The following is a 121896-nucleotide window of genomic DNA, read 5'->3' as shown; positions in this document are numbered from 1 at the left end:
GTAACAGATCGAGTCCTCCTTTTTTCAGAGTATATTGGCTTAAATTATATACGTATGCCCTGTCCCTTCGTTATGGCACTTTCCTTTTCTTTTTTCTTTGTTAATCCTCTCCCAATCTTACCTCTTTTTGTTGTTTTCTTGATGGTTTTGCCTGAAAAAAATCCCTATACACGGTCTTCCTTTTAGTATTTTTATTTTTATTCTCTATTAAATGTTGTTTAGTGTTTGTAATTTGTTTTGGAGTTGCTTCAATGTCAACTCTTCTATGACAGAAAAAACACTAATTTCTTAGTAGTGTGTTGCAAAGGGAGGAAATGAGCACAGATTGCAAAAAGACTCTTACACAATTGCTTATTTTGCAAAGTGCATGTAATGTCTATCTGCAGGTCCGTTTATCTTTGTATAAGGGTCCAGTCACATGTTTGTAGTGTATTGCGGATCCGCAATACACCCGGTCGGCACCCCCATAGAACTGCCTATTATTGTCTATTCTTGTTGCGGACAAGAATAGAACATGTTCTAATTTTTTCGGGAGCCGCGGACCGGAAGATTGGGGCTGTGCTCCGGAAATGCGGATGTGGACAGCACACTGTGCTGTCCGCATCTCTTCCGACTCTATAGAGAATGAATGAGTCCAGATTCGTTCCGCAATGTTGCGGAACAAATCCAGACCCATTCTGCGGACGTGTGAATGGACCCTAAGTCTGTCTCAAGAAACAGAGAAAGAGGCAGATATTGCCCTCTCTTGGTCTGGCAGCTGTTTCAGGTGTGATAGGTTCTTTACTAAGTAGTTCAAAGACAATAAGTCCTGTCCTAGTTAGAAGTTACCCATATACAATGTAACAAAGTACTCTAACTACTGTATTATCTATCATTCAGTACTTGTCTGTTATGAGACAAAGAGACCTGGGTGTGATTATAGCAAAGCATCTTGTCCCACTAAGGTACTGTACATTTACACCAATCATGAGAAATTATAGAAAGGGCAACTATATACTTTATTATTATTATTTATTATTCATTCCATGGCGCTGTACATATGATAAGGGGTGTACACACATAATACAGACAATTGCAATAAGCATGAACAAGACGAGTTACAGACTAGTACAGAAGGACAAAGGGCCCTGTCCATGAGGGCCTACAATCTACAAGGTATGGAGGAAGGACACAGTAGGTGAGGGTAAAGCCGTTAATGGGAGTATAGCAGCAGCAAGGTCGCTAGTTGTTGGCTTGTCTGAAGAGGTGGGTTTTCAGGTTTCTTTTGAAGGCTTCCACTGTAGGTGAGAGTCTGATATGTTGGTTTAGGGAGTTCCAGAGTACGGGGGATGCACGGGAGAAATCTTGGAGGTGATTGTGGGAATAGGTGATAAGACCACCCTTTCTCTTCTCCTCTTGTCAGGACTAGAGATTACATGTGGGGATGTATGCTATGGATGTTCTCGTGGCAGGTACCAAGAGATCAGAGAAACTGGCAACACGTGGGTTAAATTGACAAGTTCCTTGTGGATCTTATTGTGTCAGTGTTTTGGTGAATGCCACACCCCTTGCTTCAGGTGTTGCTTGTTGGTAATTTACCTTCCCCATAAGTAGCCGCTTCCCACTCTTGTAGGTGCGGTTTATAGATTTTCTTCCTGCCTTCTTACTAGCTGGTCGGTTGTACTCTGTGGTGTTTCTGGAGTTGCCAGTTTTCTACTTTAAGCTAAGTCTTGTCTTTTCTTATTGTATTGCGTTTGTTATATTCCCTGTTGTTTGTATCTGGATCTGAGACAAAGGCGTCCATTCGTCCATCTGGGGAGAAATGGATTGTCTCTGGTCCTAACCTTATTCCAGGGCCTTATAGGGAAATAAGGGCCTAGGTATCCTGCATATGAATATTTCTACCTTCAAGGTCTATTCATTTTGATAGGTAGTTAGGGCCCGGATTAGGGTCGTTTAGGAGGTGACCTGTTCCTTCCTTAGTTTCCTTCCCTCCTGTGTTCAGTGTGGAGTTTTCCCCCTACACTGATCGTTACATTATAAACTGCCGAATAACCATCATTTTGTTGTCTGTAACAGTTCAGCTATGGATGTTATCGCTGCACTGACCGGACAGCTGCAGGGGCTGTCTCTGGAGGTAGCTGACCTCCACTCGACCATCTTACAGATGCAGAGTAGAGATGGCCTCGCGGTTAGCCCGGCGGTTGTTTCGCAGTGAGCTTTGCTCGTTCGCGGTTCGCCGAACAGGCGAACATATGGCAATGTCTGCCGGCGCCATATTCTTTTGCATTGTGCCGAACTTTGACCCATAACACATCCATCAGGTGGGACAGGACAGTAGAGTTGAGTGGACACCTAGATGTTCGGGTTCAACGAGTTCGGCCAAACTTGAGAAAAAAGTTTGAGATCGGGACCCGAATTTGACCAGAACTTGACCTCGAACCCGAACCCCATTGAAGTCAATGGGGACCAGAACTTTTGAGCACTAAAATGGCTGTAAAAATGACAAGGAAAGGGCTAGATACTGCAAATGGCATCAAAATGTGGTTAAGAGCATGGCAAGTGCTCTGCAACAAATGTGGATAGGGAAATGACTTTAAATAACATAAAATAGGTAAAAATAAAAAATAATAATCTTGATCTAGGAGGACGAGGTCCATATGGAGTAGGAGGTAGAGGAGGCGGTGGATGTGGCAGTGTAGGTGGAAGCGGCCACATCCGCTGTCTGGAGTCTGTGGCCATTTTCGGGTGAATTTCACCCGAAAATGCAAATGACAATTTTTTTTCTTTTTTTAACCGGCCTACTAGGTATAGCAGTGGTACTATACACCCAAAAATTGCTGAATTTCACCAGAAAATGTAACTGAAAAAGTAGTGAAATGATATAAAAAAAATACGTACAAATAAAAAAATAATGTGATTTATGAGGTGGAGTTCCATATGGAATAGGAGGTTGAGGAGGCAGTGGACGTATCAGTGTATGTGGAATTGGCGGTGGAGGAGGACGAGGTAGCCAACACAGGTTTTTGGTGTTAATTATTTTTTTTAAAATTAGGATACACTCTAAATGAGTGTGAAATATCCAAAATACAAAAATGAGCAATTGCGCTGCAGTATAACAATGGCTGGTTAGTGCCGGTATACATGTCTATTCTGCACAAGGTACAGACATGTCCTGAGGGATCCATGCCTGGCTCATTTCAATGTACGCAAGCTTGTCCACATTGGCTGTGGACAGACGGCTGCGCTTGTCTGTGATGACACCCCCTGCCGTGCTAAACACACGTTCAGATAATACACTGGCTGCAGGGCAGGCCAACACCTCCAAGGCGTAAAGGGCAATGCCCAATTTTGAGACCCAGAAGTTGAAGGGGGCAGACCCGTCATTCAGTTCGTGTAGGTGTGTGCAACCTGCTCCACTATGTTGGTGAAATGCTGCCTCCTGCTAAGACGTTCCATATCAGCTGGTGGTGCTGGTTGTTGTGGCGTGCTGACAAAGCTTTTCCACATTTTGGCCATGCTAACCCTGCCTTCTGAGGTGCTGGCGGTGCCCAAGCTGCGTTGGCGACCTGTAACGGGGTTCCGAAGGTGCACTCGGTCTCCCATTAGCCGCAGACCTGCTGCTTAGCTTCGGGAGCGAGGATCTGTGTTTGACCTCGTTCCCAGGGAGGCTCCCTGCTCCTAAGTCTGCCTTGAGTGCCGAGCTGATCACTCGGTGCTCGACTGGTTGGTCTGTCGGTCATGTGACGCTGGCCACGTCACATGACCCTCACTCCCCACTATAAATACAGGCAGCCTGCTGGCCACAGGTTGCCTGTTAATTTAGGTTCCACCTGTGATTTTGTCTTTTATGGCGTACTTACCTCCTGCTGAATTCCTGACGATCCTCTGCCTGCTCCTTGTGTACTTTGCTGCTCTCCTAGTATTCTGACCCCGGCCTCCTCCTGACGATCCTCTGCTGACTCCTTTGGTACTTCACGACTCTCCTGGTATTTATGACCCCGGCTTCTCCTGACAATTCTCTGCTTGCTCCATTTGTACTTTGTAGCTTTCCTGGTATTGACTCGGTCCGTTCACGTTCTGTTGTTTGTCTGTCTGTCATCCCTGCACTTATTCCAAGCTAGGGATTGCCGTCCAGTTGTCCCCTGTCATTAGGACTCGCGAGGCAAGTAGGCAGGGCCAGAAGTAAGGGTGGAGCGCAGTGGTCACTTCCCTCCCCAGTGTGTGTGTACGCGACCGTTACAGATTAACAGGCCCAATAACCACTGTATAATGAATCCTCTGGTGACCCTGACTGACCATGTCTCTAATCTGACGCAGATGGTGCAGGAGTTAGGGGAAAAACTCAGTTCTTTTGAGTTAGGGCAAGTTTCTTCCACTCCTCATGCCTCCAGTCCGCATTTTGAGCCCCAGATTAAGCTCCCAGAACCCTTTTCTGGAGACAGGAAGAAGTTTCTCTCTTTTAAGGAGAGTTGCAAACTTTACTTCCGTTTGCGTCCCGTGTCCTCTGGCCCTGAGAGTCAACGCGTGGGCATTATCATTTCCCGACTACAGGGTGATCCCCAGGACTGGGCGTTCTCTTTACCTGCTGGCGCCAGTTGTTTATCTTCTGTGGAGGGGTTCTTTCAGGCCCTGGGTACCCTCTATGATGAACTAGACAGGGCTCTAGTAGCCGAGACGGCTCTAAAGGCACTGGTTAAGGGCAATCTACCTGCGGAGGATTATTGCACCCAATTCAGAAGGTGGTGTGTCCCCTCAGGATGAAACGAACCAGCCCTGAAGAGTCAGTTCAGGTCAGGTCTGTCTGATAATTTAAAGGATCTTCTGGTCAGTTATCAACTTCCAGAGACCTTAGAGGAGATGATGACCCTTGTTGTCCGACTTGACCGACGGGTTAGAGAGAGACGACAGGAACAACAGTTCTCTTCCCAGATGGTGGTCCAGCCAGAGGCCTATCCCAGAGACAATGCTGAGGTCTCCACCGAGGAACCCATGCAGGTTGGCATGACCCGAGGGAATCTTCGCCGCAGACATGGAGAATGCTTTTACTGTGGAGATCCTGACCATTGGATCAACTAGTGTCCTAAGAAGGTCCTCTCTGTCAAGTCTCCTAAGGCAAGGCAACCTAAAGACCAGGTACACCCTGATTTTTCTAAATGTAAGTTTTTGGTACCCATTACGATTTCTCTGGGAGTAGATAAATGGCCGGGTAAGGCCTTTATTGATTCTGGCTCAGCGGCTAGATTTATTGACTCTGAGTATGCTGTAAGATTGGGTATTCCAATGTTTGCTTTACCAACTCCTATCCATGTCATGGCTATTGATGCTACTCCTTTTATTGGTGGTACGGTGAGCTCATGTACCTCAGAGATTTCTCTAACCGTGGGTGTGTGCCACTCAGAGAGATGTTCCCTTTTAGTCCTGGAGAACCTACCGGCTGAGGTGGTACTAGGGTTGCCTTGGCTCCGACTACATAACCCCACTATAGATTGGTCCAATGGGGAGTTGGTGAGATGGGGGCCTAAGTGTGACTCGTGCTTGTCCGTGGTAAAGTCTGATACTTTACCCACTGTTGTTAGGGAATATTCTAATGTATTCTCATCACCAACCCCGGAGGTTCTACCCCCCCCATAGACCTTATGATTGTACTATAGAGCTAGTAGAGGGGCCAAGTTTCCTAAGGGGCGAATTTATAATCTTTCTAAGCCCGAACGCAAGGTCATGGAAGATTATATTAAGGAGAGCCTTGGTAAAGGGCATATTAGACCTTCTGTCTCTCCTATGGGGGCGGGGTTTTTCTTCGTTAAGAAAAAAGATGGTGGTCTTAGGCCATGTATCGATTACCGGAGATTAAATAAAATCACTGTCCAGAATAGATACTCCCTCCCATTGATTCCGGATTTATTTAACCAGGTTCTGGGGGCAACCTGGTTTTCCAAAATTGACCTGAAAGGGGCATACAATCTAATCCGAATGAAGGAGGGAGACGAATGGAAGACGGTGTTCAATACTCCGGTAGGACACTTTGAATATCAGGTGATGCCTTTTGGACTCAGCAATGCCCCAGCTGTGTTCCAAAACTTCATGAATTACATTCTTAGGGAGTTCTTAGGTAAATTTGTTATTGTCTATCTTGACGACATTTTGATATTCTCTCCTGACTTCGAATCCCATGTGTCTCATGTTAAACAAGTATTAGAGGTGTTGAGGGAGAATCAGCTATCCGCTAAGCAAGAGAAATGTGTCTTTGGTGTACAGGAGATTCTGTTTCTAGGGCATGTTCTGACTCCTCACGCCTTCAAGATGGATCCTGGTAAGGTACTAGCAATTAAGGAATGGGTAAGACCTTCATCCTTAAAGGCCTTACAACGGTTCTTAGGTTTCGCCAATTACTATCGTAAATTTATTATGAATTTTTCCGTAATTGCTAAACCGTTGACCGACCTTACTAAGAAAGGGGCGGATTTGGAGAATTGGTCTACTGAGGCCATTTCTTCATTTGAAAAATTAAAAAAGGCATTCAGTAGCGCTCCCATTCTGATCCAGACTGATCAGGAGAAACCTTTTATTGTGGAGGTGGATGCCTCCGAGGACGGCGCAGGAGCAATCCTTTCACAAGGTCCTGCTAGCCTCACTAATCTGAGACCATGTGCCTTCTTCTCTAGGAAATTCTCTCCCACGGAGAGAAACTACGACATAGGGAATAGGGAGCTGCTGGCCATTAAATGGGCATTTGAGGAGTGGATGCATTTTCTGGAGGGGGCAAGGCATTGTGTAACTGTTGTCACTGACCATAAAAACCTTATGTTTCTCGAGTCTGCTAAGAGGTTGAATCCCCGTCAAGCCAGATGGGCTCTGTTTTTTACTCGTTTTGATTTTTCCATTACGTTCAGGTCGGGAAGTAAAAATGTGAAGGCGGACGCATTATCTCGGAGCTTCCAGGCTTTTCAACCTACTGAGGTACCACCTGAATCCATCCTGCCAGCAAAAATCTTCTTAGCAGCTCTTACCCAGGATATCTCGGCTCGCATTAGGTCTGAACAACATCTGGCACCGGTATCTACCCCAACAGATAAGTTGTTTGTTCCCGTACAATTTCGTCTCCAGCTGTTGGGTGAGTGTCACGATTCTGCCTTTTGTGGACATCCGGGTGTTGAGGGCACTAAGGATCTGGTTTATAGATCTTATTGGTGGCCCACTCTAACTAGGGATGTCAAGTCCTACGTGTCAGCCTGTGAGGTTTGTGCCAGGTCCAAGACACCTAGGACTCGCCCTGCTGGTAACCTACGACCCCTACCCATTCCCAGTAGACCCTGGTCTCATATCTCGATGGACTTTATAACTGACCTACCGCTGGCGGAGGGTAAGACTGTAGTTTGGGTAGTGGTCGATAGGTTTAGCAAGATAGTCCATTTCATTCCCCTGTCTAAACTCCCGGATGCCAAAACCTTGGCGTCTATTTTTGTGAAAGAAATTGTTTGATTGCATGGTATCCCGGAAAATATTGTTTCTGACAGGGGTGTGCAGTTTGTGTCCAAATTCTGGAGGGCCTTCTGTCAAAAATGTAAAATTTCATTGTCTTTTTCCTCTGCCTACCACCCTGAGAGTAATGGGCAGACTGAACGCCTTAATCAGTCTGTGAAACAATTCTTGAGGTCGTATGTTGCTGATGACCAGCAATTATGGGTGAAATTTCTTCCATTGGCTGAATTTGCTTTGAATAACCGTGTCAATTCTTCTGCTGGGATTTCACCTTTCTTTTGTAACCATGGTTTCCATCCCCGTTTTTATTCTGGGTCATCCGTCTCCTCCTCTTACCCTGAGGCGGATAGGCTCTCCTCTGAACTGTGCACAGTTTGGGCCCGGGTTCAATCGAACTTAGAAAAGGCTCAAAGTTCTCAGAAACTCAAGGCCGATAGGAGATGTTCAAGGGGGGTGAATTTTCAGGTTGGGGATAAGGTATGGTTGTCCTCCAAGAATCTCTCTCTTAAGGTAGATTCTAAAAAGTTTGCTCCTCGTTTTATTGGACCATATAAGATCACGGAAGTGATTAACCCGGTATCTTTTAGGTTGGAGCTTCCCAAGTCATTCCACATTCATAATGTGTTCCATAAGTCTCTACTTAAAAAATATTTTGAACCGGTAGTACCATCGAAAGCCTCGCCTCCGCCGGTTCTTGTTAATGATGCTGTCGAGTATGTGGTGTCTAAAATAGTGGATGTCAGGAAGGTGCGTAATTCCTTGCAGTACCTGATTCACTGGAAGGGGTATGGACCTGAAGAGAGATCTTGGGTACCTGCCAGGGAGGTTCATGCTCCTAGACTTGTTTGAAAATTTCATTTAGAACACCCTGAAAAGCCATCGCCTGAAGTCTTGGGTCCGGTGGCCCCTCGTAAAAGGGGGGGTACTGTAACGGGGTTCCGAAGGTGCACTCGTTCCCCCATTGCCCGCAGACCTGTTGCTTAGCTTTGGGAATGAGGATCTGTGTTTGACCTCATTCCCAGGGTGGCGTTACTAGCTGGGTGGCTCCCTGCTCCTAAGTCTGCCTTGAGCGCCGAGCTGATCACTCGGTGCTCGACTGGTTGGTCTGTCGGTCATGTGACGCTGGCCACATCACATGACCCTCACTCCCCACTATAAATACAGGCAGCCTGCTGGCCACAGGTTGCCTGTTAATTTAGGTTCCACCTGTGATTTGGTCTTTCCTGGCGTACTTACGCGTCCTGCTGAATTCCTGACGATCCTCTGCCTGCTTCTTGTGTACTTTGCTGCTCTCCTGGTATTTATGACCCCGGCTTCTCCTGACAATTCTCTGCTTGCTCCCTTTGTACTTTGTAGCTTTCCTGGTATTGACTCGGTCCGTTCACGTCCTGTTGTTTGTCTGTCTGTCATCCCTGCACTTATTCCAAGTTAGGGATTGCCGTCCAGTTGTCCCCTGTCATTAGGACTCGCGAGGCAAGTAGGCAGGGCCAGGGGTAAGGGTGGAGCATAGTGGTCACTTCCCTTCCCCCTGTGTATGTGTGTACGCGATTGTTACAGGAAGAAATGGGTGCGTTTTTGTTGCGACAATTTGGGGGTGGTACAGGCGGTGAATAGTCAGTCCGCTAATTCGCCCCCAGTGGTGCGGTTGCTTCGGCACTTGGTTCTGAACGGTTTGAAGTTGAATGCTTGTTTTGTGGCGGTGCATGTACCTGGGGTTGATAATTCCATTGCTGATGCTCTTTCTCGTTTCCAGTTGGATCGTTTTCGCAGATTGGTTCCGGTCGCAGATGTGACGGGTCTTCTGTGTCCTCAGTGGCTCTGGAGCGTGGCCTTGGGGTCTCGTTAGATCTGATTCAGCGGTCCGTGAGTAGCAGTACGTGGTCGGCTTATTCTTCTGTGTGGTCTCAGTGGGAACGTTTAATGGAGCAGGTGGGGGGGTGCGAAGTGGTTGAGGATTTTCATTCTTTGCTGTTTTACTTTGTGAGTATGTCTTTTAGTGCAAGTTTGTCCTTCTCCGTTGCGGCAAAAAAGGTTGCGGCAGTAGCCTTTTGGTTAAGGCTGCGTGATTTGGCTGATGTGTCTAGAAGTTTTTTGGTGAGACAAGCTTTGAAAGGGTATCGTCGCAGTGTGGTGAAGAAGGATACTCGGCGTCCGGTTTCTTTTCAAGTTCTGCAGATGTTGTGGGACCGGGCGGGGATTGTGTGCAAGTCTTGGTATGAGGTGTGTTTGTTTTGAGCGGCTTTTTCATTGGCTTTCTTTGGGGCCTTTCGGGTTTATGAGCTTGTGGCTAGCAGTCGAGTGCGTGGTGGTGGTTTGTTGCTGGAGGATGTATGTGTTTGCGAAGATGGATTGCGATGGATTTTGCGTAGGTCAAAATTGGACCAGGTGGGTAGAGGGGCGTGCATTTTGTTGCGGCCTCTGCTGGGGTCGGTGGTGTGCCCAGTTCAGTGTTTGGAGGAATTTCTGGCGCTTCGACCGTGTGGGGGGGCTTCGTTGTTGGTACATATGGATGGTTCGGCTTTGTCTCGCTACCAGTTTATAGCGGTTTTTCGGAAATGTTTGACATCGGCGGGTTATACGGTGAGTGAGTTTGCGTCTCATTCCTTTCGTATTGCCGCGGCAACTGAGGATGCCAGATGGGGTCTGGGTGAGGATGTCATTATGCGGATTGGCCGGTGGGAGTCAGCGTGTTTTCGTTCGTATATTCGTCCTCACATGTTGTAATGTTGGTTTGTGGATAGGGAGCGATGTCTGTTTGTTAATTTGTTAATTGCATGTTTAGGTCACTGTTTATTTTATTTGTTTGCAGGATCGCCTTCATGTTTGGCGTGGATTTTTGGTCATTCTTATGTATACTGGGGAGCGTTACGAGCTGATGTGCGGAGAAGCGGATGGCAGTTAGGTCTCCAGCCGGATGAGTTGCAGGTCCGGTGGATTGGTTTGCGGGGTCTGTTGTGGGGGCGCGTGTTACCTGAATTTCATGCATATGCTTCCTTGGATAGGTGCCCTGACATTGTGGTCTTGCCTGTGGGCGGGAATGATTTAGGTGTTCACCGCTCAAGGGATGTCATACGGGACATTAAGTTGGATCTGTTACGTTTGATGGATGAGTTCCCGGATTTGCTGGTTGTTTGGTCAGATGTGGTAGCGAGGAGTTCATGGCGTTTTGCGAGGTCAGTAGACCGCATTAACAGGGCACGGGCAAATTTGAACAAGGAGGTGGGGCGCTTTGTGCGGCGGCAAGGCGGTTTTGTGGTACGCCACAGGAAGTTGGAGGTGGCCAGAGATTTGTGGGTGTTGGGACTTCAGGAGGGTTTGGAGACAGCGTTCAGGGTGTGGCAGGACGTCCATAGGTGAGGTGTCTCCTATGTGCGTCGGTGGCAGGTTAACGGGGGGTCCTGGAGGGCAATACTATGTTTAATAGGTGCATGACACGTTGGAACGTGGATCTTATGTGGTTCGGTAAGCTGGAAGCTGGGGGCTCCTGTTGGGCTAAAAAGCCTACAGGGGTAGAGGAATATATTGATTTTGGAGGATTTGGTGCCCTTGGGTCGGTGAGTGCGGCCGAGGGTAAGGAAAAGAGGTGTGGAGTGAAGATCGCAGCTTGCTTGGGTTGCCTTCTAGGATCCTTCCGCAAAGTGAATGTTGTTACATTGTATTTATATGTTTATATTTATTAATGTATGCATTGAAATGACGTTGGATAATATTGTGGTTTAATAAACGGCTGCCATGGCCTTTCCACCAAGAATTTGGACTCCGTGTGTTACTGGGGGAAGGGAGGAGATGTTAGTGGTGGGAAGGGTCTGGAAAGATCTTACCTCCTTAAGTCAGCATGACAACGGAGCGAGGTGCAGATGTAGCGTAGTGAGAATTGACTGAAGGGGAAGTTTGAAGACCAGGATAGGGTTAAGTTAGTTGGGGGGGGGAGTTGTGTGGGAGGATTTGGGGGGCGGTGCGGCAGTTTCGCGGGCTGTTTATATTCTGGGGTAGAGGGATGACCACAGAGCTATAGCAGTCTGAACTACTGGATGTGGACCCGGATTGTTCAGAGGAATGACTCTGAGAGAACAGATGCAAGACCAGCTAGAATTACCCTTACAACCGTGTTGCTCATGACAACGTCACTTATGCATCTGTGCAAAAACAATGCAACGGAAAATGCTTGCACCTCTGCATCATGGGACATCAAAAACCCATGTCACATGATAGCTAAACTGACTCCCAAGCTGTACCCAGTGAGACGGAGGGGGTTGATAGCAAAACAGAGAAAGGATTTCCACAGCATCATAGAACTGCTGTTCCTCGTCCTCCTCACTCTTTTCAGTCCAAAAGAATTTGTGAGACTCACATAAACAGTGCATGGGTCATGGACCCCTGTGACTATCACTCCTAAGACATGTAATCCAACTGGGGCCACCCCCAACATCCTAAATAATGTAGTTCAACATCTCGTTCCAGAGGGGACGTGGCAAGAAAGAAAAGCCCATTAGGGCGAATGGGGCATCCGAGTCTTAAAATAAAATATAACTGGCGGAGCCATATGTGCAGGTCTTCTGCGCATTAGGACAGTGACAATGTACAGAAAAGGGAGATGCAGTAAATGAACATGGCCAGCAGGGGCCTTCTTACTAGCCCTTGCCACCAATGTCTCAGAACGACCAGAGGTTACAGCGGCAAAACCATCAGCTAGCCAGGTAGAAGAGGAGCACGGAACTCTAAGGGCACATGTTGGAAAGGTAAATTACCTAACCCTTGCTCGGCAACAAGAGTCAACGAAACAGGCATCCAGGCACAATCCATTACTAAGGCCCTGAGCATAGACCACCCTAGAAGAGCTGCGCTCTGACTTAGGTGAAGTAGACAGGCTAATGGGCAGGAGCACAGAGCCAAATGGCAGGTAGAGGGACAAGAGGAAGAGGTGGCAGAATGGTGCAGAAGAGGAAGAAAGTTCCTTTAGCAGATTCCCCAGCCAACCAGTAGCCTCCACAGCCATCCCAGCCCTAATTTCTAGGAGAAGCTTCACATTCTCTGCCATCATGGAGGCAAAACTCACAAGCAGCTCTGGGATGTGAACCTAAAGTTCAGACACCTCCAAAGATGCCTTAGCCTAGTTGCCCAGTCCTGTACTTTGCTAGGTTCCACTTGCAGGTTGTGAAGTATGAATGACTTCCATAGGTCCATGAAACATACCACCAAAATTTTGAAAAGCCCAAGGAGGGGCAATAGTAGCAAGCTTTTTTGTTTTTTGTTTTCTACTAAGCCACGCTTTAAAGAAAACATGTCACCAAAAAATGTATCTGCCTGTGAAAACTAGATACGAACATATCCTATTTTGTAATCAGTTTTTATTTTCTGATTGTAGATTTTTTATTTCCTGAACATGGTATAGACCAAGAAGTGGCGCCAATTATTAAACATAGCGGGCAGTGCAAAAATTGCAGGATTTTTGGTTTTAGTTTAAATATAAAAAGTGAAATGGAAAATTTAAAATAACGTCCTCAAACATTATTTAACATATGTTAAGCAAACAAAATTATTTAAATAGCAAGTCATTTTCTTGTGACACATTCCCTTTAAACCTTGGCCCAATCTATATACTCCTGTGCTCCTGTGTGAGGAATATGTTCATTGTCAGCCATGTTCCCACACCAGCCATCAGCTGGCAGATAGCAGAGGTAGTGAACTCCACAGGGGGGCCCTGCTTCAAAGCCCAGCCAACTGGCAGAGAACCTCTAGCAGGCCACCGTTGTTTTACAATTTCTCACCTCCATTCAGCCAGTCAGGAACCCATCTAATGGAACAGGAAAAACCTCTCTGCAGGGGGTCTATGCCATTCCCGAGTTCAATGAACCTTTTCAGACATCATGGAACCGGCAATTCATAAGGAATTATGAATTGCCCGTCCATCACAAACATAAACCAAATGCATATTTGTGTCCCTGTGGCCACGATGAACAGGCCCGTGGTCATAGTTTGGTGGTGGGATGTCAGGGAGGGGAGATATACATATTTCCCCACAGAAACCAAAAAACGGTACCATGCTTGGACTCTACTGGTAGCCGTAACCCAGGCAGATCCATTGGTCCCAGAACCACCTCCCTGCGACATTCTGGTCTAGAGCCATGAGCCCTAATCGGTTTTGTAGCTCATATGCTGCCAGCCCAGCAGAGGGGGAGTTGCCCCCTCACAGAGGCTGGGAGAGGAGGGGCCGTCTACAGGTTAAAAGGCTTGTTCCAGCAAGCGGGTGTATCTGTCTCTGAAGGAAGGTCACATCGTGCCATGTGTTTAGAGAGACCTGCAACCAGCTGACATCACTGCTTCCCATGTGACCACAGCTAACAACTCATCACAACCCAAAGGACTCTTATATCTGGTAAACTGACTTTTGTTCTTCTTAACCCTGTTGTATCCTATCATCTGTATTTGTAACCTCAGAGCACTGTATATATTATTTATGTGTATAGTGTTAATTCTAGTGAGCCCTTAAGGCGATTAAATATATAATTTAATCTTGTGCTGTCTTGTATCTCGATCACAAATCCCCGCGTCCATGTTTCGGCCTAGTAATACTCTACCACGGGTTGGTTTCTTACCCTATACAGGGAGTGCAGAATTATTAGGCAAATGAGTATTTTGACCACATCATCCTCTTTATGCATGTTGTCTTACTCCAAGCTGTATAGGCTCGAAAGCCTACTACCAATTAAGCATATTAGGTGATGTGCATCTCTGTAATGAGAAGGGGTGTGGTCTAATGACATCAACACCCTATATTAGGTGTGCATAATTATTAGGCAACTTCCTTTCCTTTGGCAAAATGGGTCAAAAGAAGGACTTGACAGGCTCAGAAAAGTCATAATTAGTGAGATATCTTGCAGAGGGATGCAGCACTCTTAAAATTGCAAAGCTTCTGAAGCGTGATCATCGAACAATCAAGCGTTTCATTCAAAATAGTCAACAGGGTCGCAAGAAGCGTGTGGAAAAACCAAGGCGCAAAATAACTGCCCATGAACTGAGAAAAGTCAAGCGTGCAGCTGCCAAGATGCCACTTGCCACCAGTTTGGCCATATTTCAGAGCTGCAACATCACTGGAGTGCCCAAAAGCACAAGGTGTGCAATACTCAGAGACATGGCCAAGGTAAGAAAGGCTAAAAGACGACCACCACTGAACAAGACACACAAGCTGAAACGTCAAGACTAGGCCAAGAAATATCTCAAGACTGATTTTTCTAAGGTTTTATGGACTGATGAAATGAGAGTGAGTCTTGATGGGCCAGATGGATGGGCCCGTGGCTGGATTGGTAAAGGGCAGAGAGCTCCAGTCCGACTCAGACGCCAGCAAGGTGGAGGTGGAGTACTGGTTTGGGCTGGTATCATCAAAGATGAGCTTGTGGGGCGTTTTCGGGTTGAGGATGGAGTCAAGCTCAACTCCCAGTCCTACTGCCAGTTTCTGGAAGACACCTTCTTCAAGCAGTGGTACAGGAAGAAGTCTGCATCCTTCAAGAAAAACATGATTTTCATGCAGGACAATGCTCCATCACACGCGTCCAAGTACTCCACAGCGTGGCTGGCAAGAAAGGGTATAAAAGAAGAAAATCTAATGACATGGCCTCCTTGTTCATCTGATCTGAACCCCATTGTGAACCTGTGGTCCATCATCAAATGTGAGATTTACAAGGAGGGAAAACAGTACACCTCTCTGAACAGTGTCTGGGAGGCTGTGGTTGCTGCTGCACGCAATGTTGATGGTGAACAGATCAAAACACTGACAGAATCCATGGATGGCAGGCTTTTGAGTGTCCTTGCAAAGAAAGGTGGCTATATTGGTCACTGATTTGTTTTTGTTTTGTTTTTGAATGTCAAAAATGTATATTTGTGAATGTTGAGATGTTATATTGGTTTCACTGGTAAAAATAAATAATTGAAATGGGTATATATTTGTTTTTTGTTAAGTTGCCTAATAATTATGCACAGTAATAGTCATCTGCACACACAGATATCCCCCTAAAATAGCTAAAACTAAAAACAAACTAAAAACTACTTCCAAAAATATTCAGCTTTGATATTAATGAGTTTTTTGGGTTCATTGAGAACATGGTTGTTGTTCAATAATAAAATTAATCCTCAAAAATACAACTTGCCTAATAATTCTGCACTCCCTGTATAATCCTATTAGCGGATCGGGCTTATATCAAACAAGAAACTGGTGGCAGTATATCCGAGCTGAGAAAGCGCTGTTTCACTGGGGCAGTGAAAAGGCTCTCTCAGCTTGTTGCCTCTCTGTGCCCGCGTGGACAGAAGGTGTCTGTGTAAACTGTATCAAGCTGACCTTACCTGCTCCTCCAGGAGGGTGTAACATCACGCCTTGGTAACCGGTGACCATATTGTATCTTGCTGGATCTACGTAGTTGTCGTCCGACGTCAGTTGGGGTACGGTATTCGTCACATCCTGTTACTCCTGTTTCTCCCAATTCCGCCCATTCTCCTTTGTGCCCCCACACAGTAGTTATGCCTCTTTTGTGCCACACACACAGTATTTGTGCCCCACATAGCAGTTACTCTCCATAAGGCCTCTTGCACACGAACGTTGTGTGCCCGTGGCCGTATTGCGGCCCGCATACGGCGGGTCCGCAATACACAGGCACCGGGCCGTGTGCACTCCGCACCACGGATGCGGACCCATTCACTTGAATGGGTCCGCAATCACGGATATGTGGAACGGAAGCACGGATTGGAACCCCACAGAAGCACTACAGAGTTCTTCCATAGTGTTTCTGTCTGTGCCTCCACACCGCAAAAAAATTATATTCTGTTATATTTTTTTGCGGTGCGGACGGATCACAGATCCATTCAAGTTCAATGGGTCTGAATTCATCCCGGCCGCCGCACGGACATTGTCCGTGCATTGGGGAACGCAAATTGCGGTCCCCAATGCACAGAACGGATGCAGAACATTCGTGTGCAAGAGGCCTTACTGCCCCCACACAGTAGAATGTTACCTTAGTGTGCTCTTCACAGTAGTTTTGTCCCCTTAGTTAACCACACAGTACAATACCCCTTTAGTACTCCAACACAATAGTTTTTCCCCTTAGTGCCCTTTTATAGCAGTTATTTCTCCTTACTTTTTCCCTGCAGCAAAATGCACCCTTAGTGGCCCCACACAGTAATTATGCCCCGACATAGCAGTTATTCTCCCTTACTGCCCCCACACTGTAGAATGCTTCCTTGGTGCCCTCTTCACAATAGTTACGCCCCCTTAGTTAAACACACAGTATAATGCCTTTTTAGTACCCACAGCACAACAGTTATGCCCCATTAATACACCCACATAGAGGTATTTAGTGCCCACACACAGTAAAATGCTACCCTAGGACCCTTTTACAGTAGTTATGCCCATTTACTGCACCCAGACAGTGGCTATGCTCCTTTAGTTCCCCCATCAAAAGTAGGATTCCCCCCTAGTTTCCCCACACAGTAGAATTTCCACTTAGTGCCCCAACACAGTAGTTATGCCTCTCTTGTAGTAGTACTGCTTCCTTAATGCTCCTTATTGTTCCCCATACAACAGTGAAGCCCCTGTAGTATTCATAAAATAAAAAAGTTGTATTCACTTTGCCTTGTTTTTCCGAGTTGATGGAGAACATCATGCTGTCCCCAGCAGCAGGCATGATGTGGTTATGTCATTAGCATCACACCTGCTGAGCTGAGCAGGACAGTACATAGGCTGGAAATGATCCCTGGCCTGTTCATTCTCCTGCACAGCCGAGCAGGCGTGATGACGTCACTGCATAGTGCTTCTGGGGGTGAGCACTGCCAAAGAATTGGTGGAGCAGGGAGCTGACCGCTTCTTGCTTTACCAATGCATTCAGCTGTATCTATGTTCTCAAGATGCAGATACTGTTAAAATTGGGACATACTTCAGCTGTTCTGGGACTCTCGGACAGCTGCCAAAACCTGGGACTGTCCTGCCACATGTGGGACTGTTGGGAGCTATGCATGAATACTAAATCTCAGTGTGGGTGATGATGCTTATAATGTTATTAATTATGATTCTCTCTGAGAAGTCAACTATTGGATTTATATCAGTTTTTCTGTAATTGCATAACAGGATGAAGTGCTCATGACAAGCATAAAAGACAGAACAGATCATTGTGATAAAGGAAGTGTTGAAGTACTGCAGCTGCTACAGCGAGAGAGGACATCGGTTTTATGTGAGTAAATGATATGTAATACTTTGCGGATGAAATTGGACAATGTAATTTTGCTACAATCGTCCTCTCATTATAAGCTGATCACAGGGTGTCCTGCTGCTGTGTCTCCAGCTGATCACTTGTAATCTGTGCCGAACCAGGCAATAAGTCTTTAGTTCCTCTTCAGCAGAGGATTACATGAAGCCCATGAAATTCATTAGGCTGCCAATTTAATGTACAGGCATGCCAGCATCCCCAAAGTGTGAAAGACTCTTTGGGGGAAATTTATCAAGACCGGTGTTGTGTACACCCTTCTTAATGTGCCCCACGCTGGAGTGAGATGTGCTAAATGCCTCTTAATAAAGTTTTTATATCTCCTGCTATTCATGTGCCAGACTCAAATCTATGCCAACTAGGACCTGGAATAGACTTCAGATATAATGTACACTAGTTTTCTGCGCACGTGTTATCAAATCAGTTGTGTCACAGAGCTTCCATTTGCAGCCGGTTAAAGTGGCAAAGGCATCGGAGAAAGGCTAAAAAGTCACTTTTGTAAGTCAGAAAACTGGCATACAGAAATAATAAACTTTCCCCTTTGTACTTACTCTCCACTGATGGATAAAAGTTCTGAACAGAGGACCCTGTTCATTTTTCACAGAATTTCTAAATATAGTATTGGAAAATGTATCGTCTGATCCATATACCCACTTTAAAAATGATACATTCTAGAACTGTATGAGGATGTGGTATAGGTAGGTTCCTATAGTGCCTGTCATGGGGAGAACAATATTTTGGTAAGCTGAAGTATAGAGGTTAGTGATGGAGCCAGGAGAAGAGGTACAACTAACCAACCCAATAACAATTACATGGTAGGGTGTCCATTTGGTCATGTATTAAGGGGACACGGCTGGGAAGAAATAGTGCACATGTATGATAAATAAGAAAACTGCAGCTGAATTATGTTATCTTGCACTTTCGTCAAATATCTTTTTAGACCCATTACCTTTTATTACGTGACATGTTATATTGGGGAAAATGGGCAGCAATTGGAAACACAGTTCCTTGTCCTCTTTCTTTCTTATTTTAACCATGGAATGGTATGCAAAGAGGTTTCTCCTGAAAAAAAAAAAAAAAAAGAACCCAAGGGTTGTGAAAAGGTCAGATTGTGACTCATAGGGAGCTACTTCCACAAGGTGGCGATAGTGAGATAGTTTTATCAGGAAATACCTCTTTGCATATTGTTTTTTCATGGAGCATTGTCAATAACTCTGCGTACAAAGGAGAACTTCCAATAAGTTATTACTCAGGGCTGGTCTCCTTAAAGAGAGCCTGTAACCTGTCTAAACCATGCAATGTGAAAAACATGTATTGCTGACAAGCTAGACAATCTCAAAAATAGTTCCAGACACAGCAACCTATTTCTGATCGCCCCTTCTTGAGTCATTCTTGGCAAGCACATTATTCCACTTACGCTCAGTTCAACTGCCTATGTTTCTGGGGCTGGAGAGCCCATACAAAGTTGAAAGTGCACATTAGCTGGGACTTGAGAGGGAGAAATGCTCCCATGTACGAAACCAGCCAGAGCCGTGTTACAAGCCCAGATATGTTACAGTAAAATATCTGGACTAGAGATGAGTGAATTTCTTGAATTTTTTTGGGTCCGATTCTATCGAATCAGTCAGAAAATTCAATTTGAGTCTCAATGGATTCCACCAGAATCGAAAGTACTGCAACAAGCCTAAAAAATTGATGCAGGACATTCTGAGGTCTCCTAGGCCTCATATTTTTCTCTTGTTTTGATTTCTCTCTTTTTCCCCCCGAAGATTTTCTCTCTCTCTGTCTGTCTCCCCCCTTTCAAGCTTTTTAACACAATAGTAAATAATGTCACAGTGACACTGACCTATTTAGCTATGGGTAAATGTATGGCTGACGATGTTAACAAATGTTCTGTTTAAAAACCGTAAAATGTATGAGCTCCACGGAGGTCTTTGCATTCTTTCTGCAAATATTGCAAGACTTGCTTAGTCTCGTGTCTATGAAGTGACACTTTGGTTATGCGCATAAATTACAGTGTCAAAATCGGAAGCTGAACTCGGCTTTGCTAATGAAGCACAAAGCTGAGTTCAGCTTCGGATTTTGACACCGTAATTTATGCGCATAACTGAAATGTCTTGTCATAGACGCGAGACAAAGTAAGTCTTGCGATATTTTCAGCAAGACTTTACGGTAGTAGGGAGGCTATATGGTTAAAGGGGTTGGCCACCATAAGTATAAAAAACAGACGATAACTAAAGCCAAGAGGCATTTGTATCATGACATATATACTGTATATAGAATTTTTCTACTGCATTCAGCATAGTATGCTCACATAGATGAGAGGCTGTGTGGGCGGGGCAGCTTCAAAGTGAAAGTAAAAATCCCAGCATGCAACACAGCAAGCATCTTCAGAGGAGTGGTCACATGACATCTCTGCCTACTTGTGATGCCATAGTGACAACAGCACCTCAGGTGTCATGTCATCAGTCCTTCAGTCAAATAACTACATAGAGAAGTCAACATGATGATAGCAATCCTACATTCCCAGCATTAAATAAAGGTTACTGCTTTTCCCACAATGTGATATATATAAAATACATACATGTGTGTGTGAATATGTACATAGGTGTACAGGGTGTGTGTGTGTGTGTGTGTGTGTGTGTGTATATATATAATGTGTGTGAAGATGGAGAGATATCTATCATTTACTGTATCTCTTTACATCTCTATATCTATCTATATCTACTGTGGTGGAAGGTGTGCATGTCCCACCCAGATACTTCAGTTGGGTGAGATAACTGAAATACAGAAAGCTGCAGTGGTTTCAGCAAAGTGCAGTTTGCTGAGACAGGTTTGTTTAGATTCTGTTCTGCGTTTCTACTGTTTTAAAGAGACCCAGGGCTAATGTCTGTGATTGACCATAATGCCGATCGCAGACAGATGCCATGGTCTTTTGTAACCACAGAATCTGAGGTGGCTTTCCCCAAGAGTGCTGCACCACATATAGTGGTCCGCAATGTACAGGTACCAGCCGAGTGCAGGCGGTTTGCAGATATGGACCTATTCACTTCAATGGGTCTGCGATCCACAAGATACGTTCCACACCACAAAAAGATAGAACACGTTAAATTTTTTTCCGGTGCAGAAGCACGGAGAGAAATTCTTTGGAAGCACTTTGTAGTGCTTCTGTGGGCTTCTGATCCGTGCCTCCGCTCAATACAATTCTGTATCTTGCAGATCTATTCAAGTCAATGGGATGTTTGCTGTCCGCAATACAGGAACGGGGCACACACGCTTGTGTGCATTAGCCCTTAGACTGCAAATGCTAATTCACAGCAGTCTATAGGAGAAGCAATCTAAAGATCGCATGTTCAGATCCCTTAGGAGGGCTTTTAAATAAGGAGGGCTTTTTAAAATATTATAATTAAAATCATCCCTCTTTCTCTAAAATAAAGATAAAAATAAATATAAAGTAAAAATATAAATTATCTTTGGCACTGCCACTTAAAATAAAAAGCTATTACTATTAAAATATGCATCCCATAGGGTGGATGGTATAACAAAAAAAAAAATATCAAAATGGCCAATTTGACTTTTTGATCAAAAACCCACTCACCCACACACTCCAAAGTGGTATAAATAATAAAACTACAGATCACAACGCAAAAAATTTGCCCTCAGTCATCAACGTAAACATAATTTTAAAACCGAAACGGGGATCATAATATAGAGATGCAAAGAAAATAATATATATTTTTTTTATTATCTTTTTCAGTATTAAAAGGAAAAAAAATTCAAATGTGGTATCACTGTAATTACACTGTGGCAGATTTAGTTATTTATTTTTTACATTACACCCGATCTGGATTTTACAGCTTTAAACCACATCAAATTGAAAAGTACATGGTGCCAGTTGAATGGGTCTCAATTAGGGATGAGCGAACCCGAACTGTATAGTTCGGGTTCGTACCGAATTTTGGGGTGTCCGTGACACGGACCCGAACCCGAACATTTTCGTAAAAGTCCGGGTTCGGTGTTCGGCGCTTTCTTGGCGCTTTTTGAAAGGCTGCAAAGCAGCCAATCAACAAGCGTCATACTACTTGCCCCAAGAGGCCATCACAGCCATGCCTACTATTGGCATGGCTGTGATTGGCCAGTGCAGCAGGTGACCCAGCCTCTATTTAAGCTGGAGTAACGTAGCGCCGCTCGTCACTCTGCTCTGATCAGTGTAGGGATAGGATGTAGCTGCTGCTGTTAGGGCCAGATTAGGCAGTGATTTATTTACTGAAGTGATCGATATACAGCTGTGTATCATACAACCTCTGCTATTCAATTGCTCACTGTTTTAAGGCTGCCCAGAGCGTTTTTCAGTCACTTTTTTCTGGGGTGATCGGCGGCCATTTCGTGTCTTGTGGTGCGCCAGCACAAGCTGCCACCAAGTCCATTTTTAACCATCAATAGTGTGTTTTGTTTTTTTGCTATATCCTACATCAGGGGCTTGGCTGTGCTTGCTATTTTATTGAGGGGTAAAATACAATTGCCAAAATAGCAGTACCCTAAGGCCTTATTCACACGTCCGTTGTTTCTTTCCTGATCTGTTCCGTTTTTTGCAGAACAGATCTGGACCAGATCTGGACCCATTCATTTTCAATGGGTCCTGAAAAAAAATCAGACATTGAGCTGTCCGTTTTTTTTCAGGACCATTGAAAATGAATGGGTCCAGATCTGGTCCAGATCTGTTCCGCAAAAAACGGAACAGATCAGGAAAGAAACAACGGACGTGTGAATGGATCCTAAGGCTACTTTCACACTACCGTTCAGAGCGGGTCCGTCTGATGTCTGCCCAGACGGATCCGCTCATATAATGCAGACTTGGGATCCGTTCAGAACGGATCCGTCTGCATTATATTGTAGAAAAAATTCTAAGTGTGAAAGTAGCTTCAGACGGATCCGTCCAGACTTTACATTAAAAGTCAATGGGGGACGGATCCGTTTGAAAATTGAGCCATACTGTGTCAACTTCAAACGGATCCGTCCCCATTGACTTACATTGTAAGTCTGGACTGATCCGCTTGCCTCCGCACGGCCAGGCGGACAAGCAGCGTTCAGGTGTCCGCTTGCTGAGCGGAGCGGAGGCTGAACGCTGCCAGACTGATGCATTCTGAGCGGATCCGCGTCCACTCAGAATGCATTAGGGCAGTACGGATGCGTTCGGGGCCGCTTGTGTGCCCCTTCAAACGGAGCTCACAAGCGGACACCCGAACGCTAGTGTGAAAGTAGCCTAAATCTGGTGTTTCAGCTGTGGCTAGCCAATTGTAATACTGTCTGCTGTCTCCGAAGCACAGTTTTTGTTCTGGGTTGAATACAATTCCCAACTTAGCAATTCCCTAAATAATTGTTTTCTGCTGTATCAGGCCAAGTTTAAATCTATCCATAAAAGGGTATATTAGATTGAAGGTGCTGATAGGGTCATCCTCAATAACTTCACACGCTACCGTGCATTTCCAAGTCTAATTCTGTCCGTAAACGTATACCTGTCATCCAGCGCCTAAATAATAGGCCTACAATTTATGTTCAGCTAAATCTGTTGTTACTGCTGTGGCTGGTCAATCTATTTAGTGTCCCGCCAAAGCACAGTTTTTGTTCTGGGTTGAAATACAATTCCCAACTTAGCAATTCCCTAAATCAGTGGTTTCTGCTGTATCAGGCCAAGTTTAAATCTATCCATAAAAGGGTATATTACATTGAAGGTGCGGATAGGGTCATCCTCAATAACTTCACATGCTACCGTGCATTTCCAAGTCTAATTCTGTCTGTAAAAGGGATACCTGTCATCCAGGGCCTAAATATTAGGCCTACAATTTATATTCAGCTAAATCTGTCGTTACTGCTGTGCCTGTATTAGTGTAATACGGTACCTAAATAGATAGCCAGATAGTGTTAGGTGCCTGTAAAAAAAGGCCTGAATTTGAATTCAATACATTGGGCCAAATAATTTTTTTCTTATTGTGGTGAACGGTAACAATGAGGAAAAGTAAGGGACGCGGACGCGGACATGGTCGTGGTGGTGTTAGTGGACCCTCTGGTGCTGGGAGAGGACGTGGCCGTTCTGCCACAGCCACACGTCCTAGTGAACCAACTACCTCAGGTCCCAGTAGCAGCCAGAATTTACAGCGATATTTGGTGGGGCCCAATGCCGTTCTAAGGATGGTAAGGCCTGAGCAAGTACAGGCATTAGTCAATTGGGTGGCCGACAGTGGATCCAGCACGTTCACATTATCTCCCACCCAGTCTTCTGCAGAAAGCGCACAGATGGCGCCTGAAAACCAAGCCCATCAGTCTGTCACATCACCCCCATGCATATCAGGGAAACTGTCTGAGCCTCAAGGTATGCAGCAGTCTCTTTTGCTGTTTGAAGACTCTGCAGGCAGGGTTTCCCAAGGGCATCCACCTAGCCCTTCCCTAGCGGTGGAAGACATAGAATGCACTGACGCACAACCACTTATGTTTCCTGATGATGAGGATATGGGAATACCACCTCAGCACGTCTCTGATGATGACGAAACACAGGTGCCAACTGCTGCGTCTTTCTGCAGTGTGCAGACTGAACAGGAGGTCAGGGAGGAAGACTGGGTGGAAGACGATGCAGGGGACGATGAGGTCCTAGACCCCACATGGAATGAAGGTCGTGCCACTGACTTTCAGAATTCGGAGGAAGAGGCAGTGGTGAGACCGAGCCAACAGCGTAGCAAAAGAGGGAGAAGTGGGCAAAAGCAGAACACCCGCCGCCAAGAGAGTCCGTCTGCTACTGGCCACCGCCATCTGGGACCGAGCACCCCAAAGGCAGCTTCAAGGAGTTCCCTGGCGTGGCAGTTCTTCAAACAATGTGCTAACGACCCGAGTGGTTTGCACGCTGTGCCATCAGAGCCTGAAACGAGGCATTAACGTTCTAAACCTTAGCACAACCTGCATGACCAGGCACCTGCATGCAAAGCATGAACTGCAGTGGAGTAAACACCTTAAAAACAAGGAACTCACTCAGGCTCCCCCTGCTACCTCTTCTGCTGCTGCCGCCTCGGCCTCTTCCTCCGTCTCTGGAGGAACGTTGGCACCTGCCGCCCAGCAAACAGAGGATGTACCACCAACACCACCACCTCCGTCACCAAGCATCTCAACCATGTCACACGGCAGCGTTCAGCTCTCCATCTCACAAACATTTGAGAGCAAGCGTAAATTCCCACCTAGCCACCCTCGATCCCTGGCCCTGAATGCCAGCATTTCTAAACTACTGGCCTATGAAATGCTGTCATTCAGGCTGGTGGACACAGACAGCTTCAAACAGCTAATGTCGCTTGCTGTCCCACAGTATGTTGTTCCCAGCCGCCACTACTTCTCCAAGAGAGCCGTGCCTTCCCTGCACAACCAAGTATCCGATAAAATCAATTGTGCACTGCGCAACGCCATCTGTGGCAAGGTCCACCTAACCACAGATACGTGGACCAGTAAGCAGGGCCAGGGACGCTATATCTCTTTAACTGCATACTGGGTAAATGTAGTGGCGGCTGGGCCCCAGGCGAAGACCTGTTTGGCGCACGTCCTTCCGCCGCCAAGGATCGCAGGGCAACATTCTTTGCCTCCTGTTGCCTCCTCCTCCTACTCAGCTTCCTCCTCCTCTTCTTCCACCTGCTCATCCAGTCAGCCACACACCTTCACCACCAACTTCAGCACAGCCCGGGGTAAACGTCAGCAGGCCATTCTGAAACTCATATGTTTGGGGGACAGGCCCCACACCGCACAGGAGTTGTGGCGGGGTATAGAACAACAGACCGACAAGTTCTTGCTGCCGGTGAGCCTCAAGCCCGGCCTGGTGGTGTGCGATAATGGGCGAAATCTCGTTGCAGCTCTGGGACTAGCCGGTTTGACGCACATCCCTTGCCTGGCGCATGTGCTGAATTTGGTGGTGCAGAAGTTCATTCACAACTACCCCGACATGTCAGAGCTGTGGCATAAAGTGCGGGCCGTCTGTGCGCGCTTCCGGCGTTCACATCCTGCCGCTGCTCACCTGTCTGCGCTACAGCGTAACTTCGGCCTTCCCGCTCACCGCCTCATATGCGACGTGCCCACCAGGTGGAACTCCACCTTGCATATGAAGAACAGACTGTGCGAGCAGCAGCAGGCCATAGTGGAGTTTCAGCTGCAGCACGCACGGGTCAGTCACACTGCGGAACAGCACCACTTCACCACCAATGACTGGGCCTCCATGCGAGACCTGTGTGCCCTGTTGCGCTGTTTCGAGTACTCCACCAACATGGCCAGTGGCGATGACGCCATTATCAGCGTTACAATACCACTTCTATGTCTCCTTGAGAAAACACTTAGGGCGATGATGGAAGAGGAGGTTGCCCAGGAGGAAGAGGAGGAGGAAGAGGGGTCATTTTTAGCACTTTCAGGCCAGTCTCTTCGAAGTGACTCAGAGGGAGGTTTTTTGCAACAGCAGAGGCCAGGTACAAATGTGGCCAGACAGGGCCCACTACTGGAGGACGAGGAGGACGAGGATGAGGAGGAGGTGGAGGAGGATGAGGATGAAGCATGTTCACAGCGGGGTGGCACCCAACGCAGCTCGGGCCCATCACTGGTGCGTGGCTGGGGGGAAACGCAGGACGATGACGATACGCCTCCCACAGAGGACAGCTTGTCCTTACCTCTGGGCAGCCTGGCACACATGAGCGACTACATGCTGCAGTGCCTGCGCAACGACAGCAGAGTTGCCCACATTTTAACATGTGCGGACTACTGGGTTGCCACCCTGCTGGATCCCCGGTACAAAGACAATGTGCCCACCTTACTTCCTGCACTGGAGCGTGATAGGAAGATGCGCGAGTACAAGCGCACGTTGGTAGACGCGCTACTGAGAGCATTCCCAAATGTCACAGGGGAACAAGTGGAAGCCCAAGGCGAAGGCAGAGGAGGGGCAAGAGGTCGCCAACGCAGCTGTGTCACGGCCAGCTCCTCTGAGGGCAGGGTTAGCATGGCAGAGATGTGGAAAAGTTTTGTCACCACGCCACAGCTAACTGCACCACCACCTGATACGGAACGTGTTAGCAGGAGGCAACATTTCACTAACATGGTGGAACAGTACGTGTGCACACCCCTCCACGTACTGACTGATGGTTTGGCCCCATTCAACTTCTGGGTCTCCAAATTGTCCACGTGGCCAGAGCTAGCCTTTTATGCCTTGGAGGTGCTGGCCTGCCCGGCGGCCAGCGTTTTGTCTGAACGTGTATTCAGCACGGCAGGGGGCGTCATTACAGACAAACGCAGCCGCCTGTCTACTGCCAATATGGACAAGCTGACGTTCATAAAAATGAACCAAGCATGGATCCCACAGGACCTGTCCATCCCTTGTGCAGATTAGACATTTATAACTACCTCCCCTTAACCATATATTATTGTACTCCAGGGCACTTCCTCATTCAATCCTTTTTTTATTTTCATTTTACCATTATATTGCGGGGCAACCCAAATTTGAATGAACCTCTCCTCTGTCTGGGTGCCGGGGCCTAAAAATATCTGACAGTGGCCTGTTCCAGTGGTGGGTGACGTGAAGCCTGATTCTCTGCTATGCCATCAAGCCTGATTCTCTGCTATGGGACCTCTCTCCTCTGTCTGGGTGCTGGGGTCTAAATATCTGACAATGGCCTGTTCCAGTGGTGGGTGACGTGAAGCCTGATTCTCTGCTATGACATGAAGCCTGATTCTCTGCTATGACTTGAAGCCTGATTCTCTGCTATGACATGAAGCCTGTTTCTCTGCTATGGGACCTCTCTCCTCTGTCTGGGTGCCGGGGCCTAAATATCTGACAATGGCCTGTTCCAGTGGTGTGTGATGTGAAGCCTGATTCTCTGCTCTGACATGAAGCCTGATTCTCTGCCATGAGACCTCTCTCCAATTGATATTGGTTAATTTAAATTTATTTTATTTTTATTCATTTCCCTATCCACATTTGTTTGCAGGGGATTTATCTACATTTTGCTGCCTTTTGCAGCCCTCTAGCCCTTTCCTGGGCTATTTTACAGCCTTTTTAGTGCCGAAAAGTTCAGGTCCCCATTGACTTCAATGGGGTTGGGGTTCGGGTTCGGGGCGAAGTTCGGATCGAGTTCGGATCCCGAACCCGAACATTTCCGGGAAGTTCGGCCGAACTTCTCGAACCCGAACATCCAGGTGTTCGCTCAACTCTACTCTTGACATATTCTCCAGATTTTCCACATATACTCCTCCAGAGCTGACAAATAGTGATGCATATGCAATATTCGTTTTCACCATATTTTGCTAATTTTTCTCATAATATTCGCAATAAATTCGTGAATATTAGAATTTGCGATCTCCAGTCATTATTTTCGCGATCGCGCAAATCGGCACTAATGATGCAATTTTTTTTTTTGCGCAATACGTGCAGCTTCACATTTTAGCAGGTGTGAGTAGATATTACTGATTGGTGTACTAAGTATTTTTGTGACGTCACAGCACTATGTCTAACAAAGACACTAATCCCTATCACAGCACATTAATTCCTATCACACTACCTAACACTCTGCACTGGAACACTGGATCAGCTACACTATATCACTATCTAACCTACACTGACTATCTCCCAGGATCCAGATGATTCTGCAAAGCACAGAGCACAGCAATGATACTGCTCTCTCTATCTCAGAACGGCAAAAAACAGCAGAAAATGTCTGCTGGGGAGGTTCTTATTTAGTAAGGGGTAGGCCACTTTTCTATTGCTTGCTAGGGATGTTGCTAAGCTCTGACAAAGATATTGCAGCCTTCTCATTGGCCCACAAGCAAGAAGCATAGTACTGATGAAAAAAAAAAAAAATAGAATATTTGCGATTATGAATATATAGTACTATATTCTAGATTTTCGCGAATTCTCGAAGTCCCGATATTCGCGCTAAAAATTTGTGATTAGAATATTCGCTATCAACACTACTGACAAATACTAAGCGTTTTCATTCAACTATTCAGACATATCAGCTAAAGGCATATTATATTTTAATTTTTTTTTTGTTATTCTGATATAATTTATTAGCTGGGATACTCACATTTTGTGAACTGTGCATCATTAATTTCCTCCCTAGATCTCCCTGAGTCAGCTTCATTCCTTTCCTCTATATTAGTTTCTCCAGATACTGTCTGCCGCTGATAATAATTCCCCAGGGTTTTCTTGTATCCTGCTAATGGACAATTTATTTTCTTAACTGTGTCCCTTAGCATAACACTTTAGAATGGCAAAATATATAGCTAAAGTGAATCTGTCAGCTCCAACTGACAGCACCCAAACTAGAGAAGCAGTGTATAGTATCAATAACACTGAGTCCATATTACTGTATGTAATTTTTATCTTCTTACTCCCTTGCATTCTGACGCTGTGCTCTGACAAACCAGCAGTATAAGGCATTGAGAGGACTTCTCTTTGAGTCCTCTCCATTGTATGCATGAGCTCAGGAGTCCTCTCAATGCATGTTACTGCTGGTTTATTAGAGCACAGCGTTGGACTGCAAGTGAGTGTGAAGATAAAAATTACATAACCAGACTCAGCCTCACTTACACTATACACTACACTGCTTACTCTAGTTTAAAGGGAACCTGTCGTTGTAAAAATACATTATAAATTTATAATCTACAGGCACTATGTTATAGAGCAGGAGGAGCTTAGATTGATTGATATATAGTTTTATGGGAATAGATTCAGTATAATTTGTAATTTATTCATTTAATTTTTATGACTGTGTATACAGAGATAGCTGTCACTGATAGGACCACCTCCTTGACTTTAAAACCCAAAATAAGCAGGAATTTAAATGAATAAATTGCAAGCTTTACAGAATCTTTTCCTACAAAACTATATATCAGTCCAAGTTCTTACTGCTCTATAACATACTGCCTGCAGTTCGAACAACATATTCAATATGACAAGCTCCTATTAAGCAATAGGAGTCCACAAACACTTTATAATGGAGAGGATGTGAATCTTCTTTGTCATTTGAACACATTTGGCTTGGTGCTGTTCCTAAGGACATTATGTAAGTTGCTCTCCATGTCTTTAACCATTAACCCCTGTAACCCCTGCGTAGACCACTACCTCTTGGAGTAGTCTTATTGCAATTAACTGCTGACTTACAGAGTTTGGGAAAAATCGTAGTCAGAATGGGCAACTCAGGGTTAGAACGGACATCAAGCAAGGGTTGGGTCGGCCAGGGAAGGGTTAAAAACAGAAGTCAGCAATACGGAACAGGCAGATAAACACATGACACACACCTTAGCAGGAACTATAACTTATTTCTCAGGCACTTTCAATTCAAGTAAGATGCCTAAAGTACCCCAGGGCAGTGGCGTACATAGAGAAGTAAGGGCCCCAAAGCAAGGATCAAACCAGGTCCCCATACAGGTTTTTCTGCCTAAACCCTTTTCAATGACACTTGGGCCATTTTTCCACTGCCTCATTTGCTAAAAATTGTTCCTTTAGAGGGTAGAGTCCTGACCAAGTTTTCACCTCCAGTAGAAGAGGAGATAATCCCAACTTACACTGGGTCTCCTCTTGCCCTGGGCGCCATAGCAGTCGCATGGTCTACCGCTATATTAGTTACGCCCTGCCCCAGGGTAATCAGTTATTGGCTGGGGAATATTACGGTAGTTGCTTGCTGGCCCTTTAAGAGCCTGAGAATGTGGATGGGTGCACCCTATCGGCAGAAAAAGGCATTGCCAGGAGGAGGCAGGAGTCAGCCTGCATGGAAGAAGCATCGTTACTTCAGCAGCCAGGAGGACAGGGAGAGTAAGAAGCCCTGTAGCTATGGAGCGAGTGAGCAAGGTGGCAGCACAGACCGCCTCCATAATAAACTTGTTCAATGCCACTTTTATCACTGTCTCAGTCTAAACATGTTATCAGGGCCTATGCATTCCACCCCTGGCTTAAATGCCCTCCATAGTCTCAGGGCTGCTGCCTCACATAAACTGTTAATGATTCTGGTTTGCTCACCATCAAGCACAGTCTACAGCTTTTCGAAGACCTGCTGTCTCCTGCATTGCCCTCCTCTCCACCTCCATAGGGCTACAGCTGGTCTGCACTGCTGAAGGCAACTCTCCTTAGCCTTCACTTCACTCAGCGTTCTCCCTAGGTGCTCACTTCCGGATTCATAGTAGCTCAGAACACGTGATTATGATGTTATCACTCCCATGCATCTTTATATCATCCAAAGAGTTAGATCTTTAGATTTGAAGCTGGGAAGGAATGTTTTCCTTAAGTGGGACTGTCTGGGGTTTTAATATTGATGACCTATGCTCCGGCTAGGTCTTTAATATCAGATCGGCGGGGGTCCGACATCCAGCATCCCCGCCGATCAGCTGTATAAAGAGATGGTGCGCGGAGTGTGCATGTGCCATCTCCAGTCTCTCTCTCTCTTCTTGCTCTCTGCTTTCCCATAGACAGCATCGGTGAGCAGGAAGAGAGAAGGGAGACGGCTGTCACCACCAGATATCTGAGAAGCTCTGACAGACGTCCTTCAGAACCTCCTCCTTGAGGTTCCTTTTGTTTTGCTTTCATTTTCTCATCTCGTTAGCCTCTCTCAGCTGTCATGTAGTTGCACTGATTGCATCCCTTTAAATCCCTTCCCATACTGCATCACTTTGCCGTATATACAACTTCCTGGAGTATATGCATGCTGGATGCTACTACTGAGTCTTCTACAGATAAGTTTTGTTCATTCATTTGTATTTTCCTGTTTGCTGGATCCCAGGAGACCCTGACTCCCTCCGTATCAAGTGTAGGGAGCCGGTGGTCGTGTCCCCTCACTATTATAGGGTGTTCAGGGGTTATTCAGTCGAGGTACGAGGATATGCGATCTTCTACCATTGAGAATTTCGCATAGGCTGAGCAGTTAGGGAGAGAGCCAGGTCTGGTGCAGGGCTATCCCTTTGGTTCCTTAGTTTTGGATCCAGTCAGCCGGATCTTCCTTTTGTGTCTTCTAGTTTGCTGTACACCTTCCGTGACATTATAAACCGCCAAAACCGTCTTAAGCATGAATCCGGTTTCAACCTTGATTGACCGCATGCAGGGTCTTTCACTGGAGGTAGAGGATCTCCGGAAAACTGTCTCTCAGTTTCAGGTGACCGTTTCTGCTTGCGTTCATGGAGTTTGTTCTGAGCCTAAGATCTCGCTTCCGGATACGTTCTCCGGGGGTAGTGAGAATTTTGTTCGTTTTAGAGAGGCTTGCAAGCTCCATTTTCGCTTACTTCCTCATTCCTCTGGTGATAAGGAGCGGAGGGTGGGGATCATCATCTCGCTGCTCAGGGATAACGCTCAGTCTGGGGCTTTTTAGCTGCCGGTGGGGGCACGGCCCCTCCGTTCAGTGGATGAATTTTTTTTAGCCCTGGGTCAGATATATGATGATCCGGATCGTATTGCTCTGGCTGAGTCTAGACTACGTCTTTTATGCCAGGGTAAACAATCCGCAGAGATATACTGCTCAGAATTTCGGAGATGGGCAGCTGATACTGGTTGGAATGATGCTGCACTCCGAAGTCAATTTTGCCATGGTCTTTCAGAGGGTTGAAAGATGCATTTGCCTTTCATGAGAGACCTACCTCCTTGGACTCTGCCATGTCTCGGGCCGTTCGTATTGACAGGCGTCTTAGAGAGAGAGGAGAGATCACTCCTTCCTGTCATACTCAGTCCAAGGACAGTGCGGCGGTCTCATTCAGTGCACAGGGGTCTCAGTCGCTCTCAATCCCTTCTGAGCAGGGGCCCATGCAGCTGGGTTTGCTTGCCTCTGACAATAGAGGATTAAGCTCTCATGGGAAGGTTTGTTTCTGTTGTGGAGGTATAAATCATTTGGCAAATGTTTGTCCCTCTAGGAGATTCAGGCAGTTTTTTGAAAGTAATAAAGAAACAAAAAGAAAAAAACCCTCTAAAAACGTTCCATCTGTTATTATTGGCAAGGTTGATGCGGAAATTGAAGGTTTTCCGTTTGCTTGTAGTTCCCGTTTTGTCCTACCTGCCAGGGTGGCGCTAGAGAGCAAGAATATTTTTTGTGAGATTTTTGTAGATAGTGGAGCAGCTGTCAATCTTATTGATAATCAATTTGCTATAACTCATGGTTTTCAGGTATGCACTTTGGGAAAGCATATACCTGTTTTTGCTATTGATTCCGTTCCACTTTCTCAGAAATCGTTAAAGGGCATAGTTCACAATATCCGTTTGATTGTGAGTGATACTCATGTTGAGGATGTGTCATGTTTCGTCCTAAACGGGTTGCCTACTCCTCTAGTGTTGGGGCTACCCTGGCTCACTAAACATAACCCCACCATTGATTGGCAAGCGAGACAAATAAATGGTTGGAGTGACTTTTGCAGAGAGAATTGCCTCATGACATCTGTTTCAGAGGCTTCTACTAAGACTGTACCAGTGGCGTCTCTAGCTTTCAAATTTTGGGGGGGGGCACACTGGGGGCCAGGACAAAAGTAGGGGGGGCAGCTATAACAACGATACATTTACACAAGTATGCTTAGAAATGCTGCAATACTTTACCCAATACCTAAAACCGCAACAGGGAAGAAAAGTCCAGCTGTCTGTGGATGACACTTTTATAGAGAGGTGGATCTGTGGATGACACTGCTATGGGGGGGATCTGTGGATGCCACGTACCGTATATAGCATCTTATGCTATATGTGTCATCCACAGATCCACCCCATGACAGTGTCATCCCCATTTCCCCCTCCATAACAGTGTCATCCACAGATCTCCCTCCCCGCCTCTCACAGGAGTGTACATATATAAAATAAACATATTTCACATGAACACTTACAGTTACTTGGCCCTTGGGGATCTCGGACACCACTTCAACACTTTGGCCGGGGGCTCGGCGGAGATGATGTTGTGTTTTATCCTAATGAGAAAGATTTCATAATAAGGATTTGGAGAAGGAGCAGAGCAGGGAGAGGCTGGTGCTGCTACTAGGGGGTCATACCATGGGGGAGTAATAAAACCCACCATAATGCCCCCCAGTAGAAATAATTCTCCTTATAATGTGCAAAACATACCCCCTTATGCCCCCAGTTGAGCTAATGTCCCCCATAATGTGCCAGTATAAAAAAAAACTATATAGTGCCCCAGTAAATGACTCCATAGTGCTCCTCTCCCCCCTTCCTGCTAGTGCCCCCCATAATGTACCAGTATAAAATGCCCCATATATCGTGCCCCAGTAGATGCCCTCAGTGTCCCCCATAATTTGCAAGTATAAAATACCCCTTCTTAGTGCCCCCCGTAGATGACTCCATAGTACTCCTGTCTCCCCTTCTCCATAGTACCCACCATAATGTGTCCCAGTATAAAATGCTACTGTACAGAGCCCCCCATATAAAACACCCCTTCTTTGTGGCCTCAGTAGATGCCGCTATAGTGCCCACCAATAATGTGCCAGTAATAAGTGCCCTCAATAACGTGCCACTGCCAGTAACAAGAGCCCCCCAATGTGCCAGTAATAAGCCCCCATCACGTGCCAGTAACAAGAGCCCCCATCACGTGCCAGTGATAAGCCCCCATCACGTGCCAGTAATAAGCCCCCCATCACGTGCCAGTAATAAGCCCCCCATTACGTGCCAGTAATAAGCCCCCCAATGTGCCAGTAATAAGCCCCCCATTACGTGCTAGTAATAAGCCCCCCCATTACGTGCCAGTAATAAGCCCCCCCATTACGTGCCAGTAATAAGCCCCCCCATTACGTGCCAGTATTAAGCCCCCCCATCATGTGCCAGTATTAAGCCCCCCCATCATGTGCCAGTATTAAGACCCCCATCGTGCCAGTATTAAGCCCCCCATCATGTGCCAGTATCAAGTCCCCCCCATCATCATGTGCCAGTATTAAGTCCCCCCATCATGTGCCAGTATTAAGTCCCCCCCATCATGTGCCAGTATTAAGTCCCCCCCCATCATCATGTGCCAGTATTAAGTCCCCCCCATCATCATGTGCCAGTATTAAGTCCCCCCATCATCATGGGCCAGTATTAAGTCCCCATCATCATGTGCCAGTATTAAGTCCCCCCATCATCATGTGCCAGTATTAAGTCCCCCCCATCATCATGTGCCAGTATTAAGTCCCCCCCATTGTAATAAGCCCCCATAATGTGCCAGTAACACTATTGTAAAAAAAAAAAAAAAAACACTTATACTTACCTCAGTGTCAGCGATGCGATGCAGACTCTTTCTGTGTCCCGCGCTGTAAGGCTCAGGTGGCGCGATGACGTCATCGCGACGCCTGCGCCGGCCTCTGATAGGCTGCCGGCCTAGTGCCTGCGGCCTATCAGAGGAAGGGGAAGGGACACGCCTCTCCCTCCCCCAGTGGCGTAGCGTGGGTTGCCAGCACCCGGGGCAAGCCAAGAATTGCGCCCCCCCCCTACCCCAGGCACGCCCCTTTTAACAGATACTGTAGTAGATCACCTGCAGTCCTATGTAACACCACAGATAACACAGTGATAACTCTGAGTACAGATAATGTAGTAGATGGTTGTAAGCCCCCAGAATTCAGAACACACACAGTGTGACCTGAAGTCTGGGGCCGAATGAGGCAGTGTGGGCCATATTCTTAATCTCCTCCCCCAACCCTACTGTGAAACAGATATGTGGATGGACATTATTATTACAGTATAATATCGCCCCATACCTGTTACATCCAGTGACGTCTCCTGTGATGTAGACTCTCCTCGACGTCTTCATTCAGAGATAAGACCGCCATGATACTTTCTTTCAGCCGCTTCTCGTCTCTGCAGAGTTTCATAGAATTTTTTTTAGGTTCCTCACTTTACTCTCATCCTCTCCTTTCTGGTGTTTCAACACTGTCATCCTGCTGCCCCCCAATATTGTGCTAGAGCCAGACAGATAGTCCCCCATTCCTCATAATATTATTTACCCTGTATATTATAATGTCCCCCTCTTTGTTAATAATACAATAGCCCCCTCTTTGTTATTAATATAATGTCCCTGCTTTATTATTAATATAATGTCCCCGCTTTATTATTAATATAATGTCCCCCTCTTTGTTATTAATATAATGTCCCCGCTTTAGTATTAATATAATGTCCCTGCTTTATTATTAATATAATGTCCCCGCTTTATTATTAATATAATGTCCCCCTCTTTGTTATTAATATAATGTCCCCGCTTTATTATTAATGTAATGGCCCCCTCTTTATTATTAATATAATAGCCCCCTCTTTATTATTAATATAATGGCCCCCTCTTTGTTATTAAAGAGGGGACCATTATATTAATAATAAAGAGGGGGCCATTATATTAATAATAAAGAGGGGGCTATTATATTAATAACAAAGAGGGGGACATTATATTAATAACAAAGAGGGGGCCATTACATTAATAATAAAGAGGGGGCCATTATATTAATAATAAAGAGGGGGCTATTATATTAATAACAAAGAGGGGGACATTATATTAATAACAAAGAGGGGGCCATTACATTAATAATAAAGAGGGGGACATTATATTAATAATAAAGAGGGGACATTACATTAATACTAATGTATTGGCCCCCTATTTATTATTTATATAATGTCCCCCTCTTTGTTATTAATATAATGGCCGCCTCTACCCTCCTCTCCCCTAATTACACAGGGTGGGACTCTGCACTCAGGGACTGTCACTCACTCTGGGTCGCTTGAATCAGTCTCTGCCTGGAGTCTGGACTTCAGTTCTGCATCTTCATTCATGCTCCGGCTACTGGCTCTGCACTCACTGCCTTTCCTGCCTGGAAGGTGGGCGGAGCCTATCGGGAACTGCCGTGCATGCCCCGCCCCCTCTCTCCTCCTCACTCTGCTCTGCAGCCGGACGCTGTGTGAAGATGCTGGCGGGTCACTTCACTTAGGGGGGGGGGGCATTTTAGTTGGGGGGGGCACATGGGGGGGCACAGCATGATGTAGGGGGGGCCGTGGCCCCCTCTGGCCCCCCCCTGGCGACGCCACTGGACTGTACCATCTTTTCTCTCTGAATTTTCAGATGTGTTTTCTGAGAGTGCTGTTCAGGAATTGCCCCCTCACAGGGAGTACGATTGCCCTATTAATCTCACCCCAGGCGCCAAGCTGCCTAAATCTCGTTTATACAATCTCTCCCAACCTGAAAGGGTCGCTATGCGTGCTTATATCTCTGAGAGTCTGAGAAAGGGACACATCCGACCCTCGAAGTCACCTGTTGCCGCTGTATTTTTCTTTGTTAAGAAAAAAGATGGTTCTTTAAGACCATGTCTGGATTTCAGGGAGCTGAACAGTATCACAATTCGTGACCCTTATCCGCTTCCTCTGATCCCGGACCTATTTAACCAGATTGTGGGGGCTAAAGTTTTTTCCAAATTGGATCTAAGAGGGGCATACAACCTAGTCAGGGTCAGAGAAGGAGACAAATGGAAGACGGCCTTCAATACCCCTGAGGGCCATTTTGAGAATTTGGTTATGCCTTTTGGTTTGATGAATGCTCCAGCCGTTTTTCAGCATTTTGTTAACAGCATTTTTTATCATTTAATGGGGAAATTTGTATTAGTGTATCTGGATGACATTTTGATTTTTTTCTCCTGATTTCAAAACTCATAAGGAACATTTACGTCAGGTCTTGCTCATCCTGCGGGAGAATAAATTGTACGCTAAACTGGAAAAATGTGTGTTTGCAGTTCCAGAAATTCAATTTCTGGGGTTTCTTCTCTCCGCTTCTGGTTTTCGCATGGACCCCGAGAAGGTCCGCGCTGTGCTTGAGTGGGAGCTTCCTGAGAATCAGAAGGCGCTGATGCGTTTTCTGGGTTTTGCCAATTATTACAGGAAGTTTATTTTGAATTATTCCTCTGTTGTTAAACCACTCACTGATATGACTAGAAAGGGGGTAGATTTTTCCTCCTGGTCCGTAGAGGCGTTTAAGGCTTTTTCTAATATCAAGGAGAGTTTTGCTTCCGCTCCCGTCTTGATACAACCTGATATTTCTCTACCCTTCATAGTTGAGGTTGATGCTTCTGAGGTGGGTGTAAGTGCGGTCTTGTCTCAGGGTCCCTCTCCTGCCAAATGGCGACCGTGTGCCTTTTTCTCGAAGAAACTCTCCTCCGCAGAGAGAAATTACGATGTGGGAGATAGGGAGTTGTTGGCCATCAAGTTAGCTTTTGAGGAATGGCGCCATTGGCTAGAGGGAGCCAGACACCCTATTACCGTGTTTACTGACCATAAGAATCTGGCCTACTTGGAGTCAGCCAAGCGTCTGAACCTGAGACAGGCCAGATGGTCTTTGTTCTTTTCAAGGTTTAATTTTGTTGTCACCTTCCGCCCTGGGGTTAAGAATGTGAAGGCGGATGCCCTGTCACGTTGTTTTCCGGGAGGGGGGAACTTTGAAGACCCGGGTCCCATTTTGGCTGAAGGTGTGGTGGTTTCTGCTCTTTATCCTGAATTGGAGGCAGAGGTTCAGGTAGCCCAGTCAGAGGCTCCTGATCTTTGTCCTCCTGGGAGGTTGTTTGTGCCTCTCGCTTTAAGACACAGGATTTTTAAGGAGCACCACGATACTGTCCTTGCTGGGCACCCGGGGGCAAGAGCCACAGTGGATCTCATCGCTCGGAGATTCTGTTGGCCTGCGCTTCGTAAGTCGGTTGAGGGTTTTGTGACAGCCTGCGAGACCTGCGCTCGTGCCAAAGTCCCTCATTCACGGCCATCAGGTCCTCTCCTTCCGTTAACCATTCCTTCCCGTCCTTGGACACATCTGTCCATGGACTTCATTACGGACCTGCCTCGTTCCTCGGGAAAGACTGTGATTCTGGTGGTGGTGGACCGTTTTAGCAAAATAGTGCATTTCATTCCTTTTCCTGGCTTGCCCAATGCTAAGACGCTGGCGCAGGCATTTATTGATCACATTGTCAAATTGCATGGTATTTCTTCAGACATAGTCTCTGATAGGGGCACACAGTTTGTTTCCAGATTCTGGAAGGCTTTCTGTTCTCGCTTGGGGGTTCGGTTGTCATTCTCTTCTGCTTTCCACCCGCAGTCGAATGGTCAGACAGAGCGCGTCAATCAGAATCTGGAGACATATCTGCGCTGTTTTGTGGCAGAGAATCAGGAGGATTGGTGTTCTTTTTTGTACCTTGCTGAGTTTGCTTTAAATAACGTCAGGAGTCCTCTGATAAGTCACCATTTTTTGGTGCATATGGGTTTCATCCACAGTTTGGGACATTCTCTGGAGAGGGGTCTTCTGGTTTACCTGATGAGGACAGATTCTCCTCATCTTTGTCATCGATTTGGCAAAAGATTCAGGATAATCTAAAGAGCATGAGTGAGAGATATAAGCGTGTGGCGGATAAGAGACGTGTGCCTGGTCCGGACCTGAATGTTGGTGATCTGGTATGGTTGTCTACTAAGAATATCAAATTGAAGGTTCTCTCCTGGAAGTTGGGTCCTAAGTTTATTGGGCCTTACAAAATCTTGTCCGTCATCAATCCTGTTGCCTACCGTCTTGATCTTCCTCAGACTTGGAAGATCCATAATGTTTTTCATAATTCCTTATTAAAACCTTATGTCCAACCCATTGTACCCTCGTCTTTGCCTCCTCCTCCGATTGTGGTTGATGGTAATCTTGAATTTCAGGTCTCTAGGATTGTGGATTCTCGTGTTGTCCGTGGTTCTCTCCAGTACCTCGTTCATTGGGAGGGTTATGGTCCTGAGGAGAGGATGTGGGTCCCAGTGACGGACATTAAGGCCACTCGTCTCATCAGGGCTTTCCATAGGTCCCATCCTGAGAAGGTGGGCTCTGAGTGTCCGGAGTCCACTCGTAGAAGGAGGGGTACTGTCACCACCAGACATCTGAGAAGCTCTGACAGACGTCCTTCAGAACCTCCTCCTTGAGGTTCCTTTTGTTTTTCTTTCATTTTCTCATCTCGTCAGCCTCTCCCAGCTGTCATGTAGTTGCACTGATTGCATCCCTTTAAATCCCTCCCATACTGCATCACCTTTCGGTTTATACAACTTCCTGGAGTATATGCATGCTGCATGCTACTACTGAGTCTTCTACAGATAAGTTTTGTTCATTCATTTGTATTTTCCTGTTTGCTGGATCCCAGGAGACCCTGACTCCCTCCGTATCAAGTGTAGGGAGCCGGTGGTCGTGTCCCCTCACTATTATAGGGTGTTCAGGGGTTATTCAGTCGAGGTACGAGGATATGCGATCTTCTACCATTGAGAATTTCGCATAGGCTGAGCAGTTAGGGAGAGAGCCAGGTCTGGTGCAGGGCTTTCCCTTTGGTTCCTTAGTTTTGGATCCAGTCAGCCGGATCTTCCTTTTGTGTCTTCTAGTTTGCTGTACACCTTCCGTGACAACGGCACGTGCAAACTCCATGCGCCGTCTCCTCATACAGGTGATCTGCGGGGGTGCTGGGTGTCGGTCCCCCGTCGATCTGACATTGATGACCCCTTTAAGGCAAGAAAAATTGCCTTCTACCTCATGAGTTTTTTTCCTGCCTTTATCAGGATCAACTAGAAAGGTTTATGTCTTTTTTCACTCTTGCAAACTCTGAATCTGATCCAAAGGACATGGCATGCATTTCATGAATACCCCAATGATTCAAATGAGAACTTTGCAATGCCCTTTGGTTCTTCTAAGTGATTGCCTCTAAAAAGAATACTTTGCCCAAAATGGACAACCCCTTTAAATTCATGTTGTGGTATAGAGAATGCCAAACCTAAATGATGTGTTTTTTACCCTTACTAGTTTCCTGCATCACTAGCTAAGTTTCTTGTATGGATTTATATACAAGCATCCCTATGTCACAAAATGTCTACGACGTTTATCGGGTGAACGTTAATCCTCTTCAAGTGATGACTGGCTCTTGTCTTCCAATGACCTTCTATCATGAGTATGTCAAGGGGAAACCTTTGGCAATAGGAGTAAGTATATATGTTTTTAAAAGCTATCTTAACATACTATATGCTGTTGCTATTTGTATAAATTTAAGGAATGCCATACACTGACATGTAAAGGTATAAATAACTGCTACATCGTACAGAGAAGTACGAGAGGGGCCCGTGGGTATCATTGTAAGACTGTAGCATCCATAGATTCCGCTGAAATACAGGGATTGAAAGGTTCATCACAGGGGCAGATACAAGTCATCCATAACTTTTCTATATCTCCTGTGTCGAAGCGTGCACTTAGCACTTTCAGTAGAGAGCCACCATCTTGGGTGTTTTGGTTGATTACATCTGTATCATAAACTGTATGTACAGTAATGATTTCTCCTGCAGTTGATCACCAGGAGTTTTTTTTAGCTAGACCCATGGATATTATCTGATCACTAGTGATGAGCGGGAGGTGCCATATTCGATTTCGCGATATTTCGCGAATATTCGCATGAATATTCGTTTTATATTCGTCGAAATCGAATATTCGCAATTATTCCAATTATCGCGAAATAATTTTTTCGCATATTGCGAAAATTTATCTTGATAGTATAAGGCAACGTTCCTATGCTAATGACTTGACTATGGCTAGGCTAATATGTGTATTTTACGAAATTTCGTAATATTGCTCTAACTTCGTCTCTTAGAATATTACGAATATTCTAAAAGACGAAGTTAGAGCAATATTAAGAACATTTGCAAAAGTCGAAATTGTGATGCGAGTAATATAACACAAAATAGTCGCATGAAGATTTAAACTTAGCACTGCTATATTCCATATTCTAGCCTAATATGGAATATAGCTGTGCTAAGTTAGCACTGCTATATTCCATATTAGGCTAGAATATGGAATATAGCTGTGCTAAGTTGAAATCTTCATGCGACTATTTCGTGTTATATTACTCGCATCGCAATTTCGACTTTTGCAAATGTTCTTAATATTGCTCTAACTTCGTCTTTTAGAATATTCGTAATATTCTAAAAGATGAAGTTAGAGCAATATTACGAAATTTCGTAAAATACACATAGATTGTATTTAAGCTAATATACTGCTATAGTAATAATTTTTAATAGTGTACATATTTTACAAAACTTAAGTTCAGAAGAGGCAAAAAAAAATTACAGGAAAAAAAAGGGATTATAGCACTATATTAGCTAAATTACAATCTATATGTGTATTTTACGAAATTTCGTAATATTGCTCTAACTTCGTCTTTTAGAATATTCGTAATATTCTAAGAGACGAAGTTAGAGCAATATTACGAAATTTCTAAAAGACGAAGTTAGAGCAATATTAAGAACATTTGAAAAAGTTATATAACACGAAATATTCGCATGAAGATTTCAACTTAGCACTGCTATACTCCATATTCTAGCCTAATATGGAATATAGCAGTGCTAACTTAGCACAGCTATATTCCATATTAGGCTAGAATATGGAGTATAGCAGTGCTAAGTTGAAATCTTCATGCAAATATTTCGTGTTATATTACTCGCATCGCAATTGCAACTATTGCGAAATTTCGTAAAATACACATATAGATTAGATTGTAATTTAGCTAATATGGAATATAGCAGTAAGTTGAAAACGCCACTGACTGGAGCAGCCAGGAAGCCAGGAATCCAAAGGACAGGTAAGAACAACTTTAGGGAAGTGGGAAAGAAAAAAATATAATAAAAAAAAAAAGAATATTCGATTTCGCGAATATATAGAACGATATTCGAAATATTCGCGAAATCGCGAATATGCGATATTCGCGCCCAACACTACTGATCACCAGAACTGCCTTAACCTCCTAAGGGCTCATGCACATGAATGTAAGTAAGGGCTCCGTGCTCGTGCTGCGGACTGCAAATAGTGGTCCACAATGCACTGGCACTGGCCGTGTGAACTCTGTGCTGCGGTGTGGAACCATTGACTTGAATAGGTCTGTGATATGCAAGATACGGCAAAAGATAGGACATGTCCTATCTTTTGCCGTATATTGTGGATTGTGGACCCATTCAAGTGAATGGGACTACATTGGCAGCATGGAGTGCACATGGCTGGTGCTCGTATATTGCAGACCCACCATTTGCGGTCCGCAATACAGGCACAGAACCCTTACAAATTGGAAAAAAATATCCAAAAAATGTCACTTTTTAATAGTAAAATTTTTATTTGTCTGAAGTAAATCTTGTTACAAGGAAGCGGCACTCCAATACACCCTTTATTACACATAAAGGAGGGAATAATACACCCTTGAAAAATTATGATTGATGGCCTGCTGGTGACCCTCAAAAACATTAGAAGCAAGGGCCTGCTGGTGACTCTCTAAAACATTATGGTTGAGGGCCTGCTGCTGATCTGAGCATCAAAAAAATTATGGGCGAGTGCCTGCTGATCAGCTGACCATTGAAAAAATTGTGGGCGAGTGCCTGCTGCTAAGCTAACCATTGAAAAAATTATGGGAGAGAGCCTGCTGGTGAGATGACCCTGTAAAACATTATGGTTGAGGGCCTGCTGGTGAACTGATCCTCAAAAACATTATATACGAGGTCCTGCAGGTGAGCTGACCCTCTAAATGATTGTAGGTGAGGGCCTGCTGGTGAGCTGACCCTATAAAACATTATGGGTGAGGGCCTACTGGTGAGCTGACCCTGTAAAACATTATGGTTGAGGGCCTGCTGGTGATCTGACCCAAAAAAACATTATATGCGAGGGCCTGCTGGTGAGCTGACCTTCTAAAAGATTGCAGTTGAGGGCCTGCTGGGGAGCTGAACCTGTAAAACATTATGGTTGAGGGTGTTGTGGGTCTACAAAGACCTCTGGTTGCTCCATGTAGATGTCTTCTGTTAAGTCACTGTGTAGGAAAGCGGTTTTTACATCAAAGTGCTTTACTAGCATTTGTTTTGTAGTTGCAAGTTGTGAGAAGATCTCTGATTGTGGTATGTTTGACGACTAGGGCAAATGTCTCATCAGAGTCTTCTCCATATTTTTGGGAGTATCCTTTGGCTACGAGTCTCGCTTTATATCTCTCAACTGTACCATTAGTGTTGTACTTCACCTTGAAAGTCCATTTACAGCCAATTGCCCTCTTTTTGGCTGCCAGTTGCGTTAGCACCCAAGCCTGCGTGTCCTGTAGTGAGATGATTTCTTCCTCAGCTGCCTTTATCCATCTCTTGGCTTCCCTCTCCGGGAGTTGTGATATGTCTTTCCAACAAGTGGGTTCTCTTACGCAGGATGTTTCTACTTTGTACAAGAGTCTGTTGGGGGGTTTACCTTTGTTTTCCCTCATTGAGCGTCTTGGTTCAGCGTCATTAGCTGGTTCAGTTTGTTCCAGTCTCTTCTGTGACACAGTATCACTCTCGGGGGTTTGTTCCATAGGGAAAAAAAAATGCTCAGCGTTATTTGGTTCTTCTGCTTTTGGCATGGCTGCCTCCGTTACTTCATTTCTCGGGTCTTCGATAAATGTTACGCTGCTGCTGTCACTTTATCGGTCTTTGGGTCTAGGATTCTGTATCCTTTGGTGTTGTCAGCATACCCAACAAAGACACCTTCAATTGCTCGATTTTGGAGCTTGCTGCGCTTTTCTCCCGGAATGTAAGCGAAAACTTTGCTTTCAAATATCTTGAGGTGTCCTATGCTTGGTTTTCGACTGTGCCATAGCTCGTATGGAGTTTTGGTTGTTGCCTTGGAGTGTAATCTGTTTTGTAAGTAGGTGGCCGTTTGTGCTGCTTCTCCCCAATATTTTTCAGGGAGTCCAGAATCAGTCAACATGCATCTGATCATTTCAGTCAGGGATCTGTTTTTCCTCTCTGCTACCCTGTTCTGCTCTGGAGTATATGGGACAGTCTTTTGATGTTCTATTCCTAGTTCCCTGAGTGTATTCTCTACTTGAAACCCGGTGTACTCGTCACCATTGTCACTTCTGCGTACTAATGGTTTTCTGTGAAATTTATTGCTTACTTTGATAACATAGTCCTTCAGCTTGTCGAATACTTCTGACTTATTCTTCATTAGGTATGTCACTGTGAACCTTGAGTAGTCGTCTATAAAAGTTAATATGTATTTATTTCCTCCTGGGGTGGTTGTGCTCATAGGCCCGCATACATCTGTGTGTATTAGGTCGATCGGTCTTGTTGCTCTGCTTTCACTTGTCTTTGGTGGAGTTACTCTGGTGGCTTTGGCCTTGATGCAGCATTCACACCTTAGCGTGTTTGGGCAGCCTGTTAACTTGAAGCCTTTCGTTAAATCCCATCTAGCCAGCTCCCGTATGCTGTCAGGGTGCCTGTGGCCCAGACGTCTGTGCCATAAATGAATACAGTTCTTGTGTTTATGTGTGCAGAGCTTTTGTTTCTTGCTCAACAACATCAAGTTCATAAAGGTGCTTACCCGCTTTAGCTGTTGCTATCACTCTTCCTATCTCCCCATCTTGGATAGTGCATTGGTCACCTTTAAACGTTGTGGTTAGTCCTTTGCTTGCCAGTCGTCTGACTGATATAAGGCCGCCATTTAGTCCGGGAACATACAATACATCCGGCATTGGTATTTTTAACACTTGTCCATCCTCATTTTTACAAGTGACTATTCCATATCCTGTTCCTTCAGCAGTTGTGCAACTCCTGTCTGCAAGATATATGGTTTCTTTCTTGTCTGGATTGAGCTCTATGAAAAATTCTCTATCGTTAGTCATGTGACTTGTTGCTCCGGAATCTATATACCATTTATGGTTGGTGACAGCATCTGTCACTTTAAAAGTTCCGTGCCACGCTGCTTGGTCATTGCCTTTCATCATAGTTATGAGTGCCTGATTGGGATCTTTCTCCCTCTGCTCTTTTCTCCACAATGGACAGTCGCGCTTGAAATGCCCAGCCCTGTTACACTAGAAACATAGTTTGGCCTTCCAGTTTGGCATCTTAGTGTCTGTCGCTTTAAGTGCTGCTCCTGTATCGCTCTCTTGCCTGTGAGAAGTTTGCTCCTTTCTGCGCTTGTATTCATCTGAAAGTCGAGATTTCACCAACTGTAATGTGAGTTCTGCTTCAGATCTTGTCTCTAATGCATTAATCAGAGGGTTGTATGACTCTGGCAGGCTGCATAAAAGTATTGCTGTCACATGGTTATCTTTGATCTCCTCTCCGAGGTCCCTGAGTTGTGCAACAATCTCCAGCACGCTTCTTATATGTTCTTGCATATCCCCTTCTGGAGTCAGTTTTGACTGATACAGCTTCCTTAGTAAATATAACTTGTTGTTTAAGCTAGAGCTCTCATGTAATCTACGGAGTGCATTCCACATACCTTTGGCAGTATCTTCCCCTTTTATGTGGATAAGCTATTCATCTTCTACCAGTAGGGCTATTGTGGCTCTTGCCTGTCTGTTTTTCTTATCCCAATCCTGGTTGTCTACATCCGGCCTGTCTGTGGTGAGGACATCCCATGTGTCATCTTTGCTCAGCAACATCTCCATCTTGAACTTCCACATCTGGTAGTTGTCACTATTTAGCTTAGTGATCCCCAGTTTAAGATCCCCGCTGCTAGCCATGATTAATGTACCTTGCTCGTATTCCGAGCACCTGGATACCTCAGAGCAGATTTCCTCTGCAGCTTGATCAAAGATGGTGTGCAGATGAAGACTAGGCCTCTGTACCGACTGTCTGATGATTCGAATTGTCTGTGCCCATAACCTTTGTTGGCTGGTGCAGATGATGTGGAGAATAATCAGACATATATGGATGGCTGTAGTTTACCAGGATTCATTTGTATTGAAGAGACTTACAGCAGAGAGCATGGATGCTCACGTTAGCACAGGAGATATAGAAGAACAACAACCATAGAGAACAGGAAAAATGCTATAACAGATAGTCAACACATAGAACGCTATGATAGAGTATTTGTGTATAGTGACATCTGGTGGTCAAGCTTAATACTTCAAATACATAGGCATACAGGGAAATAAACCAAGCAATGTGTAACAGCATGAAACATTGTTCAGTCTCCAACAGAGGGCCTGCTGGTGAGCTGACCCGCAAAAACATATGTGAGGGCTTGCAGGTGAGCTGACCCTCTAAAAGATTGTAGGTGAGGGCCTGCTGGTGAGCTGACCCTCTAAAAGATTGTAGGTGAGGGCCTGCTGGTGAGCTGACCCTCTAAAACATTACATGCGAGGGCCTGCTGGTGAGCTGACCTTCTAAAAGATTGTAGGTGAGGGCCTGCTGGGGAGCTGACCCTGTAAAACATTATGGTTGAGGGCCTGCAGGTGAGCTGACCCTATAAAACATTACATGCAAGGACCTGCAGGTGAGATGACCCTCCAAAAGATTGTAGGTGAGGGCCTGAAAGTGAGCTGACCCTCTAAAAGATTGTAGGTGAGGGCCTGCTGGTGAGCTGACCCTCTAAAACATTATATGCAAGGGCCTGCAGGTGAGCTGACCCTCTACAACATTAGGAGCGAGGGCAGACTAATAAGCATGTTGATATGATGGAAGAGGAGAAGGACGAGAAAAGGAAGATTGAACCATGTACCCTTTTTTGTGGTGGAAGAGGTGCATGGGAATAAAGTGTATTCAGTACATTATGAAAAACACATTTAAAAGTGATTTTACGTTCAGCCGATTTCCTCTGGTGGAGTAGAGAAGTCAGGGGCAATCCAGGCCTTTTTAAATTTTTATAAGAGTAAACCTGTCAGCATTTTCAGTTGACAGGCGGATGCGCTTATCAGTTATTATGCCCCCAGAAGCACTAAATACCCGCTCTGATAAAACGCTGGTGGCAGGGCAGGCCAGCACCTCCAAGGTGTAGAGCGCCAGTTCGTGCCACGTGTCCAGGTTGGACACCCAATAGTTGTAAGCCACAGACAGATCATTGAGGACAGTGACACGGTGTGCTACGTACTCCTTCACCATCTTCCAAAATTTTTCCCTCCTTGTGATACTAGGCCGCGCATCAGGGTGAGGGTGCTGGCTGGGTGTCATAAAACTGTCCCAGACTTTGGAGAGTGTTGCCCTGCATCTGTTGGAACCGCTGTGTGTCCCCCTTGTCTCCCCTCCTCGGTTGCCCAAGGAACTACGTACTCTGCCACCAGAATTGTCAGCTGGAAATTTTTGGAGCAAATTTTCCACAAGAACCTTCTGATATTGCACCATTTTGCTCATCCTCTCCACAACAGGAATGAGAGATGAGAAGTTCTCTTTGTAGCAGGGGTCGAGAAGGGTGAACAACCAGTAATCAGTGTTGTCAAAAATGCGTAAAACGCGTGGGTCACGGGAAAGGCAGCCTAACATAAATCAGCCATGTGTGCCAGAGTCCCAACAGGCAAGACTTTGCTGTTGTCATCAGAAGGATGACTCTCAATCTCCTCATACTCTTCCTCCTCTTTTTCCCATCCACGCTGAACAGATGGAATTAAACTTCCATGGGTGCTACCCTCTGTAGGGGAGGCAACTGTATCCTGCCCCTCCTCCTCATCATCATCCAATTTGCGCTGAGAAGACGAACTGAGGGTGGTCTGGCTATCACCCTGTGTAATGTCTTCCATCATTTCCACCTCTTCCACATGCAAAGCATCGGCCTTAATTGTGAGCAGCGAGTGTTTGAGTAGACACAGAAGTGAGATGGTGATGCTGATAATTAGAGTTGAGCGGACACCTGGATGTTCGGGTTCGGCAGGTTCGGCTTGAACTTGACCCGAACTTGACCCCGAACCCGAACCCCATTGAAGTCAATGGGGACCCGAACTGTTGAGCACTAAAATGGCTGTAAAAATGTCATGGAAAGAGCTAGAGGGCTGCAAAAGGCAGAAAAATGTGCTTAAGAGCATGGCAAATGCTCTGCAAACAAATGTGGATAGGAAAATGAATTTAAAAAACATAAAAGACCTTAAAAAAATAAAAATTAGGAATGATGTAGGAGGAAGAGGTTGAGGAGGCAGTGAATGGGTGGATGTGGCCGTGTAGGCTCACGTGGCGATCTAGGTGGAAGCGGCGGCGAAGGAGGAATAGGTAGCCAACACAGATGTGTGTAATTAAGCATTTTTACATAGGGGTATCCCCCAAAATATTGGGACATATAAAAAAAAAAAAAGGAATAAGTGCACTTCAGCACAAGGATGGATGATTGAGGCTGTTAGAACTCTCTATTCTGCACAAGGTACAGACAAGTCCTGAGGGATCCAAGCCTGGTTAATTTTAATGAACGTGAGCTTGTCCACGTTGGCTGTGGACAGGCGGCTGCGTCTGTCTGTAATGACGCCTCCTGCCGTGCTAAATACACGTTCAGAGAGTACACTGGCTGCAGGGCAGGCCAGCACCTCCAAGGCATACAGGGAAAGCTCTGGCCATGTGGCCAATTTGGAGACCCAGAAGTTGAATGGGGCAGAACCATCAGTCAGTACGTGTAGTCGTGTGCACAGGTACTGTTCCACCATGTTGTTCAAATGCTGCCTCCTGCTAACACGCTCCATATCAGCAGTTGGGGCCGGTTGTTGCGGCGAGGTGACAAAGCTTTTCCACATGTCGGCCATGCTAACCCTGCCTTCTGAGGTGCTGGCGCTAACACAGCTGCGTTGGCGACCTCTTCCTCCTCCCCTGCCTTCGCCTTGTGCTTCCACTTGTCCCCCGGCGTCAGTCGGAAATGCTCTCAGGAGCGCATCTACCAGCATCTTCCGATCACGCTCCAGTGAGGGAATTAAGGACTGCACATTGTCTTTGTAACGGGGATCCAGCAGAGTGGCCACCCAGTCGTTGCACAGGCTTTGCAGCATGTAGTCGCTCATGTGTGCCAGGCTGCCCAGAGGTAAGGACAAGCTGTCTTCTGTGGGAGGCGTATCGTCTGCGTCCTCCGTATCCCCCCAGCCACGCACCAGTGGTGGGCCCGAGCTGCGTTGGATGCCACACCGCTGTGAACATGCTTCATCCCCATCCTCCTCCTGATCCTCCTCCTCCTCCTCCAGTAGTGGGCCCTGGCTGGCCAAATTTGTACCTGGCCTCTGCTGTTGCAAAAATCCTCTTTCTGAGCCACTTCTAAAAGACTGGCCTGAAAGTGTTAGAGATGACCCCTCTTCCTCCTCCTCGTCCTGGGCCACATCCTCTTCCATCATCGCCTTAAGTGTTTTCTCAAGGAGACATAGAAGTGGTATTGTAACGCTGATAACGGCGTCATCGCCACTGGCCATGTTGGTGGAGTACTCGAAACAGCGCAACAGGGCACACAGGTCTCGCATGGAGGCCCAGTCATTAGTGGTGAAGTGGTGCTGTTCCACAGTGCGACTGTGCGGTGTGGGGCCTGTCCCCCAAACACATCAGTTTCAGAACGGCCTGCTGACGTTTACCCCTGGCTGTGCTGAAGTTGGTGGTAAAGGTCTGTCGCTGACCGGATGAGGAGGTGGTAGAAGAAGAGGTGGAAGCCGAGTAGGAAGAGGAGGCAACAGGAGGCAAAGAATAATGCCCTGCAATCCTTGGCGGCGGAAGGACGTGCGCCAAACAGCTCTGCACCTGGGGCCCAGCTGCCACTACATTTACCCAGTGTGCAGTTAGGGAGATATGGCGTCCCTGGCCGTGCTTACTGGTCCACGTATCTGTGGTTAGGTGGACCTTGCCACAGATGGCGTTGCCCAGTGCACACTTGATTTTATCCGATACTTGGTTGTGCAGGGAGGGCACGGCTCTCCTGGAGAAGTAGTGGCGGCTGGGAACGACGTACTGTGGGACAGCAAGCGACATGAGCTGTTTGAAGCTGTCCGTCTCCACCAGCCTGAATGACAGCATTTCAAAGGCCAGCAGTTTAGAAATGCTGGCATTCAGGGCCAGGGATCGAGGGTGGCTAGGTGGGAATTTACGCTTTCTCTCAAAGGTTTGTGAGATGGAGAGCTGAACGCTTCCGTGTGACATGGTGGAGATGCTTGATGACGGAGGTGGTGTTGTTGGTGGCATATCCTTTGTTTGCTGGGGGGCAGGTGCCAACATTCCTCCAGAGGTGGAGGAAAAGGTCGAGGCAGCAGCAGAAGAGAAAGTAGGAGGGGCCTGAGCCTTTTCTTTGTTTTGAAGGTGCTTACTCCACTGCAGCCCGTGTCTCGCATGTACAGTAGATGCCTGGTCATGCAGGTTGTGCTAAGGTTCAGAACGTTAATGCCTCGCTTAAGGCTCTGATGGCACAGCGTGCAAACCACTCGGGTCTTGTCGTCAGCACATTGTGTGAAGAAGTGCCATGCCAGGGAACTCCTTGAAGCTGCCTTTGGTGTGCTCGGTCCCTGTTGTCGGTGGCCAGTAGCAGGCGAACTGTTTTGGCGATGGCTGCTCTGCTTTTGCACCCTGCTCCCGCTTTTGCTACGCTGTTGGCTCGGTCTCACCACTGCCTCTTCCTCCGAACTCTGAAAGTCAGTGGCACGACCTTCATTCCATGTGGGGTCTAGGACCTCATCATCCCCTGCATCGTCTTCCACCCAGTCTTCCTCCCTGACCTACTTTTTGGTCTGCACACTGCAGAAAGACGCAGCAGTTGGCACATGTGTTTCGTCATCATCAGAGACGTGCTGAGGTGGTATTCCCATGTCCTCATCAGGAAACATAAGTGGTTGTGCATCAGTGCATTCTATGTCTTCCACCCCTGGGGAAGGGCTAGGTAGATGCCCTTGGGAAACCTTGCCAGCAGAGTCTTCAAACAGCATAAGAGACTGCTGCATGAATTAAGGCTCAGACAGGTTCCCCGATATGCACGGGGGTGATGTGACAGACTGATAGCCATGGGTTTCAAGCGCCACCTGTGTGCTTTATACAAAAGACTGGGTGGGAGATAATGTGAACGTACTGGATCCACTGTCGGCCACCCAATTGACTAGCGCCTGTACTTGCTCAGGCCTTACCATCCTTAGAACGGCATTAGGCCCGACCAGATATCGCTGTAGATTCTGGCGGTTACTGGGACCTGTTCTGCTATGGCAGAACGGCCACCTCCTCTCCCTGCACCAGAGGCTTCACCAACACAACCACCATGACCGCGTCCCTTATTAGATGTTTGCCTCATAGTTAGCGTTTACAAAGCAAAGTAAAAAGTGGTTAAGTCTGTTAAAAATAATTAACCGCCAATAAAAACCCAGTAATCAAAAAGCCGTATTTCTGGCCTAAATGTGACACTCATACTGCACATCTGGGATAAGACGTGCATAAGTATCAGAGGATTTTTTCACCCCAGTAACCAAAAAGCCGTATTTCTGGCCTAAATGTGACAGTCACTTATGCATGTGTAATCCCAGATGTGCAATATATTAGAGGCTTTTTTTCACCCCAGTATGCCAAAGCTGTATTTCTGGCCTAAATGTGACAATCACTTATGCACGTGTAATCTCAGATGTGCACTATATTTAACAGATGTATTTTTTTAACCCCAGTAAGCAAAAAGCTGTATTCCTGGACTTGCAGACATGCAGATAGCCTGTGCTGGTGCACTATCGTTGCATAAAATGGCTGCCGATTATGTATTGATATTGACTAACTGAAGAAAAAAAAGTTCATTTTTAGTAGTAGTTTTGTGTGTTTTGCACCCACAAAACACACCCACAAAACACATTTGCTGTAGATCGCTGAGTACAAAAAACAGTTCTTGATAAGATTTCTCCCTGATCTCTCCCTCACAGCAGCTGCAGCCTCTCCCTACACTAATCCGAGCAGAGTGACGGGCGGCGCTACGTGACTCCAGCTTAAATAGAGACTGGGTCACATGCTGCAGTTGGCCAATCACAGCCATGCCAATAGTAGGCATGGCTGTAATGGCCTTTTGGGGCAAGTAGTATGACGCTTGCTGATTGGCTGCTTTGCAGCCTTTCAAAAAGCGCCATAAAAATCGCCAAACACCGAACTCGAACTTTTACGTAAATGTTCGGGTTCGGGTCCGGGTGCCGAAAACCCTTTACAGTTCGGGTTCGCTCAACTCTACTGATAATAACAGCATCGCCACTCACCATCTGTGTTGATTTCTCAAAGTTTCTTAAAACCTCACAGAGGTCAGATATCCATGCCCACTCCTCGCTTGTGAATAGAAGAAGCTGACTGGAAAGGCGACGACCATGTTGCAGCTGGTATTCCACTACTGCCCTCTGCTGCTCACAAAGCCTGGCCAACATGTGGAACGTCGAGTTCCAGCGCGTGCTCACGTCGCACAACAACTGGCAATTGTAGATGCTGCTGCAGAGTTGACAGACTAGCGGAAGCTGTCGATGAGTTGCGGAAATGGGCACACTTGTGGCGCACCTTCACCAGTAGATTAGTGATGAGCGGCAGGTGCCATATTCGATTTCGACAAAATTCGCGAATATTCGATAGAATATTTGTTTAATATTCGTCCAAATCGAATATTCGTCATTATTCTAGTTATCGCGATTATTATGCGATTTAAATAATCGCGATTGCGATTTTAACTTAAGGCTACTTTCCTATTGGTTTGATATCTAGAATTAGCGAAGATGACAAATATGACGAATTTATTCGTCATATTCCTCAAAACGAAGATAACGAATTATTCTACATCTTCGTTTTAGCTGCCTATTCGTCAACTTCGCTAATTCTAGCAATCAAATAGGAAGGTTGACTATAGAGACAGCTGTGTTTAATTCGCTATGCGATTATATTACTTTGCTTTTTTTTAAAAAAAAATTATAGTTAAATACTTGATTATTATAATGATTCTATTTATAAAAAAATTTAAAAAAGCAAAGAAATATAATCGCATAGCGAATTAAACACAGCTGTCTCTATAGTCAACCTTCCTATTTGATTGCTAGAATTAGCGAATATGACGAATGTATTCGTCATATTCCACAAAACGAATATAACAAATGTATTCATCATATTCCACAAAACGAAGATAACGAAGTATTCTGCATCTTCGTTTTAGCTACCTATTCATCAACTTCGCTAATTCTAGCAATCATATAGGAAAGTTTACTATAGAGACAGCTAAGTTTAATTCGCTATGCGATTAGATTACTTTGCTTTTTTTTTATAAATAGAATAATTATAATAATTATCAGGTATTATAATTATTCTATTTTTTTTTTTTTAAAAGCAGTCATATAATCGCATAGCGAATTAAACTTAGCTGTCTCTATAGTAAACTTTCCTATATGATTGCTAGAATTAGCGAAGCTGACGAATCGGTAGCTAAAACGAAGATGCAGAATACTTAGTTATCTTCGTTTTGTGGAATATAACGAATATATTCGTCATATTCGCTAATTCTACCAAGCCAACCATAGTAAACCAGGTCCAAGTTGAAATCGCATTTCGATTAATTCAAGTTATAATAATCGAATTTCGATTTTAACTTAGCACTGCTATATTCCATATATATGGAATATAGCAGTGCTAAGTTAAAATCGAAATTCGATTATTATAACTTGAAATAATCGAATTGCGATTTCAACGTAATTCTCAAATCCGACAGTACATTCTAGTATATGGAGACGTTACCATGGTGATGGGGACGCTCCATGAGCACGGAAGTCGGCAGAAGCGGCAATGGGCACTGACTGGAGCAGCCAGGAAGCCAGGAATCCAAAGGACAGGTAAGAACAACTTTAGGGAAGTGGGAAAGAAAAAAATATAACAATAAAAAAAACAAAAAAAACGAATATTCGAAATATCGAATTTATATCACTATATTCGAAATATTCGCGAATTAGCGAAGTGCCGATATTCGTGAAAAAAATTAGATATTCGAATATTCGCGCTCAACACTACAGTAGATCAGGCAAATTGGTGTAGGTTTTGAGAAACCGCTGAACCACTAAGCTGAAGAAGTGGGCTAGGCATGGTATGTGTGTGAGCTTGCCGAGCTCCAAAGCCGCCACCAAGTTACTGCCATTATCAGACACAACCATGCCTGGTTCTTGGTTGAGTAGCAAGATCCACAGCTCAGTCTGGTCTCTTATCCCCTGCCAAAGCTCTGCGGTGGTGTGCTGTTTGTCAACTAAGAAGATCAGCTTAAGCATGGCCTGGTGACGCCTCCCCACTGCAGTGCTACACTGCTTCACAACATTCACCCAGTGTGCCATCAGGGAAATGTTGTGCCCCTGGCCGAAAGCACTTGTCCATTTGTCAGTGGTTAAGTGGACGTTCCCAGTAACTATCCAGGGCACGGATGATGTTACGGGACACATGTTGGTGTAAGGTAAATTAGTGGCGGCTGGGTACCGCGTAATGAGGGACGGCCACCGACATCAGACTGCGGAAGGCCTCAGTGTCCACAAGCCTAAATGGCAACATTTCCAGGGCCAGTAATTTGGAAAGTTGCGCATTTAGTGCTATGGCCTGTGGGTGGGTGGCTGGGTATTTGCACTTATAGAAACATAGAATGTGTCGGCAGATAAGAACCATTTGGCCCATCTAGTCTGCCCAATATACTAAATACTATGAATAGCCCCTGGACCTATCTTATATGAAGGATGGCCTTATGCCTATCCCATGCATGCTTAAACTCCTTCACTGTACTGTATTTGCAGCTACCACTTCTGCAGGAAGGCTATTCCATGCATCCACTACTCTCTCAGTAAAGTAATACTTCCTGATATTACTTTTAAACCTTTGCCCCTCCAATTTAAAACTATGTCCTCTTGTAGCAGTTTTTCTTCTTTTAAATATTCTCTCCTCTTTTACCTTGTTGATTCCCTTTATGTATTTAAACGTTTCTATCATATTCCCTCTGTCTCGTCTTTCTTCCAAGCTATACATGTTAAGGTCCTTTAATCTTTCCTGGTAAGTTTTATCCTGCAATCCATGTACCAGTTTAGTAGCTCTTCTCTGAACTCTCTCCAAAGTATCAATATCCTTCTGGAGATATGGTCTCCAGTACTGCGCACAATACTCCAGATGAGGTCTCACTAGTGCTCTGTAGAGCGGCATGAGCACCTTCCTCTTTCTACTGGTAATGCCTCTCCCTATACACCCAAGCATTCTGCTAGCATTTCCTGCTGCACTGTGACATTGTCTGCCTACCTATAAGTCTTCTGAAATAATGACCCCTAAATTCCTTTCCTCAGATACTGAGGTTAGGACTGTATCACTGATTTTATATTCTGCTCTTGGGTTTTTATGCCCCAGGTGCATTATCTTGCACTCATCAACATTAAATTTTAGTTGCCAGATTATTGTTTTTTTTTATCAAATCTTTATTTATTGAGATTCCATCATATGACAAGTACAAGTGTAAACCACAAAACAATAATTGCTCCATAACAAAACATATCTGGTTTCATGAAGATTGCAGTAATACATGCAAGGATTTGATCATCACATCAAGACTTTAAAGTGAATAAAGTACATAAATTAACACCTGTATAATAATTTACACATGTATAAAGGCACTTGAAGTTCGCCTACCATCTAAAGTACAATGCACACTGTGATATATCCTATGTGAACTACTTTATCTACCCGTACTGGTATAGTTTTCACATCTAACTCCTCTGATAAGCCTTTTCCCCACTGGACCACAATCTTACCCATTTCTATTAAACTCAGATTTATGGGCATTTTATTCTCCTTACGAATCAGACACAGAAGCGGAATTATACCATTCTTTCCAATTACTCCAATTTACCAGAAACCTATCATGAGATAAGGATTCCCAGCTTGTCATTTCTTCTAGCTGGCATATCTCCTGAACCTTGTACATCCATTCCTTTAATGTCGGCACTTCCTTAGACAACCAATATTTTGGTATTAGTAATTTAGCTGCTGCTATTAATTGTACCACCAAAGAATGTGCTGCCAATTTATAATTGCCGTCTGGCAGATTTAGTATCGCTACTGAGGGGGTGATAGAAAAATTAATCTTACATATACTTTGCACCTTCTCCAACACCATGTCCCAGAACTTCTTGATTTTTGGACAGGCCCACCAAATGTGGAACATGGTCCCTCTGGCTTCCCCACATCTCCAACAGTCAGCAGAATAGCGGGGGCGAAATGGTATGTAACTTATCAGGAGTCTTATACCATCTAGTGACTATTTTAAAGGCATTCTCTTGTATTTTTATACAGCGCGAGTAGCCGTGCGAGTGTTTTAGTATTCTCTCTAAGGTATCATCGTTAATCGTGAGGTCCATCTCAGAAGCCCATTGGTCAATGAACCTAGGCCTAGGGTCAGAACCTATCTCCAGAACTTTATTATAAATTCGGGAAATTGCCCCCCTCCTGCTGACCGCTGGAGACCATATCCCATCATACCAAGTAGGGGTATAACTACTGGGGGTAGTGCTCAAATATTGTCGACATATGTTGTTAAATTGCGAGTATTGTGACAAGGTCCAGGGTACTCGCCTAAAGGTGTCCTTCAAAGATGACAGATCTGGGATCTTACGATTTACTAACAGATCTCCTATTGCTACGTCCCCTAAAACAGCCCACATTCCCATATCATCTCTGAAGTCCGCCTTAATCAGGTAAGGTAGAAATTTGATGGGGCGTCAAGGGGAGATGCAACTAGTGGGATGCCAAATTTTTGACAGTTTGTGCCAAGAGTCAACCACACCTTTAAGCATTGTAGGAACATTATGACCCTTATGGTGATTTTGTCCAACGGCCCACAAATTAGCTATTCCTCTGGGTCCTAACAGCTTCCTCGCTATTTGACAGCCCATCTTTTCCACTTTTAGATTTATGATCTCAGAATGTAACCTCATTTGAATTGCTCTATAATAACTATTCCCATCCGGCAATTCTACCCACCCTTATGTTTGGGAAGTATTAATTGCTTATATGCAATCCTGGGCTTAGCCTGATTCCACACAAACGAGGCAAAGGTTCTTCCTATTTGACCTAAAAATTTTAAGTTTTAATAACATTTTTTCTCCCTAACCATGTCAGAAAAGGTATTTTAAGTTCTTTTAGTTGCAGCTTAATACTCTCCAGTAATTTGGGGTAATTTTGGGAGAAGAGTTGATCCGGGTGCTTCGTTATTTGAACTCCAAGGTAATCTATACTCTCCACTTTCCACTGGAAGGGGTAATGTGATTTAAGATGAGTTATAGTCGACTGCGGAGTGTTAACCCCTAATGCGACACATTTAGCTAAGTTTATTTTAAAGTTAGACATATTCCCAAAATTATCCAATTGCCTTAATAGTGCAGGGAATGCAACTTTATGCATCTGGTGGCAACTTTATGCATCTGGTGGCCTACCTTAAGTCCCTGTATCTCATTATCCTGTCTTATCGCTTTTAGGAAGGTTTCCAAACAAAGGATGAACAGAGTCGATGACAATGGGCAGCCCTGCCTTGTCCCATTACTTATATCAAAATGGGCGGAAAGATTACCATTTACGTGGATTTTTGCCGTGGGGGAGGAGTACAGGGATAGCACAGCGGTCACAAATTGGGGAGGAAAACCAAACCTGTGAAGGGAGGCCGCCATAAACTGCCAGTCCACTCTGTCAAATGCTTTTTCAGCGTCAGTGCTTAACAACGTGATGCTATGTCCATGTGACAAAGCATATTGTTGTGCCATTATAACCCGAAAGGTGCTATCCCTGCACTCCCTTCCACCCACGAAGCCCGACTGCTCCGGTGAGACCAAGTTCCTGAGAAGGGGGGAGATTCTGTAGGCCAGAACCTTTGCCCATAACTTAACATCAGCGTTAAGCAATGAAATTGGCCTGTAGCTAGAAGGCAGGTTAGGGTCCTCCCCTGGCTTCGGCAAGACTGTAATATGGGCTTCTAGTGCCTGCTTAGGTAGTGGGGTTCCATTTAATAGTGAGTTAAGGAGAGAGACAATATGAAGACCTAATATTGGAAAGAACTTTTTGTAGTATGCTACCGTCAACCCGTCAGGTCCCGGGCTTTTCCCTTTAGGTGTTGATTTTAGGACTTTCTCTACCTCTTGAAGCGTTATTAGAGCAATTAAAATCTCACTTTCCTCTGCCGACAGCGACGGCAATCCTAATTCCTGTAAAAAGGTATTTGTCTTCCCTTGCCTAACTAGCTGTTCCTCATTAGTCTCCCCCTTCCGCAGGTTGTACAGATCATGGTAGTATTTAGTGAACACATTAGAAATTTCTCCGGGGTCTACTGTGATCTTCCCTGTTTGAGTCACCATTTGCTTAATAAAGGTCTGCTCAGTTCGTTTTTTAATCATGGCGGACAAGACTTTGCTGCCTCTATTCCCATGTATGTAGTGTTTGTGCTTCACCCTTAAATAGGCTTTTGCCGCTTTAACATTAAACAGTGTCTTAAGTTCCTGTCTGAGCCTTATAAGTGTCTCAAGATCCCTAATTGCCAAAGATCTTTTATGGGTTCTCTCTACTTGGGAGATACGGGTCAGTAGCTCAGTCAGTTGCTTTGTCCTTTCTCTTTTTAGATGCGCCCCTAAAGCTATAAATTCACCTCGTATAACCGCCTTATGTGCTTCCCACGTAATAGCAGGTGTGGTTGCAGTGTTTACATTGAGCTCAAAGTACTCCTGCAGTTTGTTAGTGATAGTATTTACCTCAGATTGGGTGTCCAATAACGTATGGTTCAATCTCCATGACCATTCCTTCCCTCTTGTGTTAGGGACCTGTAAGGCACATTAGTTGCCAGATTATTGACCATTCCTCTAGTTTTTCTAAATCCTTTTCCATCTGGTGTATCCCTCCAGGAACATCAACCCTGTTACAAATCTTTGTGTCATCAGCAAAAAGACACACCTTACCATCGAGGCCTTCTGCAATTTCGCTGATAAAGATATTAAACAATATGGGTCCCAGAAAAAATCCCTGAGGTACCCCACTGGTAGCAATACCATGGTCTGAATATACTCCATTAACTACAACCCTCTGTTGTCTGTCCCTCAGCCACTGCCTAATCCATTCAACAATATGGGAGTCCAAACCCAAAGACTGCAATTTATTGATAAGCCTTCTATGTGGGACAGTATCAAAAGCCTTACTAATATCTAGATAAACAATGTCTACTGCACCTCCGCCATCTATTATTTTAGTCACCCAATCAAAAAAATCTATAAGATTAGTTTGACATGATCTCCCTGAAGTAAACCCATGCTGTTTTTCATCTTTCAATCCATGGGATTTTAGATGTTCCACAATCCTCTCCTTAAGTATGGTTTCCATTAATTTCCCCACTATTGATGTCAGGCTTACTGGCCTATAGGTGCCCGATTCCTCCCTACTACCTTTCTTGTGAATGGGTACAACATTTGCTAATTTCCAATCTTCTGGGACGACTGCTGTTGCCAGTGATTGGTTAAATAAATCTGTTAATGGTTTTGCTAGTTCACCGCTGAGCTATTTTAATAGCTTTGGGTGTATCCCATCTGGCCCCTGTGACTTATTTGTATTAATTTTAGACAGCTGACTTAGAACCTCTTCCTCTGTAAAGACACATGCATCAAAAGATTCATTAGTCTTCTTTCCTAACTGAGGTCCTTTTCCTTCATTTTCCTTTGTAAAAACTGAACAGAAGTATTCATTGAGGCAGTCAGTTAGTTCTTTATCTTCTTCTATATACCTTCCTTCTTTTGTTTTTAATTTGGTAATCCCTTGTTTTAGTTTCCTTTTTTCATTTATGTATCTGAAGAATGCCTTATCGCCTTTTTTCCCTGACTGAGCTAATTTCTCTTCTGCCTGTGCTTTAGAAGCTATTATAACTTGTTTGGCCTCTCTCTGCCTAATCTTATAAATTTGCCTGTCAACCTTTTTTTTTTTTTTTTTTTATAATTCCTAAATGCTATCTTTTTGTTTTTAATGATTTTGGCCACTTCTGCTGAGTACCACAGTGGTATCTTCCTTTTTTTTTTCTTTTACTGACAAGCCTAATGCAATTTTCTGTTGCCTTCAATATTGCCACTTTTAAGTAGTCCCATTTCTCCTGGACTCCAATGAAACTGTTCCAATCTGATAGGGACTCGTATACTACTAATCTAATTTTAGAAAAGTCAGTTTTTCTAAAATCTAAAACTTTTGTTTTTTTGTGTGGTGTGACTCAGTCACTGTACTTATAGTAAACCACACTGACTGGTGATCACTAGATCCAAAGCTTTCCCCTACAGTAATATCAGATACCAAATTCCCATTTGTGAATACTAAATCTAATGCTGAAGGTTATGCACAGGCAAAACTGCAGAGAATGAAACAGTTGATGCAACCTCCCGTATATCCTTTCCAAGTGTGTGAAAAGCTTCTTTCACCTTTGAAACCTCATTGCAAGCCAGATCATTTGTCCCAAGATGGACATAACATCCACCTCCCTTTCCTGCTTTGGTTGCCTAACAATATTAAGGATCTGTCATCTATCCCTGCTAGCGGTAGCACCAGGGAGACATCTCACAACACCATTCTCCTCAAACTTCACACCTCTTATGATGGAATCGCCCACCAACAGCTGCTTGCTTTCAGTCCTCACCTTCTCCTTTTTGTCTTTGGCTGCAGTCTTGCATACTTTAGGCATGGGAGATGATTGTTTCTCACCCACTGTGCTTGAGCCATCCTCCATGTTGCTCTTGCACTCTGAAAGCACTGCAAATGAATTATGGAGAGCCACAGACTGTGGGACATGTCTTCTATCCACAACTCTCAGTCTACCAGAACCTGCAGTAACCCATCTTCCATCGCATTGCAATGTTCTCAGTCTGAGTTTGTTTAACGGTTAATTTACAAATCTCATATTTCAAAAGGTCAATTTCCTGCTGCATTATGGAGAGCTGTCTACAGATCAGACAGTATCCAAACCTCTGAAGAGTGGAACCTGAAATAAAAGCACAACAATTCCTGCACAGAACCAGGTCTGCCATTGTAAAGAGGGGAAAGATTTTAAACAAACAAATCTTACTTGTTTAGATTGTATCCACCTCCAGATTACCTCCTGAATATCTCCAATGCACTTATAAAATCAGCACTTGGAAAAGCAGCAAGCTATAATTAGCAAGCTAATACTATGTTGCTATATATACACACACTCCCACAAAGGCTCCTCCCCTAACAGCAATTTAACACCTTACTCGCCTATGCTCATTTGCAATCAGACAATAAGGATACCCTGTCTGACAAATTCCTTACCTGTTTTTAAACACAGTGTCTGAGTATCCACCAGAAACACCACTGAAGTTCTGCTACAGTGGAAAAGCTCTGAGTTAGACTAAGTTAGTCTCCTGAATATCTCCAATGCACTTATAAAATCAGCACTTGGAAAAGCAGCAAGCTATAATTAGCAAGCTAATACTATGTTGCTATATATACACACACTCCCACAAAGGCTCCTCCCCCAACAGCAACAGAACATTTGCGTTCAAATGCCTGGGGTAAGGACATTTTTACGCTGCGCTGGGACACGGAAGTGGATGTGGTCGCTGATGGTGATTGCGATGGTCCAGGTGCAGGATGGGAGGCATCCGGGCCTGCGCCTTCAACAGGGGATTTGCCAGCACGTAACACAGGGGAAGAGGAGCCAGTGGTGTGACCCGCAGACACAGATTCTGGACCCAGGCGTACGGCCCACCTATTACGGTGCTTTGATGCCATGTGGCAGATCATACTGGTGGTGGTGAGGTTGCTAGTGTTCACGCCCCTGCTCATTTTTGTATGGCACAGGTTGCAAATTACAATTCTTTTGTTGTCCGCACTTTCCTCAAAAAAGCGTTATACTGCGGAACACCTACCCCTTGGCAAGAGAGATGTCACGAGTGGGAGTGGGGGAAACCCCCCACCGTGCGGTGTCAAAGGGTAAAGGGGATCAGCCTAGCCAAAAGGAGTAATAAGGGAGCAGGTCACCTCCTACCGCGTCCCTAATCCTCTCCCTGACTCCTCACTGTATGAGCAGACCCCGATGGTAGGACGACTCATACTCAGGATTCCTAGAAACCCTAAGTCGCCCTGGAAATCCAGTCATGGAGGAACAGGAGTCTCTATCTGAGGCCAGGCTGCAAGGAGAGGGGTACACATACAGCTATAGAGATGGCAGGTAAGCGAGACTAGTAACACACTTACCTGCCACAGACACACTGACTGGAACCCGTGCACAAGTGCTGGTGTCCACACCAGCATTAAAAGGACACAGCACACACCACAACCACACATGAACCCAGGACACCCATAGCTGCAATAAACGTGAGACACCATAAAAACATCTATGACCACAAGGGTGGCCCTCACTGGACAGATGGAATATAAATACCAGGACGATAGCTCCAGCATACACCATGGCTGGAGTACCCAACAGCTTCAGGCATCCAGCAGAGGCTAAATAGCCCAAGCAGCCACACCCACATACACAACCCAGTGTTCACAAAACACTAGGAAGGGAGTTAACCCTTCCAACACCAGACAGAGGAAGAAAGCCACTTAAAAAGGGGAAGTGCACACACAAGCATACCAATGCACATGTTACCACCGGCAACAGCATGCGTGGCAACCTTGTCCCGGCAATCAAGCAGAAGGCCGAGACACTGCCACCGCATGCTCTAACAGCTACACGTTTCCACGGGCAACCGCAAGTGTAGCAACAGTGTCACAGCGCACACCATAGGCCGTGACAGGAAATTTCCGCAAGGGGGTGCTCTAGGGAATGGTTGCGGGCCTGTTTGTTGTGGCCCGCCTTCTCCCTTTTGCCACCCCCTTGCCTCTTCCAGCCTGTTGCAGTGCTGTGGATCCCTCCCCCTCTGTCCTGCTGTCCTCACTCGGCTTGCCACCTTCCCAGGTTGGGTCAGTGACTTCATCATCCACCACCTCCTCTTCCACTTCCTCACTCTGCTCATCCTCCTGAATTGTTGACCTTACAACAACCTCAGTTATTGACAACTGTGTCTCATCCTGATCATCAACCTCTTCAGACACTAATTGCCGTTGACTTATTGGCAACTGTGTCTCATCATCATTGTCCACCTTGTAAAACACTAATTGCTATTCCCCACCGTCATCTTCTTGTGACTGTGGATGCTCAAGAGTTTGGGAATCAGGGCACAAGATCTCATGTACCTTTTCAAGCGGGCTTGTCGAGAGTCCCAAGTGAAGGAATGGCGCTGAAAAAAGCTCCTTGGAATATCCGAGTGTGTGATCACTTGTTTGGCAAGACTCTCCATGGTGGGGGGAAGGAGGATCAGGGTGAGGATTGTGTTGACCAGACTCTTGGCTACTGAGACTGGTCTTGGTGGAAGACAGGGTGGTGCTTAACCAACTGGAAGCATTATCTGCTGCAATCCAACCGACCACCTGGTCGCACTGGTCTGACTTCGAGAGCATTGCCCTGCACCGCCTTGCAAACTGGGACATTAAGCTAGGTATCGTGGATGATCGTTTTTCTTGTGCTCTGGCAGCAGGCACAGTTTTAACGCGCCCAGGGCCACGGCCTCTGCGTGCACCATCAACATCACAGCCACTTCCCTGTCCCTTACTCCTCGCCTTCTTCATATTAAATGTTATATATGTCACACGTACAGTAGCGTAGGATTTGTAAGTGTATGTGCAAAAAAATGGAAAAAGGTATTTGGGATGTGGAAAGTCACACAGGAGATATACCGCAGATAATGTCAATGCTGTCACCAGCAGCTAATAAAAAATTACAGGGAATGTCACAGGTATTTGGGATGTGGAAACGTTACACAGGAGAAATACCGCAGATAGTGTTGCTGATGTCAGCGGCTAATAAAAAATTACAGGGAATATCACAGGTATTTGGGATGTGGAAACGTCACACAGGAGATATACAGCAGATAATGTCAATGCTGTCACTGCGGCTAATAAAAAATTTCAGGGAATGTCACAGGTATTTGGGATGTGGAAACGTTACACAGGAGAAATACCGCAGATAATGTCGCTGATGTCACCAGCGGCTAATAAAAAATTACAGCGAATGTGGAAACGTTACACAGGAGATGTACCCCAGGTAATGTCACTGTCCGCAGCGGACACAGTCTACGGAAAAAGTACACTGGATGTCACTGATATTTTTTGGATGTGCACACGTTACACAGGAGATGTAGCACAGCTAATGTCACTGTCCGCAGCGGACACCATCTACGGAAAAAGTAAACTGGATGTCACAAATATCTTTGGGATGCGCACACGTTACACAGGAGATGTAGCACAGATAATGTAGCTGTCTGCAGCGGCCTAACTATTGCACGCTATTTAGAGCAGGATGCGCTAAAAATAGATATTGCTGCTACACACAATAGTCCTTAAAGGACTTTTGTGTCTGTAAGTTTTAGCAATTTAGCGCAGGTTGCGCTAAAATATATATTGCTGCTGCCACACACAACAATAGTACTTAAAAGGACTTTTGGATCTCTGACAAGTTTTTCAACTTAAAAAAAAAATATTTACTCCCTACACTATCTTTCCCTTCTTCAGCACAGCTCTCCCTAACACTGAGCCGTAGCAGCCAACAAGCGTGTGGGGAGGAGAATTGAGCATTGCGCTCGAGCCGAGCATGCTCGATCGGCCGAGCATGCTCGATCAATACTATTCAGCAGTCATAACTTTTATTTTTTTATTTCACTATTTTGGGGTATATATAGTGTATTAAATAACGTGTATTATTTTATTTTGGCGGAAAATGTATTTACAGTGCTCACTGTGTAGTATGAATAACATAATTTTATTATGTTCATTTCATGTTATTATCAGTGATGTTGTGCTAATGCTATCATTCCATGTCATTGTGCTAATGCTATCAGGTCCATGTCTATAGCTGTTGCCAATCCAGAAATATAAGCAGCTAAAGCAGCTCTCCCTTTTCCCATCTGCCCAAGTTGCGCTTGAGCAGAACAGTTAAGTGTTTTCCCCAAAGCTAGAGCTGAGCTTGGGCAAAACTTTTAGGTGGTTAAAGGGGTTGTTCACCCCTGGGGACCTTTTCTGCAGACCCCACAACAGGGTGAGACCCACAGTGGGAATCATACTTACCTGATCCTTGTCACTGGGTTCTTCTTTGTTTCCCTTTCTCGGGTCTCCCCATGTCAACATCTGTTCCGATGAGGATTCTGTAGCTACTAAAGCCAGTGCACTCATGCATTATGTCATTGGGTCACTTGATTCATGGGTGAAATGTCCCTGATGTTGCCAGTAATTGTGTTGCAACAGTCACATGACCAGCGTCAGACTGGATGTTGACACAGGGATACCCAAGATCTGTGGTGCCCCGCGGTGGAATGATGGAGCCAGAACCAACGGCCTTCATCAGGTTAGTATGATTCCCACTGTGGGCCTGGCCAGGCCGGGGGTCTGCAAAAAAGTTTCCTAGGGATGAACAACCCCTTCATTCTATAAATAGGTTGTGTGTCTGACCTGTATGGGTTTGGAAAATGTTGCTGTATGCATTCCTGGATCAATGTATGCTGTGTTGAGTTAAATGGATGGGTCCATCTAGGACAACACCTATCTATATGCTCTAGTAAGTCACCTGTGCAGAATGGATGGTCTTTCAGCTAGAGACCCCTTCTATTGTCCAGACACAGGCCTGCTAGAAAGAGATTTTAGAAATGAATGTATTATTAAGCTGAAAGACAAGATACTGCATATAAATCATATCATGTTTTGTCCACAGATTGCTATCATTGTTATATCCCTTGTCCAGATTGCTGTAGGTATTGGGTCATTTCATAATTCACATCTTGGTCCCTTTGGTCCTTTTTCTCTCTTGAGTGCCATTGTATTCTGGGCTCCTCTGTTTGTAAGTATTACTTCACTTTGGATAGTCATTGAACTCTGCTTTTTGTTACATTTTTAACAGTTTTTATCTTCTGCAGTACATCATAACGGGGTCATTGATGATTGCTGGTAAATGTAAACCATCCATATGTCTGGTAAGAAAGAAATCCTAATAAACCATTTATTTAATGCTAAATGTAATGTATCCCGTCCACATTCCACCATTAATTGTAAGCCACAAAATTAATTTGCTGAATCCCCTTCATGCAAGCTAATAATCAGTAGAAAGCTGTTTTTTTAGGGTTACCAAATGAGCAAGACCCATGTGAAATGCTTTCTTTTTTCGTGGCTTTATCATTTCTTCAAGATGGCTTTATGCTGTATCAATCCAATTAAGGTCCGCAGTTCAGAACAAGTCTCAACCAAGGGGTTTCAAGGTTCTTTAGAGATTATTTGGCTTTGCAAATTACTAATAGAGATGAGCATATAGATCCTAAATTAATCAGATTTGTCACAAATTTCACAAAAAATTCTTCTTCCAAACAAATCGATAATTTTTTTTTTGCTTCGATGAATTGCGCAAAACGGGAATGAGGATGTTGGCTAGTCTATCAGGCTCTATGTTAGCTGTCAAACCCAGACGCCATTCTAAAATTAACCACTTATTTGTCAGGACATTTCTACAAACACAGCAATGAGACACACAAGCCAGCCATTTTTACTTCTTGCAGTGACAGTATAGTTATTTATGGATAATTGAATTACTGCACTGTACAAAACAAATACATAAGACAGTACTCTTTTTATGTGCAGGGGCCAACCTTTGCATAAACCCGGTTTTAAAGTGTTTACAATTGACAAGTGAGCATTGTAACATGCACATTTTAGTGCGCCAGCAGCAGCATATTTTTGGTCAAGAGGGTTGCCATTCACCTGTTTTTAACTCACAAAACAGATCTAAGGTTTAACATAGTAAGCATAGTTTGTTGGGCCGAAAGCAGACATCTGCCCATCCAGTATCCTGCAAGTTGATCCAGAGAAACGCAAAAAAAACAATTTGAGGTAGAAGACAATTTTCCTCATTTTAGGCAAAACAACTGACCGTATAGAATCCTCTTCTATGTTGAGTAGAAAGCTTCTTTTGATCACTGAACTACTGAACGTTTGTATTGTTGTATACTTAAAATGTTAGACTTTATTGGTATACCTTAAAATATAGAACGAGAGTGATGTCCTAAAGGGACTAGTAATCACAATAGGGCTAGGTGTAAGGGCGATGTGCCGTCCCGGGCACTGAATTTATCTGAAGAGAGGTGGATTTATTTGGGCTGAATAGGAGTAAGCCGGGGACCTTGGGAGCTGTGCAGGATGAGCATACAATAAGGCTCTGAATTTTACTGCATGACAGCACCCTGACCCATGTCTCTCCATGTTACCAATTCCCTCCCTCCACCCCTCTCTTAGTGCTCGGTTTCTGTTGATTTACTTGTGGTAGCATCACATCAGAACTCTGGTGGATGCTCCACAATTGATAGAGGTCTTATCTACCTTGCAAGCTTTTGTCCGGCGGATATGTTCACCCCATGTACCCCATAGAAGTGAAAGGGGGTGTAATATATGACTGGCCGGAGCTAGTGCCTTTTCTGGCATTTTTTGCTATACAAGGGATAACCCCTATTGTGAATACTAGTCCCTTTAGGACATCACTCTCGTTCTATATTTTAAGGTATACCAATAAAGTCTAACATTTTAAGTATCAACAATACAAACGTTCAGTAGTTTCAGTGATCAGTATTTAGAGGTGATCTAAACATATCTGAACGTAATCTAAACATATCTCAATCAGTAAATTGTTAGAAAGCTTCTTTCCTCCCCCCCCAGGCCCTCCTCTATTGCGTCCCAGGTGTAGGAATGCTGAGTGGTATAGTGCGGCCTAATTGTCTCTTTTTATAACACGGTGCTCCTACCTGGATACTGCTGGACCTCAGGCATTGGCTCCGAAGCATGCAAATGGGGAATATTGAGAAATTTGAAAGAACTTGAGTCCAGACTTTGAGATGAAGTTTAACAGCAGCTTTACTTTAAATAACGTTTCTTCAACAGTTACAGGCTTTGTCTCGGTTCCAGAGGCTTTGGCATTAAATTGGCAGGCAAACTGAACTCTGCTCTTTCCTTCTCTCACTCTGCTTTACTGACAAGCTGACTTGATAACTTGGCTTCATCCTTATGCTGCACTTCATTCTGTAGTCTGACTTATCTTCAGCCAAGGAAGTTTACACCTGGCTCCTGAAGTTTTAGGCTTCTGCCTCCATGGCCAGCAGAGCTTAAGGTGCTCTGGCTTGCATGGACATGTCCAGCAGGGACGTGCCCCTGCACACCCTTACCCTTGCAGCGGGGTAAAACTAAACTGGAACTAACTGGTTCCCACCCTTCCTGCAGAAGTAGGAGTAAACCACTCCCCTACAGAGGGTGAGGGGGGGGAGGGGTTAGAATGGAATTGTAAGTTCCATTCTATATAATATAGCTCTGCCGTGTTTTCTGCCACCTGCTGGTGAAACAGGCATATTACATGAACATAACAGTTCAAAAAGATTAGGAATGCACAGTGTATAGGACCTGGAGGGAAATACATAAGATAACGTTTTGTTAGCCCAATAAAGACAATAGCAGGGTGCAGGATTGGTAACACCACTCTGGCGTGTTACACTAGATATCCCCTTAGTCATTTTTTTTTTCTAAAATAACCCTAATTTGATAATCTTTATGGGTACTTGTCACAGATGAAGTTAGCAGAATAGCTGGAACATTAAATAAACGAGCGACTGGCTTGATCCCAAACTAAGGAGCTTATAGGTGAGCCCTATAAAACCCTAAGAGCTCTCCCTGACTGCTATGCACATGCAAGGGTCTGTATGGTAGACGATTGGATGCCCGCGTACCTAATACTGTGTGACACTTGAAAACCCTATAATAGTGAGGGGACACGACCACCAGCTCCCTGCACTTAATACAGACGGAGTCAGGGTCACCTAGAATCAAGCCAGCAAGGAAACACAATAAAGTAAATGACTATCTGAACAAACAGCAGAAGCAGCCTCCAGCAGTGAACACCTCATCCAGGAAGTAGTATAAACCGCAAAGTGAGGCAGTATGGGAGGGATTATAAAGGAAGACAATTGGTCAAAATAAGTGACACCTGGCAGAAGGAAAGGAGATGAGAAAGTGAAACCAAAACAAAGAACACCATGCAAGAGGTAGAGAAGAACGTCTGCCAGATCTTCTCACAGAACTGTGGTGACAGTACTGTAGTCCACCCATGCCAGTTATTACTTTAGTTTCCTGCCTTTGAACTTGCTTAAGCTCTGCTGTGTTTCTTGTGCACAAAATTGTACACCATGCTCCATGTGCTGCCTGACTTGTGATTTGTAAAGTGGCAGTATTATGTTCTCACCCAATGCATCCATGCCCCTTTTGATGCAACCCATAATCTTATTGGCCTTGTATGTATCTTCAATAACCACCCTCTGTTTTCTATCACTAAGCCAGTGCTTGCCCACATACAGACATTTTCCCCCAGTCCAAGGATTCTTATTTATGGACTAACCTTTCATTTGGCACAGTATCAGGTGGTATGAGGGTGTTTGTATGGAGGAGCAGGAAAGTGAGGCAGTTGGAGGGGTTACAGTTAAAAGGCAAGTTAGAGGGAAGAGGCTAGCCTTGATATGACACACCCAACAGTGGAATGAAAGGAGGGACTAGAACAGTTTATAAAGAAAGGTGTAAGGTAATAAATATCCAAAAACCTCTTAACTGTATGTATACTAGGGTGGCCACTTGATTAACCCCAAAAACCACAACTCAGCTACAGTAAGCCCCATTCTTGCAGTAATGGTGCCGTACAATAAAAAAAAGGGGTAGAGGAAAACCTTAAAGGACACTGACAGGCCCAATAAGCATATTTAGGTATATATTATGACAGTACAGGTCATCTAAAGTGTATTAAAAGCATATAAGTATACCCCCTGTCCACCAACTGAAGTTTTATAACCTGGTTGAATCGTCTTCTTTCTGCCCAAGGGGCAGCGTTTCATCTCCACTTCTGCCCAGCCAGCCGCCCCCAACTGCCGTTTTGAAGCGCCGCCCAGCTAATCAATATTCACTTTGCTGGGCGGCTACTACTGTCCCCCGACTTCACAAGATCCGGCGCAATGCCCAATACAATACTATGGGCATCGGCCTCCGTCTCATCTTCAGCACTAGTATTAACCCCTTCTGAGGTGTAAGAGAGCAGCGCTCTGAAGCGCTGCTCTGAACAGTGCCCGGCACATGCGCATAACGCACAAGCTGTGGCGCTTCAAAACGGCAGTTAGGGGCGGCTGGCTGGGCAGAAGTGGAGATGAAACGCCGCCCCTTGGGCAGAATGAAGACGATTCAACCAGGTTATAAAACTTCAGTTTACTGTATTTATAAGGTGGACAGGGGGTATACTTATATGCTTTTAATACACTTTAGAAGACCTGTACTGTCATATATATACCTAAATATGCTTATTTGGCCTGTCAGTGTCCCTTTAGGTTGAGCTGCTCTTGGGCCCTGAGTACTTCTCTCACCCTCAGTCATGACATTGGCTGACTCTAGTAACTGACTGGGCATGGAAGAAAGTCTTAGTCAGTCATTTTGAAGATGTAGCGCACTCTGAGACAGTGTAATTCTGCTGTCTGAGTGTGGAGCAATAGAAAATATGGACACCCAATCGTCTGTCCAAGCCTGGAATTAGATGGAGGACAAGGAGCCTGGCCACCCTAAGCCTGACCAATAAAATTGTTGAACTGTAATTATTAATGTCTGAGGACAACTATGACATAGTGGGAATAACTGAGATATGGCTGGATGATAGCTATGTCTGGGTGGTTAACTTAAACAGTTAAAGTATGCTTAGAAGGGACTGCAGAAAATGGAAAGGGCTAGCGGTTTGCCTTATGTAAAGTCCTGTCAAAAGCCGTCATCTCGGGAAGATGGGGAGTGGGGAGTGGGTAGTGTGGATGATGAACATGCGGAATCACTGTGGGTAGAAATGCATGGTGAGAAAACAATAATCAAATATTGATAGGGGTTTGTTACAAGCCACCTAATATGTTGTAACAGTTGTAATGCCTGTAGGTTAGGGACAAACAAGGACAGTAAGTCCTAAACTATAACCCACCCCGCTTTCCATACCTGCTTGCAGTATAAGCCTTAAATGGCAGAACCGCAACTGGATGACGGTTCCTACTCTAATTAATGTGCAGAGACGGACAAGCACAAACAGACAAACAACACAACAGCAGCGACGTACGTAAATGGGTCAGAACCAGATGAGCAATGAGGTACCAAAAGTGAGAGCCAAAGGAAGGCCAAGAGGCAAGCCAGAGCGTGAGATATCAAAAAGCAATCAGGAACAGGAACCAAGAACAAGCTAGTGAGCCCAAAGACTAACACTGGCAATAGTTCCCTGACAATAGGGGATTTGAACAGAGAGTCCCCGACCAGAACCTGATTGGTCCCGTGACCTGACTCTCCATAAATCAGACACAAACCAAAGAGGTGATAGGGCAGATGGGCTGTCATGGGATTATAGATTATATAGAAACCCAATAAACTAATAACCAATAAAATATAATCAGACACATTGACACAGAAATAATTTGCATATTGTGCCCCCATCTGACAGCCAAACACGATACCAGCAACAGCCCGTGTTTAAAGGTGCATTAAATTATTCTGCATAGCCATTAACATGAAGACAGATTAAACTGCAGTCTTCATTATTAAATGAAAGGCAGCTGCTGGCCTCGTGGTTCTTTACTGCAGCATGGCTGCAACCTGCCTACAGCAAGGCCGCTCTGTGTGGCCTTTCCCTAAGACCTCTTGCACACAACCTTATGGCTTTTTCAGTATTTTGCGGTCCGCAAAAAACAGATCCTCAAAAATACGGATGACGACCGAGTGCATTCAGTTTTTTTGCGGAACGGAACAGCTGGCCCCTGATAGAACAGTACTATCCTTATCCGTTATGTGGACAATAATAGGACATGTCTGTCTTTGAACGGAACAGAAAAACGGAAAATACGGAAATGGAAGGCCTACGGAGTACCTTTTTTTGTGGATTCATTGAAATGAATGGGTCCGTATACGGAACTCAAAAACCAGAACGGAAACGGAAAAAAAAAACCGTTCGTGTGCAAGAGGCCTAAGGCAGAATAACCTGGGTATACCTGATTTATAGTGTCTTGGCGAACTTCGCTGAATCAAATTTTTCAAAACGTCGCTCATCTCTACTAATAATTCTCGATTGTCGATATCATAATTCCTTTCCGCAGAGGAAAATTTTCTAGGAAAGAAAGCACATGGCTTTAGATTAGTCAAGGAAGATGACCCCTGAGACAATATCGCACCCATTCCAATCTCTAAAGCATCCACCTCAATAATGAATTGTTTGGTGACATCTGGTTGAATAAGTACTGTAGCACAAATACTTTCTTTCAGAGCTTCAAAAGCAGACAGTGCATCAGGGGACCAATGAATAAAATCTGCCCCTTTCCTGGTTAAAGAAGTTGTTCGGGTCAGAGCTGAACCCAGACATACCCATATTTTCACCCAGGCAGCCTGCCCTGACAATAGCATCGGAGCAGTTCATGCTCCAATGCTCTCCTTTGCCCTGTGCTCCTTTGCCCTGTGGCTGAATCGCGCAGGGGAAAAGGCATTTTGTGGAGTTCCGGTGATGTTACCTGGGCTTTACTTCGGGCTGCCAGGCGGAGGCTTCCGCCCGAAGTGAGCCTGGTGGCCTGGTGGCGTCCACCGGCACTGATGAGCAGGTTTAGCTCTGCCCTAGCCTGTAATAGCAGTCACATGCCCCATACATTCTAGTACATTCTTACATAACTACCTGTTTAAAATATAATGTTGAATGTAAATTTGCTAGGACTATTCTGTTATTAGAAGAACTTCTCACCTTTGAACAGTTCCTTTATTTAGAAAGCTCTCCTGAAAATAAACCTGATCACAAGGTGTCACACTACTGGTATCCCCAATGATCAGTTATAATCTGTGGATGAATCAGCAGCAAATGCTCGATTTACCTCTAGTGATCTATATAGCTGTTTATGAGGCTCATAGATGGGGTCCTGAATATGGGACCCTCATCTGTTAACTTGACATTCACTATAAGGCATTTTAAAGATCCTCACATTTATTAACATTGGGAGAGTGAGCCCATCTGTGGCTTCTTTAGTATGTTCTCTCTTTTGCGTGGCACTACTGTAGCTGCAGGAATTACACAGGTTTTACTCACCTACACCCAGCAAAATGATGGTGCAGAGGGTTGTAAATGAAATATAATTACTAATGAGAACAGCTTCTCTGAGTCTGTAGCAGTATTATCCACAGCTTGCAGCCACCACCAGAGGGAGCTTATTACTTTATTTGATTTATACTGTATGTTGAACTCAATAGTAATACAGTATTCAGTAAGCCTCAAAGCTGTCGCTAGTGGTGATTAAAGGCAGCCAGAAGGTTATCTCTCTCATTAAAGATATAGGAAGGGAGGGGGGAGAGGGAGTTATTATTACCCTTATGCCAGTTTTCTGGCATTCAAAAGTTGCAAAACTTGATTTTGTGACTTTTTAAATGAAATGGTGACTTTTTTAACCTCAACAGGCATTTTTATGACGCTCTTGCCAGGTTTCCTTAAAGGGAGTGGGGCCATCTGCTCTGGCACATTTATCATTATTTACACCATAAACTAGCACATGGACTGCCAGAGGAGGCATTTCATTTATGACGTGGCCAGCACCTCATCATAATTGCCTTCTCCAGTAGCGCAGGCCTTGTCAAGACCAGCATAGCACACACTGGTCTTGATAAATCATGACCATTGTTATATAAGAAATGAATCCACTTAGAATTGTTGGACCGAAGATTCGCCTGGTGTTAAAAGCTGGACACTTTAAGCGTAGAGATTCAAAACACAGGGAAATGTATCAAGAGTGTAAATGAATCTAGCTTACTTCCCTACAACAACCAATCAGATTCCACTTTTTATTTTTCAGAGCTTCTTTGTAAATTGAAAAGGATCAATCTGACTGGTTGCTATGGGCAACTAAGCCAGTTTTTCTTTGCACCATTCTTGACAAATGTCCCTCATTAACTGTTTCTTATATATTTTTTCTTATATAGGTTAATGGTTCCATGGTTCTCAACATCATAAACTCATTTATCAGCTTCATTGGATTAATACTGGCTTCCTTAGATATGTACATAGTTACGGAACAATGTCATCAACATTTTCAGTCTGAAATAAGATGTACAGTATTTGTAAGTATATTAATAATACATGTAATGATACAGGGTTCCCTCTAGTTACAATATTAATTGTTACTTGAATCATCATTGCAAAGACCAGTACTCTATGGAACACTAGTAACTGATTCCAAAGACCAGGCTTATTTTTCTGGTCTGTTTTAGGGGGAACTTGTGCAATTTTTTTTATAGAAAGAGATAAAGTTGCTACTTTTTTCATTTGCGCAATTTTTTCATGCGCATACCAATGAGACAAGTCTTAGTGAATAGGAACCTGTCTTACAAGAAAACACCTACTAGAGGTCAGACTTAAACCAAATATGATTAAAGGGTTTCTACCACTTTGTTTTCACATAATTAGCTTTCAGACACTAGCGATCCGCTAGTGTCTGCTCTCCCAAACAATCCTAATATAACTGTTTATTGTCCTGCCGTTTCGCCAAAAATCAAACTTATATAGATATGCTAATGAGCCTCTAGGTGCTATGGGGGCGTCATTAGCACCTAGAGGCTCGGTCTACCTTCACAAAATGCCGCCGCCCAGCGCGTCCCTCCAGCCCGCCCATCTCCTCCGGAATGCGATCAAGCGGACGAATTCTCGCGCATGCGCCGTGCGCGTCTGTATTCGGCGCATGCGCAGTGAATGTCTGACACTTCCCTGCTCAGACAGCTCCACTGCGCCTGCGCCGATGACGTCATAGTGCTCCGAGGAACAGGCGCAGTGGAGATGTCTGTTCAGGGAAGCGGTCAGACATTCACTGCACATGCGCCGAATACAGACGCGCACGGCGCATGCGCGAGAATTCGTCCGCTTGATCGCATTCCAGAGGAGATGGGCGGGCTGGAGGGACGCGCTGGGCGGCGGCATTTTGTGAAGGTAGACCGAGCCTCTAGGTGCTAATGACGCCCCCATAGCACCTAGAGGCTCATTAGCATATCTATATAAGTTCGATTTTTAGCGAAACGGCTGCACAATAAACAGTTATATTAGGATTGTTTGGGAGAGCAGACACTAGCGGATCGCTAGTGTCTGAAAGCTAATTATGTGAAAATGAAGTGGTAGAAACCCATTAAGCTGATTTATTAAGAAATCATAAATTTGGATATCGGAGATTTTTTCATTTTTGTTTTTCTTCCCTGTTTTTTACACGGAGCCATAACTTTTTTTATTTTTCCATTCACATAGTCGTATAAGGGCTTGTTTTTTCGGGATAAGTTGTACTTTTTACTGCCACTATTTAATATGGGATACAATTTAGTGAGAAAAAAATCCATTTTAGAGTGTGTGTGTGTGACTTTTTAATCAAATTTTATTAAATTGTTTTTGGTAAGAGAAGCAATGAAAAATGGTGAATCAGCCATTTTGATACTTTTTCCGTTACACCAGTCACCATATGGGATAAATATATTTTAATATTTTTTTATTCTTGGGAAGGGTGGTGATTAGAACGAATTACTGGCATCCCCAATCGCCGCACAGTTTTAACCCAGAAGTGCACATTATGTTTTTTTGGTATTTAGATATTAGGCTTATATGACTGCAATTGGCATTATTGCCAGTCACTGACTTTACCCATAGACCTCTGCTGTTTCAAACAGCAGAGGACCTGCCAGAAATGTTGCCAGCGGCACACATGGGCGGGCACCATGTTTAAAGAACCTCCCAGCACTGTGCATGTACAGCACTGGGAGCCTAAGGGTTGAAGACAGCTTTTCAAACACGCCAGTCTTTTTTTTTTTTACTCCTAAACAAAGGTGAGCTTAATAAAATGTGCCCATGGAGTTATCCTCACCTGGTGTCCAAGGAGAAAATTTGCACAGGTCATGGCTGGTACAGCAGACATGACACCCTAAACTACAGTTCAGGGTAAGCCACACAATTAAACAGGCAGACAGAGGTAACCAAACTCACTTTGACTTTACTGCAAAGAGGTGCACTAACTTAGGCTACTTTCACACTAGCATTTTTTGTGGATCCGTCATGGATCTGCAAAAACGCTTCAGTTACAATAATACAACCGCACGCATCCATCATGAACGGATCCGGTTGTATTATGTCTTCTATAGCCATGATGGATCTGTCTTGAACTCCATTGAAAGTCAATGGGGACGGATCCGTTTTCTATTGTGCCAGATTGTCAGAGAAAACGGATCCGTCCCCATTGACTTACATTGGTGCCAGGACGGATACATTTGGCTCGCTTTGCCAGGTGGACAGCAAAACGCTGCAGGCAGCGTTTTGGTGTCCACCTCCAGAGCAGAATCGTGACTGAACGGAGGCAAAACTGCCGCATTCTCAGAGGATCCTTTTACATTCAGAATGCATTAGGGAAAAACTGATCCGCTTTTGGACGCTTGTGAGAGCCCTGAATTAATCTCACAAACGGAAAGCCAAACGCCAGTGTGAAGTAGACTTACAGGTTGTTGCTACAAACAGCAGCAGTTTAATATATCTCCACAAATAGAGGACAAAATAACCTAACATTATCTTACAAATTTGATGGCAGCTTTTCGCCGATGGTTTGGAGACTAGTAATCCAGACACAGAGTTTACTCTGGTACCAGCTGCCTACGCACCATACTAACAGGCTTGCTTTTTTGGCTGAACTGTTACTTTAGAGATGACCCCACAACAGGGACTGTGTTGTGGACCAAATGTACAGTGCATGACCAAGATGTTGCTTCTCAGTCCTCCTGTCACAGTAGCTACAGCATATGTCACATTGTCACATGTCTATTTTATCTGCTCCCTACAGCAGCTACACCTGCTAGTGGTGTCACTTCTACAGCTCTCTTGGAGCCCCCCTCAATTTAAACTGGAACACTGGCAATAAATTGTGCATTGTTTAAACTACACATAGTAAACTACACATAGTCAACCACATTATTTTTTATGGTGGTTACTACCACCTCCTACAAACTCATCCTGCAACAAGAATATCAGACATGTAATACCATAATGTGCTGTAGAGTGGTTCTACTACCAGGCATGCTCAACCTGCGGCCCTAAAACTACAACTCCCAGCATGCCCGAACAGCCTAAAGCTATCAGCCTATAGCACGGCATTGTGGGAGTTATAGTTTTACAACAGCTGGAGGGCCGCAGGTTGAGCATGCCTGTACTAGACAATCAATGCAAGCACTTCAATATGCAAGTGTTTCAACAGAATGAATGTGTATACTGATCAGGAGGCTCTCTCAGCCGATCACATGTATTGCAAATCAGTATCACCAGTGTCTGTGGCATTGTATGTTAGATGTACTGTAGTTTCAAGTTACAGTGGCCCAGTAAAATCATTGTATGCTGAAAATATTGTCAACTGAGGTCACTATTTACTTGAACTACAAATTCAATAGTTTTCAGATGGATGATTGTTCAGCCGGCAGCTATCTTTCCCCACTTCCCCATACACATTCATGTTTGATTTGACCAAACATGTGCAGTGACCAGGATCGGGTTCACTGACAGTGCAGTGGCCAGGTCAGGTGGATAATATATCCTGTATTTGTTGTGATGCCAGCGTGCACAGGGTACTATCCCAGGGCCCTTCCAAGGTGTTATTACGCACGTCCCAGATTAGGAATGCCAGAGTGGTGTAATGGCCTATAATGTCTCTGTAGGATAGTGATAATTGTGTCACAATGTCTCCTACCTGGAGGCGGTTGGACTCCTGGCTCACTTGCAATAAGTTTGAGTGTAATGATAGTAGGAGTAATAGAGGGATTTTGCAGAAGAAATTATGTCCAGACCTTTAGATGAAGTTCAAACTTTTCTTTACTTGAGGTAACTTTTATCCAAGCAGTATACAGCTTTGATCTCTTGGTCCCAGCAGGTTTTGGCAATCATTGGCAGAAAAGAGTCCTTCTGCTTTAAATGTGGAGCTTGCAGGATAAAACGTCTGCTTGGTAGCTCTGTAACTATGGCAGGATTAGCTTCTGTACTTATCTGTACTTCTGCTGTATGGGGACAGACCAGCTGAGGAGGAATAGGCTTCTCCTAGGTCTCTGGACTTATCTCACAGATGCTTTCTCAGGGGATGCTTTCTTCCTGGAACTCTGGAGGTTGTCTGTAGTTTCTGCTTTCCTCATCCAGCTAAGCTGAAGGTGCTCAAGCTAGGTATATTGCCAAGTCTCAGCCGAGACTAGGTCCTTGCTGTCTTCCCTATGCAGAGGAGCTCCACACACACACACACACCCTACCCCTAGCAGGGGGTGGGCTACACTCCTCTCTAACTTCCTTCTCCACCCATGCTGCAGGATGTGGTACCAGCCCACCTCTCCACAGAGAGGGAGCTAAGCTGGAATAATCCATTCCAGCTTAGATACACTAAACTGTAAGCTTGTACCTGCCAATGTGTTGCTGCCACCTACTGGTAACCAGGCAAATTACATGAACAATTGATTTTAATATGGTTTTGTATGCACATTTGTGGAGGATATAATATATATGATATATGATGACAGTATAAAGGCTTTTAGAAGAAGGTAGCAAGGTAGAGGCGTGTAGTAACATAATTCTGGGGTGTTACACATGCATGTGTATTCAATGCAGGGAGCGAAAAAAGCCACTGTCGGACACTTCTGGCGGTGGCTTATTCCCCAGGAAAACAAAAGGATTGGGCCAAAATATTCAATTTGTCAGATCCTCCCTTGAGGAACATCTACTATGTTGTCTGGCAACTTATTTTGAGTTACTGATATCCTTCTTTCCCCCTACACATTAGACTGTTGGACAAGCCTCCCATTCTGAGAGGGTTTGGCCAACAACAATTAGTTTAGGAACCACTATAATCAAGGGATTATATAGAATCCAGAAGACCCTATAGCAAAAATAAAATGCTCCCCTTTTCCCTCTGAATAAGCAGCATAACTCTCTTGGAGATTCTTAACCCTCCTTTAGTAACCTTGCAGATGGAAAATGCTTATAGCATGTTCTAAATACAATGGGGCATATTTATGAAACAGTTTAACAGCTAAGCAATCTTTTTTGCCCATAGCCGCAAATCAAAACATAACTTTCATTTTGTATTCTGCTCTTGTAAAATGAAAGCTATGATTGCTTCCTATGGGCAGCAAAGGCAATTTATTTATTTTTTAGACTGTGTTCCTAAATCAATAAGTCCAGCATTGGTACCCTGTTAAATCATAGGATGACTAAATTTAATGAGAAATATAGAGATAAACATAAACAAAACTCTACATAATCAATCCGAGGGGAGAGGCCAGGATACAGTCAGATGCACTGGGTAAGTGGTGGGGAAATAAATCCCTAGCAATGATACCCTAAACTGGTCCTCTGCCCAAGGACGTCTCCTGACGGTGGGGACGCCCTGTCCACGTACCTAATCTCAACCTCCTGGCTGTCTCTGGTAAAGTGATGGGTGGAGAGAGATAGGTATCCGAGTGGTACCCTAACGGATGACTAGCACAATATCAAAAAAGACTAAAAGGTGTCCACTGTATATTGCCCTCGTGACAAATCGCCAGGAGGTACAGGGTCCACCTAGAGGATAAAATACACAGACAGACACACGCACATATAGACACAAATACAATAACACCGACGCGTTTCACCCACAGCAGTGGGATCATCAGGGGGTGATACGGGGTAGGTATCGTGAGGACAAGAAGCCCGTGACAATAACTATAGCAGGCCCAGTCCAATGATAAATCCGTAAATAAATGCGTTAAAGGATATACACATATAACGCGACAACAGACCCAAAATTGATAAATAATTGCCAAATGGCAGACTACATACGGTCACTCGGCGGCACAATTGGTGGAGTCAGCCGACTAGATGCAAAGTGCAAATCTGCGATTAACGAGGGCTCAGGGTCACATGAGGATAAATTGTGAAGATGCTCATAAAGGGGCATAAAGGATAATGCATGGTGCCGCCGTCAATGTGAGAAGATGAGTCTGAGCCTCAGACTCATCTTCTCACATTGACGGCGGCACCATGCATCCTCTGGCGGGTAGCCCTACACCTTAGGAGCTATGAGCTGTGGTATTGTATCCCTGGAGTGCTTATCAGCTAGGTAGGTTCGGGGTGATTATCCTTTATGCCCCTTTATGAGCATCTTCCACAATTTATCCTCATGTGACCCTGAGCCCTCATTAATCTCAGATTTGCACTTTGCATCTAGTCGGCTGACTCCACAATTGTGCCGCGAGTGACCGTATGTAGTCTGCCATTTGGCAATTATTTATCAATTTTGGGTCTGTTGTCGCGTTATATGTGTATATCCTTTAACCATTTATTTACAGCATTTATCATTGGACTGGGCCTGCTATAGTTATTGTCACAGGCTTCTTGTCCTCACGATACCTACCCCGTATCACCCCCTGATGATCCCACTGCTGTGGGTGAAACGCGTCGGGTACGTAGGTCATCTTTTGTTATTGTATTTGTGTCTCTATGTGCGTGTGTCTGTCTGTATTTATCCTCTAGGTGGACCCTGTACCTCCTGGCGATTTGTCACGAGGGCAATATACAGTGGACACCTTTTAGTCTTTTTTGATATTGTGCTAGTCATCCGTTAGGGTACCACTTGGATACCTATCTCTCTCCACCCGTCACTTTACCAGGGACAGCCAGGAGGTTGAGATTAGGTACGTGGACAGGGCGTCCCCACCATCAGGAGACGTCCCTGGGCAGAGGACCAGTTTAGGGTATCAGTGCTAGGGATTTATTTCCCCACCACTTACCCAGTGCATCTGACTGTATCCTGGCCTCTCCCCTCGGATTGATTATGTAGAGTTTTGTTTGAGTTTATGTCTATATTTCTCATTAAATTTAGTCATCCTATGATTTAACAGGGTACCAATGCTGGACTTATTGACTTCAATACAATTACTCTGATTTGGTATAATATTGGTATCATTCTTGCTGGACTTTTTGTGTTCCTAAATCTGCCTCATGTGTCAGAAACAGAAGTAATTACATTGATAAGTCTGCCCCAAATGGTTGGGGTCTGTGTGGGGTCTGAGGGATATGTATGACATACTGATTTTCACAATCCCCACAGGCTCTGCATAATGCAGTATATAAAATTTGCCTCAACAAATTTTTTTTTTTATTTCTATGAAAAGTGCCTCAACAGGCTATGCACCTTCGTTCTTTTTTTTCTATTGTTGTCATATTTAAAAATGATGTGTTGAAGAACACCTAAAATATGTTATATTCATCAATTTTTTTCCCATCAAATTAATTATGCTTTCAGGGGGGAATGGCAACTGCTTCCATTCTTCTGGTCAGTGATTTCCTCTTGCTGTTGATTTTCATATATTCTGCTGTCCTTGGAGGGCGCTCTATGAAACATGTGCCAAGTATTCCTCAGGTAAAGCATGCTCAGATTTCATGTGATATTTAACTCATTGATTCAACAACCAAAATGGCAGCATGGGGATCTGAACTCCGCTGCAGGGGAACCACTTGGCAGCTATCTTTGGGAGTAGTCTCTTTTCAAGTGACTGGTGGACCACAGGGGTCAAGAGACATCAAAGGATCAGTCAAAATGTAGTCACGGACAAGCCAAGGTCAGGACAGACACCTCAGGGTCAGAACGGGGATCAGTCAGAGGTCATGTCAGGCAGCAAAGGGTCAAATCCCAGAAACAGGAAGAAGTCAGTACAGAGGCAGATGAAACTGCACACCATTGCAGAATACTAGCAAAATAGAATCTGTTGATCCCATAAGGTTAGCCAGCCTTTGGCTGGGAAGAATAGGGTGCACTTGCTTTCCCTTTATGAGCCAATAGGAGCATGCCATTGCACAGGCAGAGAGTGGCCTTGCTGGTAAGAAGCAGGCTGCAGCTTGTGTGGTGGGATGGAGTTACTCCAGTGGCTAAGCTAGCCATGAAGGAGGAGAAAGAGGCCAGTGGGTCTAGACCTCTGGAACCCAGAAGCGTTGGAGCAGGTGAGCAGAGGGGTGGTGGCGACAAGCAGCCACAATAAAAATATTTAATATAACAATGAAGATGGGATCTCAGAAAGACCAGGTAAAAGCTCCATTTATGAAGCCTGAAGAATTTTTGGAAGATGGCTTCAAACATCAGACAACCTAAGTTGGAGTTGACTTTGAAGCCAAATACTAACAACAAAAATTACAATGCTATTAAAAGTGGATTGATAAATATTCTGTATAGCCAGAATGTGGTGGTTCCTAAGAATCATTTCTGCTGATGGGCCTTAAGGTGCCCATACACATTAAATAGCTGTCGGCCAAATGCTTTATCAGCTATTTTTCACAACTCCTCCATACAATATAGCCTGATCCTTCCCACCAGCTGGTCCCACCAAAATCACTGGGTTTGGCTAAACTTTATTAAATGTATATGGGAGTCTTTAGAAACCTCAGTCTGACACTGGCACGAGCAGTGGAATTTTTATGACATGCATCTTTCGCTATCCTACATTTCAGTCATAATTAAATTCATTTTATCATTTTCAGGCATGTTAGGCATCAGGAGTGTGATATCTTCAATCAACCAGAGCTTAAATGGTCTAGATGGTCCAAGGGTTTTACCGATTACAGAAAATCTAACTGCATAAGAATACATTGTATTGTACCCAAAGCTAATTGCTGAAAAATAGGATCAAATTTACAAGACATCACTAAAAAAAGGCCACACAAGTGATACAAGGGCAGGTTAAAATACCAGTTCCCAGTTGGTTGTAGACAAGTCACAATGCAGAAGGATACACAGACGCTTGTCTATACTTAGTATCCTGAATGCATAAGGTGCCAACATGTAGTGCACCATGTTGGCTACCAACCTATTACTCATGTCCATACTATTAGATCACTTGATCACAAGACCGTTCTGCAAGATGAAATTATTGTCCAAATTATTAACTTATCTACAATGTTATATTACGTTGATTTAAATAACTCTTGAATATACAATAGAACAATTCCCAGAAGGAAACATGGTAGGCAATTACCCAGCCAATACCAGATACATAGTCCCAATTCACACTGCACCAGATAAGGGTTGATAAATTTGTCAAGGATGTTGCACATTTCTCACTTCTCCTCTCTGAGAGGAGCCACACCATTTTCTCTATAACTGTTTACCAGGCTTAAAGATGGGGCTTCCATACTGGACTCTGATGGGCCACCAAATACAACATATAAAGGGGCTTTCCAGGCTCCTGTTATTGATAACCTATTCTCAGGATAGATCATTACTATCTGATTGGTGAGGGTCCGACACTCCACATCCACACTGATCAGCTGAATGGGAGATGACCTGCTATGACCCATCATGGCCACTAGACTGTCTACACCAGGGATGCTCATCCTGCGGTCCTTCAGCTGTTGCAAAACTTCAACTCCCAGCATGCCCTAATAGCTGTAGGTTGGCCAGGCATACTGGGAGGTGTAGTTTTGCAACAACTGGAGGGCTGCAGGTTAGGCATCCCTGGTCTACACAGTCTGCTTCTTGCTCCATTCAAGATCTAGTTCTAGCACCGTGAACAGCTGATCTGCGGGGGTGCAGGGTAATGACCTTTCCTGATTATAGATCATCAATATCAGGAACCTGGAAAACTCCTTTAATAATTGTCTACACGGTCCTCCTTCCTGTCAACTACTGTGATGAGATAAATGTTCAAACCACCTAAGATCCTCACCCCTGGCCACAGTGCAACCATCAACAGGGCAGGTGGGTGGGCAGCTCACTGCCTACGAAGATCTTGCTTAAATCAGGTACAGACCCCTTCCTAAACAGATTTCCCTGACCAACAGTCCCCACCTCTCTTCTTGTAGGCCCCTCCTGCTGAGCTGACTTCTGCCTCCCCGCTCTTTCTCCTCCTTACTATTTCTGCCTTAGGGTACTTTCACACTAGCGTTTTTCTTTTCCGGTATAGAGTTCCGTCACAGGAGCTCTATACCGGAAAGAACTGATCATTTTTTATCCCCGTGCATTCTGAATGGAGAGCAATTCACAAATCCCCATGCATTCTGAATGGAGAGCAATTCACAAATGCTTTCAGACACATCCAGATCGGCGGATCCGGCAGGCAGTTCCGACAATGGAACTGCTTGCCGGATCACACTGCCGCAAGTGTGAAAGTAGCCTTACCCCACTCACACCTAATCCTCTGCTCAGCTGTGGCCTGCTCCAGCCCTGATTTACTCAATGATACAAGGGCAGGTTAAAATATTAGTTATCAACAGGATACAATCAATCCAAAGTAATACATGAAGGTGTCTTTTCTGTATCCTGCTGGGATCTAGTATTTTGACCTGCTCTCGTATCAGTGTTAATGTATTGTATTATATCAGTTTCCATTTCCTGTATGTTAACTTTATCTGCAGGAATTTATTTTGAGCATATTTTAATAATTTGTATGATGCTCTGTTTGTCAATCTTGATGCCCATCGTAACCATCTCAACTTAAAAATCTTGAACTGCTCTCGATTAATGAATAATGCAATATAATTGGTTGAAATGTCAGTTTTGTTCTTTTAATCCATGTTACCCATTGAGTTTAGCACATTAAAAGTTACTACAATTTTATATTGTGTTTTTCTGGTTGAATTAACAGCAAAATATTGTATACATTTTTTTGGGGGGGAGGGAATATTTTACCATTCACACATTCAATTCACTTTCTGAGTCATATCTACAGGGTCAATTTTGGTTGTATTTTTGTCCATGGGTGGTAGAATCTCAGTGTGCCCCTATCTAAACCACCTTCAAGTATATCGTATGTTATCCTGACAGACATAGGCCCCTCAAGCCTACTGGGCCCTGACATCTGCAAAAGTTAACATGGTGCTTGTACTAGCCCTACAGCAGTAAGTATACATAAGACTCTTCTTAGGCTGGGGTCAGACTGTGTATACCACAAAAGAAGAGGATGGAATAACGTAGTAAACTAAAGTCCGGTATAAAAACACATATATGTAAAATGTTTACATTTCTTGCCAATGTGCGGTGAATGTCACTGTATGGCTTCTAAGATGAGGTATAAGAGAAAGATCTGGCTCACAATCACTGATGGAAATCATTGATCAAACACTGACCAAATCACAGACGTGTGAACTAGGCCTAAATGTTCTTTATACAATTTACAGGATTATACTAAAATAAATTGTATTTTACTAGGATGCCCTGATTTGTCATACTGGTTTGTTGTGTAAACTAATTGAAAACAGTCATTTATGGCAACCGTTAATGAGACAAAATGTCTTTTCTGACTGACAGAAACCTTTTCCATCTGTCAGAGATAGTGATAATAGTTATCTCTATTACTGCAGCATGTAGTGATTATCACTAGAGAAGTGGTCCACATATTATACACTAAAGATTCCGTATGGACAGAAAAGGGACAGTCTAAAATGTAAATTTTATTGATATCTTTGTGTGTGGTGCAACTAATTTGACACTCTGATCTGGACGCTGGTAAATGTCTGGCTCGTGGTGTTAATGGAATGGCCTAATTAGGGTGATTAGATGAGCAAGTGGTGTTTCTGGAAAAAAAGAGCCCCATATTTGACATTCAGACAGCAAGAGTGCTCATTGATTGATGGGGGTGACTGATTACCTGCACAGTCATGTTAGGCTTCGTTAACACCTGCATCTGAGGCACTGTCAAGACTCTTCATCACAGATGGCATGAATAATTTTTTTACTGCTTCCATTATTTTCAATATTCTGCTACCTTGTCGGGTTCCTTGTTATGACAGTGCAGGTAGCTGTTCAACTGTACCTGAATCGTGTGGATGTGGATATAAATGAGTGGAGGGATGCCTGGGGTCACTGGGTGCATGGGAGAGGGGGCCAAAGCCCTGGTAACGCCCTGGAAAACCAAGAGAGTTGACCCTCTAACGCTGCGTGTCGTGTGGAAGGCATGCCAAAACTTGATGTGTGCATTGGTTGACGGTGCAGATTGTGTGGTACTGCACCATATGGAGAGAAAGGTGTGGTGATAAATACAGACATCTTCATTGCTGCCTCACTGAGGGTACGGCCACACGATCAAGTTTTTGCATACAGCTTTGGAAGCAAAAATGAGGAGTGAATTAAAAAAATTAAAGTAGTATATGTCCTCTATACTTTCTCACCTTTTATGATCGACTCCTGATTTTGAATTCTAAAACTTCATGCAGAAACCTGACTGTGTGGCCATAACCTTAGGAGACCAGTGCGTAAGGAGAGTGACATCTGGTGTTTGCAATTATAACCATTGTTCATGTTAAGTTATAATTAGGGTTGAGCGAATATTCACTTTTTTTTTTTTTGTGAAGTACCCCTGTGCTGAATATCTGACAGGGAAAATCTATTCATTAAATCCATCTGTTAGATTCCAGGGGGACAAATTCCCTTTTTTTGGCGGTCAAGTACCCCTGCTGCCTGCAGTGCATACCTGCCAGTGAAAAGAATTCAATTACATTAGTCTGTCACATATTTGTGTGACCTAAAGCGATTTTTTCTCTTTCTGACACCGACATTGCATATCTGACAGTCAAATAAAACCAGTAAATACTGCTGTTACATTGTCGGTTGACAAATTCCCATTTTTTGTGCTAGAAAGTAAATTTTTTGGCCTGCGCTGCATTTCTGACAGTTCACTAAAACCGTTAAATACTGCTGTTACATTGTTGGTTGACAAATTCAAATTTTTTGTGACCGTGAAGTTATTGTATTAAATTCAACTGTCACACTGTTGTGTAACCTCAAGAAATGTTTTCTCTTTATAACACCGGCACAGCCTTACTGTCAGTGAACTTAATTGTTGACTATTGGCGGTTACGATGTCACCTGACATAAACCATCTGTTAGTTTGGTGGGTGAACTCAAAGAATGAGTAGAGCGTCAAATAAGGGACGTGGCCCTGGTCGTGGTGCTGCTGGTGTTGGTGGAGCTCCTGTTGCAGGGAAAGGACGTGGTCGATCTGTGCCAGCTACACGCACAAGTAAAAAACACCTTCCTCAGGTGCGAGTAGGTGACATAACCTTCAGCATTATTTGGTAGGCCCGAATGCTGCTCTACGAATGGTGAGGCCAGAACACGTACAGGCGATAGTGGCTGACAGTGCCTCCAGTTCCTTCACAGTTCCTTCACATTGTATCCCACCCAGTCCCCTGCTGAAAGATCAGTGTTGGCACCTGCAGCCCATGGCTATCAGTAGTGATGAGCGGCAGGGGTCGTATTCGAATTTGCGATATTTCGCAAATATTTTGTAGAATATTCGTCGAATATTCGCAAATTCGAAAATTCGCTTTTTTTTTTACTCGAAAAATCGGAAAGGTAATGATTGTGTAATATGCGAATTTTCATAATTCTAATTTTCGGATTCAAATTTTTATTGCGAATTTTCAACTTACAACTATTAGACAAAGAAGATTATATCACTATATTAGCTAAATTGCTCTATATTAGATTTTTTTCGAATATTCGAGATATTGCTATAACTTAGTTTTTTCGAATATTCGTAATATTCTAAAACAAGAATATATAGCAATATAGCGAATATTAAAAAAAAACTAATATAGAGCAAAATTCGCAAACACTACTACTCCTAAAGTCAAGTCACTCACCTAAAGAATTATTAGGAACACCTGTTCTATTTCTCATTAATGCAATTATCTAGTCAACCAATCACATGGCAGTTGCTTCAATGCAATTAGGGGGGTGGTCCTGGTCAAGACAATCTCCTGAACTACAAACTGAATGTCAGAATGGGAAAGAAAGGTGATTTAAGCAATTTTGAGTGTGGCATGGTTGTTGGTGCCAGACGGGCCGGTCTGAGTATTTCACAATCTGCTCAGTTACTGGGATTTTCACGCACAACCATTTCTAGGGTTACAAAGAATGGTGTGAAAAGGGAAAAACATCCAGTATGCGGCAGTCCTGTGGGTGAAAATGCTTGTGGATGCTAGAGGTCAGAGGAGAATGGGCCGACTGATTCAAGCTGATAGAAGAGCAACGTTGACTGAAATAACCACTCGTTACAACCGAGGTATGCAGCAAAGCATTTGTGAAGCCACAACACGCACAACCTTGAGGCGGATGGGCTACAACAGCAGAAGAACCCACCGGGTACCACTCATCTCACTACAAACAGGAAAAAGAGGCTACAATTGCACAAGCTCACCAAAATTGGACTGTTAAAGACTGGAAAAATGTTGCCTGGTCTGATTGAGTCTCGATTTCTGTTGAGACATTCAAATGGTAAAGTCCGAATTTGGCGTAAACAGAATGAGAACATGTATCCATCATGCCTTGTTACCACTGTGCAGGCTGGTGGTGGTGGTGTAATGGTGTGGGGGATGTTTTCTGGGCACACTTTAGGCCCCTTAGTGCAATTGGGCATCGTTTAAATGCACGGGCTACCTGAGCATTGTTTCTGACCATGTCCATCCCTTCATGACCACCATGTACCCATCCTCTGATGGCTACTTCCAGCAGGATAATGCACCATGTCACAAAGCTCGAATCATTTCAAATTGGTTTCTTGAACATGACAATGAGTTCACTGTACTAAATGGCCCCCACAGTCACAGATCTCAACCCAATAGAGCATCTTTGGGATGTGCTGGAACGGGAGCTTCGTGCCCTGGATGTGCATCCCTCAAATCTCCATCAACTGCAAGATGCTATCCTATCAATATGGGCCAACATTTCTAAAGAATGCTATCAGCACCATGTTGAATCAATGCCACGTAGAATTAAGGCAGTTCTGAAGGCAAAAGGGGGTCCAACACCGTATTAGTATGGTGTTCCTAATAATTCTTTAGGTGAGTGTATATTGCAGCCTTTTTATTGGCCCACAAGATAGAAGCAGTGAGGGATCATGTGTACTGATAAAAAAAAAAAAAAAATCAAAAAAAATTAAATAAATAAATAAATAAATTCGAATATTCGAAATTACGAATATACATAACTATATTCAAAATATTCGAAGTACCTATATTCGCGATAAAAATTCGAAATTCGAATATTCGTGATCAACACTATTAATGACATTTTTTTACCTGTCTACTAGGTATAGCAGTGGTATCAGAAAAGAATAGAGCATTCTCCAGCATCCATCAAGGTTGATCGTCTTTATTGTAGATCGGTATAAAAGTACATACTTCAATCTTCACCACCCTCCACCACAGGTTAACATGTTTCAAACTCAGAAGTTCTTAATCATAACCTAGTGACGTGGACTGACACCTGTGGTTAAATAGGTTTGTTCAGCGGGGGAAGGGTAGAGGGGAGGGGTGGAAAAAGAAGAGGAAAAAAAAAAAAGGGAAAACCGCTAGAAACAAAACCAATTAACCCCTATGTTTCCACGTATCAAATCTAACACCCCTGACATGGCAAAACATATACTGCTAATTGATAAAAAGGGACAAACTGAAGCTGTCCATTATAGCATTGAAGATGGTAGATAATACATGAAATATAAAACCATAACTGTAGGACAATGTAAAAACATAACTCCTGGAAAAATCCTAAGACAATGATACCGGCTTGAAAACCGCTGTGTATGAACAGCCCCCGATACCATAAATGGATATGTGAGTTACGAATGCAAGATAGGTGTTGATCTTACAACTGCATATGACTCTAAATGTCACTGGAATCATATATATTATATTATAGGAAGAAGAAACCATTAATGATATAAAAACTAGGGATGAGCGAACCCGAACTGTATAGTTCGGGTTCGTACCGAATTTTGGGGTGTCCGTGACACGGACCCGAACCCGAACATTTTCATAAAAGTCCGGGTTTGAGTTCGGAGTTCGGAGTTCGGTGTTCGGTGTTCGGCGCTTTCTTGGCGCTTTTTGAAAGGCTGCAAAGCAGCCAATCAACAAGCATCATACTACTGGCCCCAAGAGGCCATCACAGCCTTGCCTACTATTGGCATGGCTGTGATTGGCCAGTGCAGCATGTGACCCAGCCTCTATATAAGCTTGGGTCACGTAGCGCTGCACGTCACTCTGCTGATACAAATGTAGAGAGAGGTTGCAGCTGCGCCGTTAGGGAGAGATTAGGCAGTGATTAACTCCTTCACACTAAATAAATTTGAATAAGTAGATGTTCCAAAATACTAATAATATCACAGCCTGATGAACGTTAAAATTAAAGAAACAAAACCTTTATTAAAAGTCTGTTTAAAAGGGGCAAAAAAGCCTATATGTCACTGTCTGTGACCATCAGGCAACCAATCTCCAAGCTGCACAGGGAGGGGAAACAAATAACTCCTCTGTGCAGTTACGAGACTGGGCTAGAACCTCAACTTGCTAGCTGGTAGTTGCTATGAAAAAGCAAGTCAGAGTAAAGGGCACGGAAACCGATGTGAATGGACACACATGTGTGTATTGCAGTGACCCTAATGATTGTATGCAGATATGGTTATGCCACCTAGTGGTTGGGTCACAAATAGCTGGATACTAGAGATCTCCCTGGTATACCAAATTGAAATCTCAATGGACTAATAAATATCCTTATACTATATAGGAGTCCAGGCTAGTCTATATGTGTAGCCTGCGGCCAGTATATAAGTGAACCATATATCCGCAGCCAGTGATTATGGCTTATTGCAGTCACTCATAGCCAGTATATTTTGGCTCCATCCACACACCTGTAGCCAGTATATTTTGGCTACCATCCATACATCACATACACACTCTAAGGCTATAGGATAGAATACTGCAGCAAGTGCAACCCTGCCTAGAGAGCCGTGTCCACGTGATAAGCAACAGCTCTACGCGTTTCACCGTGACTTGTAATTGTCATGTATCTTCAGGAGCTATTTAATGACTGTGTCAAGACAATAAGCCGCACTGTGGTGTGCTATGGCTTTGGCGCTGTGATGGCCGCGCGCGGCCGATACAACGCCGAGTTCATATGGCCAAAGCCCCGCCTATCAGGAGGGGTGTGCCAAGAGCATCTCCAATCAGAGGTGAGGGGCGGGCTCGATAGCTCCGCCCTCTGACCGGCCGATGCCGTCATGATTCTTACCCTTCCTGGAACATATGACGCTAAGCGCAGTAGAAGGGGGAATGAAGATCGCGGCCCTCATACTGTCACCTGATCCCAAGCGTGTCCAATGGCAGCGATCCATCGGAATATGTGTTAGCCAGAAAAAGTAGGTACCGATCCCCATCTGATCACATGTGACCAGCGGGGAGGGGCAACCCGATACAACAATAAACTCTGATAGTGTCACTGTAGTATGCAGCTGACCAGTGTACACAAAACAAATGCCCAGATACATAAATAGCTGGATCACAGCTGAGCATATAGGATATATGGCCAGCGTACCTATCAATATATACACACACATCTGAACATGTGAGGTGTATGACCAGTGTACATGAATGCCTATCAATGTATGCACAGCTACATCAAAAGAAAAAGTAGAGAAAAAATGGAAAAAAATGGAAAAAAACGTAATATCATGAAGCAGCATATAGAAGATTCTAATATAAGATGAAACACATCCTCATGTAGATGGTGTAGCTACTACATTAGATGAAACTGGCAAATTATATGGCCTCATTTAACCCTTGTGGTTGAACTGTCTGCAACTTATAGGTCCACATTGCTTTTTTTCGTAATAGGGGTATGTCGATATCACCTCCACGGATTGATATCTGTACCTGTTCAATCCCCTGTACTTTCAACACACCAGGGTCACCGTCATGCATCTCACATACGTGGCGTGCCACTGATGTGTCCCGTTTATTCCGGATATCAGACATATGTTCGCCAAACCTACGTCTCAGTTCACGCCTTGTTTTACCGACGTATTGTGACCCACATTGGCAACTGATCAAATACACAATACCCATAGAAGTACATCTGATGAACGAACCTTTTTCCTGTTGTATGGCTGGTAAAGAATCCGCCTCTCAGGACGTTCCTGCACATAATACATGAACCACAGGGAAAAGTGCCCTTTAGGGTATTTTTCAACCAGGTTTCAGACTTAGGTTGTGTGTATAAACTGTGTACCAAGTGGTCACGTAGATTAGAACTACGTCGGTACGTAATTGAAGGATAATCCGGAATTGATCCCCCAATATCTGGGTCAGATTGCAATATGGACCAATGATTTTGTAAAATGTCACGAACATTTTTGTGAGCCTTATCAAACGTTGCGACAATTCTAGGCGTAAGGTCTTCGATGCTTCTTGGTTTTGGAACCAAGAGTTGGGTGCGAGCTGTACTCATAGAGTGATGGAACGCTTGTTTCAGAGTATATTGTGGATACCCCCAATTGGTGAATCGACCTCTAAGGTCAGATGCAGCGGCTCTAAAATCACCTAGCTCCGAACAATTCCTCCTGGCCCTAAGGTACTGTCCCTTCGGGATACCTCTTTTTAGGGCCAGGGGGTGACCACTTTCCCAATGTAGGAGATTATTGGTCGAGGTTTTCTTCCTAAATAGGTTAGTGGTAATTTTTCTGTCGGTGCCAATGGAGATCATCAAATCCAAAAACGCAATCTGTTGTTCTTGTACTTCGGATGTAAAAAATAACCCCATCTGATTCACATTTAGTGCCGCCACAAATGCCTTAAAGTGTTCTCGTGTCCCTTTCCACAGTATCAGCACATCATCAATGTACCTAATCCACATTTGCACACAAGATGTATACTGCTCCATATCATCACCAAACACAACTTCCCTCTCCCACCAGCCCAGGTATAGATTGGCAAACGTCGGGGCACAGGGACTGCCCATTGCGACGCCCCTGAGCTGGTGGTAGATGTGTTGATCAAAGAGAAAGACGTTGTGTTTGAGGACAAAATCCAACAATTGTAAAAGGAAGATGTTATGCCGGCGACAATGTTCACCTCTCTGTTGGATGAAGGCCTCGACAGCCCTACACCCAGAGTCATGGGGTATAGAGCTGTACAAGGCCTCAACATCCAAACTAGTGAGGAGAACACCTTCCTCACACTGAATCCCATCCAGCCGTTGTAGCACATCCATCGTGTCTCGGGCATAGGACGGTAATGACGTCACAAATGGACGCAAAATGATGTCCAAATACATGCTCACATTCGCAGTGAGACCGCCTATGCCCGAGACGATGGGTCTGCCCGTCAGCACTGGTCCTGATTTGTGCAGTTTGGGCAGACTATAAAATGTGTCTACAACTGGGGCTGTAGGAAGCAAGTAAGCCAGTTCATTTTTGCTGATTAGCCTGTCATCAAAAGCCTGATTCAACAAAGTCGCAAGCTCATGCCTGAATATAGAGGTAGGGTTGGTTGAGAGACGTCTATAGGTTTTAGGGTCCTCAAGTAAGCGGAGACACATTAGACGATAGTCCTCCTGCTCCATCACGACAATGTTGCCTCCTTTGTCTGAGGGCTTGATAACAATAGACGTATCCCTCTCAAGTACCTCCAAGGATTGTCTCTCAGCTGATGTCAGGTTATCCCTTCCCAGGGGTATATCCTCTAGTTTTTGGAGGTCCTGTGTGACTACATGTAGGAAGGTATCAATTGGGGTACTATCACTGACCGGGGGAAATATTTTGGATGGATTTCTCAGATCCGTAAATGGACCATCCCCTATCATTCTATCACCCTCTTCAGATAATCCTGCCAACAGCTGGACATCCTGCAAATCCTCTACCTCGATACCCAGCTCATGACATCTTCTCTTGTCATGGATTTTAAAAAACTTTCTCCATTTTAATCTACGTGCAAAAAGCTGCAAATCTTTCACCCAGTTGAATAAATTAAATTTTTGAAAGGGTACAAATGAGAGTCCTCTCTTGAGAAGCCCCATCTCTGTGGTAGAAAGTGCACGTTTAGACAAATTGATAACTTGAAGTTCGTGATTAACTCCTCCAAAAGACTTCATTCAGTGATCGATCTACAGCTGTGGATCATTGAACTGCTGCTATTCAATTGCTCAGTGTTTTTAGGCTGCCCAGAGCGTTTTTCAGTCACTTTTTTCTGGGGTGATCGGCGGCCATTTTGTGGCATGTGGTGCGCCAGCACAAGCTGCCACCAAGTACATTTAACCATCAATAGTGTGGTTATTTTTTGCTATATCCTACATCAGGGTCAAGCTTTCATCAAGTGCATTTAACCATCAATAGTGTGGTTATTTTTTGGCCATATACTACATCAGGGGCAAGCTGAGCCTGTCCCCCAAGTGCATTTAACCATCAATAGTGTGGTTATTTTTTGGCCATATACTACATCAGGGGCAAGTTGAGCCTGTCACCCAGCGCCTAAAAAATAGGCCTCACATTTATATTTATCCAAATCTGTCATTACTGTTTTAGCTGGTCAAGTTATTTAGTGTCCGTCAAAGCACAGTTTTTGTTCTGGGTTGAAAAACAATTCCCAATTTTGCAATTCTCAAAATTAGTGGTTTCTGCTGTATCAGGCCTACTTTAAATCTATCCCTAAAAGGGTAGATTAGATTCAAGGTGCTGATAGGGTCATTCTCAAGAACTTCACACACACGCTACAGTGCAGATCCAAGTCTAATTCTGTGATTAAACGTATACCTGTCACCCAGCGCCTAAAAAATAGGCCTCACATTTATATTCATCCAAATCTGTCATTACTGTTTTAGCTGGTCAAGTTATTTAATGTCCAACAAAGCACAGTTTTTGTTCTGGGATGAAAAACAATTCCCAATTTTGTAATTCTCAAAATTAGTGGTTTCTGCTGTATCAGGCCTACTTTAAATCTATCCCTAAAAGGGTAGATTAGATTCAAGGTGCTGATAGGGTCATTCTCAAGAACTTCACACACACGCTACAGTGCAGCTCCAAGTCTAATTCTGTCCGTAAACGTATACCTGTCACCCAGCGCCTAAATAATAGGCCTCAAATTTGTATTCAGCTAAATCTGTCATTACTGGTGTGCCTGTATTAGTGTAATACGGTACCTAAATAGATAGGCAGATAGTGTTAGGTGTCTGTAAAAAAAGGCCTGATTTTGAATTCAATACATTGGCCCGAATAATATTTTCTTATTGAGGTGAACGGTAACAATGAGGAAAACATCTAGTAAGGGACGCGGACATGGTCGTGGTGGTGTTAGTGGACCCTCTGGTGCTGGGAGAGGAAGTGGCCGTTCTGCCACAGCCACGCGTCCTAGTGTACCAACTACCTCAGGTCCCAGTAGCCACCAGAATTTACAGGGATATTTGGTGGGGCCCAATGCCGTTCTAAGGATGGTAAGGCCTGAGCAGGTACAGGCATTAGTCAATTGGGTGGCCGACAGTGCATCCAGCACGTTCACATTATCTCCCACCCAGTCTTCTGCAGAAAGGGCACAGATAGCGCATGAAAACCAAGCCCATCAGTCTGTTACATCACCCCCATGCATATCAGGGAAACTGTCTGAGCCTCAAGTTATGCAGCAGTCTCTTATGCTGTTTGAAGACTCTGCTGGCAGGGTTTCGCAAGGGCATCCACCTAGCCCTTCCCCAGAGGTGGAAGAGATAGAATGCACTAACGCACAATCACTTATGTTTCCTGATGATGAGGACATGGGGATACCACCTCAGCACGTCTCTGATGATGACGAAACACAGGTGCCAACTGCTGCGTCTTTCTGCAGTGTGCAGACTGAACAGGAGGTCAGGGATCAAGACTGGGTGGAAGACGATTCAGGGAACGATGAGGTCCTAGACCCCACATGGAATGAAGGTCGTGCCACTGACTTTCACAGTTCGGAGGAAGAGGCAGTGGTGAGACCGAGCCAACAGCGTAGCAAAAGACAAAGATAGTGGCGAAAAAAGATGGGAAGGCGCTCATAGGGTAATAGGTTCAATTAAAGATATGAAATCAAGACATCGAAATTTATGCTCACCTTTTGGTGTTGTGCATACGTAGGCACAACACTCGTGAGAACAAGGGGTCGGTGCAGCCGGTATCTTCTCAGTCCTCGTCGGTGGAGTAGCCTAAGCTCCAGAGGAGTGATATATATTGCAAACAGAAAAAGATTGATGGTGCACTGGTGTGGTGCACCAATTGATACCTTCTGGCGCAAAAACACGACCTCGGTGGATAGATAAGAGGGTCTTTTATTGATGATAGACAACGCGTTTCGGAGTTGGTACACTCCTTTTTCAAGTCTAGGAAATCACAGGTTTAAAGGGGTGGAGGTTTTTTGGTACAGAATAAAAGTAAAAGAAATTATATAAAAAATGTATACACGTGTTAAAAATGGATTAGGAGTAGATGTGCACGTAGGAATCTGTGCACATATACAAGTCAAATAAAACAAAGAGCAAGAGCACTAAAATGCGTCGTTTGGAGAAATTAAAATTGTCCACACATAGATGATAACACAAATGAGAACGGGTAAAAAGTTGATAGTATAGTAAATTAATATTATGACGTGAAATTAAAATAAAATAAAATGCATGGAGAAATGTGTGTATATGGGGGGATGCATGCAAACACACATGCAAGCGCATGCGTGGCCGCATGTGTAATTAAATATAGGGCTGGAGCCACTGATGGAAATAAAAAATTAATTAATTAAAATAGGCTGGAGTGCCATAGATATGGTGGTATATATCATATATAAATCAATAACGATGGTTATCATAAACAATACCACAAATGTGATGGTATAGCTGATAGTGGCTTCATTAATAGTGGTCGGATCGCTGTGTATACACATCAATAAGATGTATCCTAGTTTGGCATGGAGTCTGGAAATCTATACGTGCATAATAACAATAGTAACAAGCATGTACATATACAAACAGATGTGCCCACACCTGCACAGGCATAATGGACACAGGAGATATAAGCATGTACACAGATGTGCCCACATCACAACCATGTATAGTGAAAAGCATGGCCAGGGCAACCAAATGAGACTGGGATTGCCGGTCCCACATTGATTCAAACAATAGGAAGGAAAAATAACCAATGGATGAATAAATAGCTGAATAAGTCATAATACAATAGCCTGAATGGATGGGGGAGATGCAGCGGTTGATGTACAGATGGTTCAAACCACTGTAGGATACAGACAGTGCCGACCGGAACGGCACAACTGGGGAGTGAGCCTAAAATGATTTGAATTAACAAGGTGGGCATGAGGAGATGTGGAGCACATGGCTGCTGTTCTTACCTGTCGGGTCCGTGCTGGGGCTTGGAGCGCGGCCTTGCACGCCTGCTGGAAGGCGCGCTCAGAAGAGCAGGAGGGAGGGGGGCGGAGTTTGGGATTGACAGCTGTTCAGTCTGTCGGCCCGGAGCTGTCTTTGTGAACAGCGCATGCGCCGAGCGCTGTGTGGGATGTTGGCTCTCTAAGCCACAGGGAAGGGATCGCTCTCAGGGAACATACCAAAAAGGGGTGATAGCTAGATGGGGGAAATGAAAGGGGGGGGGAAGTGGTGTGGGGTGGTTTGGAGGCTAAGGGCTGGTTGGGTGATGTGACTGAGAGTGTTGGGCAGTGGTGGACTGGATGATAAGGGAAATATATGATTGGATGGACATGTAAGTGTGAATACTGGTGGGGTGGGCACAATTGGAATGGGGGAGCATTTATATTGCCCTGATATATAGATAACTGGTGTAGGGGTGATTATACAACATAGAGGGACTGGTAGGGGGCTGAGCCAGTGGGATGGAACTGGTGTATGGGTACGTGGGTATATATGGGTGATTGGGGGTAAGGGATGATGGCAGGAGGGCTGTGTGCTGAAGGGAAATGATCCTATGTAAAGGGTATGTCGACAAGAGGTATGAGGTGGATGGCAAGTGGCAGCTGGGGAAATTGGTGGTAGAGGACGTGTAGTGTGGTGATGGTAGGGGCTACGGGTGATGTGAAGTGATTGGAGCATAGCTGATAAGGCAGTGGGCTGATAAGGAAAAATGCATGACCCAGAGCTAGTGGTTGGAAAAGGACTGGTCAAAAACAGTTACTCTCCAGTGATTCGTTTAAACCGTAAGGTTCTATGGTTTGCATTTTGAAAATCCAAAACATTTCTTTCCGTCTCAATTTCTGGAATCTGTTTGAGTGGGTAACCGGAATTTGTTCAATTGGAGTTATGGAGAGGTTTGTTGGGTCTTTATTATGGACCTGGAGGAAATGTCTGGACACACCATGTTTGGTGTAACCATTTGAAATATTCCAACGGTGGTTATTGATCCTTTCTCTCAATGCTTGGGTGGTGCGGCCTATGTATTGTAGTCCGCATGAGCATTCTAATAGATAGATGACATAGCTTGAGGAGCAATTTAAGAAGGATTTTATCTCAAATTGCTCTCCTGTAGAGTTGCTTGAAAATTTTGAGATCCGAGAGGAAATATTCAAGCAACATTTGCAACGGCAGTGTCCACATTTATAACTTCCGAGTAGTTGGGGGAAGAAAGAGATCGGATTTGTTGTGTTCTTTTTGCAGTCCCGTAGACGGCTTGGAGCAATAATATTTTTAAGCGTTTGGGCCCTCCTGAATGTTAGTTGGGGTTTTTGTTGAATGTGTTTTTTCAAAAAAGGATCCGCCTGTAAGATATGCCAGTGTTTATTGAGGGTATTCCGCAAGGTATTGTGATTGGTATTATATGTCGTAATGAAGGCAGATTTGAATTTTTCTGCGGCTTTTGAGTCACCTGGTTTGGTTGAGCATGAAGTGAGACACTCTGTTTGGGTGTACCCCTCAGCTCGCTGGTATGCTGCCTCTATAATTTCCCTAGGGTACCCTTTCTTTTGGAATCTTTTTTTGATTACTTGGCTCTGGTTTCTGAAATCTTCATCCTTAGTACAATTTCTGCGTATGTGCTTAAACTGACTGAATGGAATGTTGTTTTTCCATTTTTTGTGATGGGAACTCTGGTAGTCCAAATAACTGTTTCCGTCAACTTTTTTGAAAAAAGTTTTGGTCTTAATGACGTTTCCTTCTGAGGATATGACCAAATCTAGATATTCTACGGCCGTCTTTGAGTAATTTGCGGTAAAGGTGAGGTTGAATGTATTGTTGTTTAGATGAGACGTGAAACTGGCAGCGTCTTCCATATTTCCATCCCAAATTAGTAACAGGTCGTCGATGTATCTCCTATAGAAGATCAGTCGCTTGTGCCAAGGGTGTTTGTTATAAATATATTGGGTCTCAAATAGACCCATATATAGATTTGCGTAGCTCGGCGCGAAACGCGTGCCCATCGCGGTCCCTTTCGTTTGCTTGAATATTTTATTTTCGAAGGTGAAAATGTTGTGGCTCAGAATGAAATCTATACCATCCAGAATGAATTGACTTTGTAGGTCTGGTAGAGTTTCATCCTGTTGGAGAAAAAGCTGTATTGCACTTATGCCCGCTGCATGTGGAATGTTGGAATACAGTGCTGAAACATCGAGTGTTATCCACATGTAGGACTCTTTCCATTCGATGTCTTTCAGGAGGGAGATAAGACTCGCTGAATCCTTCAGATGCGATGGTAATTCCATTACATATTTTTGTAGCAAAATGTCAATGTAGTGTGACAGATTGCAGGTTAAGGAAGAGATGCCAGAGATGATGGGTCTCCCCGGCGGATTATTGATAGATTTGTGCACTTTTGGTAGGTGGTAAAAGAGAGCCAGGTTTGGATGGTCCACTAGGATGTATTCTTTTTCTTTTTTTGATATGACTCGGTTTTTCTCAGCAGTTTCTAGTAGATAGATTAGTACTTTGGTGTCCTCTTTTAGTGTATTTTCCGTCATGACCTGATAGTAGTCTTCATCTCCCAGGATTTTGAACGCTTCATTCAGATAGTCACTTCTATCCTGAATCACAATACCTCCTCCTTTGTCCGCGCTTCTGATCACAATGGACTCGTTATTCGTGAGATCCGTTAGGGCTATCTTCTCCCTCTTGTTGAGGTTATCAGGGATGTTTAGACCTTTGTTGATGGTTCTGAGTTCTATGGTCACCAGGGCAGAGAAGGTTTCTATGTGGTTTCCCCTATGGTATATGGGGTTAAATGTTGATTTAGGTTTAAGCCCCGTGTTGACAACTTTTGGTGTTGTATCTGGGTCCATCGTGGTATTTTCTGGCATTGTTTGCAGTACAATTTTGGGTTTCGATGCTTGGATCTCGAAATGCCGATGTAGCGTTAGTTTGCGGATGAAGGAATTTAGGTCCACAAATTGTTCAAATTCGTTGAATTTGCCAGTGGGGCAGAATGATAAGGAGTGTACCAACTCCGAAACGCATTGTCTATCATCAATAAAAGACCCTCTTATCTATCCACCGAGGTCGTGTTTTTGCGCCAGAAGGTATCAATTGGTGCACCACACCAGTGCACCATCAATCTTTTTCTGTTTGCAAAAGACAAAGAGGGAGCAGTGGGCAAAAGCAGAACACCCGCCGCCAAGAGACTCCGCCTGCTACTGACCGCCGCCATCTGGGACCGAGCACCCCAAAGGCAGCTTCAAGGAGTTCCCTGGCATGGCACTTCTTCAAACAATGTGCTGACGACAAGACCCGAGTGGTTTGCACGCTGTGCCATCAGAGCCTGAAGCGAGGCATTAACGTTCTGAACCTTAGCACAACCTGCATGACCAGGCACCTGCATGCAAAGCATGAACTGCAGTGGAGTAAACACCTTAAAAACAAGGAAGTCACTCAGGCTCCCCCTGCTACCTCTTCTGCTGCTGCCGCCTCGGCCTCTTCTGCTGCTGCCGCCGCCTCGGCCTCTTCCTCCGCCTCTGGAGGAACGTTGGCACCTGCCGCCCAGCAAACATGGGATGTACCACCAACACCACCACCTGCGTCACCAAGCATCTCAACCATGTCACACGGCAGCGTTCAGCTCTCCATCTCACAAACATTTGAGAGAAAGCGTAAATTCCCACCTAGCCACCCTCGATCCCTGGCCCTGAATGCCAGCATTTCTAAACTACTGGCCTATGAAATGCTGTCATTTAGGCTGGTGGACACAGACAGCTTCAAACAGCTCATGTCGCTTGCTGTCCCACAGTATGTTGTTCCCAGCCGGCACTACTTCTCCAAGAGAGCCGTGCCTTCCCTGCACAACCAAGTATCCGATAAAATCAAGTGTGCACTGCGCAACGCCATCTGTGGCAAGGTCCACCTAACCACAGATACGTGGACCAGTAAGCACGGCCAGGGACGCTATAGCTCCCTAACTGCACACTGGGTAAATGTAGTGGCGGCTGGGCCCCAGGCGGAGAGCTGTTTGGCGCACGTCCTTCCGCCGCCAAGGATCGCAGGGCAACATTCTTTGCCTCCTGTCTCCTCCTCCTCCTACTCAGCTTCCTCCTCCTCTTCTTCCACCTGCTCATCCAGTCAGCCACACACCTTCACCACCAACTTCAGCACAGCCCGGGGAAAACGTCAGCAGGCCGTTCTGAAACTCATATAATTGGGGGACAGGCCCCACACTGCACAGGAGTTGAGGGGGGGTATAGAACAACAGACCGACGAGTAATTGCTGCCGGTGAGCCTCAAGCCCGGCCTGGAAGTGTGCGATAATGGGCGAAATCTCGTTGCAGCTCTGGGACTAGCCGATTTGACGCACATCCCTTGCCTGGCGCATGTGCTGAATTTGGTGGTGCAGAAGTTCATTCACAACTACCCCGACATGTCAGAGCTGCTGCATAAAGTGCGGGCCGTCTGTTCGCGCTTCCGGCGTTCACATCCTGCTGCTGCTCGCCTGTCTGCGCTACAGCGTAACTTCGGCCTTCCCGCTCACCGCCTCATATGCGACGTGCCCACCAGGTGGAACTCCACCTTGCACATGCTGGACAGACTGTGCGAGCAGCAGCAGACCATAGTGGAGTTTCAGTTGCAGAACGCACGGGTCAGTCGCACTGCGGAACAGCACCACTTCACCACCAATGACTGGGCCTCCATGCGAGACCTGTGTGCCCTGTTGCGCTGTTTCGAGTACTCCACCAACATGGCCAGTGGCGAAGACGCCGTTATCAGCGTTACAATACCACTTCTATGTCTCGTTGAGAAAACACTTAGGGCGATGATGGAAGAGGAGGTGGCCCAGGAGGAGGAGGAGGAAGAGGGGTCATTTTTAGCACTTTCAGGCCAGTCTCTTCGAAGTGACTCAGAGGGAGGTTTTTTGCAACAGCAGAGGCCAGGTACAAATGTGGCCAGACAGGGCCCACTACTGGAGGACGAGGAGGACGAGGATGAGGAGGAGGTGGAGGAGGATGAGGATGAATCAGGTTCACAGCGGGATGGCACCCAACGCAGCTCGGGCCCATCACTGGTGCGTGGCTGGGGAGAAACGCAGGATGATGATGATACGCCTCCCACAGAGGACAGCTTGTCCTTACCTCTGGGCAGCCTGGCACACATGAGCGACTACATGCTGCAGTGCCTGCGCAACGGCAGCAGAGTTGCCCACATTTTAACGTGTGCGGACTACTGGGTTGCCACCCTGCTGGATCCACGGTGCAAAGACAATGTGCCCACCTTACTTCATGCACTGGAGCGTGATAGTAAGATGCGCGAGTACAAGCGCACGTTGGTAGACGCGCTACTGACAGCATTCCCAAATGTCACAGGGGAACAAGTGGAAGCCCAAGGCGAAGGCAGAGGAGGAGCAAGAGGTCGCCAACGCATCTGTGTCACGGCCAGCTCCTCTGAGGGCAGGGTTAGCATGGCAGAGATGTGGAAAAGTTTTGTCACCACGCCACAGCTAACTGCACCACCACCTGATACGGAACGTGTTAGCAGGAGGCAACATTTCAATAACATGGTGGAACAGTACCTGTGCACACCCCTCCACGTACTGACTGATGGTTCGGCCCCATTCAACTTCTGGGTCTCCAAATTGTCCACGTGGCCAGAGCTAGCCTTTTATGCCTTGGAGGTGCTGGCCTGCCCGGCGGCCAGCGTTTTGTCTGAACGTGTATTCAGCACGGCAGGGGGCGTCATTACAGACAAACGCAGCCGCCTGTCTACAGCCAATGTGGACAAGCTGACGTTCATAAAAATGAACCAGGCATGGATCCCACAGGACCTGTCCATCCCTTGTGCAGATTAGACATTAACTACCTCCCCTTAACAATATATTATTGTACTCCAGGGCACTTCCTCATTCAATCCTATTTTTATTTTCATTTTACCATTATATTGCGGGTCAACCCAAAGTTGAATGAACCTCTCCTCTGTCTGGGTGCCGGGGCCTAAAAATATCTGACAGTGGCCTGTTCCAGTGGTGGGTGACGTAAAGCCTGATTCTCTGCTATGACATGCAGACTGATTCTCTGCTGACATGAAGCCAGATTCTCTGTTACGGGACCTCTCTCCTCTGCCTGGGTGCCTGGGCCTAAATATCTGACAATGGACTGTTCCAGTGTTGGGTGACGTAAAGCATGATTCTCTGCTAGGACATGCAGACTGATTCTCTGCTAGGACATGCAGACTGATTCTCTGTTACGGGACCTCTCTTCTCTGCCTGGGTGCCTGGGCCTAAATATCTGACAATGGACTGTTCTAGTGTTGGGTGACGTAAAGCATGATTCTCTGCTAGGACATGCAGACTGATTCTCTGCTGACATGAAGCCAGATTCTCTGTTACGGGACCTCTCTCCTCTGCCTGGGTGCCTGGGCCTAAATATCTGACAATGGACTGTTCCAGTTTTGGGTGACGTAAAGCCTGATTCTCTGCTATGACATGCAGACTGATTCTCTGCTGACATGAAGCCAGATTCTCTGTTACGGGACCTCTCTCCTCTGCCTGGGTGCCTGGGCCTGAATATCTGACAATGGACTGTTCCAGTGTTGGGTGACGTAAAGCATGATTCTCTGCTAGGACATGCAGACTGATTCTCTGCTGACATGAAGCCAGATTCTCTGTTACGGGACCTCTCTCCTCTGCCTGGGTGCCTGGGCCTGAATATCTGACAATGGACTGTTCCAGTGTTGGGTGACGTAAAGCATAATTCTCTGCTATAACATGCAGACTGATTCTCTGCTGACATGAAGCCAGATTCTCTGTTACGGGACCTCTCTCCTCTGCCTGGGTGCCTGGGCCTAAATATCTGACAATGGACTGTTCCAGTGTTGGGTGACGTAAAGCATGATTCTCTGCTAGGACATGCAGACTGATTCTCTGCTGACATGAAGCCTGAATCTCTGTTATGGGACCTCTCTCCTCTGTCTGGGTGCCTGGGCCTAAATATCTGACAATGGACTATTCCAGTGTTGGGTGACGTAAAGCATGATTCTCTGCTAGGACATGCAGACTGATTCTCTGCTGACATGAAGCCAGATTCTCTGTTTCAGGACCTCTCTCCTCTGCCTGGGTGCCGGGGCCTAAGTATATGACAATGGACTGTTACAGTGGTGGGTGACGTGAAGCAAGATTCTCTGCTATGACATGAAGAGACTGATTCTCTGCTGACGTGAAGCCAGATTCTCTGCTATGGGACCTCTCTCCAATTGATATTGGTTAATTTTTATTTATTTTATTTTTATCTTTATTCATTTCCCTATCCACATTTGTTTGCAGGGGATTTACCTACATGTTGCTGCCTTTTGCAGCCCTCTAGCTCTTTCCTGGGCTGCTTTACAGCCTTTTTAGTGCCGAAAAGTTTGGGTCCCCTTTGACTTCAATGGGGTTCGGGACGAACTTCGGGTCGGGTTCGGATCCCGAACCCGAACATTTCCGGGAAGTTCGGCCGAACTTCTCGAACCCGAACATCCAGGTGTTTGCTCAACTCTAATAAAAACATTATTCTTTTTTTAAGATTGAGACCTGCAGGGTGCCTTGTGCCCAGCCTAAAGATCCAGTATGCTTCCCTCAGCAAGATTTTTTTCTTCAAATTTACACCTCTGAAGGGAAGTGTTACTTTTTCGATGGTAAATACACGTAGGTGGCTGACACTTCTATTATGAATGTTAATAAAGTGTTTAGCTACATTGGAGATGCCTAAAGCCTGAGGGTTTGCCACATAATTTAGATGTTCCCGTATTCTTGTTTTTAGTTGTCTACAATGCTGGAGATGTGGCACTCCAGCGAGTCGTGCACTCCTGATTAGCCTGTCTGCCCCATAGATTGATTTTAATTAGTTTCTGTATAAAGCTGTAGCCTGCTCTCACTACATTCATTGGAAGCTGTCTGGCACAAGGAAAGGTATAGAGTGGGCTCGGCATGCATGTTGGTACCTGCATCCCTTGTAATGGAGGCCATTATGGCACCAAAAAGGGTAAAAAGCAGAGTGGATCCAGCATGCATGTGGATCCAACACTCCCTGAACTTTATGGCGGCCATTATGGCGCATAACAGGTAGTATTTAGTGTTAGGACCTGTCTAACAGAGATCGCCTTGACCCAACTTCCAGGAGGGAACCTTCAGTTTGATATTCTTTGTAGACAACCACACCAGATCACCAACATTCAGGTCTGGACCAGTCACACGTCTTTTATCCGCCACACGCTTATATCTCTCACTCATCCTCTTCAGATTACCCTGAATCTTTTAGCAAATAAATGACAAAGACGAGGAAAATCTCTCCTCATCAGGTAAACCAGAAGACCCCTCTCCAGAGAGTGTCCCAAACTGTGGATGAAACCCATATGCACCAAAAAATGGTGACTTATCAGAGGACTCCTGGCGACGGTTATTTAAAGCAAACTCAGCAAGGGACCAAAAAGAATACCAATCCTCCTGATTCTCCACCACAAAACAGCGCAGATATGTCTCCAGTTTCTGATTGACGCGTTCGGTCTGACCATTCGACTGCGGGTGAAAAGCAGAAGAGGATGACAACCGAACCCCCAAGCGAGAACAGAAGGCCTTCCAGAATCTGGAAACAAATTGCGTGCCCCTATCATAAACGATGTCTGAAGGAAGGCCATGCAATTTAACAATATGATCAACAAACGCTTGCGCCAGTGTCTTAGCATTGGGTAACCCAGGAAAGGGAATGAAATGTGTCATTTTGCTAAAACGGTCCACTACCACCAGAATCACAGTCTTCCCCAAGGAACGAGGCCGGTCCGTAATGAAGTCCATGGACAGATGCGTCCAAGGACGGGAAGGAATGGGTAACGGGAGGAGAGAACCCGATGGCCGTGAATGAGGGAAATTGGCACGAGCGCAGGTCTCGCAGGCTGCCACAAAACCCTCAACCATCTTACGAAGAGCCGGCCACCAGAATCTCTGAGCAATGAGATCCACTGTGGCTCTGCTCCCCGGGTGCCCAGCAAGGACAGTATCGTGGTGCTCCTTAAAAACCTTGTGTCGTAAAGCGAGAGGCACAAACAACATCCCTGGAGGACAAAGATCAGGAGCCTCTGCCTGGGCTGCCTGAACCTCTGCCTCCAAATCAGGATAAAGAGCAGAGACGACCACCCCTTCAGCCAAAATGGGACCCGGGTCTTCAAAGTTCCCCCCTCCTGAAAAACAATGTGACAAGTTCCGCCTTCACTTTTTAACCCCAGGGCGGAACGTAACAACAAAATTAAACCTAGAAAAGAACAAAGACCATCTGGCCTGTCTCGGGTTCAGACGTTTGGCCGATTCCAAGTAGGCCAGATTCTTATGGTCGGTAAACACGGTAATAGGGTGTCTGGCTCCCTCTAACCAATGGCGCCATTCCTCAAAAGCTAATTTGATGGCCAGCAACTCCCTATCTCCCACATCGTAATTTCTCTCTGCAGAGGAGAGTTTCCTTAAGAAAAAGGCACACGGTTGCCATTTGGCAGGAGAGGGACCCTGAGATAAGACCGCACCCACACCCACCTCAGAAGCATCCACCTCAACAATAAAAGGTAGAGAGACATCAGGTTGTACCAAAATGGGAGCGGAAGCAAAACTCTATTTAATACTAGAAAAGGCTTTAAGCGCATCAACTGACCACAAGGAAAAATCCACCCCCTTTTTAGTCATATCAGTGAGTGGCTTAACAACAAAGGAATAATTCAAAATGAACTTTCTGTAATAATTGGCAAAACCCAAAAACCGCATCAGCGCCTTCTGATTCTCAGGAAGCTCCCAATCAAGCACAGCGCGGACTTTCTCAGGGTCCATCCGAAAACCAGAAGCGGAGAGAAGAAAACCAAGAAATTGAATCTCCGGAACCGCAAACACACATTTTTCCAGTTTAGCGTATAATTTATTCTCCCGCAGAATCAGCAAGACCTGAAATAGGTGGTCCCGATGAGTCTTGAAATCAGGAGAAAAAATCAAAATGTCATCTAGATACACCAGTACAAATTTCCCCATTAAATGATAAAAAATGCTGTTCACAAAATGTTGGAAGACGGCCGGAGCATTCATCAAACCAAAGGGCACAACCAAATTCTCGAAATGACCCTCAGGGGTATTGAATGCAGTCTTCCATTCGTCCCCTTCCCTGACCCTGACTAGGTTGTATGCCCCTCTTAAATCCAACTTTTGCCTTGCTTGCCAATAAATGGTGGGGTTATGTTTAGTGAGCCAGGGTAGCCCCAACACTAGAGGAGTAAGTAATCCGCTTAAGACGAAACATGACATATCCTCAACATGAGCGTCACCCACAGTCAAACGGATATTGTGAACTATGCCCTTTAACGATCTTTGAGAAAGTGGAGAGGAATCAATAGCAAAAACAGGTATATCCTTTTCCAAAGTGCATACCTGGAAACCATGTGTTGTTGCAAATTGATTATCAATGAGATCGACAGCTGCTCCACTATCTACAAAAATCTCACAAACAATGTTCTTGCTGTCTAGCGCCACCCTGGCAGGTAGGAGAAAACGGGAACTACAAGCAAACGGCAAACCTTCAATTTCCGCATCAACCTTGCCAATAGTAGCAAATGGAAAGTTTTTAGATTTATTTTTGTTTTGTTTTGTTTTTATTACCCTCCGAGAACGCCATGAATCTCTTAGAGGGGCAAACATTAGTCAAATGATTTATACCCCCTGAATCCTCTACTATCAGAGGCAAGCAAACCCAGCTGCATGGCCTCCTCCTCAGAGGGGATTGAGACAGACTGAGACCCCTGCGCACTGAATGAGACAGCCCCACTGTCCTTGGGCTGAATATGACAGGAAAGAGTAGTCTCCTCTCTCTCTCTAAGACGCCTGTCAATACGAACAGCTAGAGACATGGCTGACTCTAACGACGCTGGTCTCTCATGAAAAGCGAATGCATCTTTCAATCTTTCCGAAAGACCATAGCAAAATTTACTTCGGAGTGCAGCATCATTCCAACCAGTATCAGCTGCCTATCTCCGAAATTCAGAACAATATATCTCTGCAGACTGTTTACCCTGGCATAAAAGACGCAGTTTAGATTCAGCCAGAGCAATACGATCCGGGTCATCATATATCTGCCCCAGGGCTACAAAAAATTCATCCACCGATTGGAGGGGCCGTGCCCCCACCGGCAGCGAAAAGGCCCAAGACTGAGCGTTATTCCTGAGCAGCGAAATGATGATCCCCACCCTCTGCTCCTCATCACCAGAGGAATGGGGAAGTAGGCAAAAATGGAGTTTGCAAGCCTCTCTAAAGCGAACAAAATTCTCACTACCCCCGGAGAACGTATCCGTGAGCGAGATCTTAGGCTCGTAACAAACTCCATGAACACCAGCAGAACCGGTCACCTGAAACTGAGACACAGTTTTATGGAGATCTGCTACCTCCAGCGAAAGACCTTGCATGCGGTCAATCAAGGGTGAAACTGGATCCATGCTTAAGACGGTTATGGCGGTTTATAATGTCACGGTTGAAGTTAGCAGATAGCTGGAACATATAAATAAACAAGCGACTGGCTTGATCCCAAACTAAGGAGCTTATAGGTGAGCCCTATAAAACCCTAAGAGCTCTCCTTGACTGCTATGCACATGCAAGGTTCTGTATGGTAGACAATTGCATGCCCGCGTACCTAATACTGTATGACACCTGAAAACCCTACAATAGTGAGGGGACACGACCACCGGCTCCCTGCACTTAATACGGACAGAGTCAGGGTCACCTAGAATCAAGCCAGCAAGGAAACACAATAAAGTAAATGACTTATCTGAACAAACAGCAGAAGCAGCCTCCAGCAGTGAACACCTCATCCAGGAAGTAGTATAAACCGCAAAGTGAGGCAGTATGTGAGGGATTATAAAGGAAGACAATCAGTCAAAATAAGTGACACCTGGCAGAAGGAAAGGAGATGAGAAAGTGAAACCAACACAAAGAACATCATACAAGAGGTAGAGAAGAACGTCTGCAGATCTTCTAACAGAACTGGCGGTGACACTCTTTTTTTCAACCTATTCCAGATGTAATCTGCTTCTTTTTCAAATCCCTGCTGGGTACTACAATTTCTTTTAGCTCTAATGAATTCGCCTACTGGAATGGCCTTAATGGTATGATTAGGGTAATGGCTGTTGGCTTGGAGAATAGTGTTGCCTGTAATTTCTTTGTGATATGATTCTGTATGGACTACAGTGTTTGGGATGCCCTTGGGGGTCAAATCCAAAAAAGAAATGCTGTGAGTATCAATGGAGTGGGTGAAATGTAAATTGTATGAATTATTATTCGCATAGCCGACAAAGTCCGGTATGGCAGACACATCGCCGCTCCAAATGAGGAGCAAATCATCGATGTATCTGCCATACCAGACGATGTCAGTGCCAAAAATATTAGTATTGGAAAATAAATACCGTTCCTCCCAATACCCCATCGTCAGGTTTGCAATTTGGCCCCCATTGAAACTCCGCGAATTTGTAAAAAATAAGCATAATGATTTGCTCCTCATTTGGAGCGGCGATGTGTCTGCCATACCGGACTTTGTCGGCTATGTGAATAATAATTCATACAATTTACGTTTCACCCACTCCATTGATATTCACAGCATTTCTTTTTTGGATTTGACTCTCAAGGGCATCCCAAACACTGTAGTCCATACAGAATCATATCACAAAGAAATTACAAGCAACACTATTCTGCAAGCCAACAGCCATCACCCTAATCATACCATTAAGGCCATTCCAGTAGGCAAATTCATTAGAGCTAAAAGAAATTGTAGTACCCAGCAGAGATTTGAAAAAGAAGCAGATTACATCTGGAATAGGTTGAAAAAAAGAGGATATACTAACTGGATGCTGAAAAGAGCTAAAAATATAGCTTCCAATAAAAATAGAGATGAACTCCTATTTAAATCATGTAAACATACAAATAGGATTTCAACCAAATCTTCCAAACCCACCATGGTACTCACGTACAGTCGACAATTCAGCTCCATCAAACAAGCAGTTTTTAAATGCCTTCCAATCCTCTATGAGGACAGTATCCTGTATGATACACTTAAAGATGGATGCAGGATTGTCCCTCGACGTTCCTGTACATTGGCTAATATGTTGTCTCCCTCATTCTTTACTCAAATTGCTTCTACAAGAGGCTCCTGGCTAAAATACCAGGACTTCACTAAATGCGGTAGCCATCCATGTAAGACTTGCAATTATGTACATTGCACTACCACTTTTGATAATGCAACACATACTGAAAAATTTTAAATTTAAAACTATATAAATTGCAATTCAACTGGGGGAATTTACATTATAAAATGTACATGCTGCGATCTTCTATATGTAGGATGCACCAGTAGACAACTGAAAACAAGAATACGGGAACATCTAAATTATGTGGCAAACCCTCAGGCTTTAGGCATCTCCAGTGTAGCTAAACACTTTATTAACATTAAAAATAGAACTGTCAGCCACCTACGTGTATTTGCCATCGAAAAAGTAACACTTCCCTTCAGAGGTGTAAATTTGAAGAAAAAAATCTTGCTGAGGGAAGCATACTGGATCTTTAGGCTGGGCACAAGGGAACCTGAAGGTCTCAATCTTAAAAAAGAATTAATGTTTTTATATCATTAATGGTTTTTTCTTCCTATAATATAATATATATGATTCCAGTGACATTTAGAGTCATATGCAGTTATAAGATCAACACCTATCTTGCATTCGTAACTCACATATGCATTTATGGTATCGGGGACTGTTCATACACAGCGGTTTTCAAGCCAGTATCATTGTCTTAGGATTTTTCTAGGAGTTATGTTTTTACATTGTCCTACAGTTATGGTTTTATATTTCATGTATTATCTGCCATCTTCAATGCTATAATGGACAGCTTCAGTTTGTCCCTTTTTATCTATTAGCAGTATATGTTTTGCCATGTCAGGGGTGTTAGATTTGATACGTGGCAACCTAGGGGTTAATTGGTTTTGTTTCTAGCGGTTTTCCCTTTTTTTTTTTTACTTTCTCTTCTTTTCCCACCCCTCCTCTCTACCCTCCCCCCGCTGAACAAACCTATTTAACCACAGGTGTCAATCCACGTCACTAGGTTATGATTAAGAACTTCCGAGTTTAAAACATGTTAACCTGTGGTGGAGGGTGGTGAAGATTGAAGTATGTACTTTTATACTGATCTACAATAAAAACGATCAACCTTAATGGATGCTGGAGAATGCTCTATTCTTTTCTGATTATACAAGGGACGGGTCCGGTCGTCTCCGTGCACCGAACGTTTATGGTGAGCTGGATATTTTTTTACTTGGATAGCAGTGGTATATCACAGCCAAAAATTGGTGAATTTCACCCAAAAATGGAACAGACAAATTAGTGAAATGTTTTTACCTGTCTACTAGGTACAGCCGGGGTATATCACACCCAAAAATTGGAAGATTTCACCCGAATATGTAACAGACAAATTAATTAATTATTTTTTACCTGTCTAATAGGTATAGCAGTGGTATATCACAGCCAAAAATTGGTGAATTTCAACCGAAAATAATAGCAACGGAGCGAGGCGCAGACATAGCGCAGGGCGTACTGACTTAGGGGGAAGACTGTAGGCTAGTTAGGGGTTAATGATGCTGGGTTGGTGCATGGTGGGTGGGCTGGTCTGCCGGACGGAGTTGGGGGAGCTGGTAGTTTGGCGGGCTGTATATAAGTAACTGAGGGAGGGGCTACTGGTCAGTTGCCAGCTAGAGCCAGCGAGTTTTTGTGTGTCATGGCCTCCATGGATGAACTTTTGGCGTCGGTGCGGGCTGCGGTGGAGTTACATGGTATGGATTTTCTGCAGCAGACCATCCAGGCTGCTCTTAACCCCCCCTTCCGCCTCCGGTTGTGTCCGCTCGCGCTGTCAGGGCCAGGAGATCGATCCCCCCTGAGCGCTTGAGCCCTGAATCCACCCCTCGGGTCCGCCGACATATTAGGAGCCCCGCCAGGGACCCTCCGCTGCGGTCTGAGGTGTCCGTAGCCGTTCGGGCCCTCAGGCGCAGCGGGAGGAATCCGGGATCGTGTGGCAGGCCGGCGGGAGAGGGCCGGGTTCCTCCCAGGCCTGTTTCCCATTCTACAAGGGGGAGTGTGCGATCGCATGCGGCTGCATCCCCGCGAGATGTTCCGCGCGGGGAGCGAGCCAGGAGGGCCTTACCTGAGCCTGGAGGAAGCAGTGCGGCCGGGCCGTCTTCCGGTTCGGGCCTTCAGGTGGCTGAAGTTGCTGGTGCGTCTGCGCTGGTGCGGATGGATACAGGCCGGCAGCTGAGGAGTGAGGTGTCCAGGGAGAGCGCAGGAGCTGGTGTTAAAGAGGATACGTCGCGGCCCCTAGTGGTGAGCCGGCGTCATTGCACCCAAATGGTTGAGGAGTGGGATACTGTGGCTCCGCCCCCTGAGCAGTGGCATGGAGAGGCGGCTTGCAGTGCAGCTGCTGCAGAGTCTCTTTAGTTGGGGGCAGGAAGAATGGACAGACTGCGGCCAGGTGATCGGGCCCACACATTAAGGAGTAGGATTATTACCCTCCCCTCCCATCAGCTGCAGGAGGGGGAGACATCACAGTTGGAAGAGGGAGAACTGGATCCGGGAGCGGACGTCACGGCAGGCGGAAGAGATGTTTCCATTCTGGAGGTCGCCGTGCCCTGCGGAGCGAGCACGCCGGTGGGAGTGTCTGAGAGTGGATCAGCGGCAACCGGAGGATCCATCCGGGGACGGCCAGGTGAGATGACGTCGTGTCAGATGCCGGTTGGGGGTCCAGTACAGCATAGTGGGGGGGGGGGGGGGCGGATGTTTTAGCTCGGAAGGTACTGTCTGGTATGCTGTCTTTGCTTTCACGGTTGGGGACCGGGGCGCCTGTATCTCCGGCGTCAGTTTGGGGGTCCGCTCAGGCGTTGGGGGCGTTGGATCAAGGGATGGTGCAGGGTTCTGGTGGGTCCGGGGAGAGTGTCTCCGCTGTCGGTTCGCAGGCCTCAGGTTCAGTGGCGGTTGCGGGTGTTAGAAGTGATGTGGGGGATGAAGTTCGGTTGGCGGATGCTGCAAAGGGGGAGATATATGTGTTTTGAGGGGCCGCTGGGGGCTCACTTGAAGCAGGATATTAGGGACAAGATATGGAAGGATGAATATGTGGAAATATTCTCATGCTTCCGTTGGAAAAATGTAATTTAGATAGGGGTAAACCTGATGAGAGTAAGAAAGAGGAGGAAGAACGGAGGCGGTATAGATTGATCCCGCGTACGTTTCAGAATTGGCTTCAAGCCTTTGCGATTCTGGCCAGCGTGGTAGGGGAGAAATCGCCTGAACATTGCTCTGCACTGTTCTGCTATATGGACGCGATAGGGGAGGCTCATCGGACGTATGGGGGTGTGGCGTGGCTTAGGTATGATGAGCAGTTCCGGCAGCAGAAGGCGGTCAGGCCCAGCATACGATGGGATCATAAAGACATTGGTCTCTGGATACGGCTGATGGTGGCGCCTAGGGGAGGTTCTCAGCCCTTTCGGGGAGCGTCCGGGGGTCCCTCGGCCTCAGAGTTTCAAGGAGGAAATAGAAAGGGTTGTTGCTGGCAGTATAATGAAGGACATTGCAGGTTCTTGTCAGACTGCCGGTACAAGCATGAGTGCTCCGGTTGCGGTGGCTCCTATAGTTTGTTGCGGTGTTTCCGGCGAGGGAGGGGTAAGGGACCCGAGGCTACGCAGAAGAGGGGTGACGCCGGTGAGGGTGGAAGAGATGGAGCCCTATTTAAGGAAGTATCCAAATGTCGTCTGTCACAGAACCATGAACCAGACGTACAACAAGGGATAAGTGAAAATAAGAAGGCTTTATTGAAAATAAAGCTGTAGAGCAAAAGTCCAAACGGATGGCGAAACCAAAGCAGAGTCTTTGCGAAGCCAGAGGTCAGGAACCAGAAGGGTAGTCAGACGAAGCCAGGATCAGGAACCAGCAGGGTAGTCAGACGAAGCCAGGATCAGGAACCAGCAGGGTAGTCGGACGAAACCAGGATCAGGAACCAGCAGGGTAGTCGGACGAAACCAGGATCAGGAACCAGAAGCAGCAGCAGTCTAGAAGCAAGTGAACACAGGAGGACCAAGCAAGGAACTGAAGCCACAGACCTCCTATATATATGAGCTGGGCATCCAGCTCCTCCCAGTGGGAAGGAGGAGCCGCAGGGTGGGAGGCTACAAGAAACCCAGAAACCAAGATGGCCGCCAGCACATGTCAAACGAAGGAGAACAGCAAGAAGGTAAGACCATGACAGTACCTCCCCCTCAAGGGCCCCTCCTCCGCGGAGTAAAGAACGGTTTCTGAGGGAAGCGTGCGTGGAAGGCTCGGAGCAAGGCAGGAGCATGGACATCTGCGGAGGGAACCCAGGAACGCTCCTCTGGACCATAACCACGCCAATGGACCAAAAACTGCACCCGACCGCGGACCAGGCGTGAGTCCAGGATATTGCTCACCTCATACTCCTCACGATTACCCACTAGGACCGGACGAGGCCGAGGAACCGAGGAAGTGAAACGATTACACACCAGTGGCTTCAACAGGGAGACATGAAACACGTTGGAGATCCGCATGCCAGGAGGAAGCGCAAGGGCATAGGCTACCGGGTTTACCCTGCGAAGCACTCGGAAGGGACCAACAAAGCAAGGCGCCAGCTTGGGAGTGGGCACTCGAAGGTTGAGGTTGCGGGTGGACAACCATACACGGTCTCCGACCTGGTAGGAAGGAGCAGGCGCTCGTCTGCGATCAGCCTGGAGTCTCTGGCGCTGCGCAGAGACCTCAAGGGACTTCTGGATCAGTACCCAAGAAGCACGTAGGACGGAAAGGTGATCCCCCACAGCCGGAATATCCTGGGGAGAGAATACCTCCGGTAACACGGCAGGTTGGAACCCATAATTGGCCATGAAGGGAGACGTCCCAGAGGAAGAGTTCACCGCCGTGTTCCTGGCAAACTCAGCCCAAGGCAGGAGGTCAACCCAATTGTCTTGGTGATCGGAGACATAGCAACGAAGGAATTGCTCCAAGGCCTGATTGGATCGTTCTGCGGCCCCATTGGACTGAGGGTGGTAGGCCGAGGAGAAGGAGAGACGAATCCCCAACTGGGAGCAAAAGGCGCGCCAGAACCTGGACACAAACTGACTCCCCCGATCCGACACAATCTCCTTGGGCAAACCGTGCAACCGGAAGACCTCCCTGGCAAAAATCGTGGCCAACTCTTGTGCAGAGGGTAACTTCTTGAGAGGAACACAGTGGCACATTTTGGAAAACCGATCCACAATCATGAGAATGACCGTATGGCCTCGGGATGCAGGGAGGTCCACAATGAAATCCAACCCCAGGTGTGACCATGGGCGCTCCCCGGTGGCTATGGGTTGCAGAAGGCCCAACGGAAGGTGCCGAGGGGACTTACTCTGGGCACAAACGGAGCATGCCGCTACATATGCGGCGATGTCGGAACGTAGGGAAGGCCACCAGAACAGACGTGAAACAGCCCAGGACAGCTGATTCTTTCCAGGATGCCCCGCGGTCTTGGAGTTATGGTAGGTTCGCAACAACCGAGTGCGCAACTCCTCAGGCACAAAACATCTGCCGTTGGGTCTCCCAGAGGGAGCACCAGATTGAGCCGCCAAAATCTGCTCACCCAGGGGAGAGGTCAGGCTGGTGCGAATGGCGGCCAAGATCTGATTCGGAGGTATGACCGAAGTCGGAATCGACTCCTCCCTGGACAGCTCGGAGTACTGCCGTGATAAGGCATCCGCCCTGATGTTCTTGGAACCGGGTAGGTAGGAGACCACGTAATTAAAACGTGACAAGAACAGAGCCCATCTGGCCTGACGTGGTGTCAATCTCTTGGCCTCAGAAAGGTAGGTCAGATTCTTGTGGTCCGTCAGGATGAGGACCGGAACCACCGAACCCTCGAGCAAGTGCCTCCATTCTTTAAGGGCCTGCACGATGGCCAATAACTCCCTGTCACCAATCTGATAGTTGCACTCCGCGGAAGACAGTTTCCGGGAGTAAAACCCACAAGGAAGCAGAGGACCCTCTGGTGTTCTACGCTGAGACAGAAGGGCGCCTACTCCCGTCTCAGACGCGTCCACCTCGAGGACAAAGGGCAACCCAGGGTTGGGATGCGACAGAATCGGAGCCGACACAAAGGCGGACTTTAGAGCCTCAAAAGCTCGGATGGCCTCGAGCGGCCAGACCTGGGAATTACTGCCCTTCCTGGTCAGATCCGTGAGAGGCTTGGCTAGCATGGAAAAGTCCCTGATGAACTTCCGATAATAATTGGCGAAGCTCAAAAAGCGCTGCAGGGAACGAAGACCACTGGGCTGGGGCCACTGTAAGACAGCCGAAACCTTCTCAGGATCCATGGAGAACCCCTCAGCGGAAATGATGTAACCTAAGAAGGTTACCTGGGATCGGTGAAATTCGCATTTCTCAAGCTTACCGAACAGCTTGTTCTCTCGTAACCGTTGCAACACTCGTCTGACATCCAGAATGTGGGCCTCCATGGATTCAGAATATACCAAGATGTCATCCAAATAGACCACCACACACTGCTGCAACAGGTCACGGAAAACATTGTTGATGAATTCCTGAAAGACTGCGGGCGCATTGCACAACCCAAAGGGCATAACCAAGGATTCATAATGACCGGTCCTGGTGTTAAACGCGGTCTTCCACTCATCGCCCGCCTTGATCCTTACCAGGTTATATGCCGCCCTCAGGTCGAGTTTGGTAAAGACCGTGGCCCCTTTAAGGCGATCGAACAGCTCGGAAATCAAGGGTATCGGGTAAGCGTTCTTGATCGTGATGCGATTGAGACCCCTGTAATCGATGCAAGGCCTCAACTCACCGCCCTTCTTTTTCACAAAGAAAAATCCAGCCCCTGCCGGGGACGAGGATTTGCGAATGTGTCCGCGTGAAAGCGCCTCCCTCACGTACTCCTCCATGGCCTCATTCTCCGCTACCGACAGTGGATAGACTTTGCCACGAGGAGGAACGGCACCAGATTGTAACTCTATGGCACAATCGTATGGGCGGTGCGGAGGTAGGGCAACCGCGCGCACCTTATCGAATACATCCCGGTACTCCTCGTATTCAGGAGGCAACAGAGAGTCCGAGGAAGTACACAGCAACTTGACAGACCCATGGATGCAACTAGCCCCACACTGCGGTGACCACGAGAGGATCTCGGCCGATCTCCAATCGAAAGTCGGATTATGCTTCCGGAGCCAGGGGTACCCCAAGACCACCGAGTAGTGTGGAGACGAAATAACCTGGAGGCAGACCAACTCTCTGTGAACGGCACCAATGGCTATCCCCACTGGAAGGGTCTCATGAGTCACGTGTGGCGGCAGAAGGGGTCTGCCGTCTATCGCCTCAAGAGCCAGTGGGGAACCTCGAGCCTGCAGAGGGATGGAATTGGCGGCAGCGAACACATTATCAATGAACAAACCACCAGCACCAGAGTCCACCAACGCCTGGGTCGTCACCGAGCCCCCGACCCAGGAGAGGACAACAGTGATCAGTGGTTTGTCAACACGGGAAACCGGGGACGAGGAGACTCCACCCAAGATCTGCCCCCGACAGGATCTCAGGTGCGAGCGTTTCCCGGACGGTTCGGACATGCCAACCGAAAATGCCCACCGAGACCACAGTACATGCATCGGCCCTCGCGTCTCCGGAGTACCCTCTCCCCCTCGGACAGGCGAGCAAACCCCAGCTGCATGGGTTCACCCCCAGACAAGTCATCCCCAGGAGGCGTGGGAGGAGAGGGAGGCACGGGTGGGACAGCAAACGTAGGCGCCAATCTGTTAGAAAACCTCCGCAGGCTCTCCTTAACCCCTTAAGGACACAGCCTTTTTACACCTTAGGACCAGGCCATTTTTTGAAAATCTGACCAGAGTCCCTTTAAGTGCTGATAACTTTAAAACGCTTTGACTTATCCAGGCCGTTCTGAGATTGTTTTTTCGTCACATATTGTACTTCATGACACTGGTAAAATGAAGTCAAAAAAATTATTTTTTTTGCACCAAAAAATACCTAATTTAACAAAAAATTTGGAAAAATTTGCAAATTTCAAAGTTTCAGTTTCTCTACTTCTGTAATACATAGTAATACCCCAAAAAATTGTGATGACTTTACATTCCCCATATGTCTACTTCTTGTTAGAATTGATTTGGGAATGATATTTAATTTTTTGGGGATGTTATAAGGCTTAGAAGTTTAGAAGCAAATCTTGAAATTTTTCAGAAATTTACAAAAACTCAATTTTTAGGGACCAGTTCAGGTCTCAAGTCACTTTGCGAGGCTTACATTATAGAAACCACCCAAAAATGACCCCATCTAAGAAACTACACCCCTCAAGGTATTCAAAACTGATTTTGCATACGTTGTTAACCCTTTAGGTGTTGCACAAGAGTTATTGGCAAATGGGGAGGAAATTTGAGAATTTCATTTTTTTGTCTAATTTTTCATTTTAACCCATTTTTTCCACTAACAAATCAAGGGTTAACAGCCAAACAAGACTGTATCTTTATTGCCCTGACTCTGCCGTTTACAGAAACACCCAATATGTGGCCATAGACTACTGTACGGCCACACAGCGGGGCGTAGAGTGAAAGGTGCGCCGTATGGTTTTTGGAGGGCTGATTTTTATGGACTGGTTTATTTACACCATGTCCCATTTGAAGCCCCCTGATGCACCCCTAGAGGAGAAACTCCCTAAAAGTGACCCCATCTAAGAAACTACACCCCTCAAGCTATTCAAAACTGATTTTACATACATCGTTAACCCTTTAGGTGTTGCACAGGAGTTATTGGCAAATGGCGATGAAATTTGAGAATTTCATTTTTTTTGCCTAATTTTCCATTTTAACCCATTTTTTCCACTAACAAAGCAAGGGTTAACAGCCAAACAAGACTGTATCTTTATTGCCCTGACTCTGCTGTTTACAGAAACACCCCAATATGTGGCCGTAAACTACTGTACGGGCACACAGCGGGGCGTAGAGTGAAAGGTGCGCCGTTTGGTTTTTGGAGGGCTGATTTTGCTGGACTGTTTTTTTGGCACCATGTCCCATTTGAAGCCCCCCTGATGCACCCCTGGAGTAGAAACTCCATAAAAGTGACCCCATCTAAGAAACTACACCCCTCAAGGTATTCAAAACTGATTTTACAAACTTTGTTAACCCTTTAGGTGTTGCACAAGATTTAATGGAAAATAGAGATACAATTTCAAAATTTCACTTTTTTGGCAGATTTTCCATTTTAATATTTTTTTTCCAGTTACAAAGCAAGGGTTAACAGCCAAACAAAACTCATTATTTATGGCCCTGATTCTGTAGTTTACAGAAACACCCCATATGTGGTCGTAAACTGCTGTACGGGCACACGGCAGGGCGCAGAAGGAAAGGAACGCCATACGGTTTTTGGAAGGCAGATTTTGCTGGACAGTTTTTTTTTACACCATGTCCCATTTGAAGCCCCCCTGATGCACCCCTAGAGTAGAAACTCCAAAAAAGTGACCCCATTTTAGAAACTACGGGATAGGGTGACAGTTTTGTTGGTACTAGTTTAGGGTACATATGATTTTTGGTTGCTCTATATTACACTTTTTGTGCGGCAAGGTAACAAGAAATAGATTTTTTGGCACGTTTTTATTTTTTGTTATTGACAACATTCATCTGACAGGTTAGATCATGTGGTAATTTTATAGAGCAGGTTGTCACGGACGCGGCGATACCTAATATGTATACTATTTTTTTTATTTATGTAAGTTTTACACAATGATTTCATTTTTAAAACAAAAAAAATGTTTTAGTGTCTCCATAGTCTAAGAGCCATAGTTTTTTCAGTTTTTGGGCGATTATCTTAAGTAGGGTCTCATTTTTTGCGGGATGAAATGACGGTTTGATTGGCATCTATTTTGGGGTGCATATGTCTTTTTGATTGCTTGCTATTACACTTTTTGTGACGTAAGATGACAAAAAATGGCTTTTTTTACACCGTTTTTATTTTAATTTTTTTACGGTGGTCATCTGAGGGGTTAGATCATGTGATATTTTTATAGAGCCGGTCGATACGGACGCGGCGATACCTAATATGTATACTTTTTTTTTATTTATGTAAGTTTTACACAATGATTTCATTTTTGAAACAAAAAAAAATCATGTTTTAGTGTTTCCATAGTCTAAGAGCCATAGTTTTTTCAGTTTTTGGGCGATTATCTTGGGTAGGGTATGATTTTTGCGGGATGAGATGACGGTTTGATTGGTACTATTTTGGCGTACATGCAACTTTTTTGATCACTTTTATTACCTTTTTTGGGAAGTAAGGTGGGCAAAATTTCAATTTCATCCTAGTTTTTTATTTTTTATTTTTATGGCGTTCACCGTTCGGGTAAAGTAACATAACCGTTTTATAGATCAGGTCGTTACGGACGCGGCGATACCAAACATGTGTAGGGAATTTTATTTTTTTCATTTTTAATCAGTGATAAATGTGTTTTTTGATTTTTACTTTTTTTTCACTTTTTTTAACTTTTTTTTTGACCCAGACCCACTTGGTTCTTGAAGATCCAGTGGGTCTGATGTCTGTATAATACAGTACAGTACAATATATATTGTTCTGTACTGTATTTTACTTACACTGAACAGATCTATGCTTTTAGCACAGATCTGTTCAGCACCATGGACAGCAGGACGCCTGAGAGGCGTCCTGTTGCCATGGGAACCTTCCCCGTCTGCTCAGAACTGCGCAGACGGGGAAGGGTAAGCACAGGGCTGAGGGGGGCTCTCTGGGGGCTCTCTCCCTCTCCCATCGGGGGGCTGCAAAGGCACAGCAGCCCCCCGATGGGAGAGGGAGGGAGCTCCCTGCGCTGTTAACCTTTTCCATACAGCGGTCCGTATGGACCGCTGTATGGAAAGGGTTAACGGCTGACATCGCATCACAGATGTCAGCCGTTTATACCAGGGTGCCAGCAATGTGCTGGCACCCTGGTATCCCCACTAGAAACCAACGATTATACAAGGGGAGGCGGGCGGGGGATCGCGATCCCGCCTGCCGCACCGCCCGCCTCCCGCACCGCCCACACTGCCCGCAACCCTCCCCCTGC

The 121896-nt window shown here is 45.2% G+C and overlaps 1 protein-coding gene across 1 annotated transcript; it reads left to right on the top strand.

Annotated features, from left to right (window-relative positions):
- The first annotated feature begins 17586 nt into the window (after positions 1-17586).
- On the top strand, positions 17587-83196 carry LOC121003060 (membrane-spanning 4-domains subfamily A member 12-like). The gene is made up of 7 exons (XM_040434616.1): positions 17587-17675; positions 40484-40659; positions 66167-66292; positions 66369-66425; positions 74485-74622; positions 81834-81950; positions 83063-83196. The coding sequence occupies exons 2-7, from the start codon at positions 40513-40515 to the stop codon at positions 83069-83071; spliced, it is 594 nt and encodes a 197-aa protein (XP_040290550.1). The 5' UTR covers positions 17587-17675; positions 40484-40512; the 3' UTR covers positions 83072-83196.
- The last annotated feature ends 38700 nt before the right edge of the window (positions 83197-121896 follow it).

The sequence above is a fragment of the Bufo bufo genome, chromosome 6, assembly GCF_905171765.1.
Source record: "Bufo bufo chromosome 6, aBufBuf1.1, whole genome shotgun sequence".
In the NCBI taxonomy this organism is placed as follows: Eukaryota; Metazoa; Chordata; class Amphibia; order Anura; family Bufonidae; genus Bufo; species Bufo bufo.
This window is presented reverse-complemented; position numbering and strand designations above follow the sequence as displayed.

What these genes read in the sequence shown, in the direction of transcription:
- LOC121003060 (XM_040434616.1), top strand. Translation starts at nt 40,513, where the DNA reads ATGGATTTATATACAAGCATCCCTATGTCACAAAATGTCTACGACGTT. An exon ending in GGAAACCTTTGGCAATAGGA is followed by an intron (nt 40,660 to 66,166) that starts GTAAGTATATAT and finishes TTTTGTCCACAG; the next exon opens with ATTGCTATCATTGTTATATC. An exon ending in GTAAACCATCCATATGTCTG is followed by an intron (nt 66,426 to 74,484) that starts GTAAGAAAGAAA and finishes TTTCTTATATAG; the next exon opens with GTTAATGGTTCCATGGTTCT.